Source organism: Mirounga leonina, unplaced genomic scaffold (assembly GCF_011800145.1).
Source record: "Mirounga leonina isolate KUSES-001 unplaced genomic scaffold, KU_Mleo_1.0 Mir_96, whole genome shotgun sequence".
NCBI classification, from domain to species: Eukaryota; Metazoa; Chordata; class Mammalia; order Carnivora; family Phocidae; genus Mirounga; species Mirounga leonina.
The window spans coordinates 5,933,596-6,056,329 of NW_023270871.1; the positions used below are offsets into that span (position 1 = coordinate 5,933,596).

At 39.5% G+C, this 122,734-nt stretch overlaps 2 protein-coding genes across 2 annotated transcripts in view; both read right to left on the reverse strand.

Annotated features, from left to right (window-relative positions):
• LOC118006378 (maestro heat-like repeat-containing protein family member 2B) overlaps positions 1–16,650 on the reverse strand; it is a 63,408-nt gene extending 46,758 nt beyond the window's left edge. Inside the window, exons 1-11 of the mRNA XM_034999002.1 lie at positions 16,623–16,650; positions 15,056–15,117; positions 13,400–13,510; positions 11,934–12,093; positions 11,142–11,240; positions 8,304–8,458; positions 5,916–6,056; positions 5,443–5,535; positions 5,282–5,351; positions 3,494–3,607; positions 2,105–2,178 (exon numbers count right to left, since the gene is read on the reverse strand). Of these exons, the coding sequence (XP_034854893.1) occupies positions 2,105–2,178; positions 3,494–3,607; positions 5,282–5,351; positions 5,443–5,535; positions 5,916–6,056; positions 8,304–8,458; positions 11,142–11,240; positions 11,934–12,093; positions 13,400–13,510; positions 15,056–15,117; positions 16,623–16,650 (1,107 nt within the window). The remainder of the gene's footprint in view (positions 1–2,104; positions 2,179–3,493; positions 3,608–5,281; positions 5,352–5,442; positions 5,536–5,915; positions 6,057–8,303; positions 8,459–11,141; positions 11,241–11,933; positions 12,094–13,399; positions 13,511–15,055; positions 15,118–16,622) is intronic.
• Positions 16,651–59,199: 42,549 nt separating this feature from the next.
• Positions 59,200–120,571, reverse strand: LOC118006357 (complement component C6-like). Its single transcript, XM_034998978.1, has 18 exons — positions 120,175–120,571; positions 116,615–116,777; positions 115,016–115,172; positions 113,388–113,532; positions 109,138–109,285; positions 105,061–105,199; positions 99,925–100,125; positions 94,652–94,892; positions 89,112–89,234; positions 82,220–82,386; positions 80,156–80,381; positions 79,071–79,242; positions 78,720–78,831; positions 75,252–75,384; positions 74,114–74,302; positions 67,875–67,965; positions 65,263–65,504; positions 59,200–60,263 (listed from the first exon to the last, which is right to left on the reverse strand). Exons 2-18 carry the CDS (start codon positions 116,755–116,757, stop codon positions 60,088–60,090), a joined length of 2,805 nt encoding a protein of 934 aa, XP_034854869.1. The 5' UTR covers positions 116,758–116,777; positions 120,175–120,571; the 3' UTR covers positions 59,200–60,087.
• Positions 120,572–122,734: the final 2,163 nt, after the last annotated feature.

Here is a 122,734-nt window from a genome sequence, read left to right on the forward strand (position 1 = left end):
AAAACACCACCTTGCTTTTAAAATCCTCAATGAAAGCACGATGAACTACAGATCTACAATCCTTTATCTACAATTTCAAAAGCTAAAAAACTCTGGACACTGGAATTTTGTTTCTTGAGTTTGGTGCTAACTCATTTGGTGGCAAAACACAACTCAACTGTTTTAAAACTGTAGTCTTTACTTATTCTATATAGTGTGGATCTGCATATATTTTCTTGCAGAGATATTAATGAGTTTGATTGTGGCTACTGTCACAGTAATGTTTTTCTAAAATCAGGAAGGTTGGGGCGCCTGGGTGGCTCAGTCGTTAAGCGTCTGCCTTCAGCTCAGGTCACGATCCCGGGGTCCTGGGATCGAGCCCCGCATCGGGTTCCCTGCTCCGCGGGAAGCCTGCTTCTCCCTCTCCCACTCCCCCTGCTTGTGTTCCCTCTCTAGCTAGGTCTCTCTCTGTCAAATAAATAAATAAAATCCAAAAAAATAAAATAAAATCAGGAAGGTTGTGAATTCTGAAATATACCTGGCCCCAGGGATTAGAACAAGGGATTATGAACCTGTATTATAATTTTTAAATAATTAGGTTTGCGTATTGAATTGCTTCCCTGGAGGATAGAAAGCTCAGATCTAATTCTTTACTGAATGGGTCTTTTAATTGAGAGTTGGGAAAAAAGAGTAATTTTGAATAGGGAGGCAGGGCCACAAGGTAGCAATTAGCAATTAGCATAAATGCACCTGTAGTCTACCAAAATGAGGAGGAGAAAAAGTTATAAATTCTCTATTTTTGCCTGGGGAGCTGGACTTCCTTAAAGTTTCTGTCCCCTTTATTCTACCCTAAACTCTTTTAGTCATACTTTGATTGGCTTGGCCACTTACTTTATCTATAATCACACCATTGTTTTTTAATTTTTTAAAATTTATGTTTTAGTTATTTATTTTTGTTTCAATTTTTAATTTAAATTCTAGTTAGTTAACATATAATGTAATATTAGTTTCAGGAGTAGAATTTAGTGATTCATCACTTACATATAATGCCCAGTGCTCATCACAAGTTTCCTCCTTAATGCCCATCACCCATTTAACCCATCCCCCACCCACCACCCCTCCAGCAACCCTTCGTTTGTTCCTATCATTAAGAGTCTGTTTTATGGTTTGCCTCTCTCTCTTTTTTTCTTTCCCCTGTGTTCACCTGTTTTGTTTCTCAAATTCTACATATGAGTGAAATCATATGGTATTTGTCTTTCTCTGATGGATTTATTCCACTTAGCATAATTATTGTTATTTATTGCATAGCTTTTGTTATAGTCACTGCAGATGAAAGTCTACTAGGGGAATTTTCTTCTTTCCATTAGTTTCTGTATAAGGCTTTGATCCGAACAAAATGTAGTTTTAATAAAAAAATATAGTAATTTCTATTTTTTAATTTGTTCCAGTACAAGTTATATATCTTATCTAATATGGAATACTTTATTTTTTAATTTTTTTAAAAGATTTTATTTATTTATTTGAGAGAGAGAGAATGAGAGAGAGCACATGAGAGGGGGGAGGGTCAGAGGGAGAAGCAGACTCCTTGCTGAGCAGGGAGCCTGATGCGGGACTCGATTCAGGGACTCCAGGATCATGACCTGAGCCGAAGGCAGTCGCTTAACCAACTGAGCCACCCAGGCGCCCAATATGGAATACTTTAATCAAATAATCAGGAAATATTGTGCAATCTACTACGTGTAAAACTTGCTCTAGATGTTCCCTAGTTGGAAAATAGGATATCTAAGCTAAAACACAACAACAACAACAAACAGACTTAGGGGTTATTATTTTTTGGAGGAAGATACATTATTTTTATAATTAACAATTTTTAAACCATTTGAAGAGCATAGCACTGTGATGCTCTGGGCAAAAATCTTTTTTTTTCCTACTTAGAAGCCCTTGAACTGAATGTACTTTTGATATAGTTTATCTTTTGGGGAGAGATGGAATTGTATTAAAATTGGAATTTATCACTGAGCTCTTTATAAAGCAATCTTAAAGTAGATTCTTAAAGAATCAAAACCATTTCATTAATTCCTAAAACTACCATCAACAAAATTAAAGTCCCCATTATTTCTCTTACTTTTATATTGAGGTCACCCATGACGACTTTGACTGTTTTTTCAATTGAAGTGATGTGATCTCGCAACTTGGGCTCTGAAAGACAGGGAGAGAAATGAAGAGATCAGATTCAGTAGGAGTATAGTCTGTTCTAGGATTGATGAAAACCCATTAGAGTTATGGCACATAATTTCAAAGTCTTTTGTCCATAACATTTCAGGCTATTCAATTTCCTCTTATCTTCTTCTCCATTTTTTAAAATATTTTATTTATTTATTTGAGAGTGAGAGAGTGAATGAGAGAGAGAGAAAGCACGAGTGGCGGGGGAGGGGAGAAGCAGACTCTCCGCTGAGCAGGGAGCCCAACACGGGCTTCATCTCAGAACCCTGGGATCATGACCTGAGCCGACGGCAGACCCTTAACCCCCTGAGGCACCCCTCTTCTTTTTCAATTTATGAGAGATGTTTATTGCTCTCTTTGCTCCATATTATATTTGATTTCACCTTGTTTAAAATGTTAGGTTCCAAAGTGGACTCAACACATCACGCCCAATGGATTAGCTTTAAATTCTGTGAGACTACTTCATATTTCTTGCCTTCTGATTCTTCAGTAAATCTCAGGGCTAACTGAATTTTTTGAAATATTATAATATAGGATAAAAATGAATTCTCATATTTTATTGAATTCAAGATGTCATCAAATTTATGAGATAACAGTATTTTATATTGTATCAAAAAACCTTATAGTGGCTGATTATAATTAAAGATGCTATCAATTATGAGATAAATTCCAATATCATGAAAATATGTGCTTCTTGGAATTAATGAAATATGATATTCCATTAAATTCTGCTCTTTTCTAAATGTACTAATCTTTAGAATATTGTGCATTCCTCCCACCTACCCCCTATTTATTGGGGTACTTAGCCAGCTTATTAGATCTTCTAAATTTGATTTTCAAGTATTCTACTTCTTCTCAACTATGTATATCCATAAGTATCATGAAAGAAGAGAGGTAACTGAAAATGCCATTTAAAAGTAGTAGATTATAGGGGCACCTGGGTGCTCAGTCAGTTAAGCAGCTGCCTTCAGCTCAGGTCATGATCTCAGAGTCCTGAGATCGAGTTCTGCATTGGATTCCCTGCTCAGTGGGGAGTCTGCTTCTCCCTCTCCCTCTACCCCTCCTGCCTGCTCGTGCTTTCGCACCCTCTCTTTCTCTCTCTCTCTCTCAAATAAATAAATAAAATCTTTAAAAAAGTAGTAGATTGTAGATGACGAAGAAGACAGAGCTTTACTTGAATATGATCTTCTATAAACACCCCCAAAGACATAGAATAAAGTTAGAGAATGCACAGGCTTTAGTTTGCTTCTTGGCACAAAATAAACCACTTTGGCTTCATTCCTTTGCTTACCCTCAGCATTGATAGCCGATCTTAACAAAGTCAAGATTCCCATTCGAGTGGTTTCATTATCACTTCTCATTTGTTCATCAAAAAATTCCATCAGGTCTGCAGGGTTGGAATGGGCTGCAGGTTTAAGACATACTGGAGTCATAAGAACTCATTTTCACCTTAGGTAAAATACTTGTGAATGGGAAAAGCAGAATTCCATGAAGATTGTCAAAGTCACTCTTTGGTTGGTAACTAGATTTTATTACATCGATGTATCTTTAGTATCATGGAATTAAGCAGTTTGGTCACTAAGAGAGATTTATATACCGCATTTGTTCATACCTGTGAATATGACTTTATTTAGAAATTAGGTGTTTTTTTGTTTGTTTGTTTGTTTTTTACAGATGGAATTGAATTAAGGTAACATTATTAGGGTGGGCCCTAATTCAGTATGAGATGAGAAAAGGAGAGGAGATAAGGGGAGAATACCTTATGAACATGGAGGCAGAGATTGGAATGATGCTTCCCCAGCTGTGGAGCTAGAGAGCTACAAGAGTACGTCAGGGAGCAAGGAAGAAAGAGAAAAGGTGATTGGAGTAAAGCGGTTTGGGTTTGAAATTATTAGAGATAGAGTGAAGTAGTTAATTAGGTCGGGCATAGAACAGAGGAAAGAATAGAAACAGAGGGACCAGTTAGTGGAGAACTAGAAATAATAGAAAGGTAATGCAGTGAAGTAGTAGAAATGACATATTTGGGAGAGGGTGGAGGTGGAGGTATGGGAGGTATGGGATTGCTCTTGTCCTTACTTTTCAGGGTCTATGTTGGAACATAATTTGTATACTGACTCTGAGAACTTGGTGCCTCCTCTACCACCTGCACCAGGTATTCTAACCAGACAATGGGTGGGACTGTGATGTGAGAGCAAGAAAGAAGGGGAAAGAGTGAAGGAGAGAGAGAGAGAAAAAAGGAATAGATATTAAGAAATGACCAGGGAGAAAAAAGCATGACTTTGGGTTTGACACAGTCTCAAATAATCTCAAATACCAAGAAAAAAAGCATTTCCTATCCCTAGGATTACCAACCCACCTTGGTGTGCCTAGAAATAAATCCATCCATATGTGGCCAATTAATTTTTGACAAAGGAGCCAAAAATATATAATAGGGAAAGGATAGTCTCTTCAATAAATGGTGTTGGGAAAATGGACAGCCACATGCAAAAGAATGAAACCAGATCCCTACCTTATACCATATACAAAAATCAAATCAAAATAAAGACATGAATGTAAGACCTGAAACCATAAAACTCCTGGAAGAAAACATAGGCAGTGAGCTCCTTGACATTGGTCTTGGCAATGATTTTGTTGGATCTGACAACAAGAGCAGAAGCAACAAAGGCAAAAATAAATAAGCGGTACTATATCAAACCAAAAAAACACAAAACCATTAACAAAATGAAAAAGCAACAGATGGAATGGGAAAAATATTTGCCAACCATATATCTGATAAGGGGGTTAATTCCCAAAATATATCAGAAATTTTCTGGTTTTAGAACTGAAAGTTCTACCCCTGCAAGTCCATTAGTTCCAGGCAAACCAGGATGATTGGTTGCCCTACCTGTTGCGCTTCTCTTGGGAATGGGAGGATAGGGAGAGGCACAGGATACCATGAGTTGAAGGTATAGTGTGTGTGTGTGTGTGTGTGTGTGTGTGTGTGAAATAACTAATATGATAGTTTGCACAGCCTTCATCACTGTTGTCATCATCACTGGGAGACATTTTTATTAAAAACCCTCTGGATGCTGGATCCTACCTAGAATGAGGAAACAGCTTGAAGCTTCAATTTCATTTTCCTTTACTGGAGGCTCTGGAACTCTGCACACCTGAATGAGCAAGAAGAATCAGGTGGGAGATGTAAAAAACAGAAAACCGGTGGAAATGAAACAATCAGATCTGACAGCAGGGTTTTCTTACCTGGTGGAGTAAATTGATAAAGATGGTTTTTCTCAAGCCCTTTGGAAGGGCCGTGTCATAAAGGACCACCGCGGTCAGTATTTGTTTTAGACTCTAGAATGGAAGTTCTCAAAGGTTAGTTGGAGGCTGCCCGTGAAGCAGCAGGCACAGGATGTGGAAGACAAATAATTATGTTTTTTGTGAGGAGAACAAATCCATAGCCTTCCTGCGGTTACCAGTTTTCTTTAGTGATTCTGGGCCCCCGGCCTTAGTCAGTGCCTCAGTAGTTTGAAAAGAAAATTCTTAACCCCTTTTTTGGAATTACATCCCCCAGCTGTGCCAACCTCTTCTCTACCTCATGTTTCTCAAAAAGTATTTAAGTTTAGATGCCCAAACCAGTATCTCAGTTCTTTAGGACCTCTGGAGACTTACTGTCTTCCAGGCTGGTTGCAGACAGAGTCTATGAATCGGTTCCTTGAGGGTGTGGCTCTTACCTGAGTGACGTGAAAATCAATCTCTTTGTCTTTATACTGGTTCAGGAGCCAGGGTACCTGGTCCAGGGCATAGTCACAGAGGTCTTCCCGATGGAGCAGCAGGCTCACTGTGGGGCCGTGTGCCTTAACAATGGCCAAAGTCTGCAGAGGCAGCCAACAAATACCACTTCTAATACTTCATTGTGCTTTTTGTGCAGTTCTCAGAATACCTGGAGCTTTAGACACCCCCAAACAACTTTCCGCACTGCTTCCAACCAAGAGAGAATTCTTTAAAAAATGTTTAGGTTAAGATCATTGCATGAGGCAGTTATACTTATGTTTGTGTTTTCAGCTCTATCTACATTTATATCTATACTGATACTCATTTCAGTATTTGCCCCTCTTCCTATTTCTTTAACCTTTCTCTACTAGTCGCTTTCTTTCAATATACTAATAAATTGAAAATTTCCCTCATATTAAAAAAAATTCTTCGATTCTATATCACTTTGACCCCAATTCTGTTTTTTTCCTTTCTCCAAAAAAAGTACATGGTGAATCACTAAATTCTCTTCATGAATTTAAATAAAAGCTTGAAATAAACAAAAAGCAAAGCTTTCTGAAAGAGAGGTCTACGTTTGCTATCTCCACTTCCCACCTCTCATTTACTCTTCAATCCACTCTGGCTTCTGTTGACATAAAAAATGAATAAGTATAAAATATAAATGTAAATAGGTTGATTGTAAAAATTTAGAAATCACAAAAGTTACAAAGAAGAAAACACAGTATTTGCATTGCTGACAGTATCTATAGATAATCACTGTTTGGTGTATTTTAATATTTTTTGAATTTATTTGACTTATTCTTTCCCATATTTCCTCTATATGTTTTAATTTTTAAAAAACTAGTGCCATTCTTTAATATATAGTTCTACGTTCTGCTTTTTCTACCTAATATTATGTGATGAATTTTTTTTTTCCTGTCAGCTAAGTTTTGTTGTCTACCAAACCATCTCAAAACTTAGTGGCTCAGAATAACAACCATTTATTTCACTCAACTGTGTGTCAGCTGGATGATTCTTCTAAGCAACTGGACATTTCCAAGCAATGGTGTCTTTCAAGATTATTCTCGGTTGAGCACTGTAACAATAGACTCCATAGATCTCCCTTTACTTCTTGAAAATTATTCTTTTCTTAGTTTCTAAGATCTCATTCTCCTTGCTTAGAACCCTTCCAAGGTTTCTTATTTCCTATTAAAAAAAGTCCAAACTCCTGTGTAGCATTCAAGGCTCTTAATTTGGCCAAGACCAAAACCTTTTCTGGTTTTATTTGTTTCTGCTTCTTTATATCTCCTTTCTCTTCTCCTCTTCCTTTTCTCCCACCAGACTCACTCAAGTGTGCATGTTATCTTGTCTCCAGCCTCTGCTTCAGCAGCTTTTATTGCATCTTTAGGGAATGCCTCTTGCTTGGGTGAATGTCTTTATAGGCTGCAAGCTCAGTTTCAATGTCACAGCCTTTCCATTACACACCACAGGAGTTAAGTGCTTCTCTCTCTCTGTTCCCTCATTACTGTGTGCACCTTCTTGTCACTTGTCTAACTCTTTCTGTGGGAAACTAGGAAAGTACTTGTACTGAATTGTGTTTTTCAGGTGCTTTGAAGAAAAGACTTCTACAGGATATTTTAAAAGTTCCATGTTTGCTAACGATTTAACTACCCCAGCATGTTAAAAAAAAAAAATAAATGCTTTGGTAGCTTAAAGCATAGAAAAGAAACTGAACTAGAGAGGGCTAAGAGTTACATCTTTTATAATATAGAAATAAAAGACCTAAATAGGATGTAATTTAGCCCCCATTTAAGTATTATACCGATTAAGCAAGATAGGCATAGGATTCCATGTGCACACACTTTGTAATCTCTTCTGCACGAGGCATTATGATCTTTTGAAGCTCCATGCACATCCTTTAGATGTTATTTTATTTCACTGTCATCTTCATAAACATGGGAAACTTTTGTGGGCTGTTGTTTTTTCTAATCAGTGACTCAACCCAAATATGGGTTATAAGACACGAAATAACAAATTTCTGTATATTTTACTCATCTTCATTTAGTTATTGTTCTTTCCACACGCTGGAATGTCAGTTCCATGAGAGTGGGGATTTTGGTCTGTTCAATCCTTGCTGTCTTCCCAGCATGGGGAACAGTGTCTGGCATGTCATGGGGACTCAATAAATATTAGTTCAAGAGTGAATAAATAGTGATTTGAAATAGGAAAAACAAAAGCATTGATAAACCTGATAAAACACAGTCATAGCTTTCCAAAACAACTGAGATTAATGATTACGTCAGAGAGTGGAGGAAGTTCAAGCCGCATGGAAGGAGAGCTAGCTTGGGCATGCTGAGGCCCCCACTCACTTGCATGGGCGAGGTAACGGGGGCCCACTTCTCCATTATATACCGGAACAGCATGAAGATCTTGTCAGATAGTCGGTTGGCATCCAATCTTGGATAGGGGAAGTCTCTCCAGTGGTTGACATACTTGTAAATGGCCTTGCTGAATTTCTCAAGGGCTGCATTTTAAAAACAACCACAGACTGAGAAAAATATAAAGATGGGAGGGACCATAAAATAATTTGAGACGAGTGTACCGATGATTAGCAAATGTGTGATAGTTTCTATAAAATGTTATGACGGTACCAAATAAACATATAAAAAGTATTCAGTCACGTTAGTGAAATGTAAATTAAAACCATAATGAGATAATACAACAAACCGTCTAGAACTGTTAAAATTTCAGACAATGTCAAACTTTGGTAAGACTAAGGTGCAGCTGGAGTTTTCATGTACTGCTGTGGGGAGCATGAATTGATACAAACACTTTAGAAAACTGATACTATTTACCAAAGTTGAATATGTGTTCTCTATGACCCAGAAATTCCACTCCTAAGTATGCAGCAGTTAGATACACAAATAGATAGGCACTAAAAAACTTGCACAAGAATGTTCATATTCACTTTCTTTTTGGGTCATAGCCTTAAACAGAAAACAGAAAATGCCTGTCAGCAGGTACAATGGACGAACTGTAGTATAGACATGTAATAGGATACAGAAGTGAACACGGACTGAGCTTCACACAACAACATGTATGAATCTCACAAATAGGTGAAACTAATCTATGGTGTTGGAAGTCAGGCTTGTGGTTATCCTTGGAAAGGATGGAGATGATAATGATTGGCCAGAAAGATGAGGTGGGATTCTGGGGTATTAGTAATGTCCCACTCCTTGACCTGGGTGGTGGTCAAATGAGAAAGTTCATTTTGTGACAACTCATCAACCTGTACACTTCTGATTTGTATGTTTTTCCATGGGTCTGTTTCAGTTCAACAAAATAAAAAAATGTTGGGCCTGCAAAAATATTTTGGACCACGAACCCATATATATTTGCATCAAATGCATTAAATAATATTATTTGTTCCTTCAGCCCTCATGTTTCACTAGATGATGAAGAAAATTCATAGTTTACTCCTCAATGATACTTCACATGTAAAGAATACTCTGGAAAGATCCCGAGTATCTTAGTGCTGGCCATGTATTGGCTCATTCACATTCCCTTTAGGCTGATAATCTCCTGCTATACTTTGTCATAATCTTGTGTGTGTGTGTTTGTCTTGCACTGGCCGAAAGCAACATGAGGGAAAGGATGTCTTATCTATTGATGGTATCTGAAGCAATGAGCACAATGTCTGCTTATTGGCTGATTGATTCAATGAATAACTAGATGGACAGATGGACGACTATGTAATTTTATACTGTTCTTTAGTGGCAGTCAGGCAAAAGTTGCTTTAGGACCAAAGGGCACTAGATAACTTTATAACACAAAGACAGAGAATCCCTTATTCAATGCCATGATGATTTCTAATTTTATTTCCTTTCCCCTGTTGGGTTGTTGATATTGCAGGTAGAAATGCTATTACAAGCACCAAAGTTTATTTGCAAGAACACAGTGTTAGCTGTGATAGTAAGTGGGGAAAATAAAAAGTATTGAAAAGTGGGCTGATCTAGTATAATTGCTCAAGTTCCTGAGCCAGACTCTCATAGTTCAAATCTTGGCTCTGCCACACACTAGCTATATGACTGCAGGCAAGCTGTTAACTTTCTAGGCCTCCATTTTCTCATCTGTAAAACGAAGGAAAAATGTTACTTACCAAATGGGGTTGCTGTGAGGTTAAAGGAAATGATAATCTTAAAATGCCCAAGGCAGTATTCAGGCACACAGTAAATTCTCAGTATATACCAGATACAGATATTGCTTCCATTGAGGACAGAAAAGAGAAAGTGACCAAAACAGAACAGAAAAGACTTGGTTGAGAGGTAAAGATGACATTCCTGACAGCATGGGCTTTTAAATATTACAAAATAGTAGTGTTGGGGGGTGTTGGGGTGGGGGAGAGGGATCCTAGCAATCACTTTATTTAATGTGTTTAGAGGTGAAAATGAGATGGAGAGAGGGCAGAATCACCTGATGGTTCAGTGGATGATCACGGAGAAGAGTCGAGGTCTCCAGACTCATCCAAGAAGCCTCTCACTGTGCTGTATATGCTGTTTCCTGGAAATTCCAGGGTATTTTCTTCTCTGTAGACTCTTGATTACTCTAGATATATTTCGGTTTGGGGGTAGAGGGAATTTGTGACCCATAGTTTGTTTACCTATTTTCCTTAATTTTATGATTGCTTGTACTTTGATTAGATTGATTACTTATCATTATTACAATATTGCATTATGAAGCGATGCCAACATTTAGCCTACTGCTAAGAGCTGGTGAGCTCCCAGAACCACTGTGGGGGAAGTGTGATCCAACTAAAGAAGGAGGCTCATAGACATGGAGGCTATTTAGGGTAATGGAAAGTGTATAGACCACAGTCACATAGACTTGAACACCACCTCTCCATTTCATTGACTGTCACCACTTTAAGGAAATTGCTTAATTTCCATGACCCTCAGTTTCTTATCTGTAAAATGGGGGGAGGGAGGTAATAGTACTTACCTTGCTTTGAGGATTGAGACAGAGAGAATTATAATTGCTTTGAGGACTGAGAGAGATCAGTCCCTGCAGAGAAACTTCCATGTGGTAGGCACTCAATAAATGGTAGTTATTATTATTAGAAAGAACAGAACTAGAGTAAAAGGAAAAATAAAACATTTGCACAATTCATAGTCTGGTCTTAACAAAGAGGAAACCATAGGGATACCCACCAACACAGAAAACTCTCTTCATCCTCTCCTCTTCGGCCAGCCTGAGCATGGTTTGCATGGTTAGCAGGGTCATCATCATGAAGGGAATACTCTGGGACACTGCCAAGAGGGGCACAAGAGAAGAAAAGCATTATCCTCACACTGGGGAGTTCTGCTCTTCTCTGCATCAGCAAGAAGCATGTCAAGGCTGTGTCGGGGAGACAGATGAGGTGCAGCAGGAAGATACTCTCCTCTACCCCTCTTTTGCCATAATGCCCAGCTGTAGTTTGAGAATCAAGGAGTGGTTGGTTTCAAATAAGGTGATAGCTGCAAAGTCACCCATACCTGTTGTTTGTAGCAATGGCCTATTTGGATAATTGTTTGATTAATGCCCATCTCTCTCACCAGAACTTGGCTGCATCCCCAGGGCTTAGCCCAGGTAATAGATGCTCAATAAAAATCAATCAATCAATAAATATCTGTTAAATAAAGTGTAGAAAAACAATCATAACAAACTCTTACTTCATGTAAGTGTTCAGTCGTTTGCAGAACATGCCTTGTGGAAAAACGGCTTTTGCAAACACAAAGCCAGATGGAAGGGGCAGTGAGGGTGGGAGAGTCCAGCCAAATCCAGAGCAGCATGGACTAATGCCCATCTACGCTCAGAAAGGACTGCCTAAATCCCACTATCGATACTCTTTAGTAGGGCGGAAGGGAAGTATGGTCTCCTTTCTGCTGTCTGCACCATCTGGTTTTAGACGGTGAGTCAGGGTGGATGCTTCCCAGGCAAATGTGGAGATGCTCTCTCCATACCGTAGCTGGCTGCCAGTTCAGCCAGAGCAAGCACGACGAATTCATCTGGTAGTTCCAGGATCCTGAAGTTACTTTGTACTTCATACATCACAGAGTTGAAATCATGTGCAGCAAGAGACACCAAAACCTCACCAGCCAGCATCCTGGTTTCTCTGAGGATCTGAGGAAGAAACAACAATAACAATTAGAGGAAGAACAGGGGGAGTTTTCAGAGAGGTAATGGTCTAGATAATATTCTAAGTTCCCCTGGCTTTGGAATAGAGAGAGACCAAGCTGTTACAAGCCCAGGGGGGAAAAGCCTCTAGAGTGGGGGTCAGTAGCTGCTAAGCAGAGGTAACTTTAATGAACTGTAAAACCAGGTTTTAATAAGGTTCTTGTAAACTTGAGGTTAATACACATTTTCTTGCTAATTGATTAAGCACTATGAACAGAGGATCTATGTTTTATGTGTAAGTGATGAATCACTGTGGTTGAAAGACTGAAGAGAATGGTGAAAGGGAAATGGGACCAGGAGTCTAGACTTTTGGGTTTTAATATTGTCCTGATCTAGTTATCTTTGATACTGGAGATACTTGGAGGGACTTCTGCTTTTGGTCATGCTGAACTAGGTAAATTTGATCAACTCTCCTGCTGAGGAAAATAAAAAGACCTGGACAAGGTATTAGAAAATATACTCAGAAAAACATCACAATATAGGGTGGAATGAATTACTAAGTTGAGACCTGGAAAAGATTGGGAATCCAGAGAGGTAAGTCCTATATTTGAGGCTACTTTACAGTATTTTGGGAGAATAGACAGAATTTAGGACCAACAAATGGTGACACTCTGGTCGTCTGACTTCTTATCTTTTGGCCTAAGACTCCAAAAGGCTGCATTTAAATGAAAGGTGCACTTGGCCCTCCATGGACTGTAGTCCAACTTGGAATCACAGAAGTGCCCCCACCCCCCCAGATCTCAAGTCCTGAAATTAATCATAGATTGTTAGTACCCTTGGCAGGTAAAAATCCTTTCTGGAAGAAAACACCTTAAAACTCAAATTATTTCTACAAATAATTTTTTCAGATACAGTGCCTAGCATAGGTAGCTAAGTAGGCACATGAAGAGATAATAATTCATATGGAAAGCAAGAAAACTGGGTTCTAGTTACTTGTTCTGTCAATAGATAGCTGTGTTATTTTCAAAAAAATCTCTTCAAGCATCAACATGTTCATCTAAAAGTGGAATGGATAATATTATCTCTAAAGTCTTTTTTTTTTTTTTAGCTTTGCCTCAGTTTCCTTATCTGTGAAGGGATAAATAATTGGTACTGTAATAATATCCAAGTTATCATGAAGGAACAAATGAAAGTGATTTGCAATTCAGGCAGCAATGTAGGAAAAGCTTAAAAATGTCTACATAGTTGCATTTGGGTCACTTAAAGACCAGTTACAACCCTGACATTGATTATCATTAAGAATCAAACTTACATTGTTGTCTCTCATGTCCTTAGAGGCATAATAAATCAACCGTTGGACGATTGCATCATCCAAGATGTCACTATTCTGAATAACAGAAGTGAGATGACTATAAAAGTCTTCCTGTGAACATACAAGTTTATACGCAGAATTTGAGTTGCAAAACTAAGGAATCAAAGTGCAAATAAATAACACCTTCAAATTGAGCAATGTATTTCTACCTCACAATGGATTTTATACATCTTTTTTAAAATTTTAAATTCAATCAGCCGGCTTATATAACATGATTAGTTTCATCTGTAGTGTTCAATAATTTATCAGTTTCATATTATAACACCCAGTGCTCATCACATCAGATGCCATCCTTATTGGGGGATTTTATATATCTTAATTGGGGCTTCCTGAACATAATATGCAAACTTAGGAGACAAAAGCTTATATATAAAGCAAAGTTCTTTCTGAAAACTATTTTAACCTGACTACATTACTATGACAAAATCTAATTGAAGGTGGAGGCAGGCTACCTAACATATCAAAGTCTTGAAAGACACTGGAGTAGGGCACTCAGGGGAATGGAAATGCTCATTACCCAAACCATTGCTCCTACCACCAAGAAGTGACTATGGTATTAAGAAACTCACTGTGATTCCCAAAGAGGCTGATAAGCTGCAAAACTGGATCCTAAGGGAGATTTATAAGTCCTTAGCTTTATTCATGCCTTATAGAAAGAAAGTTCTGAATTCTTTTGGACAGAGCTACAGCCTCGGAATCATGGGGCTTGACCAGGTGCTGTGTGAGAGAGCTCTTCTCAATCTCTTAGGTGGCTACATGGTCTCTGATAGATGAGAGACTGGGGTCCTGAAATGCCCAGCAGCCTCAAGCATGTTGCCTTCAAGGTATCGTGCCCATGTTGAAGGTGGGAAGTAACTCCCTCTACATAAAGGTTTCTAACCTGCAGTCAGGGTTGAGAACCACTAGATTAGGAGATGAAGGTGTAGACCCCGTCCTTCACAGGGAGGCTGCACTGGATCATGCCTAGGAGCATTGTTTTGGAGTCAGACAGGCTTGTGTTCTGGTCATGTACCTGCTCTGGGTCTCCCTCCTCTTAGCTGTGAAATGGAAACGGCCATGCCTACCTCATAAAGTTGTGAGGGGTGACTATAATACAAGTCACCATGTTTGGAAAGCATCTTGGGTGCTGCTTCCTAGATAAGTGTCCCTGGAGGTAACTGCTGTTATTTTACAAAAGGTTGCTGGAGCCAGAAAAGCCTTCGCATCCCAGAAAAATAAATCTCCAATTGTGGAATAGCATCACAAATGAGTAGGGGAGACCTTTGGGGATTTTTATAGAACTCTCAGCTTCTACAGGAGGAGACTCTCATCTGCATGGTTGTAGGTCTGGCCTCCCCCTCTTTCCACATCTGCCTATATAGAAAGGGGGTTCTTTAGCTAGCTTCCAGAATTGGATACTCTGATTCCTCAAAAGCCAAATATTATTTAAACATTACAATGACTTCCCTTATAACTCTACTTTTTGAAAGATTGAATGTTGTGTATGAAGCCAGAGAGAAAAGAAAAAGTCAAGGGAAAGAAGGAGGTATATGAAATGTTGCAATAATTGCATTAGGAAAAGTAAATGCAAAAGAGATTTTTCTCCATTTTCCTTACCTTACTAATATTATCTTCCATGTTCAGCATGCCTAGAGTGAGGTTAATATCTCCAAAAGTCTCTAAAATGTACAGAAAAAAAAGAATTAAGTCTCTGCTGGAATGTTCTTCTATTAATTCTTATGCAAGAGTTATAGAAATTTTATTTCTCTTGACTTCTCTCTCTTTTTCCTTTGCCCCTGATCCCTTTTCTTCTTGACTGTCAGCTCTTTGATGACAGGAGCTGTGTTTTATTCATATTTCATATACTTGACATACTTGCAAATAACAGATACTTAGTATTTTTTTCAAAACCTGAATTAAAGGTGAAGGGGAAGATAAAAGATGCTACATTCTGGGGCACCTGGGTGGGTCAGTCGGTAAAGCGTCTGCCTTCGGCTCAGGTCATGACTCTGGGGTCCTGGGATGGAGCCCCACATCAGGCTCCCTGCTCAGCAGGGAGTCCGTTTCTCTCTCTACCTCTGCCCCCCACCCCCCCCAACTTGTGCTCTTTCTCTCTCTCAAACAAATAAATCTTTTTTAAAAAGATGCTACATTCCTATTTATCCCTCTTGTCATGTAGGTATCACCCTATATATCCTCTCTATCAAGGCACAGCTCTCAGATACCATGAGTTGAAACCCTTCCACCCTACTTGAGCACAAGAAGGCAATGGTGTGATATAGCTGTTTACTTTCATTTCCCTCTCAGCACCTCCTCCATGTCCTTTTCCACACTCTGTCTACCTCTGTTTCCTCTGTCTAACCTTCTGGCCCCAAGTTCATGGAACCTTCGTTTTCTGATAATGATCTAAATTAGTTTGACTTGCACTTTCCAGACATATCTATATTTGAATAAAGCTCATTGGAAAACTGAAAAAAAATATGTGATTCAAAAGAATAGAGCAATTCAGACCACATGGCATATTGGTCAGAGAGAAACCTTTGGAGGTGAGTCTCCAAATCAAGCCACAGACCCCTTTAGCACACTCTTTTTTGGCAAAGCAGTTAGGCAACCATGCTTGAAAATTAGGGGAAAATATTTCCAAAGGACTCTTCCAGTATTTAAGGTTAAATAAAAGACTGTCCTTCTTTGTGTTGTAGGCACTTTCTCCTCAGGTAGACTATATATATATTTTTAAAGATTTTATTTATTTATTTACTTGAGAGAGAGAGAGAGAGAAACAGCATGAGAGGGGAGAGGGTCAGAGGGAGAAGCAGGCTCCCCGCTGAGCCGGAAGCCCGATGTGGGACTCGATCCCAGGACTCTGGGATCCTGACCTGAGCCGAAGGCAGTCGCTTAACCAACTGAGCCACCCAGGCGCCCTAGACTATATATTTTTTAAAGAAGGTAAGGCACCATCATCTCTCAGGCTCCTAGTCTATCATCCCCCCTTTACAATCAATGTGGTTTATTATTTTGGAATAAAAGGAGAGTAGAGAGAAATAATCTTACTTTAGCATACTTTTCATAACACTTTTAAGTTGTACAGACCCTCCACAATGACTCACACCATCCCCCATCCCACATAAACTTATGATCGCACAGACACAAGACACTTAGCTCCTCAGGATCCCATGATGCTCACCTACAGTTTCCTCCATGTCCTGAGTCATGTCTTAGCTGTTTCAGGCTCTCTAAGAGACAGCACCTAAGTATCAGAAATAGTAAGGCTAAAAAATTGAACAAGCAAGTTGGCAAGTTTCTCACAAAAGTTTCACATAAGGTTCTCTAAAGGAAAGTCCCTCCTCCACTTGATTGGCACAATGATCTGGAAGCTTCCAGCGATGGGCTGCTACTGAGGAGGATGATGCTGTATTCTACCACTATGACATTTTCTTGCTTCTGAGCTCCTGTTGACCAACAAAATGGCTGCATCTCACCAAATATTGTCCCTTGGATGGAGAGCAGAGTGTCTGAGAAGGAAGAAATTAGAGACTGGGACTCAAAGCATTTTTGTAGACCAAAGGAGTTCCTCTTCCTAAACTTGGGTCCATTGATCACAAATTTGGGAATGTTTCTCAGTGGTCACTTTACTGGCCTGGTGTTGGTAAAGCCTTTACGGTGATCTTGTTGATTGTTCTACTTCGTGAAAGTCAGTCACACAAACTGGGCATGCTCAGTGGACCGGAATGCCCACCAGGGGCAGTTGAATGGAATGTCCAACTGACAGCAGCCAAGCAAAAGCCTTCTCTGCCTCCCCTTCCTGTTCCCCACTCCCCCTCCACCATTCACTCAGTCTGGGTCTTGGCCTCACTCCAGGGTCAGGCTTTTTTCTTTGATTCCATTCTCTCTTCCTGTTTTCAAATCATTTTTTATCACACCTCTTGGCTATAATGCTTTCAGCTTTACTAGTACAGACCTAAATCTGGTCCCAATGCCCCCAACCCTAAATCTATATGACCACAATTTTCAATGTATGCCCAGACTGACTGGATATTAATGAGGCAGGTGTTAGGGAAGAGGGTGCTAGGAGTCTATAGGTCTGGATGTGAATGGGGCCATGAGAAGGGGCTCATGACAATTCTCATCTTTGACTGCTTCTCCAGTCATTTTCCCTTCATTGGTGAAGTTTATTTCAGATTCATAGGTCAAATCCTTCCAACTAAATCTTTGAATTCATCATTCTTTTTCCAGACAGATTATTTTGCATTGTGTTTCTTATAGAGGACCTCAGCAGGCTTCTGGTTAAGAATATTTTGAGCTTCCCAAGTTAGCATCACTATTTCCCAGATTGTGTCCATAAGTGCTTGGTAAAGGGAATCACCTGTCCTGGTGTCCTTATTTAAAATGTTCATCCCCAGGTCCACCTCAGGCCTCGTAAATTAGAATGAGGGGCAGAAATCTGTATTTTTAATGAGCACCCCTAGTGATTCTTGGGCTTTACTCAAGTTTGAGAAATAAAGTCTGAGAAACACTGTCTGAGCTCATTGCCCCATTACCCACTAGGGGATAATTGAAAATTTAGCAGTTATTTGAAGGGTGTTCATTGTGGTTGGGCAAGAAGAGCAGCTGCTCATCTCCAGTGCCATGACTTGCTCACCCTTGTAAAATAGGGTGAGAATTGGTGGGTCCAAGAGGTACCGAGGCAGCCTGAAATGCTTAACATCTTGTAGGGAAAAATGACATGGCAAATTACATGCTCTTAGAATCTTAAAGAACAATGTGCAATAGAATCAATAATAAGAAAGCTAGCTATTTAGATAATTGCTATAATCAATTTCTTACTCTTTTTGTGAATGGTAACAAATGATTTTTCTAAATGTCTGTATATCAAGGTTTCCTTGATTTCATAGAGATTAGGGAGGTTAGGAGATGATTGATTTATATTGACTTTGTAATTTATTGGGGCAATCAAAACACATCTTTTTGCCAAATATTCTTTCAGATAAAGCAAATCCACCCATCGATCTCTCTTTTTATAAAGCAATATTGCAGATAGATTTTAAAAAGTCAAACTTCAAAACAACAAATTTGCTATCATTTTGATTCCATTTTCCTGGGGACATCTTGTTTCATTTCCCCATTATTTCCTATTTTTCTCTCTACACTAGGTTAACACAATATGGGTTTGATGTCTCCTAAACCCTAGGAGCACTGATTCTCAAAGTTAATAGGATGGCATGTGCTAACTAATGGAATATTGTTTCTAGATATCTGTTCGCAAGGGAGTTCAAGTTCAGCTTGCTAAAGAACTGAAGAATCTCCCTGGGTGTATGGTAACCATTCCCTTTCAGTCTAACTTGACAAGTGATACTACCTAATCCCAGAACTACTGTGCTCCCAAGTGAGGTGTTACCAGACAGGAACATTAATAAGGCAGTAAAGGCAAAATATAAAGCTAGGGGGCAATAGCTATCTATCAATGTAATATCAAAATTTATAGAAATTTACATTTTTGTGGTTTTAGAGCACAATCCCTTTGAATTTTGACATGAATCCTTTTATTCTTTAAATGAAGTATTAGATTCATAAAATATATTTAAAATGAAATTAGGCCCTGCTTTTTTTTTTCAGTCTTTTAAGACATAAGCCTAATCCCTTACACTCTGGTGTATAAAAGGCAAGTAATAGTAGATGATAATTTTTTTTAAAGATTTTTATTTACTTATTGAGAGAGAGAGAGAATGATAGAGAGAGAGCATGTGAGGAAGGAGGGTCAGAGGGAGAAGCAGACTCCCTGCTGAGCAGGGAGCCTGATGCAGGACTCGATCCTGGGACTCCAGGATCATGACCTGAGCCGAAGGCAGTGGCTTAACCAACTGAGCCACCCAGGCGCCCTGGTAGATGATAATTTTACACAGAGCTAATATGGTAGATGATAATTTTACACAGAGCTAATATTCCTGTGCTGTTAGTCGCCTCTTATTTCCTCCCTTCCCTCACTTCCCCTCCTTTCTCCTTCCTGTCCACTCTCTCCTGTCCTCTTCTCTCCTCTCCTTTTCTCTGGTGTCTCTTCCCTTCTTTGCTTTCTCTACTTGTAGTAATTTTACTAAGCATGCTGCATTTTTAAATTGAGAATATGGTTTTAAAGTCATCCCTTCAAGGGACACCTGGGTAGCTCAGTCAGTTAAGCATCTGCATTTGGCTCAGGTCATGATCTTTGGGTCCTGGGATCGAGCTCCTGCTCAGTGGGGAGCCTGCTTCTCCCTCTCCCACTCTCCCTGCTTGTGTTCCCTCTCTTGCTGTCTCTCTCTCTGTGTCAAATAAATAAATAAAATCTTTTTTAAAAATAAAAAAATAATAAAATCATCCCTTCTGGAATTCAGAAGGAGTTTAAGAATTTAAGGTAGAGAGGGAATTTTCAGATAGATTTATAAAAGGGTTTCATTCTCAAGTGATAGATAATTGAAGCCCTTGCAGACAAGTAATTTTCCAGCAAAGTGTTTCCCAAATACCTCTCATGTTAGGCATTTCTAGCTTTGTTACCAACAGGGGTTGGGAGAAGAACACAGACTGGCTTCATAATTTGAGTAGTGAGAGAAAAAACGGGAGCCCTTGACCTCTGAAGACCTTCCCTAGTGGTCTGGCATCCCAGGAATTAGCTTTCTGTGTTCTGGAGCTCATTCAGCCTTTCTCAGAGCTTTTGGAAGGTCTAGGTTTTAACTGTCAGTTACCTCTTAGATGCTCAGGTCATGTTACTATGAAAGTCATCTTTTTGATTGAGGAATTCAGCTTTAATGGCTGCTAGGTAATACAAAGTAGGATACATTCATTCTCTCAGCTTTTCATAATAAATTACTTGGGCCCCATAAGTGCCTAAAGAAATAAATTTTAGAAGAAATAGCCATCTGTATTATATTTTTAAGGATTAAAAGACAATTTTATTACCTCTAGGTGATTATCTTACATTTAGAAAGAAAAATTTTTTACTTTTTTTTTTAAAGAAAGAAAGGTTTCTCTGTTGTCTTTTGATTACTCTTATGATATTAAAAATGCATTTCTAACTCATGATTTTGGTGGTTTCGATGGCCTCTAGATGTGCCATAAAAATATGAGTATTTTCATGTTACTCTTAGAGATTTTTAGAATCCTCCATGTTCAATGAGTTTTATAAAAACTGATTAAATGAAATTGTTCGAAAGCATTTTAGTCAAGAAGTGTTGGTAAAATATTAGGTGAAGTTTCAAATAATAAAATTTCCGGTTACCGTAGCACTCAAATATGAGCTGGGATTTTTGTTGGGAAGGAGGCAAATCATAAGACCATAATTTGGATCAAGGATTGAAAAACAAAACATGACTTTGATGATTGGTCCTAGTGTTAATGTATGTGATCCTTCATCTGCTTCCATAGTGTACAGAGGAGAGCACAGAAGTTCAAGAAGATGAAACTGGAGCCCATGCCAACATTTTGTGCTTACTACAGCAGAAAAGTAGATATAAATACTAGAGATGTTTAGCAATAAAGTTACTTCCTCTAAGCCTCAGTTCCCTCTTGCCTTCTGTAAAATGGTTAGTTGCACAGGGACATGCGAAGGAAGGTGTTGTACCAAGTTTTCACTAAATTATTGTTATCTGTTGTTTTGTTTGTATTGCTCTTGTTCTTTTTTTTTCTTTTAAGATTTTATTTATTTATTTGAGAGAGAGAGAGAATGAGAAAGAGCACATGAGAGGGGGGAAGGTCAGAGGGAGAAGCAGACTCCCCGCCCAGCAGGGAGCCCGATGCGGGACTCGATCCAGGGACTCCAGGATCATGACTTGAGCCGAAGGCAGTCGCTTAACCAACTGAGCCACCCAGGCGCCCTATTGCTCTTGTTCTTGTTGCATTTACAGCTTAACCAAAAAATAGACTAACTAGACCAAATTATTCCAGCAGCATCCTGTCTATCATGGTCTTAAGAGCGTGGTTTCTGGGGCACGTGGGTGGCTCAGTCGGTTAAGCATCTGACTTCGGCTCACATCATGATCCTGGGGTCTTGGGATTGAGCCTGCATCGGGCTCCCTGCTCAGCGGGGAGCCTGCTTCTCCCTCTCCCTCTGCTGCTTCCCCTGCTGGTGTTCTCTCTCTTAAATAAATGAAAAAATCTTAAAAAAAAAAAAAAGATCATGGTTTCTGATTTTAAGAGAAAGTGTTCTTCCGGGACTCTTTTTTTTTTTTTTTTTTTAAGATTTTATTTATTTATTTGAGAGAGTGAGTGAGAGAGAGGGAGAGAGAGAAAGAAAGAGCACAAGCGGGGGGAGAGGCAGAAGGACAAGCTGAGTCCCCACTGTGTAGGGAGCTGGTCTCGGGTCTCCATCCCAGGACCCTGAGATCATGACCTGGAAGGCAGATGCTTAACCTATTGAGTCACCCAGGCGCCCCCTTCCAAGACTCTTTATGAAATAATCATACTGATGATAATCTAATTGTTAGTTACTCAATTGTTAATTACCCACATGTTAATTACTTCTTAAGCATTTTCTCTCTTTTGTATTATATTTCATAAAATGATATTCTCTAAATCCTCTCTGCTTCTTGGTAGTATATTAATTTTGTAAAAGCAAATATACTGATTGTGTTTCTTTGCTGTTCACAACCTAAAGTATGTAATTTCTAAGTCTGTTTCTATTTATTGATTCTTTCTATTCCTCTCATTGGTTGTTTTCCTGCTTCTTTGAATTTTTTTTTCATTGGATGTCAGACATTGTAAATTATGTTTTGTTGGGTGTTGAATATTTTTGAGCTTTGTTCTGTGACACAGCTAAGTTACTGGGGAACAGCTCGATTCTTTCCAAGCTTTCTCTTGTGTCTTGTGAAGTATAAGGACCAGACAACCTTAATGAAGGGCTACTTGGGTCCTACTACTGAGGTGAAGTTCTTCTGAGTACCATCTTCTGTCCCATGAGTTTTGGCATTTTCCGCTCTGGCTGGTTGAAAATATTGATTATTCCTAGGCCTGGGTAGGCTTTGGGGATCATTACTTTTGTTCTTTTGCATGGTTTTGTTCCCCAGTCTCTGTTCTCCCCACATGTGTGCCTTATTCAGCGCTCAGCTGCAGACTGGAGGGGAATACTCAGCAGATCCCCAGAGCTTTTTCTATTGGCAGCTGCCGCCCCCATCCCCAGCCCTCCCCCCACCACTGCCAACCCCTCCGTGGTCTGCCATAATGACTCTATCCACGCTGCCCTGCCTGGACTCCTAGCTCTGTATCTAGAAGCTTTCTCCAGGAACTAAGGCTGGGCAATCACTGGAACTAACTTCATATTTTCCCCCTCTCTTAGAGACCAATGTCCTGCATGAACTGGTGTTCAGTGTCTGAAATCTGTTGTATCTTATATTATGTCTGTACTTTTACTTATTTGAGGTGGAAATGTAAATCCAATCCCTGTCACTTCATCTTTGCCAGGAGCAGAAGTCTGCCAACATTCTTACATATATTTATGTTATTTCTGTATTGTGAACGGCTGCCAGGCACTTGCTCCCAGGAACGCAAGTGTGTAAGTTAGGAATATGTTTCCTTGCAAAACAAACAAATAAACCAACAAAACAGAAACCCAGGAAACCCTCTTAACCTTAGCTTAAATATACAACATTTTGTTGTTCGTATATGGAAATCCATCTGGAGACAGGAAGCCAGAACTAAAGCAGCTGTTCAGCAATGTTCTGGGTCTAGGTTCTTTCTTTTTCCTGCTATACTATCTGTAGCGTGTGTTTTTGATCTCTGAGTTGCAAGATGGCCTTGCTATACCTCTAGACCTCATGTTTGCATTCCAGGAACAAAGAAGGTAGGAGAGTACAAAGCTTTCTCCATATAAGACTTCACATTTTAAATTTGAGAAGAGAAGGCATTCACAGTGACTCCCATTCACATTTTTTAAAATTATGTTATATTAATCACCATACATTACATCATTAGTTTTTGATGTGGTGTTCCATGATTCATTGTTTGCGTCTAACACCCAGTGGTCCATTCAGTACATGCCCTCTTTAATATCCATCACCAGGCTAACCCATCCCCCCACCCCCCTCCCCTCTAGAACCCTTAGTTTGTTTCTCAGAGTCCATAGTCTATCATGGTTCGTCTCCCCCTCTGATCTCCCCCCGTCATTCTTCCCCTCCTGCTATCTTCTTCTTCCTTTTTTTTTTTTTTAACATATAATGTATTATTTGTTTCAGAGGTACAGATCTGTGATTCAACAGTCTTACACAATTCATAGCCCAAAGAAGACATCCCATTCACATTTTGATTGGCAAGAATTTGGCCATTCTTCACTGCAGTGGAGTCTGGGAAGTTATGTATTTTAGCTTCCATGCCTCTCAATAGAGGAAGACAGGGAAGAAAAGGGTTATGAGGATCTTTTGGATAGATAGTCCAGAGTGTCTGCCAGAACAAAAATCAACAACAACAAAAAATATGTTTCCAATATTTAAGGGTAGACGATATTGCCATAAACCCCTATATGACTAGAGATCTGTGGGAGCCAGACAGAGCCATTTATTTCTTATGTTTGATAACATTTTCCTTCTGTGTTTGTGAGCTGGCTTTATGTAAATCATAAATAGTGAATAAAAGTGAAGGCAAGATGATAAAATTAGTTTAGGGTATAACAGATACATTCAAATGGAGACTATACCTCATATTATTGTCCTCATTTGTTTGGTTTAGTCCATTTGTCCTTGTTTATTATTTAATTTAATTTATTTCAGAAACTCGAAATCATTAATTTTTCCACTCTCACTGACGTAGGCTTTTGTGCCTCTTGAGCACACATGAAGAGATAAACGTGCGCACACATGCACGCACACACACATGAATTTTAATACTGTTGAGATGAAATTTATGGTAATACAGTTTCTTTGTTTAAAAAATTCCAGTGTAATGATATACAAGGAGAATTGCAATTAGATTATATGATTAAACAGATGTTTTGGCCTGAACCCAAGATCTCAAGAGGTAGACTCTGAGCATAATTAATAATCTTTAATGTGTTCTTTAAAGGGCTGGGCGTGGTTAGCTTCAAGGCTTTTGTTTTTCTGTTTGAGAGTTGAATTGCTTAGAGAGAAATAGGAAAATCTGATAGCTGGTAGTTGAAGAAGGACTTCGCAGAGAAAAAAGAAATGTCTAAATAGATTTGTTTTTATTTTAAAAATATAGAAAATATCAGACATTTATAAAAGTAGAAACAATTGTATAATGATGCTCATGTATGTTTTCATCAGTGATTTAAATATCAAGTCAGGGGCGCCTGGGTGGCTCTGTCGTTAAGCGTCTGCCTTCGGCTCAGGTCATGATCCCAGGGTCCTGGGATCAAGTCCCACATCGGGCTCCCTGCTCAGCAGGAGGCCTGCTTCTCCCTCTCCCACTCCCCCTGCTTGTGTTCCTGCTCTCGCTGTGTCTCTCTCTGTCAAATAAATAAATAAAATCTTAAAAAAAAAATTAAAAATAAATAAATAAATAAATAAATAAATAAATAAATATCAAGTCAGACTTCATCTTCTTTCCTCTATATCCTCTTCTGTTTCACCATTCATGGATTGTTTAGAAGCAAATCCCAGACATTGCATGATTTCATTCACAAATATTTTAGAATTCTTTTCTAAAAACTAAAGATTCAAGAGTCTTTAAAGAAAAATAGCACAATACCATCATTATACTTAAAAAATTAACAATAATTTCCTGATGTCATCAAATATTCAGAGTTTAATTTCCTCATAGTATCATTTTATTTTTTGAGTTCATTTGCTTTAGTATGAACCAGTTATGGTCTATCCATTGTAATTAGTTGTTATCCTCTTAAGTTTCTTTTAATCTCCAGGTTTTAATTGGGATTTTATAAATTTGATTTCTGTGTAAAGAATGATGTATCCTAACTAAATCCTTTCTGTATCCTAACTGAACAGTCAATAAAATCTGTATAGTTGACTCATGCTATCTGGAATAGATTTGCTTTTGGTGCAATGAAATAAATGTTAAATATGGTCTTTTGTTCTGACATGGGTGTGTGTGTGTGTGTGTGGTGGGGTGGGGCGCTTCCCCACACCAGCAAGCGGTTCTTGGCCACTAGCAGAGTCCGAGAATTCAACTCAATTTTAACACTATCTACCCAGACATAGCATCTGATTTCACAGGTAAAGGGCTCAGTCCCAGAAGACCCTGCTCCCCGACCCCCAACTTCAGAGGTCAGTCACAAGCTGGAGTTATATCACCTGCACTTCTGACCAACTGGCTACAGATCTGCTCTAGATCAGAGGTTTCCACAAGCTCTTCTCAGGTTCCATTAATTTCCTAGAGTGGTTCACAGAACTCAGAGAAATATTTTACTTACTAGATCACTGGTTTCTTATAAAAAGCTATAACTCAGGAACAGCCAGATGGAAGAGATGCATAGGGCAGGGCATGGGGAAAGGGCCCAGAACTTCCACGTCGTCTTCAGGCACACCATTCCCCCGGCATCTCTGTGTGTGCCCCAACCCAGAAGCTCTCCCAGCCCTGGCTTTTTAGATTTCTAGGAGTTTTCATTACATCGGCATGGTTGATTAAATCATTTATCACTGGTGATTGGACTCAATCTCCAGCCTCTCTCCCTTCTCTGGAAGTCTTGGGGCTGGGATAGAGAATTCCAACACTCTAATCACATGGTTGACTGTACTGGCAACCAGTCCCCCCACCCCAAGTCACCTCATTAACATAGCAAAATCACCTTTATGACTCTCAACACCTAGGAAATTCCAAGGGTTTTGGGAGCTGTGAACTAAGAACGATGGATGAAGACCAGATGTATATGACAAATATATTTCGGTCATCCAAATGGTCATGCAATTATTATATTGCATATGGTTTTAAGGTTAACACAAAGCAAAATCTACTACCTACCATGGCTTAACAACATGTGGGCTCTATTAGAGTAATTAAATTTACCCCTATTTACAAAATATTGATGTAGTAGAAAAAATGGTACTAAGGAAAAGATAAGAAAGTATGGTTAAAAACAGCAATTCCATACCATTTCAGCTATAAACACTTGCCTTAGAAAGGCAAAGTTACACACGATAAGGAAAAATATTTTAAAGAGCATGTGTGTGCGTATCATATTTGCATTATATATTGGCAAATCTCATTTACAAGTTATAGTATTTAGACAGATTTGTGGTTCTGAAGTTGGCACTTAAATATTTCCCTTGCCTGTCAGGAAGTGTCACTTTTTAAGATTTATTAAATGAGTACCATATGCACACTTAGACAGTTTTATTTTAGTGATTGAATTAACAATTTTCACAAGGGCCATTTTGTCTCAATTTGTGCCGACTGCACTGAGGAGTATCAGGCTTGTCTGAACAGTTTTCTAATGCCTGTGAAACATCCCTCTTTCCTTTGGAAAGTGGTGGAGTAATATGGATGTACGACAGAATCTTCCAGTTGGAGACGCTGTCAGGTGGTCCTATAGGCTGATATGCGCTCTACTATAGACTCCCCCACCCCGCTCCTCACCCTCCTTCCAGTTCTTAGCAGGTGGCAACTTGACCTCTGCTGGAAAACTTCCAGGGGCAGGGACTCTACCGCTTTCACATAGACTCTTCCATTCTGACACAATTCAAATTGTTAGAAGTTAGGTAATTAGGTAATTGATGGAATTAGTGCCCTTATAAAAGAGACTCCAGAGAGTTCTCTCTTCCTACTTCTGCCATGGGAGCATACAAGAAGTTGGCTGTCTGCAACCTGGAAGAGGGTCTTCACCAAAACCTGATCGTGCTGGCAACTTGATGTCGGATTTCCCAGCTTCCAGAATTGTGAGAAATAAAATTTCTTCTGTCTGTAAGCCACCCAGTCTATTGTACTTTGTGAGAGCAGCCCAAACTAAGACAGTGAGTAAAAGAATGCTTTCCCCCCAGAAATGGAGACTAAGGAACTGATCTCTGGGGAGTAGCACTAGAATTTTCACTCAATTTCAAGTTCCCATATTCTGGGTAAGGGAAGTTTTCAATGTATATTTTGCTTCATCATATTGGGAGGACGTGGAGAGTCAGTTTCTAGGGATGGGACAGACAAGGGCAAGAAAGATCAAGCAGGGGTTGAAATCTGTAGCCGGACTCTAGATTATTCTGTCCTTACTGACATTGAGGAACCAGCTATTTGAGCATTGATCCTCAATAAGTCTAGAGATTTTTCTGTAAGTACCCATCACATAGTGCTCTCTCTTGACTACACCACTGAAAGGGTTTTTGTTAAGTGCTCAGTCAAAATAAAAACACACCCTTTATGGTACTCCTAATGAGTCTAAGAATCATATCAATCAAGGCCATTCAGAGAGATTCAGAAAAATTCTTGGCAATCATATCTTTCTTTTCCAAGAGCTTATTAATTATATATTTACTAATCCACCTTAAAAATTTTGGGGGGTATTAAATTATAGTTCTCAGGATCCACCTGAAAATTAAGACTTTTTCTCTCTGCAGTATTTGTGTTGTTTTGCATTTCTCTCATTCTTTCAAAATTCTTAAACACTGAGGGTAAGTTCAGAACCACAACTGCAATTTCTTCCAGCGCACTGACGTGAATCATTCTGCCTTATCCCTTTTGCTTGATAACCTTGAACCTTCCACCAGCAGTTGGATGACTTTCCTGTATCTGCTTCCTTCCTTCCAGCATAGCCCTGAAAGTTCTGTGTTCTTTCATGCGTGCATGCCTTATCACCTTCAAGTTCTGAATATTTCTACACAACGTTTAGGGTCCCTTGCTTCTTCTTTTCTTTGTTTTCTCCTTTATTACATGAACCATGTACATGAACTTTCTAGTTCCCAAATAAGGAGGAAAAAATCCCACCAAAGGGAGAATTTAAATGTTGCTTTCTCCCCTTTATGCTAATTCTTCCTTCTGCACCCCTAATAAAAACCTCAAACAGTAAATTTTCACAGGTAGTACAAGGGGAGGAAAGTATTTATTGAGTATGTGCTCAATAAAATTTAAGACACTGTATCTTATTGCTTTTCATTATTTTAGTATCTAATCCTTCAACAGAACTATAAGGTGAGCATTACTATTCTCATTTCACAAATAAGGAAACTGAGCCTCATAGAAGATATGATGAAAGGGATGTGGAAAGAAAGTTAGTTTTTATATACAAACTTGGTTCTTCTTGTCTAGTTTAAGTCATGTGGTTTAAGTAGATGAAATTTCTCTATACTACTTGCCTCCACATTTCCCATTTGGAACCAATCCTAATTTCTTTCCTCCTGTGTTCTACCCAAGTGCATAAATAGTTCGTTTCAGTTCGAACTTGAATTTTCTCTCTTCAGTCCAAATTTACTCATGTTGTATTTCATTCTCTAAGGTATCATATCCATTTGGCAAGAACAAAATGGAATATTCTGATAACCTTCTCCCTGGGCCTACCCTTGAGGTTCAGTTGTTACCAATACTGGGTAGATCTGTGTATTGCCAGAGGGACTTTTGGAGACCCAATACTCAATCTAAAAGAACAACATTGCAAGTGCAAACTTCTTGATCATGATAAACTAGGTTATATTGAGATTTGAGGGAGGAATATAGTTAAGAACACAACAAGATCTTCAGAGTCTTTAAGACATCTCACATCCTGTGTGTTCAGGAGACATTCCTATTCTCTCACCTTTGGCTTATAGAGTGTTGTCATCTTCGAAATGTTTTCATATACTCCATCTTATCAAAGCCCCACAAGGTAAAGGAGGCCAGCTATTCTTAACTCTATTTTACTGTTGATGAGACCATGTCTTCCACAGACCTAACAACTTCATTTCCTGACTTCAGGAATAATCCCCTTTGCTATTTTTCTTATTAAAACCAGCAGGTGCTCGTGCATTAGAAAATAGAATTATTGAGTATTTTAAAAATTGCGTTATTTTTGCTGAACACTGAGGAGTAGAACAAGAACAGGGTACTTCAGGGGGCTTGAAGGCAGAGCTGAGAATTGAGTGAGTGCTATCCTGGAGTATCTGGATGTGGTGGAAGAGGCAGCCGTGAGCCAAGGGGGCAATTAAGAGGCGGGGGATCTTGAGTGGGACTTTGTAAAATGAGTAGTCACAAGATAGTAACAATAAAATTTTAAAAATCTGTGTGTATAATGAAACTAGAAACCACAGCTCTCTAAAAAATCATGAATAATAGATAATCCAGAGGTGTTACTTTATTTTGTACCTTAATCTCCTGTCAGGGAAAACCTGACTCTTTTCATTTAGACCTAGCAGCTTGGCACAACAATGACAATTTTCCAGTATCCTCCTCAATTTCTGCTGAGCCCTGACTGTTGGGATGTTTTTAGTGAGGTCAATTATCATTTTGGCAACTCAACAAGACTTCCACGAGAGAAGCTGAGAGTATGGTTTGAGACAAACACATCCCTGAGCTGTTTTCTATTATTTACACAGGTTACGTGGATTCTTTGGTCGAAAACTAGAAAATTAATTGCTCTATCAACAGAGCGCTCTGAGAGTTGTCACTGTGGTGCCTGGAAGCTAATAAGCTACCTTTCTGGGTAGCATATTTGTGGGGAATCCCTTAGGTCTCTCCTCAAAACGAAAGATACACAAAGAGAAATAGAGTTGGTACAAGAATGTGAAAGGAGAAGTTTCCTGTGTTCCCCAAGGGCTTGTTTATCTTCATGTCCCCATGGCCAGGGTACTGCCCCACACTCTGTGTCAACTTTGATTGCTCTTCCATCCATTTGTAATTGTGCTTCTATTTGTGTGTTTGCGTGACTGATGTCTGTCTTCTCTTCATGAAGACAAGGACCATGCGTGCTTCGCTATCCATTTCCATCCTCCATGCTTAGCCAAGTGCCTTGCCATGGCCCCTCACTAGATAACCACTAACCACTTAATGAATAAATACGGGTCATCTGCCTGAGTATCATGTGTGAAGTTCACCCCCTTTCATTTCAAAATGAAGTTTACCCAATACTAATCATGTGGTAAGCAAGGAAAAGGCTAGATCAAATCCTTTGGCTATTTCAGGCGGTCTAAAATTATGGTCTTGTTTTAAATTTTTTTCCCTAAATATCTTTCTTCAATATTTACTGAATAGAAGTAAGGGTGGGAGTGGTTTTTATTAAAGAAGTGTACGTAGAGACAGATTTACTTATAAAATCACATGCACTGACTACAGTGGATCAATTTTTTAAAACTTGTCAAAGTGTTTCCCTTCTAGCTCCATATTACAGAGACTCTGAGTTGTCTCTCCAATTCATCTCTTCTTCTGGAGTATATAGCAATAGGTGTTTAAAGAATACATTCACCAGGGGCGCGTGGGTGGCTCAGTCAGTTAAGCATCTGCCTTCCGCACAGGTCATGATCCCAGGGTCCTGGGATTGAGTCCCACACTGGGCTCCCTGCTCAGCGGGGAGTCTGCTTCTCCCTCTCCCTTTGCCTGTCTCTCCCCCTGCTTGTGCTCTCTCTCTGTCAAATAAATAAATAAATAACCTAAAAAAAAAAAAAAATACATTCCCCAGCTTTCTCTGCCACTAAGGAATCACGTGACAATGCTCTGGGCAGTAGGATGTGAGCAGAGGGGCTGATAAAGGAAATTTTCAACTTTTAACGTCTGTGGGCCCTGCTCCTAGGCTCCCAGGGAAGCTATACTTTTACCAAGGTCAGAGTGACTTATCGAACTTCAAAGTAGGGGCTCTATTCCTGCCCTCACTCAGCACACATTGCACATCTGCTTCGTTAGCAAATGAACTAAAAGAAACATTTCAGATTAAAGATAGAAGTCTCCCTAAGTTCTGTTCTCGTACCTCTGAAGCCTGCGACCTGGCACATACTAAAAGCATAAGATAAAGTCTGTAATTTTCTAAAATGTCCTTAGTAGTGGTGATTCTAACTCTTGATGTAGCAAAAAACCTATACAACTCTGTATTGGACATTCCTTCTCTGGAACTCTGGAGCACTATCTGTGAAGACGGTATATCCTCGGCAGCTGTCCTCGCTTGGGCTCATCCTTCTTCTACTTTTTTTTTTACTTTTAGAAATTCTAAAAGGTTTGTTTATTTTGCAGTGACAATGCTCTGTACAACTTCTTGGTCATGCCTTTAGAAGGGAAGGAGGCAGACCTCTGTTTTCGTTCTCCTCCCTGGAAGCTGGAATGTGGGGATGGTGGTGACTCACGTTTGTCTTGAGAAGAAGGGATCTAGGGATTGTAGAAGAGCCTGTCACAGATATTGGTGAGCCTTTGTACCAACCAGGACAGCCAAACAAAACCTATACGGACAGAAATAAACTCTGGGCATAACATCTTTACTTATCCAGATTTAACAATCTGGATCAACTTGTTGCTAAATGAGACTGCTCCTGTTTGGTGCAGACAACCCAAAAGTTAAGCCAATGCTGGGGGTAGTGTTTTCAAATTTCTCCTCAAGGGTGCTATCTATTTTTGTTTGTTTGTTTTAAAGATTTTATTATTTATTTGACAGAGAGAGACACAGCGAGAGAGGGAACACAAGCAGGGGGAGCGGGAGAGGGAGAAGCAGGCTTCCTGCGGAGCAGGGAGCCCAATGTGGGGCTCGATCCCAGGACCCTGGGATCATGACCTAAGCCAAAGGCAGAACCTTAACAACTGAGCCACCCAGGAGCCCCGATGCTATCTATTTTTTAGGGTTTATATATGGAATGAGATGTGGAAATGTGAGTTAGCTTATCCTAATGATGACTCAGCAGACTTTACAGATTGACCTTTCCATAATCTGACTCTGGACAAGAGGTTTTTTCCCTAAGAAGAAGAGATTTGATATAAATGGCAGATTATTATCAAGTGAAAAATTAGGTTTTTTACCCTGTGATAGATGGTATTAGACGTTGTCATCATGGGGAACAGGAAATTCAAATGGAAGCACACTCACTATGAATGCCCCTCAAAAAATGCCCAGTAATGAAGGTTGTAACCTACAGACCTGTGAGCCAAACTTAGTTATCAGAGGGTTTTGTGCTTTCTTTTTTTCTTTTTAAGATTTTATTTATTTGTCAGAGAGTGTGAGCGCAAGCAGGAGGAGCGTCAGGCAGAGGGAGAAGCAGGCTCTCCGCTGAGCAAGGAACCTGATGCGGGACTCGATCCCAGGACCCTGGGATCATGACCTGTGCTGAAGGCAGACGCTTAACCGACTGAGCCACCCAGGCGTCCCCGTGCTTTAATTTTTTCTTTAAATTTATGGCCAAATGTCTTATTCAGATTTCAGATACAATAATGCAATAAAATGCAATAATGCAATAAAATACAACTCCAGAAATCTCTGGGGCATGCAACAACAAACATCTATTTTTCTTGCTCATGGATCTGCAGGTTAGCTGGGGTGGCTGTGCTTCAGGCTGCAGGTCAGGGTTGGGGTCTGCTCTGTGTATCTGTCATTTGGGGATCGGAGGTTTTAGTGACACATTGAAAGGTCTGGTTAGACATGAAATACAACCATCACTTATTGAAGCAAGTCACGTAGCCAAGCTCTTCCTTCGTGGGGTGGGGGATGGTATTCTGCCTCAATGCTGCAGGTATGTAATTCAGAACAATAATGAAATCTCTGTCACAGCAGGATTTAAAAAGGGAGATTTCATATAAAGTTGGGAAATTTTACATAAGAATCTGGATTCTCAAATCTTAAAAACTGGAAGACTTATCACCTCTGAGCCTATATTCCCCTATTGGAAAACTGTTAGGTGGATCTGAGGACAGCTTTCTTTCTTCAGATGGGATATGCTCTTTCAGTTAGCCAGATTCTCCATTCCCCATGGTCACCATTTGTCAGCCCTCTTTCCCCAGCCTTACCCCTCTGACCTTTGGAGACAGTTCACTTTACGACTTGTTGCTTAGCAGATGGGTCAAAATGCACAAATATACCTCAAAACCCAACTGGAAAGTGTTGAGGTAACTTTTTTTTTAAAGTACAAATAAATTTCCAGGAGAGAACTGTGGGGCAGAGATCATTTTGGGCTGGTGGCAAGTCATTAGGATAGAAAGAAAAGTTTATGGAGCTTTTTATTGAAGAGCAAGAATTGGAGCTGAGCCTCTCAGCATGGGTAAAAGTTTGTTATATAGTAAACAAGTCTTATTCAAACAAGTGGACTGCAGGCTCTAAAGAATGGGTGAGACAGAAACATGTTCTGAGTGTTAGAACAAGGTCATAACAAGCAACACGGGAAGATGAACTTATAACTGATCAGTTTATTTTCATGCCGTCCTTTTTTCCTCTTGTAAATGAGCATTAAGTTCTTTGGGGGAAGAGAGATTCTCTATGAAATTGTAGGAATAAAAGATAAAAACTAGTCAAACTTTATCTGTTATGTTTTTTTTGCATCTATCAGTTATTTATTTATTTTTTTAAAGATTTTATTTATTTGACAGAGAGAGACACAGCGAGAGAAGGAACACAAGCAGGGGGAGTGGGAGAGGGAGAAGCAGGCTTCCCGCGGATCAGGGAGCCCGATGCGGGGCTCGATCCCAGGACCCTGGGACCATGACCTGAGCCGAAGGCAGCTGCTTAACGACTGAGCCACCCAGGCGCCCCTGCATCCATCAGTTATTTTAAAGTGTAATTTTCATAGGTCGAAATTTTTATATGTCGTCTCCTTTCAGAGTGACAGCTTGCCCCTGTCTCTTAAAAGCACGTCCCCTTTGTCACTGGAATGTGATTACCTCCTCTGAAGTCAACCAGCTGGTGATCCGGGCACTTAAATGCTACTTCAGTGTGTACTGTGGCTGATATTTTAATATTTCAAGAGCTCTTACAGAATATTTCTAGGATTACTTCTTTGACCAAAAGGTTTTCCTTCATTGTGCATAGAAGCAATATTCAGTCTTTTGTAGGTTTCACAACTGTAGGATTGAAAAGAAAAACACAACCCGATTCCTGTTCCGTGCTGGGACAGGGTGTGGGGTGGGGGTAGATTGGTCAGCTACTGCCACAAAACTGTTGTGTAACAAATCATCCCATAGCTCAGTGGTTTAAAACAACAGGTTTACTTGCATAGATCTGAGAATTGGCTACGGGTAGCTGAACTCGGCAGGGAGTGACTGGACTTGGCAGGGCATTCTGCTGTTCTTGGCTATATTCACTCATGTGCCCGCAATTTGCTGGGTTCAGCTGATCCCGGTGGGGTGGATTTGTTTTGTGGGTTTCTTCCTCCTCCCCTGGGCCAGCGAGTCTTTCTCATGGTGCTGGGAAGGTGAAAGAGGCCAAGCTCAATCAAGTAAATGCTTTCAAGCAAATGCTTTCCACCCCCTGCTTGTATTCTATTCATATCCCATTGGCCAAAGCAGGTCACATGGGTTGAGACTGGACTTGAGATATGGGGGTTACGTTGCCTACAGCCAGGGAACTCTAGAAGGGTACATGGCAAAGGGTGTGTATGCAGGAAGCAGTGACAAATCGGGGACCTTAATGCAATCTACCACTAAAAGCTCGATCATACTCTCATTCAACATGTGCACTACAAAAATGAATGGTTTTGAAATTTAAACAGATTTGGATTCACATCTTGGCTCTGCTCTTTATTTTCTCAGTTTTGTCAACTCTAAAATGGGGATAGTAGGGGCACCTGGGCGGCTGAATCTGTTAAGCGTCTGCCTTTGGCTCAGGTCATGATCTTGGGGTCCTGTGATTGAGCCCCACATGTGCTCCCTGCTCAGCAGGGAGTCTGCTTCTCCCTCTGCCTCTGCCCCTCCCCCCAACTCTTGCTCTCTCAAGTGAATAAATAAAATATTTAAAAAATAAATAAAATGGGGATAGTAGCAATACCTACTTCCTGTGTTGCAGGAAGTACTTGGAACCTGGTGGGCACTTAATGAATGTTAGTCCCTTTCTCTTCAAACATGCTTTCTTTCAAATATCTTTTCATTTTGCTTTATGTGGCTGTGATTTATCAGAAGCATTTCGGAATCTCTATCTTTAAAGAAACCCTCACTTGATATTGTTTGGTGGCATAAATCAAATACCTTTTAATCCTGCCCGAGGGATAGAGATGAACATATTCCACCCTCATCATACCTCCCCAGGAAGAGTTCCTTCAATTATTTTTCAAAGCCTGCGCATCGAAACTCTCCTGGCACGAACATTTTTGTCAGAACAAGGGTCTAAACTGGGTTAAGATGGATTTGTGATTTCTAATGAAAGTCGCATAACTCTAAAAATAAACATGAATTACAGACACACCACAGTGTTCTCTGAGCCTACAGCAGATTGAAGTTTAGAATAACAGAGATGCTGCATGCTGAGAGTGCATGAGGTGATATGTTTGAAACCAAATTGACATCACAGAACTGGATGGAAACAAATTTGTTGTCATGGCAGAATTGTCAAGGCTGTATCAAATTCCCCTCAAACAAACAAACAAACAAAATACCAGAAGGAATACTTTCAGTGCTAAAGAATATAGGCTTTGGCTAGGAAAGGATGCCAGTTTGTGTTATTGAGGCAGAATGGAAGGATGAGCCCAAATGGAAGTTCTACTCAAACTGAAAAAAATAACTCTGGGAATATATCTCCTCTCTACCAGGATCATCAGCCCATTTATCACATTTCCCTTTCTTCAGGCTCTGAAATATTTATTTCCTCCAAGCTGAGTAGAACTGATACAAGCACTTTTATTATATTAGAGATGAAAATTATCCATGACATTTTGTTTAATCTCATCAGCCATTGGAGTATATTTATGAGTATGGAATGGAGGTCACCTGACTTTAAGCAGATTATAGCTATTATCTGGTTAAAGTCAGAATGAGCTCTTCACGGCTTTTTTTTTTTTTTGGTAATATCAAAGTTAAGCACAAAGATGAGAGTAGAATTTCAGCAACATCCACTAAAAGGGATTAGTATTTATTAATGTGCATATACAATATTATATAAAATTGAAAGCTGTGGAATAAGGAGAGTGCATGTGCATCCACAGACCTGTTTTAGTCTTAGCCATATAAATTAATAACTAATTGGTTTTGGACAAGTTACTAATGAGAATATCTGTCCTACCCTTTCTACAGAGTTGTTTTGAATATTAAAGGAAACAATACATGAGAAAGTTCTTTTAAAATGTTCAAGTGAAGTACCCATGTCTTTTAGCTGCCATGAAAACGCTCATTCTGGTGTGCTCTTATATTTTTAGGACTTTCGGGTCTTTGGGGTTCCTTGTTTATTTTTTTCAAGTCAACTCAATTTAAAAAGTTACCAAGATTAAACAGTGTATACCGAGGGCTTTAGCATCATTCATCCTTGCGTGACCTAGTCCTGATTTCATAAATAAACAATAAAACAAAGTTCTCATCACAGTGATATTTGTAAAATAAAAATATTTTCAAAATATATATTTTTTAAACCCCAGTTTTGGGAGGGGCACCTGGGTGGCTCACTCGACTAAGCATCCAACTCTTGATTTTCACTCAGGTCATGATCCTGGGGTGGTGAGATAGAGCCCCACATCGGGCTCCTGGCTCAGTAGGGAGTCTGCTTGAGATTCTCTCTCTCTTCCTCTGCCCCTGCCCCTGCTCACTCTCTCTCTCTCTCAGATAAATAAAAGCTTAAAAAAAAAACACCGGTTTTTCAATAAGGAGATAATTGAATAAATTATGGCATAATCACAACATGGGCATTATAATAATTAAAAAAAACTAATGCCATGGCATAATAGGAGTATTTAACTGGTGTGGCACAAGTGCTAATATGTACAATTGGATGCACTAAGCTAGCTTGGAGTTTCTGGAAGCCTCTTTTAGTGTCATGCATATTCCTCTAGTTTCTGAAATGTGAGGGCGTCTAAGGGCCCCAGGGGTGGAAGCCAAGGCAAATTCAGGAGGGATATATGGAAGGCTTGGGGCAGCAACCATTTCTAACCACCATGGAAATATTTCAATATTTTAGTAACTGAAGTGGCTGGACTGTACTTTCCGGCTTAATATTAGCCCATATGTGAACTCAAAAGGATAGAATGTAAAAGTGTATGTATAGTATTATTGTATTAAATGGTATTTATATATAGGAAAAACACTGAATATGATGTAATTATATTTTCTTCTTTAGTTTTGTCATATTATCCAAATTTTCTACAATGAATTTTTTTTTTTTTTGGCAATCTGGCTATTTTCATTTTTTTGCTATGACAAGCTAGAAATGACACGAACTTTTCCAATGTCCTCATGTAAAATGTGCAAGAATTTCTCCCAGTTATACTCTTAGATGTAGAATTGCTAGATAGTAGGGTATCTGGCTGCTCAACTATACAATATAATTCCACAGTATTTCCCCAAGTCTCTTAATTATACCCCATCAGCTGCATATAAATGATCCCACTGACAGCTATTCCCTTAAAGTCGGTATTGTCAGATTTAATTTTTCCTAACAATATGAGGTACGTTTGTTTTTCATTGTGCTCTTGATTTGCATTTTCTCATACATTTATGAATGCCCCTTTCTGTAACCTTATACAGGCAGATGTGGAAAGAGGGGGAGGCCAGACCTACAACCATGCAGATGAGTCTCCTCCTGTAGAAGCTGAGAGTTCCTACGAAAATCCCCAAAGGTCTCCCCTACTCATCTGTGATGCTATTCCACAATTAGAGATTTATTTCTCTGGGTTGTGAAGGCTTTTCTGGCCACAACAACCTTTTGTAAAATAACAGCAGCTACCTCCAAGGGACACTTATCTAGGAAGCAGCACCCAAGATGCTTTCCAAACATGGTGACTTGTATTATAGTCACCCCTCACAACTTTATGAGGTAGGCATGGCTGTTTCCATTTCACAGCTAAGAGGAGGGAGACCCAGAGCAGGTACATGACCAGAACACAAGCCTGTCTGACTCCAAAACAATGCTCCTAGGCATGATCCAATGCAGCCTCCCTGTGAAGGACGGGGTCTACACCTTCATCTCCTAATCTGGGGGTTCTCAACCTGACTACGTGTTAGAAACCTTTATGTAGAGGGAGTTACTTCCCACCTTCAACATGGGCACGGTACCTTGAAGGCAACATGCTTGAGGCTGTTGGGCATTTCAAGACCCCAGTCTCTCATCTATCAGAGGCCATGTAGCCACCTAAGAGATTGAGAAGAGCTCTCTCACACAGCACCTGGTCAAGCCCCATGATTCCGAGGCTGTAGTCCTGTCCAAAAGGAAATGTTAGATGGGGCGGGGGGGTTTAAGTGACAGTTAAGGTCTGAATCCCCACCAGCCCCTATTCTATGTAAGATTCACCTTCCTGCCTCTCTCCTTCTTCCCCCCTCTTTCTCTTCCTCCTCCTCTCACGTTGTCCAACCCCATTACATTTAAACGTTCCTTTCTATCTTCCATAAAAAAATAAAAAAGTGTTGTCACCTTGAAACCCCAAAGGAAAATAAAAGATCTGGAGCTCTCTAATTTCCTTTTGGTGTTTATCTTTTTTATTGAAGTTTTCAAATATACACACAAAGAAGAGAATATGTAATAAGAAACACACACATACCCTGTGAGTCTATCAATCAGCTTCAGTTCTTGTGTTTTTTGTTTTTTTTTTAAAGTAATCTCTACAGCCAACATGGGGCTCGAACCTTAAAACCCCGGGATCAAGAGTCGCACGCTCTACCTACTGAGCCAGCCAGATGCCCCTAGCTTTGGTTCTTACCAACATTCTGGCATTCTAATTTCATCAAGCCCTCTCCACATATAACATTTGATTTTACTTTTTTTGTTTGAATATTTAAGGAAAATCACAGATATCATATCATTTCAGCTGTAAATATTTTAGTTTGTATCCAAAGTCTTCTAAAAAGTTTTCAAGCGTTATTCCTTAGGGTATTTGATCTAGTGGTTGGAATGTGAGATAACAGAAGCAAGAACTCAGTGGTTTAGGAGAGCTTTCTCAAACATGGAATTTAACACCCTGGCAAGAACCCCAGGGAATCGGGCAATTTAACTGCCGTGGTGGTAGTTAGAAGCCCACACTGAATGAAACTGAAATGCTTGAGTTGCTGAGGCAGTTTCTAGAGAAAGCAAAAAGGTTGAGGGAAGTGAACATCTCAGAATAGATATATTATGTGAGGTCAGTAGACCCACTGGAATATTGTATTATGTGGGACACCCCATTCATTAAGACCACCAATTATGGCCAAGAAGGGCAGCCATTGAGAATGTTGTTTACAGCCACCATCAGAAGAGGGTAAGAATAGAGGAGCAAGAGGCTGGGGACAGTTGCCCAATAAAATGTCATCATGATCCCTAGCTCAGCCAATTTTTCCTTGCTGAACCAATTTTCAGATCCGGAATTCAATGAGTCACAGGGGGCCAGGTCAAAAGGAAGGAACTTACAATGCCACAGCAAATATATACTGTAAAAATACCTCCAGTCCTTCCCTAGTGGGGCTGAGAGCCGTTCACCTGGGTTACTATGCACTGGGGAAATAAGAATGTCAAAATATTTTGAGGATTATGGGACACAGAGTCCGAGTTGACATAGAGCCTCATTGGAGCCCCTCTGTGAGAGTGGAGACATAGGAGCTAGGTAATAACTGAGTCCTGGCCCAAGCCTGCCCCACAGTGGGTCTTTTCCTTGTCACTGAGTATATAATTGGAGTTGACACACTTGGCAGATGGAGTAATCCTCACATTGAGTTCTTGGCCTGTGGGTTAAGAGCTACAATGATGGGGAAGGACAAATGTAAGACTCGAAACTGTGTTAAATTGCAGACAAGATATTATATATAAGACAATCCTGGGGAATGGGGTATAGATATTAGTGTCAAACTTAAAGATCTAAATATCCATGGGTAGTGGTTCCTATCATATCCCTTTAATTAGTCAACCTGGCCCTTGTAGAAACATGATGGATGCTAGTCAGTGTAGACTTGTTCACTCTCATCCAGGGAGCAGTTCCTGTTGCAGCTGCCAACCAGATGTGGTATCTTTGGGAGAGCAGAGTAATAATGTCTCAGGTATATACTGTGTGGCCTTTTATTTGGCAAATGTGTTCTCGTCCATTCTCAGTAAAATAGAAATAATTTGCATCCATGTGGACAGCAGTTCATTCCAAGTTTTGGCCCAGGACCATGTTAACTCTCCTGTCTTCCATCATCACTTACATCAGAGATCTTGACCACCTGGATCATGTGGATATCACCAGAACACCACACTAATCCATGACACTGATGATATGCTGCTTGGGCAGGATGCGCAAGAGGTAACTGCCCTATGAGAGACCCAGGTTCTCCAGCAGGTGAGAGAGAAATATATGTTTGCAGGGATCAGACACCTCAGTAAAGTCTGTAGAGGTTGTAGTCAGGGATATGTCAGAATATCCCAAAGTAAAAGACACATTGCTGCACAATGGCTGATGGTCCTCCTCAGCTTCGGGAGGCAGTGTGTTTGATACCTCGTAATTGTGCTTCAGCCCATATACGGTAACATGGAAGGCTATCAGCTTGGACACAAACAACCTTGCCCCTTGGGCCAAATGATCCAGCCAACACCATGTCCTTGAAATGTATGTCTGAAGTGAAAAAAGATTCATTATGGAGTTTGCAAGCCTCAGTGGAAGAATTACAATGCAGGCCTTTGGTGTGGTGGAGCAAGACTGAGCCACTCGCGTTGGAGAATTATACACTTTTTGAGAAAAAGCTCCTGGAGAGTGACTGAGTCCTGGTGGAAGACTTGACCATGGGTACCAAGTGACTGTGCACCCCTCATTTCCTACTATGATCCGGGTTCTGTGAGATCTGCTGCATCTAAAGCCAGAAGGGCCAATAGTCGGTCAGAAGATGGAAATGGTACATGGAGCATTGAGACTGTAGAGCTCAAAGTGAGACATCCAGGATAGATTAGGTTGGGTGATTTTATTCTGTGGGGGCAGGAGAAATACAGGCAGGATGCAAGGGATCCACCTGGGTCTGGTTTTTATTCCCTTACCCATTATAGTTGTGAGTAGACAAATGCAGCAACACTGTCCTTAAGTCCATAGAGTGTAATGTAAATTAATACATTTACCTGTTGAGGAGGGTCTGATTACCAGGGTCTCAGGTCTCTCAGGAATGGGTAATATTAGCAAGTGAGCACTAAAACCTGCATATGATCGCTGAGGGGGAGGGGAATTGAAAATGGATGGTGAGGGGGCAACTGGCTGGCTCCATTAAGCCTCTGACTCTTGATCTCAGCTCAGGTCTTGATGTGGGGGTTGTGAGTTTAAGCCCCACGTTTGGCTCCATGCTAGGTGAATGGATGGTGAAGGAGGAAGGAGGAAGGCAATGAGCACAAGTTGTGGCCCCAGATTAATGGTAAGGACAGAGGCTGCCTGGTCCTTCTTCATGTTTACCTCAGGAATAAAGGCCCACAGGAGCTGCTCTTTGAACACGTGGGGAGATGTGGATTGATACACGACGAACGGTGGACTGTGGCATCTCAGAGGTAAGTTGCTCAGATCTTTCTTTACGAGAGAAGCTGCAGCAAGGAGCGTAGTTAGCAGACAACCCCCAACCGCTTTGGGATGGGTCACTGCATTTAGCCTAAGGTCGTTCTTTGGCTGGGCCACTCCCAGCCACAGGTACTCGAGGCAGGGGTACAAAGAGCCAAGCCTCTTTTGTCCACGGTGTGACTAGGAGAATGGGCAGTGTGCCCTGGGCCCCACCTCAGTCCGGCTCAGACCTTCTCAGAGCCGCTTTGCAGTTGGAGGGTCTTCCTGTGCATCCTCCTTCCTTTGGGGTATGTCTTCACAAGTGTGAAGGCTTTAAAATTTATCTTGTGATTAGCCTTCTAGTTGTCCTTGTCTTTATTCTTGATTCGTTTTTGCTCCTTTTGACTGCCTCTACATTATATCTTTAATCATTGCACCTCCATTACCTTGTTAGTTATATGCTTTTTTTTTTTACTATTAATTAGTCAGTATAGATTTAGAGGTTACAATCTGTATCCTTAAATCGTTAAAGTATAATATAAATTAATACCTTTACCACTCTCTGGACACTGCAAGGACCTTAGGACATTTTAACCTCATTTATCCACCTCTCAAATTATGTAATGGTGTTTTCATATATTTTCTCTCTGTTTTTCTTCATATTTTATTTTAATCCTCACGCAAATGATTATCTAGTCCATATTCATTTACCCACATATTAGCCTTGCCACCTCAATCATGTTCTTTCTAGCTAAAGAAAACATTTGTTATTTCTTTCAAGGCACATCTGCTAATGCTGAATTCTTGGAAAATATTTTTATATCACCTTCATTTTCAGAAGATATTTTTGCTGTAGAATTCTAGATTAGCAGGTGTTTTCTTCCTGTCCTTTCAGAATATAATTCTTATAACATTGGCTTCCCTTATTTCTGTTCAGGAGTCAACTCGAAGGTTAATTGTTGCTCCTGAAGGTTTTTCTTTCTTCTTCTTAACAGCATTTAAGATTTTTTTCTGTCTCTGATTTTTAGTCTCTTGACCATGATGGACCTCCATGTAGTCTAATTCAGCATTATTCTTAGGGTGTAGCTCTTAAAAGCTCAACCAAAATCTGGGATATTTATCAGGGCCCCTCTTTTCGTGTGGTCTCGGAACTCAACTTGTGGTAACCTCCCTAACTGCTATAAGGTTTTGCTCAGCTTCTCAACCTGTCAGCTGTCATTTTCAGAGCTGGCAAGTACCTCAAAAAGAGGAGCTCACTTCTCTGTGCCTCTCTCCTCTGCCTGGATTTGGGTACCATAGATCCTCATTCCCTTTCGGAGCTCCCTGATGCTTTTATACAAATTTTGTGAACAAATCATCCAGATGTCCTAACTGTTATCAGTTGGAAGTTTCGTCTGAAAAAAACCCCACTGCCATTGCTGGAAGCAGAGCTCCCACGAGAGACCCTCAGAGTAGTGTGCGGAGCTGTGGAAATATCACTCTTAAAAGCTTCTAGGTATGGGCTTGTTTTGGTTTGTTCTGTTGTGGATGACAAGTTTTCTTTCTGAAAATTCCCGTCTTCCTTTAACTCAGGAAAATCATTAGCCATGTTCTCCATTCTTTAATTTTAGAACAATTATTAGGTATATGTTGGAGCTTCTCATCTATTTTTTAAAAGATTTTATTTTTTTTTCTATGGAGATTTTAAAGTCCTTAGAAGAATGTTTTAATATTTGATATTATTTTGGATAATATCAAAGTGATATCTCCTGTTTGTGAGCCTTATGATATTTATTTTTCTCACGTGTGCTTTTTATTTTATTTTATTTTTTACCAAGGATGTATTTACGTTGACATTTAATCACCCCAATCTACCCAATTTACCCTAGAGTCTCCTTGGTGTTGTACATTCTATGGGTTTGGACAAATGTGTGATGGCACGTACCCATCATTATAATACCATACAGAGTATTTTTACTTCTCTAAAAATGTGCTCTTCCTGTTCATCTACCTTCCCACTCCCCCCATCCCAGCAGCCACTGATCCTTTTATTGTCTCTATAGTTTTGTCCTTTCCAGAATGTCATGTTGTTGGAAAATATACAGTGTGGAGTCTTTTCAGATTGGCTTCTTTCACCTCTTCCACTTCTTTTATTTGTCAATTTGCCTACTGAAGGACATCTCAGTTGCTTCCAAGTTTTGGCAATTATGCATAAAGCTGCTATAAACACCTGTGTGCAGAATTTTGCATGGACATAAGTTTTTAACTCCTTTGAGTAAATACCAAGGAGTGAGATTGCTGGATTGTGGATAGGAAGCATATGTTTAGCTTTGTAATAAACTGACAAACCATCTTTCCAAGTGGCTTTGCTAATTTGTATTCCCACCAGCAGTGAATGAGAGTTCCTCTTGCTCTATATCCTTGCCAGCATTTGGTGTCATCAGTGTTCCGGATTTTGGCCATTCTAATAGGTATGTAGTGGTATCTTGTTTTAATTTGCATTTCCTTGATGATATATTATGTGGAGCATCTTTTCATATGCTTATTTGTCATCTGCATATCTTCTTTTTTTTTTTACTAGATTTTCCAGATTTTTTTTTAAAGATTTATTTATTTGACAGAGAGAGACACAGCGAGGGAGGGAACACAAGCAGGGGGAGTGGGAGAGGGAGAAGCAGGCTTCCTGTCGAGCAGGGAGCCCTATGTGGGGCTAATCCCAGGACCCTGGAATCATGACCTGAGCCGAAGGCAGATGCTTAATGACTAAGCCACCCAGGCGCCCCTAGTTTTTCCAGATTTTTATTTAAATTCATGTTAGTTAACATATAGCATAGTATTGGTTTCAGGAGTAGAATTTAGTGATTCATCACTTACATACAGCACCCAGTGCTCATCACAAGCGCCCTTCTTAATGCCCATCATCTATTTAGCCCATCCTCTGCCTACCTCCCCTCCATCAATCCTCAGTTTGTTCTCTCTAGTTAAGGGTCTCTTATGGTTTGCCTCCCTCTCTGTTTTTATCTTATTTTATTTTTCCTTCCCTTCCTCTGTGTTCATCTGTTTTGTTTCTTAAATTCCACATATGAGTGAAATCATATGGTATTTGTCTTTCTCTGACTTATTTCACTTAGCATAATACCCTCTAGTTCCATCCATGTCATTGCAAATGGCAAGATTTCATTCTTTTTGATGGTTAAGTAATATTCCAGTGTGTGTGTGTGTGTGTGTGTGTGTACCACATCTTCTTTATTCATTCATCAATTGGTGGACATTTGGGCTCTTTCCATAATTTGGCTATTGTTGATAATGCTGTTATAAACATTGGGGTGCATGTGCCCCTTCGAATCAGTATTTTTGTATCCTTTGGATAAATCCCTCATAATGTAATTGCTGGGTCATAGGGTCATATTTTTAACTTTTTGAGGATCCTCTGTACTGTTTTCCAGAGTGGCTGTGCCAGTTTGCATTCCCAATCAACAGTGTAAGATAGTTCCCCTTTCTCCATATCCTCTCATGTGCTTTGGAAATTTTTATTTGAAAGTTTCTCTTGTGTAGGATTTATGCGTATGGGTGCATGCATTTGTATGTGTTTTCTTTCTCTTTTGCTATACACATGTCTCTGTGTTAGTATTTTACAGTTGACTTTACCCAGTATGCTGGAGTCCTCATTGTGGAACCAGACCTTATCTTGGTAACATGGATCTATTATACTGGGAGAATATCAAAGATTTATTTTCTAAACCAGCAGGTTAGCTTGACCCAAGTTTGGGATCTCAAATGCAGTTGCTCTCTCTAGATAGGGTGAGCTTTTTATTTTTATTTTTTTAAAGATTTTATTTACTTATTTGACAGAGAGAGACAGAGCGAGAGAGGGAACACAAGCAGGAGGGAGTGGGAGAGGGAGAAACAGGCCTCCTGCTGAGCAGGGAGCCCGATGTGGGGCTCGATCCCAGGACCCTGGGATCATGACTTGAGCCAAAGGCAGATGCTTAACGACTGAACCACCCGGGCACCCCTAGGATGAGCTTTTTAAAAAAAGATTTTCCTCGTGGCAAGACATCTCTGCTCATCTCTGTATTCATTTAGACCCTAGTTGTCTAAAATATATGTAGCATTATAGTTTTTAATCAGCCACCTAGAAATTGATCTAGATGTTCGTTCTGATTTTATCCTGAAGCTCAGTAGGTCTTCGGTCCTAACCCAAATTTAATTATCTTTTTGGTTCATAAATATCTGGTTAAGATCACTTTAAGTACAAATATAACTTTAAAAATATATGCAAATAATTTGTTTATCACTGTTATGCATTTATAATGAAGTTTTTTATTTAATGGGTAATCTTATAATACTACTTTGATTAGAATGAAGTGTTATTATTATCAATGGTAACACTAGTAACTGCAGAAATGGAGTAATGATTACAGTGTTGGCTCACCATTAAGCTTGCCATCACCTAAAAGCCTCAGATTTTTTCATATGAACTGTTGCAAAGTCAGTAATTGATTTTCTACATGCACAACAATATTTTTGATGTCCATTTTTTTGTAAGCAGATGGAAGAAAACAGTCATGTTCATGTGAACTCATTAAAGCTATTGTTTATAACAAAATGTGGGGGGGAAATAGATTAACCAAATTGTCCACTTTTATTAAGAAGTGGGGAAGTAAATTAAGTCACAACAGACACCTTGAGAGCCAAAAGTGAATAAATAAATAAAATGTTATGAAAACCATAGATACAAAAATGATAGTAAAAATTCTGAGATGTTAACTTAATGATTGTCCTGTGGGTCATATGCTTTCAAGATATTGCATTGTTATTTAATTATTTTGTTTTGTGGGTTACGTAATGGATGGATTTTTATCCTTTCATTAAATACATTTTCAAAAATTAAGCATATAAAAGACATCGGGCATTTTGTCAAAAGCACACTACATTGATATCCTGCCAAATTTGATTCTATATTAATGCATTTATAAATTACAAAACTGGCAAGAAACATTTAAGCTGAATGGCTTCCCAGCTGAAACATAAACAAAATAAATATTTTCTTTAAGCTTTAAGCAATTTCAGGAAACAGATACAAAATAGTTCTTTCTACGCAACAGTTTTTTCCCATGGGTTTTTTGTTGAATACCCACATATTCATACATCACTGGCAGCTTCTACTTTGTGATCATCCTTTTCTTCCTCTTTCTGTTGTCTGTTTCTTAGGTGATGAGGTTAAGGGTTCCTGTCATGTATCTCAAGGGAACAATAAATGTATCAGCCAAGATAATCCAATTAATTTATTTGGATTTTAGTTGTAAAAGGTTGAATTAACCATAATTTCCAGATCACAGTACATTATCATCATTGGTTTAGGCATGGCCTTCCTGTTTTGTTTTATTTTTAAAGAGAGTGCACATGTGAGTAGGGGGGAGGTGAGTGTGAGGGAGGGGCAGAGGGAGAGGGAGAGAAGGAGACAGAGAATCTCAAGCAGGCTCCATGCCCAGCTCGGAGCCTGACCCGGGGCTCCATCTCATGACCCTGAGATCACAACCCTGAGATCATGACCTGTGCTGAAATCAAGAGTCGGGAGCTCAATCGTCTGAGCCAGCCAGGAGTCCCTAAGCATGGACTTCTTTTAGCCCCCCCCCCCCTTTTTTTTCTTGTTTATGGAATAAAATTTTCATTTCTATTTCACATACAAATATTTTTGGGATTAGAATGTCATTTCCACTAAGTGGCTGAACAACAGTAGAGTCCTTGAACTGGCTTACTTCTCTTTTGGTTATGCTCAAAGTCCAAATAAGGTATGTTAAAGAACAAAATTTCAACAAGTATATTTAAAGATCTAATTGGCTTTATTCAAAGATTCATGGATCAGGCAGCATCCCATCTGACAAATAAAAAGGTTGTGCAAAATGGAAGGCTTTTATAGGCAGAAGTGGTACAGGATGAGAGAGTTATTAGCAAAAGAAAAATGACTCTATTTGGGGCCTGTTGTTTCTTTTTAATGGATGTTAGCAAACATATTTGCATCTCATTAGCAGGAGTTGGTACACTGCATATAAATGTGTTCTAATTGGCAGGCAAGCGATTAAAAATATTTTTAAAATCAACTCTGAATACCTTTAGGGTTGATGAACCCTGTGAGTGCATCAGAAGAGCCCTTCTTCCCATTCTCTGTGATCATAAAGCTTGAGCTTCACCCATCTTTCGCTTCCTGGCTTTGCAGGCATTTGCATTTGCTGCCCATGTTTAAAGCCTCAAAATTAGTATTTGACTGCTCCTGAAAATTGGACTCCTAAACACAAATATGTCTATGTAATGTCTGTGTGATTCAGACAGATGTAATACTATTGACAAGAATTCCTAAAGGAAAGTTAACTTAGTATGGTAGAGTACTGGAATGAGCATCAGGAGACTTGGATTCTAGTCCTTGTTTTGCTACTAATGAGTTGGTAACCTCAGGAAAGCCTCTTAACTTCAGTGAGACTTCCCTCAACTCCCTAACCCACTCTGCAATCATTCTACCCAATTTTGCTTAAGTCAGAACCTGAGGACCATCTTTGGTGTCTTTCTCTGATCAATTACATTCAAACTATCAGCAAGTCCTAATGATTCTACCTCCAAGTCCTAATGATTCTACCTTGAATCTAGCTACTTCTCTCCATATTTTCTACCACAATTCCAGTCTGTGCTTTGAGAGAGGAAGTGGCCATGTGCCTGAGGCCATTCACTTCTCCAATTTTATCACCAGTGTCCTGCACAACCCAAAGATCCCACAGATTTCTCTTTCCCGCAGTAGTGGTCCCTGCCTGTGTCTAGCCCCGACTCTTGGCCTCTCTCTAGCTGATGTGCAATATCAGCATATGCTCCCAGGAACAGAGGCAGAAGCTTAGCTCACCTCTGTAAGATTTCCTTCTCTGAAACATTATCCTCTTTCGTCCTTGTTATTTCTACAGTTCTTTTATGCCTCAATATATGATTTTTAAATGTGTTCGGTTTTTCTTTTGGTTTTCAGCAGCGTCTTGGTCTCCAACCTCCTTGAAAGTAGAAGTCAAATGAGCCTCCTTTTTTGGAGAAGCTCCAGACTCCTTCTCAGCTCACCTCCAGGCTCTCAGCTCACCTCTTTACACGGGCGTTCACACTGTCTGCTCTTTTCTCCCTAAGACTTCACGTGTCCTTGGCTTCTTACAGCTTCTCAGTTCTCGTCGTGGTCTGTAATAACTTATTTATTAGTAATTCATAATTTAGCTTTTGTCCCTTTCATGATAATCTATGCTCCGTGAGAATCAGAATCATGTTTGTCCCTAATAATGCTTTTAGTAAGCTCTCAATTGAATGAATAAATAAGTACTGAAATGAATTAGTGAATGAATAATTCAAAAAAGAAAATTGGGCTTTGTTCTCTTAGGGAAATTATTTACTTAGTTTTTTTTTTTTGTCCTTGGTAGATGACTCCCAAATTTATGCCTCTAATCCAATATTTTCTTTATCTCTCTTATGCTTTTATTTTAAACAATTAAATGTATTTTGATCACTCGCTGTGCAAATAGCTCTGTGCCAATTATTTTGAGGTATATTAAGGTTTTTGACATAGCTCCTTTCCTCATGTATATTGTGATCAATTTTAGTAGACATAATTAGTAAAGCTTATAATATCCTTTAGATAAGATGCTTAAGCATACAGTAAATGCTTAGTAAATGTCAAATATATTATTATTACCTCTGCTGCTGTTGTTATTTAAACAAGCACCCCAGGTCAGGAATACCTAAAGTGCCTTCTGGGAACTGGTTTTGGCTGGTTTTCATGGGACAAGGAGCCTATGACAGATGTGATGAACTTTGTCACTAATTTCATTGCTTGATTTAGCCTACTTTTTTTAGTTGTTGTAGCAGGACTTTGTGGATGAAGGAAGCAACTTGTTGATTTACACTCTGGTGTCAGCTCCTCGTCTTCTAGAAACCACAATGAATAATTGACAGACACTTAGCGTGGCACTCTGTGAGCCAATTTCGGTACAGGTGGTGGTGGCACCATCTTGGGGATCTTGGGATCCACTGCCCACCCTTTCCCATGGCACGTTCTTCTCTCTCTCACGCCAGTCTGTCAGGACTCTTGTTTTTCTCTCTTTATTTTTCCTCCATTTCTCACTGTTCAAGAGCAGTAAACAGTTTCGATATAATGGGTAGGAGTGAAACACTTCACTTAACCAGTAGCCGTGGATTTCCGCAATTCCTGAGCTTGCAGCTAAAGTGCGGTCGACCAAGCTGGAGGACGTGGGCACCGTGTCTAAAGGAGCAAATGTGCAGGAGAAGTGCAGGTGGCCATGTGGTCTGATTGTAGGGCACGGGCCTGGGAATGGTACGGAGGCTTTCAAGCCCATAGAAGCAAAGCGGTGACGGACAGGGTCCGGACCAGGGCCAGTGTTCAAGGACTCAGAGCGAGCACTATGATTCCTAATTTCAATTGCTTGCCTCAGCTCCAACCTGAAACTGTTCACCTGATTGGGTTTTTATTGAGTGTGTGCTACCATCTAAGTTCTGGAGATTATAGTTTAGCAGGTCTGGTTGGAACTTAGGAATTAATATTTTATTTTATTAAATGTTTTAAAGTTTGAGTATAGATGACACACAAAGTTATATTAGTTTCAGGTATGTAACAGTGATTTAACATCTCTCTACATTATGCTGTGCTCAGCACAAGCATACCTATTACAATATCTGGGAATCAATATTTTTAAAAAGATAGCCAAAAGATTTTTTTTTTAAAGATTTTATTTATTTATTTGAGAGAGAATGAGAGAGAGCACATGAGAGGGAGGAGGGTCAGAAGGAGAACTGGACTCCCCGCCGAGCAGAGAGCCCGATGCGGGACTCGATCCAGGGACTCCAGGATCATGACCTGAGCCGAAGGCAGTAGCCCAACCAACTGAGCCACCCAGGCGCCCCAATATCCAAAAGATTTTGATGATTCCCACGTTTGGGAATCACTACCAGGGAATCTCTTATTGTTTCAACAATGTCTCCACTATCTGAAGGAGGTGTCATTACTTTATTCCTTTATGCTTCCGTGTGTATTTCCTGAGAACAGAGACATTCCCTCCCATAATTACTTTGGTTGTCGATTCCTGCACAACAAACCAGCCCCAACTTCATGGTATAAAATAACCGCCACTGTGTCTTGCTTACGGCTTCTGTGGGTCAGGAATTTGGAGTGAGAACAATGGAGATGGCTTGCCTCTGTTTTATGCTGTCTGAAGCCTCGAGTGGGAAGACTCAACATTCTTTATTCACGTCTGGTGTCTGGACTGGGATATATCAAATCTGGGCTCAGTTGTAACTGTTGCCCAGGGCCCCTCTACGTGGACTCTTCACGTGTCATGGGTTTCCTCACAGGATGGTGGCCTTAGTGTCATCGGCTTCTATCACGGCAGGTCAGGGCACTAAGAGGAACTGTTTTTGTGAATCAAGTAAAAGCTTCAAGCTTTCTTTTAGGGCAGTCTCAGAAGGTACATAATGTCACTTTTGCTCTACTTCATTAGTGGAAGCAGTCAGAAGCCTGCCAGAATTCAGGGGTATGAAATTAGAACCGACATTCCAATGGAAGAATGTCAGATAAGATGCAGCCATCTTTATAATTTCCACAATAACCAGAGTATAATTAGAAAATCAACAAATCTAGCATTGATACAGCTCAGCCTGCTCCTGGGTTCTTAAGTTAGTCTGGCTAGGTGTGACATCTGTCTGCCTTTTACAAGGTATATGAAATTTGGCAAGTATCTCTGGTCTCTGATCCTTAATTTCCTCATCTCTAAATGAGGCCAATAACACCTATGTCTCTTAGAGTTTCTGGGAAGACTAAATAAAAATAGGTTGATGAGTCTGGCACCTACTAGTGGCTTAATAAGCTTTAGATCTGCCTTTCCCCTCAGAGAATTAAACATGACATCAGGTGCTCAATAGGTCTACAATTAATTATTGTTAACTTGGGAAGCTTTAGAGGTGATTTTGGCTTTTTAAGAAATAATGACGAGATTCATTATGAACTTAAATTGTCGCCTTACTAGGTTCCATTTCTGAAGGTTCATCTTTCCTTTGTTAGATGCACACTAAGTATATTCAACTAAGAGAGGATACATTCCTTTTAAAAAAAACAAACAAATTTTAATCATTTTAAAATAAAAACCTATGCTACCAATCTATCAATATCACTAAAGTACGAACCTCAAGAACATGATTAATTTCTGAATCAGGATACCTTTGGCTAAAGGTAGCAGAAAACCCAACTCAAGTCACAAAACAGCTTAAACAGTAGAGAAAATTTATTGTTTTATAACAAGAAGACCAGAAGCATGGACACTCCTTAGTTAGGTAATTCAATGGCTCAATGATTTCACAAAGGATCCACAAATGGTTCTTTCTATGTCTCTACTGGCGCCTCTTCCGTATGTTGGCCGAGACTACAAATGAAAATCCACTCATGGTGCCCAGATGGCTACAGTAGTTCCAAGCATCATGTTCAGACATGGCAACCTTCAGAAGAGACCATTTCTTCCTGTGAGCTCCTGAAGCGTGGGCCACTCCTTCTCTGAAACCCTGTGGAAGATGCTCCTTCATCAGCCTTGCATCACCTGCACGTGTCTAAACCTCACGGGATGGGAAAGCGAGCCCCAGTGACGGACTTACACCAAGTGTGGTATACTTTTTGGGTCTGGTGTTAGGACTAGAACCAGCCTTCTCTGAAATACTGGCTGTTGGCAGGGGGCTGAGTAGATTTTTGTGGGGAGAGGGACAATAAATAATACCTGCTACTATATACTAGTTAGATTTTTTTTTAAAGATTTTATTTATTTATATGATAGAGAGAGACAGCGAGAACAGGAACACAAGCAGGGGGAGCAGGAGAGGGAGAAGCAGGCTCCCCGTGGAGCAGGGAGCCCAATGTGGGACTCGATCCCAGGACCCTGGGATCATGACCTGAGCCGAAGGCAGACGCTTAACGACTGAGCCACCCAGGCACCCTATACTAGTTAGATTTTAAGATATGTCCAAGCATTGGAAATTGGAATGAAGGATCCATTTTTGTATATCTGCATCATTAGTAAATGCTCAAGGTTATTTAGCATGCAGTTTTGATAAGCAATTGGTGTGAAATATAATAGGAATGATTTGGTAATCAAGAAATATAAAGCAGATTTAATTAACTTTGAATAGCTCTTTAAAATAGCAAATGTTTCAAAAAACTAATTACCATTTCGAAGATTCTAAAAAATTTCCCCAAATATAGTAAGGAGTTTCTTATAAGAGTATTCACCATTTTTGCATTTTTATTTCTTTTTAGTCCTAGCAGGTAAACTCTCTATGGAAGAATGGATTTTCTTTGTAACTTTTTCTCCTAATCAATTTCTCTATAAAATGATGGATGCAATTAAGAATGTATTTAAGAACTAAATATCATCACTCCCCTTTCCTAATTTTAGTTTGTTTCTGTATTTTTCCCCAAGCAAAATAGTAATAATAGGCTATGTTCAAAGCCATAGTAATCCCTACTTGCCCAGCTATTTACTACTAATTACCATAGTGATTTCTATTTGCCTTCTATGGCACATAGAAAACTGAATGTTCTGGAATGCAATTTAGGGGGTGAAAGAGATCAGCTTCTAATGTCCTCATGTCATTTGTTACAGTTAATATCAGACAGGTAAGCTAGGTAATGAAGTAACAAACACCCCTCACTCTCCAATCTCAGGTAAGTTTATATTTTGCTCATGCCACATACCCATAGAAGTTTGATGAAGTATAGAAGACGCTGCTCATGTTAATGACTCAAGCACTCAGGCTGATGGAGCAGCCACCATTTCAAATGTGCTACAGGGAAAGGGGAGCTCTCGGGGGGGAATGACAGCAATTACATGTTTTGTCCAGAAGCTACACATGGCACCAATTATATAGCACCCCGACCCATGGGGATCAGGTAGTATGATCCTACCATGTCCCTAGGGAGATGAAGAGCCTGCAACACTGGCGAGCAGTAATTCTGAAAACTGCAAAGATGTACCAGTGTGTATCACTGCCTTTCACAAGAAGGGAAGACACGCCCCAAGGCAACAATTAGTTTTCAGTTATAAACAAAATGGAAATGCTTCAGTTAGGGTGGTACTCTATATCCTGGCCTTGTTACCAATACAGCTTCATGAAAGACAACTAATTCTGGTCTTGGGGCTTTACCCTCATGTTAAGGATAACATTTTTAGGTTTTCCAAATCTCTACTATGTCACTGCATACTAGGAGGGTGGATCAAGTGAGTAATCCATGGAGTCTACTTCTAGCTACCCAGTCTAATTTCCTCTTCACATTCTATTCCTGGGTCTTCTGTTCACAATGCTTTGATATTGTAGATTGTTGGGTTTTCAACTACAAACACCAGGCCATCTCCATTTATTTGGCATGAAGTGTGATTCATTCTAAAGAGAACCAAAACCTTTATCATTGATGTTGATTATCATAGTCATGCCTGCATGAGCACAGTGAACAAGCACCTATCATGAGCTTAGTCAGATATGGAGTCTGAATACTCCAGCCATTTCTCTTTTCTGAGCACTCTAAGGAAGCCAGTGGCTCCTTTGTAAATCAGGCTTCATGGCAAGATTGGCAACAGAAGAAATGACTCATATGATAAGAAATAAAGGGTGAAGTTCAGCCACTCTTTTCCATTGGTGTTTAATAATAATAATAATAATATCACCCAAGTAGTTAAACACACATTTCATTCTGGACTCTTTAATAGTTGTTTTATGTGTGTGTGTGTGTGTGTGTGTGTAAACTACAGTGAGTTGTCTGTTATTGTCCCTATTTTCACATGAAGATACTGAGTCTCAGAGGTTTGTCCAAGTTCAAGTGGCTACTCGGTGTCTCCAACTGTTATCAGACTTTGAAAAGTTAGGCCTGACTTTATTTTATTAACTTTCCAGTTTTTTTTAATTCCATGATGTTATCTGTACCTGTAACTTTTTAGTACTAACTCATTGCTTTCTATTTTGTATAATACTGGTGTAAGTACACCTTTAAAATCTTCCCAGTCTACCGTAAGTACCTCCAAAAATCTCTGCATGATTGCTGACCTAAGTCTCAGGAGTAGAAAATGTTTGTGAGTGAATGAACGAATGAATGAATGAATGCGTGTGAGGCTCACATGTCTAGTTGAAAGCCAACACCCACCTCCTATGGGCAAGTCCAAACGCGTGGCGCTGGCTCAAACTCCAAAGCCCGTTTGCCACCAGTATGTCTATACAAACAGAATTAACCTATCTTTTCACCTAAGTAGAAGAGAAAATTTTTAGAATGACTTTCATGCCCAATTATAAAAGAAAATACATGCTGGTTGTAGAAGATCTAGAAAATGCAGAAAAATATAAATAAGAAAATAAAAATAACTCCATATTCTAGAGGTTTGTTTTCCCAATCACTGTTTTTAAAGACATTTATACACACACAATTTATATAGCTGGAATCATATGTAGTATTGTAGCCCTGTTTGTCACTTTCCAGTATGTCCTTTAAGATCTTTTTCAAAAGATACTTGTCTGTGGTCTCAGGCTGTTCCATCCTATGGAGGGGCCATAATTTATTACTAGACATTCAGGCGCTGTCATTTTTTGCTATTATAAATAATGTTGTTATGAACATCTTTCTATATAAATCTTTGTGAGCACGGCCATCTGTCCGTTGGAGTCCCTTGATTGGTGACACATACCTGTGCTAACTGACATTCGACACGGGGAACTGAAGCTGTGCTCTATAACCTGTCAAGAAGACAAATAGGGTAACAGTGGCCTGTCTCACTTTTATAAAATGACATGGATACAACTATAATTTTGCAGGCCATTTGTTTGGTTAGAAGCTTGATGCCTCATTGATTCCATATGCAATGTATTCCAAAAGAATGAAGGTGACCTTAGAGACAGCCAGCCATTTAGTATCCAATTAATCAAGCTTCAGGATGTTTGGTGCCCAACACCAACCAGAGACATCATGATCCATCAGATGCTTGTGACTCAGAATTAGAATTTAGAAAGGGCTGTGGATTAGGTCTAGCTTGTGGGTGCTCTTCTGGAAAGAACAGAAGAGCTCAGTCTTTAAAACTAAAGGAATGTCCATTGCGGGAGGCTTTTGTAAAAAAGAGGAAAAACAGTAACATATTCTCAAATTTAGTGAACTTTACTGAAGACTGTCAAAAGGGGAAATCTTTAGTTAAGCTTGAATGTCACCCCACCAGAGGACTGGAGTTTTAAAATCACAGTCTGCTTCCAGGACATCTGAGAGATATAGCATGTCAATTTATAAAGTTCTTTAAACTGGGGTTTTATTTATTTTGTCAATTTCTTGCAGAATCAACAAAAATTAAAATCCAAATATATAAAAAAAAGGACCCAGTTAGGTTTCCAGTTATGGAAGCTACAAGCATGAATGCTTAGTATTCATCTCCAATAGTCTAAGAGGATAAGCTTTTACCTTTGATCAGGAATTTATTTAATCTCCTAGGACAGTGTTGGACATTCTAGGTCCAAATTCCAGGTATTTAATATGCTTCAGTTTTGCTCTCTGCTTCATGATGACAATTTAATCTCCAGCTCTTAACATTGTACTAAATTGCTATATTAATATTAATATCAGAGTGTGAAAAATTCAACTGGTAAATGGTATGCAAATTAGCCTAATGCAAACTTTAGTGCGCTCAAAAAATCCTTTGCAACAAAGGTAACTAAAGTGGTAAAAAGATCAACTAATCATCATTAAAGGGAAGATTGTTACAAGTAAAAGTAACATACTTCAATGAAGCAAACATGACTGATTTTAATCAAGCTGGTACAAACCTTTGATTATATTGTGGGGTGTAAACAGGAAACATTCCACCCCAGTCACGGTGCTATGGATTGAATTGTATCTGCAAAAAAAAAAAAAAAGATATGTAGAAATCCGAGCCTCTGGTAGCTGCGAATGTGACCATATTTAGAGAAATATGGTCTTTGCAGATGTAATCCAATGAAGATGAGTTTGTTAGAGTGGGCTTCACCCAGCATGATTGCTGTCCTCAGAAGACAATACAAATTTGGGCAGATGGAAATGCACGGAAGGAAGACAATGAAGACAGCCTTGTCCTGATGGAGGCAGGAACTGGAGTGATGTGCCTTCAAGCCTAGGAACACCAAGGATTTCTGGCAAACACCAACAGCCAGAAGAGGCAAGGAAGAATTCTCTCCTCTGGGTTTCAGAGGGAACATGGCCCTACTGACACAGTGATTTCAGATTTCTGGCCTCTGGAACTGTGAGACAACTTATTTCTCTTGTTTTATGTCACCCAGTTTGTGGTACTTTGTTACGGCAGCCCTAGCAGACTAATACTCCTAGCTTTCACTTTGCTCTGCCAAATTCCATTTTTCTTTTTCTCTTGCCTTAATTAAATCTGGGAAAGATCACATAGATTTCTGGTCAGTTTCTCTTTTTAAAAGTTAGTCCAGTTTAAGTCTCCAATCTCCTATCCAATTGACATCTCGCCTCCTTCCCTGTCTCCAGTCAGCCAGGCTCACGCATCAGAGGGCTTGGGGTGGGGAAGGCAGGCGGGATGCTCTGGCACCTTTCCAACCCCTCCTAGAGGTGATGGGGAGAGGCAGGTCTCATTCTGGGACATGCCCTCCATTTGCTGGGGCTGGGTTCTGGTGCTGGAAGCAAGGAAGTGGACTAGGATAAATGGCAAGGGTTGTTTGCTATAACAGTCAATGATGGGGTGTCACCTTTGACTCGTTCTTTCTGTTAAGGCGACCTCTATGTTTCCTTCGTTTGGTGTTTTGTTTTACTCCTACCTGCTCAGGTCCCCAGAACTTCCCATGAGCTAGAGTCTACCATGTCTCCTTTTGGTGCTTTCCACAGAATCGTGTCCAAGATGCAGAATGGCCTCAGAGTGACTGTCGTTCCTCTTCTCTGTGTCCTTCCTGAGGATCCACGAGAACCACCAACATCCTCTAATCTCTATGTCTTGGGACTCCGATGGAGAAACCTAGTCATGCCCTCTGTGAAAATGGTGAGGGCCTCTATCAAAAACACCCTGCCTTCAGCACCCTCTAGGCAGGAAGTGGTCTCATGCTCAGGAAGGGAGAACCCTCCACACCCACCCTCATCAGGATGCACACCTTCTAGAGACTCCTCCTGCAACCTGCTCACAGGCGTCAGCTCGAAGACTGCACAAGCATCCCACCAGCCAGCCAGGGGCAGCACCCGTATACTTGTTGCTGGTGCCCCACACCCTACAGAAGATTCTCCCGGGGCTTCAGTTGCCTGGCTTTGGTGGATACTTTCTGTATCCTCCTCCTTCTCACGGAGGGGAGGGAAAGGACTTAGGCAGAGAATAGGACTCTCTCTATGAACACTGAACACTTGGCTGTGGGTTCCCATGGCCTCCCTCCCTCTTCCCCTGGCCCCCCAGAAAGATGTGGGGCAGGTGTAAGATCTGGGGAGAGAAGCTCCAACTCAGTCCTGAGGAAAGATTCTTGATTCAGTTGAGGACATGGGAGTACTGAATGCCTTTTTGCTCTCAGATTTGAATTACTAACTGATCTCAAAACCTTAACCAGCCAATCTCCAAGCCTGTGAGTGGAAGGAGATTTCCTTCCTCTAAAACTCAATGGGATTCCCACCTAGTGGAAGGGGCCGTGCCTCTTTGCCCTCACTCTTTGTCTTGGGAGTGCTGCAGGCATGATGCTGACAAGATGGCACCACTTTTGTGAGATGGGAGGGGATGGCATGACCGGAAAAGATGGGTTACTGACTCCTGGGAAAATAAAAATTCCCACTCAATTGTTGTTACACCAGGAAAATGTTTCTGTTCCTAGGTTTTTTTCCTTCCTCTTACTTCTCCTTTGATATTGCAAGATGTTTTAGATTTTGCTAACATATTATGATGAATGAGATGGAGGAGGAGTGACATTTAATGTGTCCACACCTGATGAGGGTGCTGCAGGTGGCTGTGCGTCACTGCCCCCTTCTACTGAGTGGGATTCCATTGAGTTTTAGAGGAAGGAAATCTCCTTCCACTCGCAGGCTTGGAGATTGGCTGGCTAAGGTTTTGAGATCAGTTAGTGAATCAAACAGAATGAGCTGTTGGATGACTCCATTTCTAAACTCTTTTCAAAATGTGACACTCCTGATGATCAGTACTACCTGGAAAGTTGTTAGAAATTCTCAGGCCCCGCCCCAGACCTACTGAACCAGAAACTGGGGGCAGCTTGCAGGCATGTGTATTAATTAGCAAGCACTCCAGGTGAGTCTGATGTACATCAGTATTGAGAACTGCTGTTCCAGAGATGCTCCTCTTCACCAATAAAATGGCACCCTAACCTCTCTAAGAAATGAGTGTCTACTTGGTATGGCCTAACACAGAAGACATAATTTAATTTAAAAATTATTCCTTCACAATTTTCTGATGATTTTATTTTCCATCCATCACATACTTCAGCTCAAAAGCTTTGGGATGCGCTTTAGCTGAGGCAAGGAGAATCTTTTTTCCTAAGAGTATGGAACTCCAGAAGTTTAGTAACTGCCTTAAGGGAAGCAATTTCCACTTGTTTCCAATCATCCTTGCTGTGATGTTTATTACTATGAAGGGTTTCCTGGCATAAGATGACGGGACTCACCTCTTCTTGCCTTATTTTCTCCATAGCAATTATCATCATCAAACATACTATATATTTTATATGCTTATTTTATTTTTTGAATGTCTTCCTCCACGTGAATGTGGGCTTCATGAAGGCAAAGGATTTTGTCTTTTTATTCACTGCTAATTCCCCAGCATCTTAAACAGTACTTGGCACATTGTAGACATTCAGAATTATCTGTTGAATGAGTGCATGAAGAAAGGATGGGTTTCAAGAATGTGTTTTACAAGTTGTTGTAGGTTTCTGTTTATTGATTAATTGAAGACAGTTATGGTTTTTGTTCTTAATTCTATTTGTGAGAATGCTTAATATTATAGGCTTCATAAGGTCCTCAGAAGCCCCATCATCTTAGAGCAATGTGAACAGAAGAATTTACTGGATTGATGTGAAAGAGTTGTTACCTGGGTGTACACTACAGAACCTCATGGGTTGGAACTGGATAGGAAAGGCTAAGGCAGGAGAGGCAGGGTGAATAATTATATGAAAGTAACACAAAAGAATTCACGTCTAACCTCTGGGCACGCCAGTCTGCTGTTTATAGGAGGATGCCCTTTTGTAGGAATTATTTTTGGACAGTAAATCTGTTTATCAGTAATTGTTTTAGGCTGAACACCTGCCAGGATACAGTATTTCCACTTTCCTGTTGGCACATCGTATAGCTCCTACTTCACAGATGCTCGCTGTTTTCTCACTCGATCCCATTTTGACGCAGTAGAGTTGGCTTCTACCCTTGGAGCACTGGGGAGGCAACAGGCAGACACATTTGGAAACAGAGGCTGAAACGAGAGGGAGGCAGTGTGACTCACCACAGTACCTCGGGGTTTGATTTTACCTAGTTTGTCCCCAGAGCAGCAGGCACTTTGGTGGCAATGTATTAGAAAGCTGGAAAAAAGGCAATGACCCAAAAGATCCAACTGTGGTTGAATGGAGTCATCTGGATGGAAGATACTAGAATGCACTGGTAAGCCAGTAAGATTCAGCAGTTGGGCTGTCTCTGACACCTCCCTCTTACTCACTGCCCACATCCAATCAGTCACTACGTCCCGTCAATCCCTTTCTGCAATGTCTTCTGTCTGTCCTTGCTGTTATTTCTCACTGGCACCAACCGAGAACATTTAGTTACCTTCTGTTGAGAAGATGCTATGAAGCCACATAATAAGCCAAGTGCTTTACGTGCTTTATTTCATTTAATCCTCATAACAAACATACAAACTCTATGTTATCATGCTCATTCTACACATGCGCTTATTAGTGAGCTTTAGTGATTGGCTCATGGTTCCACAATTAGTAAGTGGTAGAGGCAGGTTTTAGATCATAAATGACTCATAGGCCTTAATTCTTTAACATAACTCTACACCACAGTTACTGATTTCTTTCTAGAATATTTCTGGGTGGGTGATTCTTTTATGAGGCCTGGTTTCAAAACCACCCCGTCACTTCATAATTCATATAAATCTTGCATTCATGAAATCATTTTAAAATGATTACTTGACATAAACTTACCAAAGCCAAGAATATTAAATAAATTCTGAGTAAAGGGATATGGGTTCATTTATACACATACATATTTTAATCAAAGGTCAAGGTCCTCTACAGTTTGACCTCAAAATCCCTTTGCAATGTTGTCTTTGTCTGCTTTGTCTGCTTTCTCCATTCCAGGTAGAGTAAGTCTCTCTCTGCTTCCCAAACAAGACCTCAGTGATGTTCTAGTTTTTGTCCTCTTGCCCGTGCTATCCCCTTCTTTTGCCACGCTGATGTGCTCCCTCCTACTTTCCCCCACATGTCCAGTTTCTATAGGTCTTACGTCCTCCATGAAACATTTCATAGGAACTTATCCCCATACCAACTAAACTTTAACTAAAGTTTTAATTAAACTTTAATAGTGTAAATTTGTTAGTACTATATCTGACGTTTTTATACTTTCTTGTTAGTTAGCTTTTCATATATGTCTTTCTCTCAAGACAGTTATAAGTGGTTTGTTTGAGAGCTCATTCATCTCTATGTCCCATTTACCTCTTAAAGAGGTGCTCAATTAATTCAGCTTCATCAACTGATTTTTTAAAAGATTTTATTTATTTGAGAGAGAGAGAGAATGAAAGAGAGAGAGAGAGCATGAGAGGAGGGAGGGTCAGAGGGAAAAGCGGACTCCCCGCTGAGGAGGGAGCCCGATGTGGGACTTGATCCCGGGACTCCAGGATCATGACCTGAGCCAAAGGCAGTTGCTTAACCAACTGAGCCACCCACGCACCTCATCAGTTGATTTCAATTCTGAATTTGGGATATAGGTGTAAGTATTCAAAAAGAAATGTATTGATAGATCTGGGATAATTCTTATTGCCAAAATATCTGAGTCAGACTGAGAATCAGCAATGATGTCATGAAGAAATAGCTTCTTTAGGCAGATATCAGTTCTTTCCCATGCGTCTCAACCAATGGGAGAAAATAGGGAAAAGAAGTGGGAGATACTCATAGGCATGTGGACTTCCTGTCTTTGGTAGAAAACATTTCATGAAAGAGCATGCATTCCCTTGTAAACCCTCTGTCAACAGCTAGAGAAGATGCTAGTTGTGGAAGGTCTTGCTCATTGTTGTAAATAACAGAGTTTAGTGAAGGACACAAGATTGTTCCACCTCTGGAGAGGATGTCCACTCCCTGGGCTTTTGGAAAGGCCATGGTCACCATTCTTTTAGGATGGTTATGGCTTAAATGCTCTTAGCAAGATTATTTTTAGACTACCAGCACCAAAAGGCCCTTCCCACCACCTCTACTAATGCATCCTTCAGCACTCAATTCTCATGCTACCATCCTTATGAAACCCTTCCAGGCCAGAAGATTTTTTATCTCTCTCACAGTTCTTATTACATACTGGCTTGTATTAAAGTTATTCATGCAATTATCATGAAAAGTTACTCCTTCAGTTACTATGAACAATTGGAAGGTACACATCTCCTTTATCTTCAGAGTCTTCATCATACCTTGTACAGTGACTTCCACATCTTGGATACTAAATGGATGTGTGCTGAATAAATTTCCCCCTTCTATTAGTTGACGGTGGATATTTTTGAAATTTAGGCAAAGCATTCAGTGTCCATAAAAATAGGCTCCTTAAGAAGCCATTCGTGTTCTAACTTTTGAAAAGTGAACTTAATGTTATTTTGAAGTTCCATTTTAAACTTTCTCTTATTTCATTTTAGATAGAGAAGGAAAAGAGTATAAAGTACGCAATGTAATCAAGAACACAGTTTAACCAAGGTGACCTTCAATTCAGCTCAAAATTAATAATATCCCAACTTGCCATGAGTGGGTTGGGTACAAAATTCATTTCTAGCTTTCTCTTTCTTCATAAATGCTGTGATTTGTACACTGATGCTCTTCTGTAGTGCTACTGAACAGACTTCTCTGTGACATTGACTTTTGCTCACCAATTAGAGAAGACTGGCCCAGGCAGACCATACCTTTAGGGGGAAAAATGCTTTCAGTGTTCTGATTGTGTGCAGGATCAAAGAATCTTTTAAATGACTTAAATCTCTTATTACAAAATGTTCACATATTAGTTTGACTACCCCAAGACATTCTGCTAACTTGAGCAATATTGATTAAATATTCAGACTTTTCAGTGTTCTTTTTTAAGACGAACTTAGACTCCTGGAGACTGTAGGATTTAGATATATGTACAGCAAAGAGCTAATAGTAAAGGCAGATTTTGATGAAATTGTAAGCTAGAAATTATTTGCTACTCAGACAGATCTGAAAAGAATAACTTGTGGAAAAATAGCGAAAAAAACTCTTTGCTATAGAAGGTTCCATGAAGATCTTTTCTCCATGATAAATATGGAAGGATGGAAACTAAAACTAAATACATCCCCAAATACCTGATCTACCTATTATAGCACAGACAGGGACCATTTTATCCTGTTTCCTTTTATCTTCTGTGTGCATTTTTGACAATAATGTTCCTACACTACAATTTTCAAAGAAAAAATTTATATTTTAAATACAAAATGATATTCCATAATACTTTCAGCTCTTTTCTACCACAAATATTCTTTCTTTTTTTTTTTTTTTAAAGATTTTATTTATTTATTTGAGAGAGAGAATGAGATAGAGAGAGCATGAGAGGGGGGAGGGTCAGAGGGAAAAGCAGGCTCCCCGCTGAGCAGGGAGCCCGATGCGGGACTCGATCCCGAGACTCCAGGATCAGGACCTGAGCCGAAGGCAGTCACTTAACCAACTGAGCCACCCAGGCGCCCCCCACAAATATTATTTCTAAGAGACATGTCAGTTGGGTAATGGTGTTGGTCCGGCAACGAAAAATGAGTAGTAGAGTTTAGCTATGAGATGATTTGATACTGATCAGAATTGGGCAACTTACAGAAAATAGAAATGTAATGCCACTTCCTGAGTATCAAATTGACAGAGAAATAAAGGAGTAATTACTCCAAGCATTGGTGAAAGTATGGAAGGCGGTTTTAATTATACATTGTAGATAGGAAATATAATATGGTAAAAACATTTCTGGAAAGCAAGTTGATACACAGTACCAACAAAGACTTTATATTTGGAAATAATATTTACCTAGAAATTTCATTTTCTAAGGTATATCCTAAGGATATAATCTTAGATTAAAGATTTATGCGTGATAGATTTGTCTATTACAGCACTGTTTGTAATAGCAAAATATTGGGAAAAATCTAAACACTTAACAGACGATTAGTGAAATAAATTACAGAATGTCCAATAGGCTTTGGCAGACATTGAAAATTATGTAGCAGAGTAATATATAATGACATGAAAATAGTTTCATGATATATTAAGTGAAAACAGCAATATGTAAAATAAGATGTAAAGGATGATACTTTTTAAAAAAAAAATTGTAATATAATCAGGGCCACCCCTGAGATATATAAGACCCTGGAAATTTTTTTTTTAAATGAGATACCTCTCTATATAAACAAGTACAGTCACTCTGAATTAGAGTGTCAGCACCATACTAGCAGTCCAATCTCAAGCAATCTTGGCAAAGAATACCCTGCTGGCTGGTGGCTCACCAGGCTGCTTTCTGAGAATTGAGGGTCTGGCTCTGAGCCATGGATGACTCTACAGGCATGAGACCCGGAGCTCTTTGGAGCAGTTTGTTGACCCCATGCATGGTGAAAGAGAAGGAGTATAAGGTCAGAGAATGTTCCACAAGGGAGAAACAGTGCCTGAGCCCATGAGAAACCCCAGTCTGGGCTCAGAGTATCCTACCTGATTAACACTGCCAGCCTTGGCTAGTCCCAGGCACTGCAAGAGGACTTAAAAAATTTTGAAGAAGATGCTTCTGGCAATTAGTATCCATGAGGAATTCAGTTTAGGCTCAGGGTACTCTAGCTACATTGTCCTAGCCAGTCCCAAATGCCAGAGGAAAACTTAGACAATTCTGATGAAGGCCCTCCAAAGCTGGGGGTGGGGAATGGTGCCTGAAGTATGAGACTGGGACAGGTGATTTTCTACTGGAGTCTAAGGCTAGTACTGATTGTATATGCATTGAAAAATAATTAGGAAGATTCACCCTAAAATTATGAAAGTAGTTATTTCTAACAGTGGGTGGGTTATGTTTTTTCCTTTCTATTTAAATAACTTTATAAAATTTTTTACGATGTAAAGGAATTATTTTTGATTAAGGTTTTTGTTTTATTTTGTTTTTAGAAAGAGTATAAACGCAAATAAGATGAACTAGCTGCGATGAAGGTTATGTGTGAGCATTTCTAGTACGTGGTCACCACTGGAGCTTACCTGAACATTTTTCCCAGTCGTAGCAGGTATCATAGCCACAGGATTCTTTCTTTGTGCTATTGGATGAAAGTTTTCTCCTCTCAAGACCCCATTCTAGCTGTGGACCATCTTGGCAGGAGCCAATATGTAGAAAATGGAGTTGCTGATTATTTAAACATTTCTCTGCCAAAAACTTACAAGCAGATGAAGTAAAGTAATGGCTCGTGTCTGTATCAAACACACAGAGATCTTCTGAATAATGGCTGCCCAAGAGAGGAAAGCAAATATTTATATATGAAGACTAGAAAAAAAGAGATGGCAGGCAGTCAATATAATATGTAAACTTACCACCCAGTTTTCTTCCCCCGCTCCCCCCTGCCCCCAGCTTCTCTTCTTTCAGTTCTTCATCTCATTTTACATGCTCTGCAGTTCATGTTTCTAAAATTTCATCTTAATCTTGGTCTTTCCCAATTGTCTTTGAATCAGAGTCTGAATTCTAAAATTCTGGTAATCAAGATCCTCCACAATTTGACTCCAATTAACTTTCCTTTCTAGAATTATTTCCCTTTCCTTCCTAATCTCTATCACCTGACAATTGTATTAATAATTTTTGAAAATTATAAGATTACTTCTCCTTTGCTGGCATCCCATGCTCTACTCAATCATCTTTGCATTGTCTTTCTTCTCTGCCTATGTGTGTCCAGTTCAATTCCTGGCTACACTTTGAAGCTAACCCCTGGTCAAACTGGTCCATGTAGTCTGTACTGCCTGAGAACTCTGTAATACTCAGTAATCGCAACACTAGAGTCTTATATCATTACATAGCTTTGCAAATGTACTGTGATTGAGTGCATGAGCTTTTATGTCATTCCCTGGGTAACTTGCTTAATCTCCCTAAGTAGATGATGGGTCCTGCTCCCAAGAGGTAACCAGTGGCCACAGTCCTTCTTTTGCTGAGAGGATAAAAGGTCCTTGATTATTCTAAATTTGAGTTTCTTCTCAGATGTCAGTTTTAGAGTTCACAATCAGGGCATCAGTGTGTAAATTTATCTCCAGGAAGTAAAGGCCTCTCTCTATGTGCAGAGAACTTAAGCTGTGGGGCCAGTTGCTTCTCACAAACACCTTCAATGCTGTGTAAAGGAGAACTGAGGACTACAGAAAGAGGCTAGAGAGGTAGGGAAGAGCTGAAACTCAGTTCCAGAGGACAGTCTGCATTCTCACAATTTGGTATTGCAAAGATAAAGGTTCCCTCTGCGTTAAATGGGCACTATGAGTGTTTCACGTTCCCCAGAAGGCCTGGATGAGGAGACTCCAGCAGCAAGAAGTTTCACGGAGGACCACTTCTGGTGAAGACTGAGGGGTGTAGAGAGGACCACCTTTGTGCTGAATTATATTTGTGGAATTATACGGAAAAATACCCTAGAGTTTTCCTAAATAAGTAAGAAGTCCCTATAAGTGTTTGTTCCCCTGCAGCACGGAGGAACGTGAGAGTTACTTAGTGTTAAAAGTGAAGGGTAACAACTGGGCACAGTCTGTTGTCTTCCTATCCCAATGTTCAGTCTTTCTCCTCCTCAGTCACAGGACTCTAACTTTATTCATAGGGCCTATGCATCCAGCCAAAGAACTGCACTTCATAGCCTCCCTTGAAAGTACATGTGGCCTTATGGATAAGCAAAGGTTAATGAGATGGAAGTGAGTGAAGGGTCTTACAAGAATTCGCCTTAAAAAGAGGGAAAATGTCCATTGTTGATCTTCTCCCTTCCTGCTCCTGCAGCGCGATCTCGGACCATGAAATAACTTTAAGGACGGTAGAACAAGAGCAGTAATGAGCCTCAGTCCTACCTGCAATGAGAGAGTCGCCATACTAGCCCTAGATTGCCTACCTCTGCATTTATTTTGTGAGATAGAGAAACAAAATTTTATCTTCAGCTAACACTGTTTTGAATTAAATTCAATTGCAAGTAGCCCTTAAATTAAGAAGCACCCTTGACTGTCCTCAGTTTGTTCACATAAAGAAAATGCAGTTAGGGGCGCCTGGCTGGCTCAGTCAGAAGAACATGTGACTCTTGATCTCGGGGTTGTGAGTTTGATCCCCACATTGGGTGTAGAGATTACTTAAAAAAATATAAGGCAGTTAGAACAACAAAAAGGAGATAGCTGTCTAGTCATGGCAGTCACAGGGGGATGTATCATTTTCATTCTTCATTCTCTCTACCCCAGCATGAAAAAATAAACTGACAAAGGGGTGTGTATATGTGTGAAGTCTGTGCTCATACTGCTGTCTCTATTCTAAGCTTTTGGAGTCATAAGCTTGCCCTGTGTGTAGGGGGAAGAGGAAGGCTTTGAGATAATGGGTTCAGAACCCATTATGGACAGGAATAGGTCTTCATGAACAAAACTGAAAGTTTCTTGATAAACAAATGCCATGCAAACTTAGGGAATGGGGCTGAGAGATAATTAAGAAAGCTTGCTACCCTGTGGGGAAGAAATCAACACAGCACAGGGGGTATTAGTTATGTGAAAAATTAATATGTTTCGTGTTTGTGCTCCAAGAAGCTCAGCTCCTCTGTCAAGCTGGTTACACTAGACTGGTTTTCCCATTTTCCAAATACAGTCCATAGAGCATCTCTCACCTACAGTCTTCTTCTGGAGACATGCAAATGCATTCAGATCCCAACTGTTTTTGTCCTGGTTGACAACGGCCCTTTAATTTTGTCAAAACATCTGAAACGAAAGAAAAGGGGTAAAGAAGAGTGCACAGCATGTATTCCAAGTGGCAAGTTTGGACTTAGGAGGAAAGGCAGTGGTGAAAAGTTCTCACTTATCACCTGCAGTCCGGGCATTCATTTTGCCTTTTCCAAATATGCTGTCATGAAGTATTCCATCTGAAAAGTCCTTTCTAGCTCTCATGAGCTGTCATTTTCCAACCTAAAATTGCTGTTAAGTTCAGAGAACTGAAGAGAATGGGATTGATGAAATTTCTGTTCATTTGTTCTTCAAATATTTACTGGGCGACTAAGATACTCTCAGCACTGTGTTAGGTTCTGGAAATAGTGGATTGAGTAAAATTTCACCCAGATTCTATGCTCACAGAGCTCAGAGTTTTGTAAGGGCAGAGTGACATTAATCAAACACACGCATACAAATAGAATTGCTCATGTTATTCGTGCTATTAGAGAGAAAGCATATAATCAAGAAAACTGACGTCGTGAGGAAGGCTAGGACTGGGAAAATGGAAAGAAGAAAGGGAAAATGTTTGCAGCAGAGGAACCATCAGGCGTGGAAGTTCAAAAGAGAGGCAGCATGTGATTTTCCTGGAACTGCAAGAAGGCCCGTGTGGTTTAAGTGCAGAAAAACAAGAGCATGGAACAAGATGAGGCCAGAGAGGTGAGTGTGTGTCAGGCTGTGTGGGGGCTTACAGCGCTTTTGAAAGATTTTTGCCTTTATTTTATAAACAATGAAAAGTCTTCAGTGGGTTTTAAACAGGGGGTCATAGGACAAAATCAGGTCTGGATTCTGAAAAAGAAATTAATTCTGGCTTCTGTGTGGAGAATGGATTTGCTGAAGAGGCACGGTGGCCAAGAAGGCTATGGGTAGACAATCTATGAGATGATTATAGTAGTTCAGGTGAGAGAGGATGGTAATTTGGACCAAAATGTTGAGTTGGAAATGGAGAGAAGTAGATAAGGCTGACATATTTAGCAGGTTAAATGGATGAAATTGCATATTGTGGGTAAGCTGTGAGAGCTGCAAAGTATGATTCTTAGGTTTCTGGCTTGCATTAGACAATAGACTTTGGTGCCTTAACTGAAATAGAAAATATTATAAGATGCTTAGTTTTAGGGAGGCAAGGGTAATGACTCAAGAGTTCTTCTCTGCATATGTTAAATTTATGGTATCTTTAATTTCTTTTTTAAAAAAGATTTTATTTAATTAATTAATTTATTTGAGAGACAGAGTGCACAAACAGGGGGAGCAGCAGGTAGAGGGAGAAGTAGGCTCTTTGCTACGAAAGGAGCCCGCTGTGGGACTTGATCATGGGATCATGACCTGAGCGGAAGGCAGAGCTTAACTGACTGAGCCACCCAGGCATTCCTAAATTTATGGTATCTTGAAGACACTCAAACAAACTAGATCAAAACAGACACATAAAAATGTGGCTATTTGGGTTTAAGCTCAGCGGAGAAGTCTGTGCTAATGAATTAAATTTGTTATTATTCTTTGGGGACTCCTTGACGCCATGGGTGTGGGTGAGATTCCCCAGCAGGAAAATGTAGCATAAGGTGAGGGGACAGATATGAGCCTGAAGAACTCCAACATTTAACGTCCAAGCACAGGCAGGAGGCTGCCAAAAACAGAGAGCAACAGCCAGAGAGGTGGAAGCTAAACAAGATGATGTCGTATACTGGGAGCCACAGAAAGAATAGGAAGAGGAAGGTCAGCACTGTTGGATGTTCCTAAGAGGTCAAAGGAGATGAGGATAAAATAATATCCATTACTTTTAGCAGTACAGATGTCAGTGACGATGGTGAAAATTGTTCTTTTGGGCTAATGCCTCGAAAGTCAGATTTTCTTACAAGAAGAATCCATGGAGTAATGCAACTCCTAAATGGAGCTGTTTATCCCTGCATGATATTCTAGGCACTAGTATGTTATGGTGGGAAAAAAAACATAGAAAGAATGAAAACAAGAGTGGTCCCTTGTTTTGCATGAATGTAAAGGACATTGTGAAAACAGACATCAATCAAATAATCATAGTAATGGTTTTTTTTTTTTTTTAAGATTTTATTTATTTGACAGAGAGAGACACAGCGAGAGACGGAACACAAGCAGGGGGAGTGGGAGAGGGAGAAGCAGGCTCCCGGTGGAGCAGGGAGCCCAATGCGGGGCTCGATCCCAGGACCCTGGGATCATGACCTGAGCCGAAGGCAGACGCCCAACGACTGAGCCACCCAGGGGCCCCAGTAGTAATGGTTTTATACATAAAGGCCGTGATAGGTATTTTGAAGAAAGGGAACATGGTTCCAGAGACTATATAACAAAAGACCCCAACTGAGAAATATGAGGAAAGATCCACGAGGAAATGAGGCTTGATCTAAGACAAGCAACTCAATAGTGTGTATGTGAGCAACGGAGATTAAAGTAGAGGGAGTAACACTTGGGTATATTATATGGATGGGGAAGTCTTGGTTGTTTTGGCTTACATGAAGATCCATCCAGAGGACATTTAGACTGGTTGAACTGGACCTAGAGCTGACTTCCTGAGCCTATTGCATGAAACAAACTTCCCAGGACTGAATCTGACTAATCCACAGAATCACAATGGGCTTCCGGAAGCAAGTAATCATCGAAGGATGGCAGTAGGCAGCTATAGCTAGATATTCTGCCACGTTAAATGGCTGAACAGGAGGCCAAGCTCACGGTTGCTCCTTTTAGCCTACCAGGCAGAAGGTTTGATGAGGGAAGGAGGTTTATGTTAGAGGCAAAAATAACGATTTTAAAAATTGGCAGGTTTTCTTCATAGCAATGAATTCCATAGCATTTCCTACTCTCATTCTCTGTCAGGAACCTTATTCCTTCTGGCGAAATCGGGCCCATAACTTTCCTGAACATGGAGACCTACAGCTGCTGGGAAGGCCTCAGATACTAAGCTTTTCCACTGACATGGGATTATTTTCCTTTGTTGTAGAGCTATACCTCTTTGCGCTTCGGAAATAAATCCACACTTAGGTCAGGGAAGGACCCCCAGCTGTACATTGTTTCCAAAGAGAACCAACTTTCAAGCACTTGGCACTACTGATGGGAAGTTGTCAATGATCACATGCAAGGAGCCTGCCCCCTCCAGTGTGTCAGGTGGAAGTCAGAACCGGCTGTCAGCTGCCCATACCACCCGGCACAGTCAGTGAAGGACATGGAAATGAGAACATTGTGATCTTTGGAGTGCTGGGGTCGAGGGGATCTTCGGGAGGTGTCAGTTTCTCGGAGGAGGAAAAAGTAACCATGGAGGCATGTACCATCTCATCTCCTCAGGAAGCCAGACCTTTTTCATGTTGAAATAATTAAAAATCTTTTCCTAACTAAGGATGGCCTGAAAGCCTCTTTGTCTGTCTCACAGCTCCCACACACTGAGAGGAAAGAGTGGTCAGTTTTATTGATGATTTTCTCTCTCTTTCTGACTCCCCTCATTGATCTTTTTGCCAATGTTGTTGGAGAGAAAATATATGAGATAGGATGTTTATTTACTCTATCTGGATATAGAACATCTCATTCTCTTTCAGATTGGATTATAATTTCAATTTCTTCTCCAAACAAAATCATGGGTGTGTGTGTGTGTGTGGACAGTGCTGTTATTTGTATAGAGAAGATACTACCTAAGATGCCCAGAGGATTTTAACTGTCTGAAGCCTGTGGTTCCGCCCCCCCCACCGCCCCGATCAGGGGTCAAGTGAAATCCAGCCACAATATCAACTTGAAGTTGTCACAAATTTCCATGATACCTCTTTATCAAGAGTTTTAAGGTTATTTTAATAGGTTAAAATTTTCCCCTTTTCTTCATGCATTATGATAGCCTAGAAGAGGGTATGGAAGGCCAGATGGCAGTGAACTTGGGGAAGGAGTACAGCTGTTGTTCAGTGTTCTCGTTGACCCAAACTGCCCGACCTTGGGTTTAACTTAGGCTCTCTATACCTTCTGCTTTTGCAGAAGCAAAATGGGCCTAATCATATCTGATCTCAGACACATCTCCCAGGATTCTCTCAATAAAAATGAGACCTGCCTTGAAAAAGCATGCTGAAAAAGTTGGAAGATATGAATTAGTGGAAGCCCTTAACTGTCTTCCAAGTTACTGACTCGCCAGACTGTTTTCTCCAGCCTCTCTATGGCAGTTGCCTGATGTTGACCTTCCAGGTTTGTGGGCTCCTCTGGTTAGAGTAGGCAGTGAGACAGTAATGAGCAGGACAGGGATGGAGGAGAAAGGCACCTGTTAGGCATCAAAGGGGAGTGAGGTGTTGTTGTGGTGAGGAAATCCTAGGGCAACAGCAAGCTGAGGTTATGCGGTATCTTCAGATGACTTTTCTCTCATTATACCATTTACATTGTAGTTTTGAAAGATCTTGGCCCCTAAAATCACCGTGACAGTTCTGATCAATCCAAATAAGGAAAGGAAAGGGGTGGTACCTGGATTCCTGGAAAAAGCAGGCTGCCACCCAGAAAGATCCCACCTACTGCAATGAATATTCCTCCTCCAATTACTCAAAATACAATACAAGCTTGTAAACAGAAGAAATCCAGGGCAGTTGCTCGCTGGAGTCTGCCCGTTCTTCCTCTGAGAGTGGACTTTCGCTTTAATAAACTTGCCCACACCGCTCATCTGCTCCTCTGGTCTGTCCTTGAATTCTTTCTTGTGATGAGACCAAGAGACCAAGAAAAGACCAAGAGGCTCTTGCAGTCTCTTTTGGCAACACTCTCTTTTACAGCCTCACGTTTCTGCCCCCACCAGCAGAGCTACAGGTTTATCAGTGCGTGTGTCTCCTAATCTATATATGCTGGTTGTTACTGTAACTGTGAAAATTGATTAACTACAGCAAGTGATAAAATAAAGGAAGAAAGAAGGAGTTCTTTTTATAGAAAGTTGAGAATTTTGAACAATTAAAAGTGATTTGCAAAAATTTTGCTTTAACTGGGGATAAGACTACTGTAAAAGATTATGAAGTATATAATATGAAATATATATGTGATAAAATGTATATGTGATAAATATATATATTATATAATATATAAATATAATATAATATAATTTTATATAATATATATTATATATAAATATATAATATGAAATATATATGTGATAAAAATATATATATTTCATATATATGAAATATATAATATATATATATAAATTTAGAAGCCTTCTCTAGTCAACTTGTTTCAAAAGTGCCTTTAAGTTTTTACCTCTCTTCAAAACAATGGTTCTCAACTCTGCATGCATTCTGGTTAGCTAGAAGAGATTTTAAACAAACACCAAATACCAGGCCCTCCCCAGCTCAATGACATCAGAATTGCGGGATGGGACCTAAGCAGAGGTGATTTTTAAAAGAAGTGCCCCATCTGGAGTTAAAAAAATATTGTTTTAGAGGAACTGATATGGGATAACATAGATGATGAATTATGCATTTGTTTTATTTGAGGAAGAAGTCTTGGAACTCAAACAGAAGACTCTTTAGAAAATAAGAGCTTGGTCCTACATTGGAAAATGAGTGAATAATCGTGCATTTCTATATTTTAAGTTAAAACAAAATGCTTAGGTAGTTAAAAACTAGTATGCATTACTCTTTTTATGGCTCTCCACTTTAACCACATTTTCAGTTTACCATTAATTCTGATTTTATTAGGGCGCCTGGGTGACTCAGTCGGTTAAGTGCCTGCCTTTGGCTCAGGTCATGATCCCAGGGTCCTGGGATGAAGCCCTACGTGGGGCTCCCTGCTCAGTGGAAGTCTACTTCTCCCTCTCTCTCTGCCTGCCGCTCCCCTTGCTTGTGCTGGCTCTCTCTTCTTCTCTATCAAATAAATAAATAAGATCTTTTAAAAAAATTCTCATTTTGTTAGATGTTAAATTCAAATATTGAAGCATCTATTAAAAAAGAAAATTGACCTCACTCTCTAAAGTTTGAAGATATCTACCTGACCAATAACTTCTTATTTGCTATCTGACCTCATCATGACACAGGTTGAAATATAAAACCCAGCCCTTAGTGGAATCTTCTGCTTTCTCCTCCCAAAACACACTCAGGAAATAGCACCACTGTGGATGCTATGCCACCAATCTTGGGGGGCACCATCTTAGCAGACCCCAGAATCCTGAGCTGCTACTCACCTTTCTCACAGGTGAGTGAGTTTGAAATGGGCGGTGTCCAGGAGTCCTCACTGCATGTGTACCTTGATGGCCCAGCAACAGCAAAGCCTTTGGGGCAGGTTAGCTCAATGGATTCACCAATTCCATATGATCTCTGAAATGGTGAGATCGTTAGAACTTCCTGCACAACCGGCTTGAGGCACTGGGTCTCTGGAGGCAGAGAAACATTTTGAATTTGCTTAGTGGAGCAGAATACTCAACATATATAAGCAGACTTTAGGCAGCCCAAGAGGTGATTTTAATGCGACTTACTGCATGGGTGAAGCTTTAATGCCACATTTTGATCAGAAAACTGGGGGTGGGGGGGTAGAGTTATCCCAGGCTTCCCCTGAGAGACTCCTCCACTGTGACACTCCCTTTAGTTCCATTATCTGAGGTTCCCTTGCTAAGGAAGTCACTCCAGAAACTTCCCACTTTCATTACATTATTGGGACTTTTTCCTTTCAGGACATATTTTTTCCCCTCTTCTCCCCAGTGTGTGTTCCCAAGAGCAAGCCACCAGAATGTGGATGACCAGAGGCAGACGTCCTAATTGACACTGGTCTCAACTCTGCTTCATGGGGCTCCCTAATAACTCTTTGGGGTCCCTACTTGAGCCTTCTGGGAATCTTATTTTGACTTTACTGTAGCCTACAAATGGATCTGTGTGGAGCCTACAAACTTCTCCTCTCTTCCTTAGTAAAGGATGTGAACACGCTCTAAGGAGAAAGCTGCATTTCACATAAAATCCCATTTCTGATTCATAAAGAGTGTAAGTATCATTTTCTTGGGACTCATCAATTTGCATGAATTTGGACACCAGGCAAGGCAGAGGTCTGAGGTTCGATGTAGTTAGCTGACTTTTGGGATTTCTTTGTAAGCACATGCTTTGTAGTCCTGCGTCTATGAAGCTAAGATACAGGGGCATGAGAACTGAAATAGGAAGACATTTTGAAATTGAATTTTACCAGATGAATCCTATTCTGCTTCGCTAGACCTTTTCACCAGAGTTACGAAAAAATCATACAAAGTAGTGATCTGAGGGTGGGATTTTGCTCTAGTTATATGGGGCACATTCATTCTTTAGAGCAGTCATGCAAAAAGTCTGCCCGCGTCTCACGTTGGCATTCCACATCTCCTCGCCTCCAGGTCCTGTCTGGTAAACATCTGAAGTACTGGTATCCAATAGTTGTGAATCCAGTAAAGCATGAGATTTCAACTTCTTCCCCAACTGAGTACAGTTTCTTCTCATTCTAGAATTAAAGCAGAAACCAACAAATTATCAATGCCACAAACGATATCCCTAAACACCTCGGGGTAGTCCTGGATTCTTCCCATTCCTTCACTCCTGGATCTACTCAGTCACAGGGCTCCTCTCAATTTCTACTTCTAAACATCACTCAAAGTTCTCTCTTTTCCTTTGCCATCATCACTGCCTTTGTTCATGGCATTTATGATCTCTTACAAGCACAACTTTCTAACTGGGCCCTCTTCTAATCCACCTTCCATATTGCTGCTCTAAATTGATTAAGATTTTTTGTTTGTTTGTTTTTGTTTTTGCTTAGAAACTTCCTCCCCACTGGATATGGCATGGCCTATTACTGCAAAAATTAAAAACCTATATACTTCCCCTATAGTGGTTATAAACTGATAAAATAATGTATTCTATATATGCAGAAAATACAGGGATTTGCTGTGGGGCTAATTGACTACAAATCATTTAAAAGTGTTACTCAAACTATGGACTCTGAGAAACAGACTGAGGGTTCTAGAGGGGAGGGGGGTGGGGGGATGGGTTAGCCCAGTGATAGGTATTAAAGAGGGCAGGTATTGAATGGATGTTATACGCAAACAATGAATCACGGAACACTACATCAAAAACTAATGATGTAATGTATGGTAATTAACATAATATAATAAAATTTTAAAAAAATGTTACTCAATTCCTAGTAACCCAGGGGTCATTATATATTTTCCCAGTTATGTGTAATTAAAGTACAACTACTGTCATGTAGGAGTTCACTAAAATCTTCAAGATAAAATGGGTTTCACACTTCTTAGTGTGGAGTATTAGAGTTAACCCATTTTACCATCCTCACCTCTCACCATTTGCTCCTGTAAAACCTACCCCTCACAGAACAAAACCATCTGCCATTCTTTGAACGTAATATTCTCGCTCATGCCATCATGTCTTTATCGGGTTGTTCCCTCTATGCTCCACACCTTCTGTCTTCCCTTCTCTCAGGACCCAACTCAAATAGAATTTCCTCTGTGAGAACCTTCACTTCCCCAGCTTCCTGAGATGCACCATTCTCTCAGTTCTGGGGGAAACTGGTACAAAGCCCTATTTTTATAATGTGTGCTACCCTGCAGTTTCATTCCCCACCCATGAGTGGCACCACCACTGGAAGATTTCTGCCTCACACATCTTTACAAAGGCTTAATAACTCTGTTGAAAGAATGCAAAACACTATCCTTCTTAGGGGGCAGTAATATAACAGTCTTTTTCCTTACTGAGTGGAAGAAAATTGCAAAGAATTGACTAGGAAGTTATTCTCTGTGAACCGAAATCACAAATTTTGAGGGAGGTGGAAAAAAAAAAAAACTCGATTGTCAACTTTTGTTATTACTTGGCCACACAGTTCAGCTTGTCTCCTGGAAGATGATTAATTTCCTGACTACAGAAAGATTATTCTACGATTGGTTATTACGGCTGTGGCTTTGTTTCTAAGGGAAATGGACTAATGAGTAGCATTAACGATTTCGATGTTTTATTCAAAGGCTGCACATTTCTTCTTGCATTCCTCCCCAAATAAATGATGTTCCTAAGCTTCTGCTTCTATTTATCTTATGAGGCTGTAACCTGTAAGTGCACGTTGCAACCATCACGCTTCCACCAACACATCTGCTAGACTGACCGAGCAAGGAAACTTTACCTAAAGTCACTGTTGCTTGCCAACAGGGATGGACAAGTACCTTCCTGGGCAATGACACGGTTGCTCTAGCCTAGAATGAGGCATAGCTGCCTCGGTCTGGGAACAAGGGGTATTTTGCTACTTGCAATCCCAGAAGGTGCTCATTAGGAAAGATCCAAGTTGTATCACTTGTGAGTAAAAACTACTGTCAGTAGAGATTAGGTCTTTAATAAAGAAGCAAAAGAGAACAGAAAGTAAACTTATTCATAGGAAGGGAAACAGATCATCTAATTTTATAAAAAAGAGTCATTCGAATAATGAATCACTGCTTAAACCCTTTGTGTGCTTTTAAAATTAGAATGTTGATCATTTTAACAGTTTTTGTGAAACTGCCGGCAAAAACAGGTTAAAAAATTACTTGGACCTGACCAAATGTGATTTTGAGGATTATGCTCTAGGCCAGGGACTAGCACAGCTCCTCTATAAGGGGCCTCCGTAGCCCAGAGCTGTGACCCCTCACCTCCGCCACCATAGATAATACGTAAGTAAATGAGTGTGATTGTATTCCAATGAGACTTTGTTAAAAAAAGAAGGAAAGAAAGGAAAACAGATGGCAGGCCAGATTTGGCCTGTGGGCCATAGTTTGCTGACCCCTCTTCTAAAGGACTCTTTCCCACAGCGCGGCTCTGGACCAAGCAGCAACAGTATGACCTGGGAACGCGTTAGATAGGGCAGTTTCCGGACCCTGCCCAGGACTTGTTGGATCAGAAACTCCTGGCATGAGACCCAGCAATCCGTGTTTTAACAAGCCCTCCAGTGCACTGTAGAGTTTGGGAATCTCTGTTCTAAGGACTAAATGACATTACCTCACTCCAAAATATTTCCTCCCCTTAAAATCTTTAGGCAGAAGACGAATACGGAAGGGACATTAGCCCGGACTATGCTCCATAGATACTAATTTGCTGGCATTGGAGAATTGAGGGTTATTGATCTTTGATCATAAATATGATACAGTTGAAAAAGATTAATTTAAAGGCTTCACTGAGTTAAAAAACGCTAAAAAAAATTTTTTTTAAAGGTAAAATTGATTAGAAGCCTGCCTTCTGTGATCAATTTTAAATATTATATGTCTCTAATTTATATCTAAAACCACTGACCTGTCTGACAAACATATTTAGTTATTGTAAATCATAGAAACATTGTGGCTCAATGAAAAAAGATAAAAGGTATTAAAACCACACTGACTGCTTAAGAATTCTACAGGTTTCTAACCTAAGGCATTACAGACTCCACACCTCCTGTGACTAGGTTGCTTCTCTGAAAACATGCTCAGACTCAGAAATAAACCGTCAGATCTTCAGATTCTCACAAGTCATCCGAAACTATATTGTGGCCAAGCTCCACTTTCCACTCACATAAGTGGACCCTTAGCTTAGGAACCGGTAGCACCAAGAAATGCAGGCAACCTGCTGTCTTTGGTCTAACAACCAGGTGTGAAGACCTCTCCAGGGAATTCAAGACAGAGGCGTGGTAGAGAGTTTTTAAGTATTAATTTTTAAGTCAACGGAAGATGATTAAACTGGGAAAACAATAACCTTAAATAAAAGAAAATGCATACTTTTTAAATTCTATCTTTTGGATTCCAAACTTGAAGTGAAGGTCAGGATGCCTACCCGGATAAATCCATTTTCCGGAGGAACTGGCCGAGGACACCCGGAATCTGATTCTGTCTCAGGGAGGTCTATTTCTCTCACTTCTTCATCATCACTGACACATGGCTGTCCACTAAAAGGGAAAAGTAAATATGTGTGTATAATGTAACAAATGTGTGTGTGTGTGTGTATATATACAAACCATTTACATGTGTATGTGTATGCATATATATACAAGTGAGAAAACATTAGAGAGGAATGGGTAGCACCAGATCCACTAATACCCCACTAATACACTGTGTTGGAATAGGTAAAATTCTGATTCTTTACTCAGCAGTAAGAAAATAAACATTCCCCATCACGCATCCCTACTCGTTCTCCATGATTGAAAACGTGCAGTGCTCCTCTTGCCGCTTCTCGCCCTCACAGGGTTTCCCTCCTTGCTGGGGGGCAGGGTTGTTGCATTCTCGGGTTCTGGATCTCCTATAAGTAACATCACACGTGCTCCAGGAAGACCAGCAGCTCCAGCTCCCATCCACCGCATCTGGAACACAGGAAGCATCCCCGCCCATCCCGGTGCAGCTGAGAGAGTGTGGGGGCGGGGGAGGGGGGTGAAGCCGGGCCGACTTGGTCTCCTTGCTTTTTAGCTTTGTGATTCTTTGAGGAATATCACAGGGCTATTGTGAGGATTAAAAGAAATTACCTGTGACAAGGGCCTGACACCTTGCCTGATTCCCCTTTCCTGTTCCCACAGCCTGAATAAAATGGCAACAATTATGAATCATTTTCAACTATCTGCAACGTATCACACACACATATATAAATATGCATGCACATAGGTATAAAGACGAACTTCTTCTGAATATATATATCAGATTACTTCCTTAAATGTAATAGAATACATTCCTACCCCCAGGACACATCCCCTTTCTGAGCAGGATTACAGGTAGCCATGAAGATTACTTAACCCCGTATGAAAACTTTGGTGGGGGCTTAACTTATCTCCACTTACAAAGAGATCGTCATTCTACATTATACTACAGAAGAGACTTATAACAAGAGTATCACATACTTTATTTTATAGTATGGTTTATTATTTTATTTATTTTATGTTACAGGCATTGTGTTGCCTATTCTCTCTCTCTCTATATCTATATCTATATCTATATCTATATATAAAAACTTCAGGTACATACTGGCATTGTCCCCATTTGATGGATGAACGGATTGAGGCATAGAGGGGTTGGGTGACTTTCCCAGGGTTACACAGCTGGTGGGTTACAGCGGAGCCTCACTCTCACCAGGGCTGTTTGACTTTAGGGTCTAATTTTTCACAGGCTTCTTTTCCTTGTGAGTTTGCATAAGGGGGAAAATAAAACTTTTGTTTTCCTCGACCAACCTAGAACACCTTCTGGAGGGGAAAAGGGGCCTCCCCCCAGGAAGTCACGGATACTCACTGGATTTATAGTCGGGCGAGCGTCTCTCACAGTTGTCTCCGTAGGTGCCGCTCTGGCAAACACACAGACACTCGGTCCCCGAGAGCGTGGCGCGGCCATTATTAGGGCACGGAGCGCACCGGCAAGGGTCAAACCTGGCCGCGTAGTCTCGAAAAGCTTTCCTGAGGTTGCTCCGTCTTGTCACCGCACAGGGGATGTTTCTCACCAAGTCCGTGATGGGAGCAAGCTAAGAGCAGATGGTAGAGAGGAGGTGTGGGCCACCACATCCCTTGGGCATTTGTTGCCATCACTGCTCAAATCTCATGGACGGAGAGGAAAGGTCTGGAAAATCCCACACTTCAAAGGGATTATTGTACAATATAGCATATTTGCCTATTGAGCCAGCGGAGAAAAACCCTCTGCATGAGGGCAGGGAGTTTCTTTTCTTTCCCTTCTAGAGAGGGCAGAGCAGCTATCTGCAGGATTAGCTGGCTTCTCTTGTCCCTAATGTGATGTCTCTGGAGCTTACCTTCCCTGGAATTCTGGTAGGAAGGAAGCCTCACGGGAGGTGTCGCTAACTTGGACTTACATCACGTTATTCAATAAGCATCAAATGCATGCCTCAAGTCACTGAGAGGGGTGACCAGGAATCAGGCGGCTCATGCACGCTCTGCCAAAACCTCATTAGGTTTGATTCAAGCAGAAAAATCCAGAGAGGGCGAAGAGAGGCTTTCTGTGTTCTTTTTTTCCAGGAACAGGATTGGCTTTTGGTGAGACCAGATGAGAAAATACGGAGTGGGAGAGATGAACTTGCCCGTAGGATGAATGGAAGAATTACAGTAACACATAATGGAGCTAACGCAAAATCAGAGCTCATTTTATTAACATTTTAAAACCTCCAAGGAATGACTATGTAGTGAAGTGTATGAGTCACAGGTGTCCAGATGGGTGGCCAGATCTCATTTTCCCATCATAGCCTGTAGAGTTCAATGTATCTTCATGTTGCATGTAAATTATTCTACTTCATAATGATCGAACTCCTTTATCTTCATTTAAATGAAATGAGCAGAATAGCTTCTTTGAAGGCCTTAAACATGTGCTTGTTTTAGTCGAAACTGGTTCTAAATGGCATATGACAGATATGTGGGCAAAGTACTCCATAAATAATAAAAATTACCTTTTTATGTAATCACAACAAATACAGGACAGGTAATTTTAATCAATGGTGATAGAAACAGAGAGCCAAATGGGTCTAAGATCCCATTTATCCCACAGAGCTATAAATGAAGATTTAGGCGTGCTCATGAAATAAAAAGTTGTAAGAAAAGTACACAAATCAGATTTATTGTATAGATGGGGAGCTGAAGAGCACTACTTAAGGCAAGTCTGAAGAATTGTATTTACTAAATTCCCCTTCCTGAGGGTGCCTGTGTGGCTCAGTCGGTTAAGCATCTGTCTTTGGCTCAGGTCAGGATGCCAGGGTTCTGGGATTGAGTCCCGCATCGGGCTCCCCGCTAGGTGGAGAGCCTGCTTCTCCCTCTCCCTCTGCCTGCCACTCCCCCTGCTTGTGCTCTCTCTCTCTCTCTGTCAAATAAATAAATAAAATCTTAAAAAAAAAAAATTCTCCTTCCTGGTATTTTATGTATGCTAAGATTTCTAAATACTGTACCAGAGGATGCTCATTTGAATAGCAAATGCAATCGATGTGTAATTTAACATTTTTAAAAAGGTACATTGTGCATGCACACTAAAGAAAGACTTTTCCTTTATCATCTGCGAGGAAAACGGAAAAGGAATTGCATGGTGCGCAATTTGGGCTGCTAGAGAACCACTTTAGCTCTCTTACCCATAATATTTCTTTCTTTTTTTTTTTTAAAGATTTTATTTATTTATTTGAGAGAGAATGAGAGAGAGAGAACACATGAGAGGGGATAGGGTCAGAGGACGAAGCAGACTCCCTGCCGAGCAGGGAGCCCGATGCGGGACTTGATCCAGGGACTCCAGGATCATGACCTGAGCCGAAGGCAGTCGCTTAACCAACTGAGCCACCCAGGCGCCCCTACCCATAATATTTCTGACTCTTACCTCAAAGTCAATCACAGCAGGATTCTCCTTTACTGATTCTAACCACTCGGAAAATTCCTTCTCCGCAGGACCAGAGTTCCCCTTCTCCCACACCAAGGCGGCGGCGTACTTACTCCTCCCGCCTCGAGTCAGGGATATGGATTTCTCTGCTCCCTGCAAAACCGAACCTGCAAGGTATTTCAAGAAAATGACTCCTTTAGCTTTACTGCACATTCAAACTTTAAAGAAAGCCTATTCGCACAGGAGGAGAAGTAGATGGTAGTCATGTAGCTCCATTAAATAAGTTAGTGAAAAGCAAGAGAACACTCCTCCTCATCCCTACAGGGAGTTTAGTAATAGAAATGATAACAGTGTTAGCAGTTACCTTTTTTTAAGCAACTTGTATATGCTAGGCACTTTGCACTGATTGCCTTAAGTTATTCTCACAACAATCTTGAGAAGTAGGTATTATAAACACGGGCACTGAAGCTAGAGGTAATTTAGCCTGGAACACATGCACAGTTAACTGGGGGTGTGGTGGGGAGCAGCCTGGGGTGTAAATGCAGCCCAAGTCCAGGCTACTCAGCTCCCTGCTCTTGGATGCCAAAGCTCCCGCTTTTGATGTATATCAGCATATGTCTTGGGCTTTCAGAATAACACAGATCACCTGGTTTCTGATATCCAATCAGTTGACTGCCAGGCTGGAGATTTCCATTTAGAGCAGAAAGTTGATAGAATGCTTTTAAGCTTAAAGACAGGTGCAAAAGCACAACTAACCAAAGAGAAAGAAAAAGTTAAACCTCAGGTTAAGAGTTGGCACAATGTTTCTTTAGAAGCAATGACATTTACCGTACACAGCACAGATCTTTTATACAAAATTTCAAAAAAGAAATTCCTATGAACTAATGATGTCTTTAACTAGTAAGGGTAGAAGCTGAGTAATAGGAACATAGTGAGAAATAAAAACAAATGAAGAGGAGGCTAGTGATATGGGTGAGAGTTAATGGCATTAATTTGGTGTTTATTCTGCAGTACGGATTAGCCATGCCTCCACTGTTTAGAAATTCTATAGTAAGAGTCTAGAATGATCAGCACAATGGGTGAAATACTCTCTCTGTGAAGAAAGTAGTATAATCCCGTTCAAAGTGAGGTTGCATAAGATAACACAGAGGGGTATAAGGAAACATTTTAGAGGTTTTTGTATTTATTTTTCATGTAAAAAAGGAGAGAAATTAGTGTTTGCCAATATATCATGTACCAATGGTCAGTAGCTCTGACACGCTATTCACATTTGGCTTGATACCATGTATTTCATGAATGGGTTGACACGTACGAGTTAATATGATAAGCATGGGATCCTGAAAAAGGAGTGAGCAGTAAGTCCATTTACCGCTGGAACAGAACTAACTTTTTTTTTTTTTTAATTTTATTATGTTATGTTAGTCACCATATAATACATCATTGGTTTTTGATGTGGTGATCCACGATCCATTGTTTTCGTATAACACCCAGTGCTCCATGCAGTACGTGCCCTCCTTAATACCCATCACCGGGCTAACCAATCCCCCCTCCCCCCTCCCCTCTAAAACCCTGTTTGTTTCTCAGAGTCCATAGTCTCTCATGGTTCATCTCTCCCTCCCGATTTCCCTCCCTTCATTTTTCCCTTCCTTCTCCTAATGTCCTCCATGCTATTCCTTATGTTCCACAAATAAGTGAAACCATATGATAATTGACTTTCTCTGCTTGACTTATTTCACTTAGCATAATCTCCTCATACAGCAATTCAGTAATGTGGCAGGATACAAAATCAATGCACAGAAATCAGTTGCTTTCTTATACACTAATAATGCAACTGTAGAAAGAGAAATTAGAGAAACAATTCCATTTACAATAGCACCAAAAACCGTAAGATACCTCGGAATAAACCTAACCAAAGAGGTAAAAGATCTATACTCTAGGAACTGCAAAACACTCATGAAAGAAATTGAAGAAGACACAAAAAGATGGAAAAACATTCCATGCTCATGGATTGGAAGAATAAACATTGTTAAAATGTCTATGCTACCCAGAGCAATCTATACCTTCAATGCCATCCCGATCAAAATTCCAATGACATTTTTTAAAGTGCTGGAACAAACAATCCTAAAATTTATATGGAATCAGAAAAGACCCTGAATCTCCAAGGAAATGTTGAAAAAGAAAAACAAAGCTGGGGGCATCATGTTACCTGATTTCAAGCTATATTACAAAGCTGTGATCGCCAAGACAGCATGGTCCCGGCACAGAAACAGACATATAGACCAATGGAACAGAATAGAGAACCCAGGTATGGACCCTCAACTCTGTGGTCAAATAATCTTTGACAAAGCAGGAGAAAACATGCAATGGAAAAAAGACAGTTTCTTCAATAAATAGTGCTGGGAAAATTGGACAGCCACATGCAGAAGAATGAAACTCGACCATTCTCTAACACCATTCACAAAGATAAACTCAAAGTGGATGAAAGACCTCAATGTGAGACAGGAATCCATCCAAATCCTAGAGGAGAACATAGGCAGTAACCTCTTTGACATCGCCCACAGCAACTTCTTTCAAGATACATCTCCAAAAGCGAGTGAAGCAAAAGCAAAAATGACCTTTTGGGACTTCATCAAGATAAAAAGCTTCTGCACAGCAAAGGAAACAGTGAACAAAACAAAGAGGCAACCCACAGAATGGGAGAAGATATTTGCAAATGACACTACAGATAAAGGGCTGGTACCCAAGATCTATAAAGAACTTCTCAAACTCAACACCCAAAAAACAAATAATCAAGTGGAACAGAACTAACTCTTGCAAGTGAACAAGTGGTTTAAAAAGATTCCAGGAAGGGGCGCCTGGGTGGCTCAGTTGGTTAAGCAACTGCCTTCGGCTCAGGTCATGATCCTGGAGTCCCGGGATCGAGTCCCGCATCGGGCTCACTGCTCGGCAGGGAGTCTGCTTCTCCCTCTGACCCTCCTCCCTCTCATGTTCTCATTCTCTCTGTCTCAAATAAATAAGTAAAATCTTTAAAAAAAAAAAAAGATTCCAGGAAGAAAATGCATATTGAAGATGATACCAATAGTGCAAACATAAGCAAAACCAACTAGTAGAAGGAAGAACAGATGTTTCTACTTCTTACACAAGCTTCTCGTAAGCCACTACGTGAGACTGACACCAAAGCTGCCCAAAACATATCAAAAATTTCAAGGAGTTTTTAATGAAATATTAATTTTTCATTATAATATGAGCAAGACAATGAAAAATTCTGTTTATTTCATATAGGCTATCTTTCAAAATTTTCTCTTTTCCACAGTTGTATATATTTTTGTGCATAATATATTTTTAGAATACTACATTTATAAAGTTCGTTAGTATTTTTTTAGTAAGTATATTAGGGATATATAGTAAAAAATTTTAATGATATCATTATAGATTTAAAAAGTTTGGAGTCCAGTGATTTAATCAAATGAGCTCAGGATTAGACATAGACAAATTATGTTTTTGTGTGTGTTTTACTCTTAAATGTGCTTTGATTTTAGGCAAATTTTCATCATGATTAATAAACATTTGTTGAGAATCTGCTATATGCCAGGTTGAAGACTGAGAGAAATGTAAAATATGCCTTTTGTATTTGAAGGACTTAGACTCTCAATAAGGAGACAAAATAGGTACATAACTAATATTAGCAAAACTATAGAGAAATAAGAAAGGAAGGAAAGAAAGAAGGAAGGAAGGAAGATAAGAAGGGTGGGTAGGGAAGGGAAAGAAATGTGCACAAAAAGACCATCAAAACAGTTTGGCTTAGTGTTACAGAGTGGTACAGCAATTCAGGATTCCTGAGTTAGGTCCATGGAAGAATTCTGCGATCTTAGGCACTTAGGGAGGGACTATGAAAGGACTCTGAGGCAAAGCTAAGATATGGTAGGGGACAATGCCTTCCCAGAATGGGCAAAGACCTGGAATGAGGGGCGGATGGTGCCATGTTCTGGAGACAGTGCCCATGGACATCTGCTTGAGTTGAAGTTGAAGGTTCAGGTAGGCAAAGAGCACAAAACAGAGAGGATCTGGATGGAAAGTCAAGGAGATTGGACTTCATTCTCTGGGTTTAGAAATGACTACATTCCTTAGAACATTTCATTTTGAGTTGGAGAGTTCACACAATTCAGGAGTATTAGCAATGTGTCACCTGGGTAGCAATGGATAATTGATAAACCAGTGTAGAGACCATTGTAATAGTTTCTGATTTTGCAGTGTCCTCACCTTATTCCTACAAGCTGAAAACTGTGGGTCCATATTTGACATTTTCTCATCTCTTTGTTGGATGAATTTTGTAATTGATAATTGAGCAGGTTTTTTTTTCAGTAAGTACGCAAGAATGTATATTCTCAGAATTCTCTCATGTTTTGAGATGTCTTCCTGTTACCTTTATATAGGAAATTACTTTTTTTTCCTCTCTCAGAAACTTGTGGACTTTATTGTCTTATAGCATTGAATTTAGTTATGGAGAAGTCTAAGGACAGACAGATTTTGTCATTTTTGTTGTTCTGTGGGAGACTTGTTCTTTCAGTCAAGATAATTGAAGAATTCATTTTTAAAATCTTTGTATTTAGTAAATTAATTAGGTTTTGTCTTGAAGTTATATATTTGAACAATATTTCTGATGCATATAATCAAAACAAATTTGTTCCTTTATTTTAGGGATATATTCATACATAGTTGTGTATTTTTTTTCTTAACAGTTTTCCTCTTTGATTTTCTTGGGGATTTCTATTTCAGGAACAAAAATTCCCACAGATTAAGTTATATTTGTCATTTCATTTCCATTAGATTTTCCTTAATAACTGTTAATACCTAAATTTTTCTCTGCATTTATTATCAATTACTTTAAATCCTTCATATATGTGATTAACTTTCTTGGTTTTATTTTCAGGCGATTATACTTTGTTCTTGCAGCATCTAATTTATTTAGAACTATAATGGTGATATTTTTGAATGTTTGTTTGTCTTTGTACCTTGCTTTGAAATTTGCCTTTTCAATTAATTCTCAAAATCTTTTTGTCTCTGAGCACTTGATTTATTGAATTCACATTGTTGTTTAATTTATTGCATGAAAAACTGGTATAGGGCTGGGTGATAGACATTGGGGAGGGTATGGTCTATGATGAGCTCGTGAATTGCATAAGGCTGTTGAATCACAGACCTGTACCTCTGAAACAAAGAATACATTATATGTTAAAAAAAGAAGAAGAAAATAGCAAGAAGGGAAAAATGAAGGGGGGAAATCGGTGGGGGAGACGAACCATGAGAGACGATGGACTCTGAGAAACAAACTGAGGGTTCTAAAGGGGAGGGGAGTGGGGGGATCGGTTAGCCTGGTGATGGGTATTAAAGAGGGCACGTACTACATGGAGCACTGAGTGTTATAAGCAAACAATGAACCATGGAACACTACATCAAAAACTAATGATATAATGTATGGTGATTAACATAACATAATAAAATTTAAAAAAAAGAATCTATATCCATTCTTTGGTTTTATATTACTAGATTATTCATCTGTTTTGCATGTTCTTTTTTTCCTTTTTTCTTTTTTTGCTATAATATGAACGCATAGTTGTCAAACCAATGCTTATTTTGCTTCTGCTTAACATGGGCATATACATGTAGATCATCTATATGGTCTGATATTCAAAATTATCTGTTTATTGTTATAGTAAATATTTTTATCTGTTCCTTGTCTGTCTCCCTAGGAGAATATAAGCTTCATATTTTAGGAGTTTCTGTGATTCTGCACAACCCATCGTTGTTAGCAGGATGAGCAGCCATCAGTCAGGCAAAGTCAGGGAACAAGAGAACTTTACACAGAGGAAGGAGTTGTTTATAATGGCAAGGCACAAGAGAAAGCATGACTTATTTAGGAGACTATATAGTTTAGCTAGGCAGAGAGGGAGAGAGAGAGAGGCAGGAATTTATCTTTAAGGTTTTGTGAAACCATGACATGTTTAAGGCATGAGAACTGCATGATAAGGTTTGCCTTGGAAAAGTTTCCCGTCACAGGAAATGTGTAGAATAGATTGGCAGAAGGCATCAGGAGAGGCAAGGGGACCAGTTAGGAGGCTTCCACGGTAATCCGGGTTGGAATAATGAACAGAGTGCATGCCCATGGAAATGAAGAGATGGGGGTAACTGGGAGAAATATCAAGGATGTAGAGTGATTACTTATTGGATATGGAGGCTAGAAAGAGGGCGAAATTAAGCCAACACTCAGGTTTCTGGTGTGGTTGCTGGAGCCTTATTTACATACTTTTCTTAGACACTTTTTTTTTTAAAGATTTTATTTATTTATTTGACAGAGAGAGACAGCGAGAGAGGGAACACAAGCAGGCGGAGTGGGAGAGGGAGAAGCAGGCTTCCCACTGAGCAGGGAGCCCGATGCGGGGCTCGATCCCAGGACCCTGGGATCATGACTTGAGCAGAAGGCAGACGCTTAACAACTGAGCCACCCAGGCGCCCCTTCTCTGAGACTCTTATCAATCTGTATTTTTAATGGTTGTTTATATGTGTAGTTTGTAAGCTCCTTGATAGGAAGGCCTGCTTGACACCCATCTTTACATTACAATGTCTAATATTGAGTTCGGTCCATGGGAAGAATCGATAAATGTTAAACAACCTAAGTATAAGATCAAGAAAACCTTAACTATTTCCCTTGCAAGTAGTGCTAATGATATTTTATTTTCACCCTCCCCCCCCGCCCCGCCCCCCACACAGAGGGCTCTGAGGTAGATAAATGAAATAAAGGAAAGTTAAAAATAGCAGTCAAGTGTCCTTTGGTACTCCGATCACAGCCACCTGTCGACAGGGTAAGCTGCTAGGAGAGAGTAAGTACTCTTACCTTCGTATTTCTCAGACATCTTGTTAGTGGTACACCGGTGTTCCACTTTTGTTTTCTTAAAACCAAACCTGCGTTTCTTTGTTTCAATCCGGACACAGTTTCGGATTTCTTCCTCTGTTAAACCTAGGAAATGGAGTACAGACAAAACATCCCGAGAATGCACCACTGACAATTCAGAGAAGAGGGGCGTGAGGCTCTGGGCACTGGGGAGCTACAGATACTCTGTATCAGCTTCTATCTTCTCCAGTTCCTGTAAGCTGGAATGATTAACACTGAGGTTAACAATGTTGTTAACATGACCTTCGGCTCAGGTCATGATCCCAGGGTCCTGGGATCGAGCCCCGCATAGGGTTCCCTGCTCAGTGGGAAGCCTGCTTCTCCCTCTCCCACTCCGCCTGCTTGTGTTCCCTCTCTCGCTGTCTCTCTCTGTCAAATAAATAAATAAAATCTTTAAAAAAACAAACAAAAAAAAGAGTCTAAGAGAAATATGTAAATAAGGCTCCTGTGTTAACAATGAGGTGAAAGCCCTCCAGATTCAGTGCTTCACAGGCCCTGGGATGATCCGGAACAGAGGAAGTATTTGAGTCCCTGCTGTCTCTCCCTTCAGCACTGGCCCTAAGAAGCAAATATAAGGTGGCTGTTTCCCATCCCATGGGGCTCATGTGGGCCTCTCCCTGTTGCCTACACACAAGGAGCCTCAAAGCTTGCCTGTCCTACTGGCCGCAGCCACTCTCTCACCCTGCAAATGAAGAGATGAACACATGTTCTGTGTGGTGCCCCTGTCAGGCCTTCTTTCTGGGCCACAGCTGATTCTGTGAGGCCTGAGTCCACCTCATTTATTCCCCGGTCATCACTTAAAATGGAAATCTTGTTGCTCAGCCCTCCTTCCCTGAACACTCATCCTCATACTTGTCTCCCCTGACTCAGCTGCTCATTCCACCTGTACCTCCAAAACCCTTTTATTTTCTCTCAGAAATTCTGACTTGCTGACCTATGAACTCTTCTCAGTGTCCTCACTGACTATTCTCTTCCTTATCTTCATTCAAGCCTGTACTCCTTGTTTCTCCTGTTGTCTGCGAGGAAGGCGGACACTGCTTCATTCCCAGCCCCGGAGAGCTGGCGTTGATGTCCTCCTAGGTTCCCAGTGCTGCCACAGGATGGGAAGTCTTGTCAAAACCCTGGTACTCCAAGGCTCAGGCCATTCGGCTCTAATGTCTTTAGTCCTCATTGTTCTTGCTTTTTACCAAACCTCCAAGCATCATTTGTTGAAGAATTTGGCCTCTGAGTCGCTCTTTCCCACTCCCACCCTTGCCTGTATTCTCAATGACTTCAAAATTGAGGCGACACGGTGCAGGGAAACAGGTCTGGCTATTTGTAGGCTGAGTTGGTGCCGCCTATCCGGGGTAATTTGAAGAGAATCAATGTTTCCTTTTTCTTTTTTTTAAAGATTTTATTTATTCATTTGAGACACAGAGATACAGAGAGAGAGAGAGAGCATGAGCAGTGGGAGAGGCAGAGGGAGAGGAAGAAGCAGACTCCCCGATGAGTCAGGAGCCCGATGTGGGACTTGATCCCAGGACCCTGGGATCATGACCTGAGCCGAAGGCAGACGCTTAACCATCTGAGCCACCCAGGCGCCCCATCCTTTTTCTTAACAGCTTCCTAGGCCTCCTGACCTGCTACCTCAAACACCAAAATTAGAATCCAGATTTTGGTTTTTGTTTTTAATGGAATTTATTTAAATAGAAGTATAGTTGACACAAGAGTTCAGTTTTTTGATTGTTACTTAAAAACTGCCTTGCAAAACACAAGCACACAAGAGATAGAGCTGTATCAGCACCTAAAGTAACCTTAAAGCAAAGTAGTTCCTCAAATCCTGATATTTAGGGGTGTAGATTACAATCAGCAGAGGAGTGTTTTTAGAGCTTGAGGCACAGCTTGGGTGTGATGTTGAAATTGAATTCTAAAGGCACATTCCACTGAGAAATGAGGCCAAGTAGAAGGGGATGGGGTCTGCCTACTTCATGGTATTTTCAATAGTTTGACACATTTGAAGAGATGCAGTATAACTTGGCAGTGAAAAATTCTTAGTTTAAAGTCCTCATATTTACAAGTTTACCATGCATTTGTAACTCTAACCAAAAAAAAAAGAAAAGGTCTGGTTTTCTTTTTTGGGGAGGCTGAATAAATGAGTCATTTTCTTCTGGTAATGTTCTAACAAGTAGGTCAGTCCACTGTTTAGGCCAGGTTAGGAATTTAAGGCATCGTTCCCATCCTTTTTAAATTTTTTCATTAGGTTTTTATTATTTATAAATGAAAATTAAATTTTATGTGTCCAATTTATTAACTATAACATAATTAATTGACTATCAACTTAGTTAATTTCATTTTCTGAGGGCTAACGGAGAATCTTGGAAGATTTGAATGATGAATCCCTCTTATGAGCCACAGTGCCAGTCACGCAGTGATTAAAATATCAAGGCTTCATCGGTGAATTTCTGTATAAGTCTTTCTTCCCCTGCATTTCCTGTAGCTTGCTCTCTGACCTCTACCCAGTTGCTGGATGCTGCAGCACTTGGCCTCTCAAACCTGAGTGTCCCTCTGATGTAGCAGAGGGACAAGTATTTCAGAAATGTCCTCAGCTACTCTGATGGGGCGAAGGTCAACAGCGTTAGTCAAAAATGTCATACAGATAAATGGTGGGGCCTGTAATTGTTCTCTAGTTTAGAGTAAGAAATGACTTCTCAACAAAAGGAGTTTAAAATTACCATCTTGCATATTACGATATTTTAATTGTTTAATGTTTTTGCTGTATTTCTGAAATTCTTTTCACCTAGCACACTGAAGCAATCAGTGTGAATCAACTTTTATTCAAGCTTTTAAATTGATTATGGGACATTGAACAATAGAGGAATAAATGAAGGATGCAAATAAAAAAGCAATTTAATTTTGTTTTCCTCTTCTTGAGGGAGAAAAGGTACTATGAAATAGTCAGGTCATGTTTTTGAAATTAATGACAAGGGATACAATTCTTATTGAATAAAGCAAATAAAACCTAAGCCTATACTCTAGTTCTATCTTACGGTTAAACAAAGAAAGAAGAAATGGAAAAGAGAGAGGAGGAGGCCAGAATATATATTCACCTAGAGACTGGGCAAAAACAGGTAAGCATACCCACCAGAGAATTCCATTTTATTAAGATTTGTTTCTTTTTTTTTTTTTAAGATATTTATTTATTTATTTATTTATTTGAGACAGAGAGAATGAGAGACAGCATGAGAGGGAGGAGGGTCAGAGGGAGAAGCAGACTCCCCGCCGAGCAGGGAGCCCGATGCGGGACTCGATCCCGGGACTCCAGGATCATGACCTGAGCCGAAGGCAGTCGCTCAACCAACTGAGCCACCCAGGCGCCCTTAAGATTTGTTTCTGTCTGGGTGTGCTTCACCTTAACCACAATTAAAACTGTGTACCAGTATTATTATTGTGACACAGAGAAATATATATGTGTGTATATATATATATATGTATATATATACTTATTGAATATAAGAACATATATTACATATACAAATATTAAATATAGAAATATATTTAATTGAATATACATATATACACTACAAAGTGTATATAAGTGTTTTATATATATATGTATATGTATGTGTGTATATGAGTATGTAGGTATCTATGGTCATATATTTCCAGTTTCCTATCACATCTCAAACTCCCTTCTTTTCCTTATTATGTGCACCTGTTTCTACCTCTATTTACAGAGAAAGACATGGAAGGTGAGAATATTTCAATAGGAAAGGATAGCTCCTCACTTCATTTTGGTCATGGGTCTTTAACTATTAAAACCCTGGATGGCTGATTAAAGATTCACATAGTTCTTTAACTGACCTGATCGCTAAGCCTTTAGAGGCTTTGCTCTGAATGCATGATGAGTATAGCTGATCAAGTGAGAAACTATTCTCTGGGCTACAGCAGCAAGTGACCAAAATAATTTCATCCCAGGGGTGAGATGAAAACAATCAAGGGTTTTCCCCCCAACCATTTTTGCTCAGCATTAATGTGGTATTCTCATGGCAGAAGATACTAAATTCATCATACAAACATTGCTCCAGTGGAACATTAGGGTTAGGCAATGTGGAAAGCCCAGCACAGCATAAATCTTTTGGATTTCAGTAACTCTGTCAGGTAAAAATTTTTTAGGCTCTCTTACTGAAAGTCCTTCTCAAAGACACTTATCCCATCTTCTTTCTTAGGAAAGTAGACCATGAGGGATATCTAGTCATTTAAAATTTGGAATAACTGAGGGCAGCCACATGAAACATTAGTATTTGCCATCATGAGATGTAAGAAAGGGATTGACACTCTCTTGACCCCAGGGTGGGACTGATGTTGTCTTTTTAAATAAATTCCTGATCTCTCTCTCTTTTTTTAAAAGATTTATTTATTTATTTATTTGAGAGAGAAAGAAAGCACGGGGAGGGCCAGAGGGAGAGAAAGAGAATCTTGAAGCAGACTCCAGGCTGAGTGTGGAGCCGGTCGCAGGGCTCGATCCCAGGACCCTGAGATCATGACCTGAACCCAAATCACGAGTCAGCCAGTCGACCAACTGTACCACCCAGGCACCCCCTGATTTCTATTGTATAAAAGTCACATGATCAAGAATTCTTATTTATCTGGGGTAATTGGTCAGTTGAGTTCTGGTTACCATACAGTTTCCTAAGCATGTCCTTAAGAGACACATGATAGAATCATCACAAGGGCCCTGTGTCATTTCACAAAGGAGTCTGAAAACAAATTTATCTAAAGGTGCTTAAGCTGTATTAATAATTAGAATTGGCAATTTAAGGTAACAGTTAAGAAACCAAGATTTATTTATAAACCAAGGCTTATATTGTTATTTTACATGTAAGCAGAAAAATATCCCTGATTATATCCCAAAGTATAAAGTTGCAAACTTTCCTCAAAAACTTTCTCATCTGGCTTCAAGTTTTATCACCAGTAGGTACCTATCTAGCCCACGTTAACTTAGTCCCTGGTCAAATCCTTAATTGTTCTTTTATCTTACGCCCTTGGCTTTTACTGAAAAATCATTAAAAGACTGCTAGTGAATTTGCTATAATTATTTTTCTATAAAATTATCTCCTATAAAAATGCTATAAGTAAATTGTCTTTTAGAGTTTAATTCCAGGACAAATTTCATTTTTTCTTGAGATAATAGCATGCATCTCTCTTTTAGGTTACCACTACTGTGTAGCTTATGATGTTCCCAGGTATCAGGAAATTCAGAAACAAACCTAATGTCCAATCAAAGAGGTCAAGTATATTTATTTTTCCTTCTTTTTTGTTCTAATTTTCTATTTTTATTTTATTTGCTTGAGTGTATACCTTTTGGTTGTTCTTCATATCATTTTGGAAATAAAGCAGAGCCTAAAAGTCGATAAGGAAGAATTAAAATAATAGAGTAAGAGAAAAATGAATTGCAGGCAATCGAATCAAGTTGATAAAAAAAGGGAGGGCTGCAAAAAGCTTACCTGAGTTCCTGAGTTCCTCGACGCTAAACTGGTAGAGGAGGTCATACACGCCACCCAGGGAGCCAGAGGTGAAATAGTGAGTCCCAAAGTCATCGAATATCCGGCTATACAAAGCAAAGTTGTATTCTAGAGGCAGGTGGTTAAGTGCTTTCAAAAAGACATCAGAGAGCTGCAGATCTTTAGTTTTCATTGTGAAATTTAAGACTTTTATCACTTTATGGATCCTAGTAAAACTTGAATCCTAAATGGAAGAGGAGAAAAGAAGAAAAAAAGAAAAGAAAAGAAAACCCAAGATGATTAAAGGTAATGAAGGTTTGAAGTGTCAAGCTTTTAAATGTCATCTATTTATCACCAGCTTCATCCTAACCATAGCGTGCTAACAACTTTAACTCTCCGTGGCATGCTCTCCCACACAAAATTAGAATTTTTGTTGTATTTCCCAGGACTTTTTCCTGAGACGTTCACAGGGCTGAACAGATAAGATTATCTCAGGAACGTGAACTGTGTGACCGAGGCCCAGGTTTTGTAGACAGATCTACCAAAAAGAGATCAATGATTGGAAAAGTAAATCTTTCACTCTTGAGTGTCAATCATGATTGTGTCCCTACTGAGTGTTTATTTCGAAAGCCTTGCTAATGCAAAACATTGAAAAAGGATTGCACAAATTTTTAATTGAAAGCTATGCAACTGAGATTCAAGTCACGGCTTTGTCCCAAACTGGGAAAAGGCATTTATATTTCTGAGGCTTGAGGTGTCTGTGAAATGTCATCTGGGGCACAGGTGAGGGCTGTGCAGTGGGTGACACACCACACCGCTTTTCAACTCCAAAATGTTATGATTCAAAATTACTTAGGGTTAAAATTAAACAACATTATTTATATTCTCTCTCCTCTACCCATAAATAGGAATATCTGTGTGAGGGTTTTTGGGTTTTCTTTTTTTTTTTTTTAATCATTTCTTGTTCTGTCAGGTTAATTTATGATTTGGTGGTTGGTATTATACCCAAATCTCATTCCATTAAATTGTCCTTCTATATATCCACTGAGTTTTATGAGTATACCCACATATACTGTTCTTTTAAAAAAATTTATATCCTTTATCTACCTCTCAATTTTAGCAAATTGTAGTGTTTGAGTAATAGCAGAGAGAGGAGCATATTTTAGCAAAAGAACTTTATCGTAGCTGTAAATTATTAAATAGCTATTTTCCTGTGTGCTATAATTACAGCATAAAATGGCTGCTAACACAAAAGACAAGAAATAATCACAAGGATTGAAAAGAGTCACCATTCACACTTCTCCTTCTCTCTTCCTTTCTCTCTCCCCTACCTTTTCCCACCCCTGTCCCCTTCTTGCCTTTAACACATTTATTGCTCAGCTACCTCAGATGCTGTGGAAACAGACGTGAACAAGGTAGACAAAGTTCATCCCTCTGAGGAGCTTACATTTTCAGTGTCCGTTAATTCTTTTTCAAGTTTAATACTTGAATTTTTAGAACCATGGCTTTGGAAAGATGGATGGATATTCTACTTTTAGTAAGAAGCACACTCACTTCCAGAGTATCTGAAATGCCTGTTTGGACACGGGCATTGAAATGGATGGCTCAAAATTTCCAGGTTGTTTACAAACTAAATTGTAAAAAATACAAGTAAAACCTTGGTAACTCAACTCAGCACATGTACACACACTGATCAAGTGCATGATGGCTAAAACTGGCTATTTTAGACTAAAAATGACATGACAGTAGGTTTTTAACCATGTATGATCTGTTTCAACATTCTGTGAGATCTTGCTTTATTTTCACCACCTTTTTGTGGGTTCAACGTCATAAAGTAATTCAGAAAAGCATTGAATCTTACCAAGAAAACTAGTATTTTGACTTTGAAATAGATTATCTGCCCAAAAAATGTTTAGTCAGATCTGAAATTGACATAATAAATAAATAAAGCATTAAGCTCCACTGAAGAACTTGGATTGATGTTCAAGTGTGGGGTGCCTTGTTTTCACTATTTGAAGACTAAGAAAGGTTGCAGCAGCATTTTTTACTTAACCTGAGATTTCCTTATTCTGTGGAGATCTGATCAAAAATGTTGGAGATCTGATCAAAAATGTTGAAGATCAACCTGATGAAGTTGACAATTTCGTAAGTAAAAAAATGGTTGTATATCAGCAGTTTCATAAGTTCCAACAGATACTGTGAATAGCCTAAAATGTTTCCACTTTGGGGCAGACTATTAGAGGGTCAAATAACAGCTGTTTATCCACAGATAAGGGTTTTACGAGTCATCTCTAGCATGTCTGAAATATTTATAAACCATTTGTGAAGCAAATCTTAACATTGAAACTGATGTATATATCTATGTCTCTTTGAACATCTCCATTTCCCTGCTCATTATAGACTATATTTTTAAGCAGTTGTTTCCAATCCTGAATGTGACATTAGAGAAAGCTGGGGGACTTAAAAAAAAAACCAGAATCACATGCCCAACCACAGATATTCAGAATCAGTAAGTGAAGAGAAGGGCCATGGGATGTATATGTTTACTTCCTAGTAATTCTGATTCCAACTTGTTTTAAGCATATAATTTGTGGGGCAGGGGGGAATGGGCTAAATGGGTGATGGGCATTAAGGAGGGCATATGTTGTGATGAGCATTGGATATTATATGTAAGTGATGACTCACTATATTCTACTCTCGAAGCCAATACTATACTATATGTTAACTAACTTGAATTTAAATGAAATCTTGGAAGAGAAAAAATACAATTTACATTACTCAACCATAAAAAAGAATGAAATCTTGCCATTTGCAATGACATGGAAGGAACTAGAAGAGTATAATGCTAAGTGAAATAAGTCAGTCAGAGAAAGACAAATACCATATGATTTCACTCATGTGAAATTTAAGAAATGAAACAAATGAGCAAAGGGAAAAAAGAGACAAATTAAAAATTGGACTCTTAATTATAGAGAACAAACTTATGGTCGTGGGGGATGGGATGGGTAGGTGGGGGCGATGGGTGAAATGGGTGACAGGGATGAAGGAGGGCACTTGTGATGAGCACCGGGTAATGTATGGAAATGTTGAATCACTATATTGTATACCTGAAACAAATATAACAGTGTATGTTAACTAACCGGAATTAAAATAAAAACTTAAAAGGAAAAAGAATATAATTTGGTAAGTTTGAGCAACACTATGCTACCTATAGCCTATTCTAAAGCGCACTAATAATTTATGTTATAAAAGGAATCTATTTTATTCTCTCTTCTTTTATGTGTTCATATCACCAGAGCTTTACTCTTTTCACAGTTTGTTGAAATTAGGGATAAATGAATGAATGAATAAACAGATAGCTTGAAGTGTAATGTAGTAGATACGAACAGTGGGCAAAAATCAGACAAACTGATTTCAATGCCCAACTCTGGCATTTACTCACTGTAAGATCACAGGAACCACCTAGCTTCATGGACTTTAGTGTAGTACTTAACACATGGTAGATACCAGATAAATATTTCTTGCATTAAAAATAAATGTATGGGCTTCAATTTACTCATCTGTAAAATGTTATTAAAAATATCTACTCTGATTCCCTCTTAGCGGTCTTTTGAAGATATATGAAATGCCTAGGAAAATTATCGATAAAGTGCTATAAAATCTCTTATTTATGTAAGTGTATGAATGGGTGAATAAATAAAAATATGAGAGGCACTATGGTAAAGGCAGGAAGAACCACAAAATGGTGCCCTCCAGCTGCTGGTCCCATCTGCTCCAGTGTTGGCAACTCTCTTCACCTCTCCCCTCAGGTTCTATGATTCAGGGCTCAGTCTTCCCATTTATCTCTTTGGAAAAAACAAATAGTACACAGTGGTGGTTGTAGTGAGGAATAGATACTATTTTAAAAGAGATTTGTAAATGTCTAAAAATGTCTAATAGAAATCTATCCCCTTAATTGGAAAACATGTCCCAGGAGTTTTCATATACGAATAATAAAAGAAAAAGGAACAGAAGAAGAAAGGTTAATGGATAAAGATGTATCTTTACATATTGAAAGAATTTCACTGGATCCTGGCAAGATTAATGGAAGAAGTCTAATACTTGGAACAACCTAAATTCTAAACAATAACAATAAAGTTATAAATTTCCAGACAGAGAAAATAAAAGAAAGAAAATCAGCTCTGCATGTGATTTTTCCTATGCAACAATGAAAAGTAGAAGATAGTGGAATAACATCCATCAACTACCAAGAAAAGAAGACTATGATCCAATATTCCTATATTTGGCCAAGATATTCCTTTATTGCTCAGGGAAAACGTAGGCATTTTAGATATATAAGGATTTAGGGAGTAAATGTATACACACACACACACACACACATATAATATATAAAATATAACACAAATGTAAAATATAGACTATGAACTTGGAATTTGTAAGTGTATTGTGAGGAATCTTTAAACAGAGAAGACAAGAGTCAGAATAAAATACAAACTAACATGCGCAATATAAAAATGAACACAAAAGAATCCTAAGGAAGGGAACACAAAGGTTTTGAACTATCTCAGTAAAACTGAGGTTTTGGAGGCCTGTAATGATAGTGGTGGGGGGCCAGAAAGGTAGATACGTTCTCAAGGAGATAGTAGGGGTGAGGTATAGAGAAGTAAAACATCTTTTGGGGCCTATAGATATTAGCCCCCATCATGTGATAAAAGAAAAACATAGGTTTAATTATGCTTGTTAATTAAAGAAAGATAACCATAAGCAGAATTTAAAAGTTTAGTAGCACTTCCAAAATGACCAAAAGGACAAAAAGCAGTAAACAGAAATGTGACAAAGACAGCAAAAGTAAAGAAATAGGAAACAGCAAGAAAATAAAATGAGTAAGAAAAATTAAAAATGGAAGAAATATGATCAAGTATTTCAGTGGGTATATTAAATCAAAGAAGGCAAAATTTCCGTAGCAAAGGCCTGTCAGATTATGTTTAAAAAGCAAAGGTCTGTTACATGTGATTTATAAAAAATACACCTAAAACAGTAAGACAAAGAAAACTTAAAGAGAACACAACCATAAATACAGCCAAATATATGCATCATTATATGTATTACCTCTATAACTTCTGAAATTGGATATAACAAGGTCAATCTATTTAAATTGGTGTTAGAAATCCTACTGATTTGATGTAAAAAAACCTCTCCCCTTCTCATTGCATGATTGCTGGACTTGGCATTAATTTTTCAAAAAGAATAAACAGATTGGGAGCCATTTTGATTACCTTTCTGTGGGAGGCTTCAATGGCTTGTTTGAAGGCACGGTTATGGGTGGTGCTTTGAGTTTTCCTTGAGGAATAAAAAATTGGTATACGAAAACTGCTGTGCCCTTCCCTCGAAAATAAATCTTGTTGATTGTCTTTCTCTGTAAGATGAATTAAGTCCTTGTAGAAATCTGTTTCCAAATCATCTTCTTCAGTTTTTACCTGGAGAAAAATCCATATGAAATAAGACATAACTTAGGAAATATTAGAGCTACTTGTTAAGATCTAATGCAATGATCCTTCATGCCTTTATGCATTCAATAAATATTTGTTGAAGACCCATTTTGCTAGGAATAAAGGAAAAAATTAGTCCCTGTCCTCAGGGAGTCAATAGCTTAGCTAGGGAGAAAAACAATCACCGACATTTAATTCAATGTGGGAAGTGTTGTGCTGCTAATGGGATTGGCATAAATAACCAGTAAAACCCAGAGGCCACTCCAGGTTAAGTCTTCATCAAGGAAACGACTCCTAAACTGAGACTGAACAGGGTCATAAGCAACAAGGGCTATTTTTAGTCTGCTTGTGAATTTGACGTTCTTTGCAACTAATTGAAGGTATCTTCCAGAAAACTGAGGCCTATAAAAGGGGAGGACAGATCCTGTCCTAGCCTGCCCTGGTTCCATTCCCACCCACTTAGCCTCCTCTAGATATTGGACATCGGCACTCTACTGGCTATGTCTGTGGGACAGACAAATAATCGATTGGTTCTGCCTGGCAAGTGGTTATCAGCCTTCACTGAAGGGGCCTGGGAAGAGGAGAAAAACAACCAGTGGAGCTTGACTTGAACTAGGAGTGGAGCAGGATAAGTACAAGTTAAATCCCTGTTATGGTTATGCTGGTAAAAAGAGACAATGGATGAATTAAAAAAAAAAGAAGTTGCAAAGTAAATTTATTGAAGAGTACTTTATGTTAAAGATGCTTGTCTGGTTTGCAATGGGGAAATTTCTTGTTTTAAAATATTCAGTATTAAAATGCACTGTGAGGCAAACTGCATGCCACAGTCAAATAGCTTGTACTATTTGACTCAGTGAAGGAAAGACAAAATAACCCAGCTGCAGAAGAGTCTTGCTCAACAGTAAGATACAGTCAAAAGTTCAGTGTTACTTTCAGATACTACAGTGCTAGTTAGCATTTAAAGGGCCCACAAACGAAGCTCCTCGGTTAGCAATGAAGCAATAGGATCATATTTAAGTATAGCTGCTGACATTTCGTTACCATTTCTCTAAAAAGCTCAAACTACAAATATTTTGTTTTATGAATTAGCTCTCACACAAGAAAAGCTGTGTCAGCTTAAAGGAAAAAAAATATTAGCATGGAAGGAAGAGGGCTCAGGTATCCTGGGCAGAAGCTCAGAGAAAATCTGCCCATGTATATTAACTTGGTGGAGGAACAGGTTTATGGGTGAGCAGGGCTGAAAAATTAGACTGAACTGGGAAACTGGGGCGGGGCCTTGCATACCCTGAGAAAGTATTTGGATTGACATCTAAAGGAAGATTTTGCATGTAATAGGTTCCTTAAAAATACTAATTGAATGAAAAATCGAGAGTGTTGCCATCATTTTTGTGTTTTGCAAAGATCACGTTAACTAGAGTTAATAAAGTGGAGGCGAGGAGAGCGGTTACAAAAACTGTTGCAATAAGCCACATGAGACAGAATAATGGCCAGGTCCAGGGGAGTGGTGGTTGGATAGAGAGAAACCAGGGCATTTGAAAGATATTTAGGAAGTAAGTTCACAGAAGTTGTTGGCTGAGCAGATATGGGGAAGGGAGAGGGAGGGAGAGAGGGAAAGAGAGAGATGATGGGAATGCTGTTCCATGATAGAAAGCCAAGGCAACTTTTGAAAGTATAGATTTTCCCAGGAAGAGATGTTAACCAAACTCTGGGGAAACAGTTTTAATCCTCATTTACATATCATTACATACATCGCTGAGCCCATCCATCCTCACTGTCTGTAGATCCAGTGGGCTGATGACCTATGACTCGATGTGCGTTGACACTTTTACTTTTGGAGTTTAAAGAAAGGAGATGGGTTTGTAGAAAGGAGCAGAGGCGAGATAGAGGGACTGGGGGGTTGGAGAGGACTCGGTGGCACCTGGTTTCCTGTGCTGTGTGGGTTAGAGACACTACCTGAAGTTGTGGATTTCACAAGGGATTTGGGGAGGATTTGAGGGATTGCAGAGCTATGAAGGTTTTCATAGCTTTGGGTTGCAGCAAGAGGCCATGTCTAGGTAGGTCAGTGTCTTGCTAAGAATCAAAGTCTAGTGGTAACCACACTCTGCACTTTGCGGCTGACAGCAAATGCTTAGCACACAGCCAGAAGCAAAGCAGCACCACCTAGAAAAAGAGAGGTGTATTCCTAAGTGGTACAACTCTGGGGGCTGATGCAGGAATCATATGGTGATTGAGCTCTGCAGTTAGCAGCTGGGGGATCCCTGAGGGGCGGAATTCTTCCTATAGTCTTCTAATCTGACTTCCTATCCAGTGCCTTCCTTCCCTGCCCTTCCTTTCAAGAGCCTCTCATCTTTCTGTACCAGCCAGCCCATTATTTCATCTGCCTTAATGAACTGCAATACTATAGGAGAAGGGAAGTCAGATGCCTGCTGAATTTCTCCTCCTCTGTTTTCATTAAGGTACAGCTTAGATTTGCATGGCTGCCTGCTAACAGCATGAACAAAATAATATGGAGATCAGTGAAAAGTCAACCAGTCTCTTGTGACCTTGGATCTGATTATTCACCTTCCTCAGCACTTGAATATTACCTAAAACTCAACAACATATAGTTAGAGATCAACTCAGGTAGCTTCTTACGGTTCGACAAATTTTGATCAACATTGATAATGAAAGGGGTCTCTTTTATTCTGAATGAGGATTTTTGGGCTGTATTTCCTGATCTACCTAGCCACCCAGACTTGGGTTACCAAGTTATGTGGGTGGATCCAGTGGTCTGCTAGTAAATGTTTACAAACCAATCTCTGGGAGGGGGATAACCTGTGATTTACTATAGCACTTGCCCTTGGTTATGGTGTATCTATTCCTACCATAGCTGATTCAAGCTACTTGTGTGGCGCCTTTTAATTCAAACTTGGAAAGAGATGTATGGTAGCAAATTTTTACAAAGCATTTTCGTAACATAGATACAATAGATGTAAGTAACCTCAAGCGCATAGATGGGAAAATGTAGCAAAATAACGGAGAATTGATAATTTTGAATAATTATCACCTATGTTTTTAGTATTTTTACTTAGTTAAAAGATTATATATTTAATATTTAGTAATGGCTATGTTTATAAACTGGCTCGCAAAGTTCCTGAAAATTTAACAAGTGACTCTTGTAAGCTGGAAGAGCGAGCTCTAGCACCCCATTGGTGAATCTCACAGGTAATACCTTTTAAACGACAGTTTAGGAAAGGCACGTGGGGCACGTGGGGCACGGTTGTTAATGTCTTTCTTGCTATTACTGTCAAGGTCTTATCTAGCTCAAGCAGCCCTGCAGCAGGAGCCAGGAGTTCTAATTCTGATGTGCCATTTACTTGTTGCATAACTCCGAGGAAGTTGTCTAACTTGGATCTTCCTTTGGTACGATGGATATAAACAATCTTCTATTTTTCTGGGAAGGTTGTTATGGGAATTGAGTGAAACAATATAAGCAAGTACTTTCAAAACTGTTAAGTATAAAATGTTTAGATAACAAATTTGCCCAAATCTGCCCTCATCCCATGAGCTGAGTTTAAGATGTTAAAGTTGTAAAACTATGTGAAATAGATGCTTGCTGAGAATATTGGCAGTATTTAGTGGGTTGGGGGGGGGGTGGTGGTGGAGGATTATTGTATTTTAAAATAAGTGTATGGGTTGGTTGTTTAGGTGCTAGCTAGAAGATATCCTCCAACATAACTGTATTATATGTAAATGTTTGGGTGTTAGCTCTGTCTCCAAAGTTTATTCAATACATCTCAAGAGTAATGCTATTATTGGCAGAATTACTATTTCTTTGGAACAATGTAATACTGAGTTCCTATTTAGCATACCAATGAGACCTTTTCCACCTCCCTTGGTGGTGGTGGGCCCTCTGGAATTAGCATCTGGATCTGTGGGGAGATAGTGGGGAGTTTCTTTACTTGGTCAGAGGTCAATTATTACCCTTGTCACTTCTATCTGCAACACCTCCCAGAAGGTGTTTGAATTTGGCAGTTGGGCCCCAAGGGCATTCCCTATGCCCATTAATACATATTAGATGGCTTTAAATTGAGATGATCAAATTGGAAAACTGATTATATTCATATATATATATGTAAAAGGTTTTCTAAAGGAAGGATTGAATGACTTTTGCTGAAGTTATACTATTAATAAAGCAGGCTCAGAAATCATTGGACTCCCTGAAATTCTCTCTAGCATGTCAAATTTGCATGCCTGGATGTTACTATTAAAATCCTGTCTTTCCTGTTTCTCTTATCATAAATGGAAAGAAATCGATTGTTTACTTTAGTTGAACAGTTTTGGAGCACTTATCGTGTGTAAGGCACTGGGCTAGATTTTGGGAGTATGTAGTATAGCGCTCATTACACTTAGGAAAACAAACAGAAAACCAAATCAACTAATAAAATAGGAGGAAAGGTAAGAAGTACTACCCCTGTAACCCTTAGCTTCATCTTGATGTTTTAAGAAGCTCTTTTATGTCTAACTGTTTAAGAAGCTCTTTTACGTCTAACTATTGTGGTTACCTGAGAGAACTAGCTATGGTAGGAGGATATTTGGAATCAAGCAAACTATTTATCTGTGTGGGGGAAGGTACAGCTAAATGTTCACTGGAGAAAGCATGGACTCTGGAGTTTGGGAAACCTGACCTTGAATCTCTAATCCCTGACTTACAAGCTGTTCGACTATGGGCAAATTGGTTACATTTGTTTTTTCATCTGTAAAGGGATGATAATAACACTGACCTCACTGGTTGTGGAAGGATTAAACAACAACCCATAATAGGTGATTTAAAATGCTCATTACCTTTGTATTCTGTCCCTTCATTCATCAATAATTTTTCATTGGAAATTTAGTTTATAATCACTATCAGCATTGGAGGGCCGCCAGGATAGGCTGTCATACCTCAAAGTTGACATTCTCCAAATTGGCTGGAACACGGTATGGATTACTTGCTTTACTGCTTTTGACAGTTTTACATATTCCTCCAGTGAAAGAGTTATCAAGGATCTCTCCTCTGGGCTCTCCTGCTAGAAAATGATACCTGCAAACAAAGTAATTTTCAAGAATTCAATAGATGTAGAGCAATCTTTAAAATTTACCATACTTATATGAAAGAAACTCCTGTCTTAGACATTTTTGACTCATGACAAATGACTTGAAGAAAAGCCCATTTTTTTCTAGCTTATGGTGAGGCAGCTGGAAAGGGCTGGAAGTCAAAACTCAGCCCCTCTGGCTCTGTTAGATTCTCTGTATTCCACTCACTTAATTGTTCTGGATTTTCAGCATGAAATAAAATTTAGGTTTATTTTTATTTCATGACTTACCACACCAGTACAAACTTTGGAAGCAGATTATAAAATAAATTATTACATAATTAGTGCTATTCTGGGTTCACTTCCTTCAGTGTGATACAGTAAAGGAATTCTTATAGAGAGCTAATAAATAGTAATAGCAGTATTTTAATAAAATTGTAATGATATTGTTTTTATTAATAACTAATATTTAAATTTATTTAACAAATGCTTACATACTGTTTACTATATGTATTTTTATATAAATATTTAATATATGTATATTTATATACATTACATATGTATAATATACATATTTACTATCTGTATATATATAGTAAATATACACATATATTTATACATATATGCATATGTCACATTTATACATATACATATCAAGCTGTCTGATCTATATTTAATGTTACTATTATAGTTATTTAATATTTATGATAACCATGTGATACAGTTATAGATACAATTATTTCACCTATTTTACAAATGATGAAACTGAAGGACATTAGCTTAGCACAAGTCAAATATTGAAGAAATTATGGAAATTAAGAAATTGTTTTGTGGTAGATGAAAAACTTCTCCAAGATGCTCCAATAGATTTCTAAATTCTTATAGATATGAATATGTATTCTGTGAAAAAAGTTTTGTGGAAAGTTTGATAATGCTGGCTTATATATGATAAGATAATAGAAAATATATATAATGGTCTGTGCTCCCCAGCTCCTGGCACAGAGTCCTAAAACCCTTGTAGCTGCCTAAGTGATAAGAGCACTAAGGACATCTTTTGTTATAATATTTGGTCTTTGACCCTAGTTTCTGACACAGAGCTCCTAAATCCCTTGGAATTTCCTGGGTGATAGGAGTGTCTTTTGTTCGAATGAGTTGACTCTTGGTAGGCTCCTGTGTGGGGGCTGGTCATCAGAAAGACCAACCCATGTTTAGAAGCTTAGAATATTCAGCCTTATCTCCCATCTCCAGAGAAGGGAGAGGGGCTGGAAATGGAATCAATGATCAATCATCCCTACATGATGGAGCCTCCATAAAAATCATACAACTGTGGGGTTCAGATTGCTTCTGAGTTGGTAAACACATGGAATGGTGTGCCTGGGGGTGGGCATGGAAGCTCCACGCCCCTTCCCACATACCTTGCCTTACTTAATCTCTCCCATCTGGAAGTTCATCTGTATTCTTTTTTACATCATTTTATAATAAACTGGTAAACAGTATTTAAAAAAGGAAAGAAATAACAAAATGGAGTCACTTGGGCTAAGCTTCATGTCAGCAAGCCTAATGCCTCACCTAATTGCAGTTCTTAATTGCCTCTTCCAAGAATGTGACCTTTAAACAGCAATGTGGAATTATCTGGTCAGCACTAGTGAGGTAATCTGCCTGATCAACCCCTGCCTTCCCTCAAAGGAAGGTGACCTTGCCTGACAGAATCCACTCTTCGCAGAAATTTCCTTGCTCTGCTTCATTCTGCCCATAAAAGTCTTCCATTTTGTATAGCTCCTCGGAGCTCTTTTCTATCTGCCTGATTCACGAATCATTGAATAAAGCCAATTAGATCTTCATTTACTCCGTTGAATTTTGTTTTTTAACAACAGTAAGTAAATTGTTTTACTGAGTTCTGTGAGCCGTTCTATCAAATAAAGCAAAGAGGAGGGGGTCCTGAAAACCTCCTAGGTGTCAGAATCACAGGTGACAATTTGGACTTGTGATTAGCATCAGAGGGGGGCTGGTCTTGTGGGACCGAGCCCTTCACCTGTGGCATCTGACACTACCTTAAGGTAGAAAGTGTCAGAATTGAGTCCAACTGTAGGACACCCAGTTGGTGTCACAGAGATTGACTTGGGGGAACCCCCTACTTCTGGTGTCAGAGCATTGTGAGAAGGGTGATCATGTGAGAGGAAAAGAGGTACCTAGGAGGAGAACTGGTATGTGAATTATACCTCAATAAAGCTTTTTTTTTTTTTTTTTAAGGCCTGATTCCTGTGGTTTTTGTAACATGGATCTCATACTCAAATAGCTGCAAGCACAATTTGATGTTTGTTCTCATCCATATTTGAATTTTTATCAATGGATAGTTGACGGAGAAAGTATGAGGAATTGGTCTGGGAAAAAACGTTCCAGACTACTTATGGGAGCCTGACAAACACAGGTGTTTTAAGACTCATTCATTTTTGTTTTCCGAGTTGAGAGGGATCAATGAGGTAAAAAACTGTTGACCTTGTACTGTCTTATACAATGTACTTATGAGTTTGTCACAAACAAGAAAGGGCTTGAGAAAAAATGGCTCCCAGGTCATGAGGAATCTCTGAAGGTAGCAGGGAGCCCGAAGATAGTTTTCTGGAGGTGGTTCTATCAGGGCATGCCTGAGGAGTCTTTTAGGAGTTAAGTCAACTATGTTGCAATTTTCGGCTTTGTTCTTTCTCCTCCCCTCCTTGGTATTTAAGTTGACCTTAAATATTTTGCTCTTTCAAATACATCATGGTCTTTCATATTTTAAGTTTTTAAAGTGGTTTTTTAATCTAATTTGGCTTTATGTGTCATATTTTATAACTTTAAAAATTCCATTAAAAATTACACACACACACACACACATTCGCAGGTGTGTACCTGTGTATCCGTGTGTGTATGCATTTGTACCTTGGTTGAGCCTGAGAAAAAACAAAGAGCATGCTATTATTGCCTGATTCTTGCTTTAGGTTTAAGACCTGGTGACTGGCGCTGGCAATGTAGGAATGTTGGTATGTCTTGTTAAATTCTTCCTTGGAGAGATGCACTTAAAAAGAGGGACAGCAAACCAGAAGGCTACCTTTTTTGGGTAGAAATGTGCTAGAGAAGGGGCAGAGATTCTAAGGCCAGCAGATTAGAAAGGGATTCCAGTAAGCAGCTCTTAAAATTCTCAGTCCCTGGAGAGGCGGGGAGAGGACTGGCTGTCCCCGAGCCAGCAGGTTTTGCTCATTTCTGAGAAACCTTGGGATAACAGCTCTGGTTGGCAGAGGGCCACATGGTCCTTCTGCCAAAGTACACATAGCATGTGGTCCTCCCCATCTGTAACTCTAGAGTCTAGATCAACTGAACAAGAGGTGAATTTGTAATGTCACCCCTCATCAATCAGAACCTTAGGAAATGTGATTATCCAGTGGGAATTTTGGGCTGAGGTTTTCTTCCAGGGAAAGGAAAAGAAGGAAACCATTTCTGCACATTGATAAGATGAGATTGAAGCACTCTCACAGAAATCAACTCGAATTAGGAATTCTTAGGACAGAACTTCAAATCGGTTTGTAGTCATCCAACATACAGATGAGGAAACTGTGCTTTTCTGATTGGTTACTCACCCATTCAAGACCTAGCCCCAGGAATGAATCCACCCTGGCACCAGTTTGCCTGATTCACCCCAGAGCTGTCAGAAGGATAGATGAGAATGGAAACAAACCATGTTTATGAACCACCCCTAGCATTGCCTGGTACAGACTGAGGGTGAAAATGGGAGTGAGGATCATGGCCACACACTGCCTGAGCAGGGCAGCCACGTGTGGGAGACAGGGCTGGTGGGAGTAATAAGAGGGTAATGGGGAAGGTGGACAATCATGTGTCTCATCGCTTCACTGCTGCTTCCAGCTCATTCCTCCTGAGATGCCTTTACTCCCGCAAACGAAGAGACACTACTTACCCAGCGCCCATCAGCTGTACGCTGGGGATGGGAATATGCTGCTTCTTCCCCAGGCACACTGCTTTCGTTCTTCCACAGTTCCTTTCATCCGAGTTGTCCCCACAGTCATTTTCTCCGTTGCATTCTAACTTGCTGGCAATGCAGCGGCCTGGTCAAGAAAAGCAAACGACATTAACAACACATGATTGTTTGAGAAGATATTTAAGATTTGAAACGAGTGAGTGCTTTAAATTTCAAGGGAGAGTGGTGAGGGAAAGTTTTCATTATTTTTGATACAGATTTAGGAAATACGGAAATGGATGCCAAACTGATATTTTCCCCTTATTTTTGTAGGATTACAAGAATCATTGTAGAATTATTTAGTCACCATTGGGCTGATTGTCTTAAATAAGAGAGGTAATTCTAGAATCCTATTCCCATTCCAGTGAGCTTGCTGCAGAAATCATGTTCTGTAGGAGAAAATCAACAGTAGGTTCAGACTTTTGTTTTGATTCAGAACAACAAACTCAAGGTCACTGTTTTTATTTTTTTAAAAAACCCTATAATTGAATACCCACATACATACACATACACACACACACACACACACGTACAGATGATTCTGTCATTGTATCTCTAAAATTTTCGGTTAAGTAAAAGGAGCCAGACACCTAAGAGTAATGCTATGTGATTTTTTTTTTATCTTACGTTTAAGAACATAAAATTTATTATATCTAGTTGTTTTTTGAACAAGTTAAAAAGACAATTTTTTTTTAACCACTAGGTACTAGTGTAGGTAGCAGGTTAAGTGAGTGAATTTATAAAACAGTGCCAACCCGTTACCTGGATAATTCCCTTCCTCTTTAAATTTGCTGAATTTCATAAGGATCCTTAGAATCAATGGAAATCGATATATTACAGAAATCGAGATGACTTACGTACAATGACAGCCCCTCTCCTGTCCCCCAGCCTCTCATCTGTAATCAGAGATGCTGGCATCTGTACAATGATGTACAGGTCTCACTGACAAGGAGATTGAGTTAAATGTTTTACTCAAGATTATCTGGTTAAGTACTTTAAGTTGTGGTCAGCATCTCACTGCAGCTATGCAGAACTATTTTGACTAACTGAAATGCTTGGGGATATTGGGTATCTGTTGAATTACATTTTTTTAATTAATAGAAAGTTTCCCAGAAAGCAGTTAGTTTCAACTCTTTTGGTAAATAATCTTCAATAAGAAGGTAGAGAAAAATTAAAGTAATTAAGGCTCCTTCTTTGATTATTCAAAATGTTGTATTGTATCTGGACCTTGATTATAAAGAATTACAGTTATGAGCACCATAATCAAACAAGATTGAATATATTGAGGGAATTGGATGTCTGTGAGTCCAAAGATATAACCTGAAAGATGCTCTGTTTTTAAAATAGCACATCTCTAGTGTTTTGTTTGCTTTTTTCAGGGCAGAAAAGAATGTGTAATTTAGTTTGAAATATAGATGCTTTTTCCATTGGAAAAAAAGAACAAATATTACATTTTTAAAAAGTTTTGAAACTCGCACTTATAAATTGGAGCAAATATAAGTTTTGATATAGTTACACTAAAAAAAAAAAGGAAATCCCATTTTATTAGGCAGAGGTAGGGACATATGTGCAGGGTATAGTTCTCATTAGCCTAGCTTTGTGAGCAAGGTACCAGATACGTTTGAATATAAGAAATTCTATGCATTTAGTACTTCTGGGGATATTGAAGAGGACCTATTAGCAAAGGGAGGGATGAAAGCAAGAGGACATCTTCTGAGTGATGTTTAGGAATGTGTGGCAGGAGTGATATAGGTCCGATAGGACACAGCTGAGAATGGTTCCAGGCCACAGAAACTCAACGGAATAGGAAACACAAGGGGAGAGATGTTGCAAGCTATAAATATATCCCATACCAAAGAAGGAACAGGAAAGGTGAAGGGCAGTTTGGATAGTGGAGGATTTACAGAAGTCAGCATGCTTTAGCCAATGCATGCATCTATATATGTATATCTGGAGCTATGTATCATTTAGAAATTGTACATGTTTTTCCTATTTACTTGAGCTGATTTGTGTTACTGCAATAGTTTAGTATATGTATAACGAGCCACAAATTCTCTAGTCTTTATGCTTAAAACTAGGACTTTTGAGAGAGGAATTGGCATAGTGCATGTGGGGATTATTAGCCTTATGGATAATTCTCAAAGATCCATGTATGCATTAAAATCATATATTTAGTTTTGGGGGAACTAGAACAGCAATCATGAAGGAGGAAAGGGAAGAGGGAAACTCTCTTTAGGATAAATGGTTCTTTGTTAATTGAGGGCCAAACATCCTACTGAGTCAAATAATGGTCCATCCAACCTTTGATTCCTTTTGAGAGTGGCATTAATGGGTGATTTTAGAAGAGCAAAGTAGTATATAATCTTCAGTATTTAACAATAATATTTAACAATTGGTAGGCCATGGCACCACCTGATCAAAATGGATACCGACCACATCTGTGCCAGGGATCGGCCACTTAGTGCCTGGATCATGGGAGGATCTAGGGATTCCTGGTGAAGGGATCTGGTCACTAGGAGAGCTCAGGGTAGCAGGTGCTTACCAAACATTGCATATACGTTTCAATAGTCAGGTTTTGTTTTTTTTTTTAATCACTTTCTGTGGATATATTGCTGATGAACTAGAGATCACCTGTCCTTACACACTAGCTTTCCTGAAATCGCTCATTATGGATCAGTGGGCCATGGATGTATCTAAAGCCTTCTCAAACTTGTGAATATTTTTGGCCAAAGAAAACCCTTCTGTAGTAAATTTCACAGATTTAACATCCATTGTATAAAGGAGTTCTTTCTGGTAATTGGTTCCAAAACTGTTCTTCAAGCTTCAAATAGTTGCCCCTCAATTCTAAACCTTTATCTTAATATTCTGGATTTAATGCCTACATCTGTATTCTACTCAGCCATTGCCAGCAAGATTGTTTTCATATTCTCTCTTTTGTCAGCTTGTGATATGACCTTATGCATGTAGCCATGAAGTATATCTCCCTACCCATATGCCACCATATTGCAGGTGTGGGGGCCACCAAGGGAAAATCCTGACACCAGCATTCCTGTCCGACTTTCAGAAAAGGTCAGCAAAGCTGAAGACAGGAAGCAAGGACCAAGAGGAGAGAAACATTAGATCTAAAGTCTGGGGTCAATTTTCTATGGAATTTGAGATCTACTTTTTAGCTATAAATACTCTACTTTTCATTGTATTCCAGAGTACACAAAAATGATATGGATTTTATTCATCTGAAATTCCAATTTTAACATCAAGTTGACTATTTAGAGAAGAGGTCAGTGAACTGTGGCTGAAGGCAGGAAGCAGGGTCCAAACTCACCTGCTGCCTGTCTTCATAAGTAAAATTTGGTTGGAACACAACCATGCCCCCTTCTTGATATACCACGTATGGCAGCTGTGATGCTGTAGAGCCAAAGTTGAGTAGTTGCAACAAAGAACATATGGCCAAAAAGCCTAAAATATTTACTGTCTGGACCTTTACTGAAAAAGTGTGCAGAAATCAGATTTAGAGAGTTCAAAATGGTGGTGTTGAAGAGCTATTAAGTAGCAAGAGCATACATACGACTAAGTAGTATATTCAAGTATATTCATTCTTAATCTAATGAAACTTAAATATCTGAATGAGTAATGGACTTGAAGGGAGCGTTGCTACTGTTTAAAGCATTTTCAGTCTTCCCTTTGGAATTACCTTTGGAACCATTCAACGGACCACCCAAGAAAATCTGTCACATTATCTCTAGTCATCTCCCTGACATAATATCTTAATCTTAATCTTAATATACTTATCTTAATAAACTACACTGAAGATCTTTTAAATCTGTCACTCCCTTTCAGCTGCTGGTTCTGATTGTAGATTTGTACTTATTAATAGCCAATGCTTATGAGTATCTGCCTTGTCTTCCTTTTCCTCCTGCTTTGTCTTCATCCTTCTTTATCACAGTGTAAGGACCTGGGCACCAGTACTTGAAGAGTAAATGGATCAGGTACATGGTCAAGATGATCATAGCTTCAAAGCTATAATTTCATACATGAATGGCTTGACAGTTGGTACCATAACACCCCTGTCTCCCCATACTTAACATATGGTGGGACTTCTCTGTTATGGCTTTTACTAGTAGTCAACTGGAATGACTTTATTTAGTCAAGTCATTTTTAGTGGAGACTGAACATCTTCTAGTGTACATTACCACTGTCACAGCGGAACTTATTCTTGCAGTCAACCTCTTCAATTTTGCAGAGCTTAGATGGAATGCATGGTTGAAAGGTCACCAGGGGCTCAGTACATGGTTGTCCTCCAAACTGACTGGGGCGCAAGATGGATCTAACCTTAAACTGAAAGGAAAGGAGAGAAAGGTGAGGAACTTGGAGGCAGGGTCAAAGCCAAAATGTATCTAAGAAAACTGGGCTTCTTAATCACCGCAGTGATTCTTCCTCCAGTGATGTTTCCTAAATTAACTAATGAGTTTTCCAATTCCATTACTCTGTGCCCTTAGAGAAGTCAGCACCTCTCTGGGCCTCAGTTTTCCAAACTATAAAATGAGAAAGCAGGACAATGGATTTCTAAAACTTCCAGTTCTGAAACCATATGAAAATAAATCAAATGCACAAATATTTACTGAGTATCTTGATGCAGTATATCTTCCAGGTAGTAACAATAGCACTTTTAAAGATTTATTTATTTATTTTAGAGAGAGAGAAAGAGAGAGAGCACAAGCGTAAAGAGCAGAGGGAGAGGGAGAGAGAATTTCAAGCAGACACTGTGAGTGCAGAGCCTGACGTGGGGCTGGAGCCCACGACCCTGAGATCGTGACCTGAGCTGAAACCAAGAGTCAGAGACTTAAATGCACCACCCAGGTGCCCCACAACAGCACTTTCATATCTCAAAGGTAGTGTGGTCAATTTGAGAGGATTTGGGGGTTCTTCCGCATGAGGAAGTCAGCATGGAAACCAAGGTAGACACATTCTCCACATTTTAAAGGATTTTAAATTGTGAATAGAAAAACAGGGAGTCAGGGAAGGATAGGAATAGGACAGGATCAAAAAGTACTGACTTTGAAGTCAGAAAAATCCAAGTTAAAAATATAGCACCTCTATTTATCAGAGGTATATTCTTGGGAAAATTACTTACTCCCCAATAAGCTATAACTTCCTCATCTGTAAACAGGGTAGGAAAACACACTCTGATGTGAAGTTTGAGTAAGATGATGTAAGTAAAGGGGCTAGAGCAGTTTTCCTCAGAGAGTGGATGCTCCATAAATAAGTTCCTTTTTTTCCCCTCGTGTGTGAATGCTCAGCACTGCTGTAACTGGGGTTTATGTGGGCCAATGCCCTTACAGGAATGAGCTAGTGTGGGTAAATACTACAGCTTGGAACAATAAACAAATCGAGGGACTTTCCTGGGGGAGAGGGAAATTAGAGGTAGGGCCAAGAGTCAGTCTTTTGATTAACGTCCCTCCTTTCTGTCTGATTTTAGACCTTGGACTGAAATCCCCATTTTCTAGCATCTGTTTTTACTTTCTGAGCTCTCAAAGGGAACTTTCTGAGCTCTCAGAGGCAATGGAATTTGGAACTCAGTAAGTACAATGTCAGTATTAGGGCAGAAGTTCCTTTTGGTGCTCATATGATAGTAAAACATGTAAATGAGTTCTCCTCCCCCTGCCCTCGCAAAAAAAAAAAAAAAAAAAAAATTGCTAAATGGAATTTTCCCTCAGTGGAAGCTGGGATGGTTTATTTTCAGAAATTGAGCACTTCTGCTAAGTTAGCCAAGTCTTTCATTGTGATTCAGATTTCCTGAAGATGCCCATGGGTCACCTACCTGTTTTTCAACACAAGGGTCACAGTCTGACCATGGTCCATAATCTCCCAGGAGGCAGTTGATAGGACAGCGTTGCCAGTTACATTCCCTGGTCTCCGGCTTGTTGCAAAGCTGGTCACAAAAGTTATGCAGATAGTACTGATCAACCACTATTTTTCTGTAATAGTGAGGAGAAAGCTGTTTAGAATGAATATATTCACTGTGGTTCCAGCCCCATAAGAAAAATATCATTGAACATGAATCACAATGAATAAAAGGCAAGATTTTCATGGAAAATCAGGACATTGGCATCTGTGCAGTTCTTACCACTTAATGGAAGTCGGGACTGGACTCATAATTTGTGGGGCCCAGGGCAAAATGAAAACGAGGGGCCCCTTATTAAAAAATTATTAAGAATTTTAAGACACTAATGGCAGAGCATTAAGCCAAGCAAGCATGGAATCCTTCTCAGTGTGGTCCTGTGTGACTGTGTAGGTCACACATCCATGAAGCTGGCCCTCAGGGAATTCCTGGAGGGGACTAGATGGAAAAGAGAAGAAAAAAGAAAGTTCCTGCAAATTCCTTAAAATATGACAACATAATTTGATAAGTATCATGATCGAGACAGAGTCAGAGTGCTGTGGGGCCAAAGATTCAAAGGGAAAATAATAGATACATCTTGAAAAATTGATGTGACTCCCCCAGGCATCAAAGGGAAGGGCATGTGGAAGGAAAGGCATATGCCAAGATTAGAGGCGGAGGAGCATGACATGTCCCTGGTGGAGCTTGTGGGATGGGCTTGGGCAGTGCTGGCTGAGAGGGACCGTATGGATTGTTGTGCTTTATTTGGTAGGCAGTGGAGAGCTACGGAGGGACTCTTGAGTGAAGGAGTCTGAAAAGCTTTAACATCCTTGGTGGATGGTTTATTGAGGAAGTCAGTTGGTGATTTTAATGAGACTCACACTGCGCATGTAAAAATCGTTTTCTAACATAGGTCTCTAAAAAGCTATAATAATTAAAACACATTAAATATATGCCTTTCTTCCCAAGTTATGTGAGCGTCTCCATGGAATAGAAACATCTAACAGATTTAAAGAAACTGTGGGGGTAGGTAGTCTGAATCGGTGAGAAGACTGAATTATTAAATGTTATCAAGTAAACACAGTTTTCTTGCCTTCTCGTACTTGCCAACGATCAAGCTAATAGCTAATAGTGCTGCTCAGTTGAGGTCCTGTTAGACTCAGTTTAATGAGTAGAAAATTCTCTATAATTAACTCACTAACTGTAGGCAAGTGGAGTTACACACTGATTGAAAAAAGCCTTGAGAAGTGATTCTTAGTAAGTTAGTCAACAGAAGATATTGCACATATTCTTATTTAAATTTCTTTGACACTCCTTGATTTTACGAAGAGAACAAATGTAGACTTCATTTCAACCTTACGTGGAAAAGACTGCAAATTACAGCCAAATCAAATTCTATGATTTCTTACTTTGAGATACACACACACACACACACATATATTTCCCCTTGCACCTCATTGCTTAGTGTGGCATTTTTTATATTGCTAAGTCTGTGAGGTTTCCCATGGCACAAAGACAAGCTACATAGCTCACACCCACCTCTGTCTGCTCTGAGTTCCAGAATTGCAGCTTTTTGAGCAGGTAGACCACTGACCCCATGGGTAATGATCACAGAAACAGGGTTGGCACTTGTCAATCAGAGCACTCAGGAGGATGAAATACAAGATGGAGTGTCTGGCCATGCCTTGAAAGCCTCTAAGCCCTGAAGAGGAATGTTATACACATCAAATGCTTGTTGGGAGTAAAACTTTACAAGTCATTCTCAGTTACAAAATCAGATATGATGTTAGGAATCATTTGCATCTCCCTGCCTTCCTTAAGGCTAGTTAACACCTATAAATTTACATCCTCATGACTACAAATCCTACTTTTAAATATTTTTAGAGTGGATATTCCTAGAGTTACAACTTCCAGTTCTAGTACGTTTCTCCCAACTGTTGGTGATAGGCTGTAAGACAAAGTACTGTTGTATACATTTGTAGAATATTTCATTCCAAAATGGAAATTCTTAAATAATCTCATACTTTTCTTTTTTTAAAATAAGATTTATTTATTTGAGAGAGAGAGAGCATGCAAGTGGGGTGAGGAGCACAGAGGGAGGGAGAGGGGCAAGCAGACTCCATGCTGACATGGAGCCCATCACCAGGCTCCATGTGAGGCTCCATGTGAGGCTTGACCTCATGACCTGAGATCATGACCTGAGCCAAAATCTAGAGTTGGATGCTCAACTGACTGAGACACCCAGGCACCCTAATCTTACACTTTTCAAAACAACTGCTCATTTTGTGTGGGCAATACATTCAATTACATGGCATTTTTTCATAGTTTTCAGGGACTGGGGAAGGAATTTCGAGCATTTTTCTGGAAGCTCTATTTAGTTTCCTGGTATCCTAGAAGCCTGCTAAAGAGAGAGTTCAATGCCCAACTATCTCCACCTATGGAGTCATAGAAGTTAGAGCTGAAATGAATCTTTGAAGTCTCCAAGTTAAACCCCCTCATTTTATGGATGAGGAAACTGGGGCTTAAGGAGGGGCAGTAATGTTGAGACTGCATGACAACTAAGTGCCCAGGACTCCTCATTCTTGGATGAGGTGCATCCCTTCATTGGATTTCTGATCACACTAATGATTGTGTTCCTGGAGTATCTAGATGCTTTGAACTCTACCACCCAGGCCACAAGAGCGCTTATCCAGATGTAGCTGAATGCCAGAGAAAACTTTGACCAGTGACTCCCCTCTGTGTGCTGTGGAGCCTTGAGGATCTGTGAGTTGTTGAAAGGAATTTGCAAAACAACCTCTGCCCACAGTGTTGCTATTTTGATCTTTATATCTCTAACAAAACATGCAACATGATTAAATATATACAGAAAATGATGCTGTCATAAATATAGTAGCTTTCATTTAAAGAGATAAAGTGCCATTCACTTAATTTTTTTTTTTTTTTAAGATTTATTTACTTATTTTAGAGTGGCGGGAGGGGCTGAGGGAGCGGGACAAGCAGACACGGGGCTGGATCCCACAACCCTGAGATCATGACCTGAGCTGAAACCAAGAGTTGGACACTTAACTGACCGAGGCACCCAGAAGGCCTGCCATTCACTTAATTTCTGTGCCTCAGTTTCATTATCTATAAAACAGCAATTACACTCTACCTTCTTCGTAAGACTTTTGTTAGGATTCAGTAAGAAAATTCATGCAAAGTGCTTAGAACAATCCTTGGCATGGAATCATCACTCAATAAAAATTAGTTTTACAAGTTAGTAATAACATTTAAGAGTGTTACAAATTTAATTGTAGCTTTTGCTCACGCATTTTTCAAAATTAGGGGCTCCTCAATTGAAGCAAGGATCATGTGAAAGCCAAAAATATGTTTTGGTATTAAATAAGGCTATTCACATTCAAAACGATTTAGAAATATGGCTTTAGTTACTTTTCATCTTACAATTAAAATCAGATCTCTGACCATTTTATTTGAAATTGCAGTTTCCCACCAGTGTTTCCTATGCCCCTTCACTGCTTTATTTTTCTTTGTTATACATCCCCTCTTGATATATAAATTATTACTTAAGTTTACATAAGTATCTCCTCTTCCCTCTTTCCTTCTTTATTAGAATGTAAACATGGTGGTGCTTGATCTCTTTTGTCTGTTTTATTCATTTCAGCATTTAGACGAATGAGAGCAAGCATAACATATAATGAATAAATTTGAATTGAGTCTAGGAAATAGTTTAGAAATGGATTTTCATGAAATATGAGTATCATAATTTGAGTCCATAATTACAGCCACTTTTGTAATACTATTCTTAAAATTTCTGCCAAATTAAGGATATTTCATAGACTTTAGAAATGAACTTGTCTGTTTAATTGTCTTCCATTGTTTTAGCAAGACTGATAGTTTGTAGCGTAACTGCTTTATCTCAGCTTTGTTGTAATAGTTGATTGAAATAAAAAACTACGCCTTTTGAGATTCCGATTTCTTTTTAAAACACTTGTAATTTAGTTAGTCCACCTCTTATTTCTTTGATAACGTTTATTGAGTTCTAAATTGTATCAAGATACACAAAGAAGAAAATTAAGATGACTTATAATGTAATCAACCAGAAAATTTCTGCTGACATTCAAAAGAAGTAAAAATAACACATGCCTATATTTGAAAATTTTAAACAGAACAGAAAGAAAAATATAAGGCTGGAGTTCTCTTCTACCTGTAACCAGAACCTCTTCCCACACATAATCACATAATCAGCATAATACACTTTGAAGATGTTTCTGTATTGACAGATGCATATCTACTTCATCCTTTTAATGCCTGTATTGTTTTGTACCATATGGATGTATTACATTGGATTTAACTATTATCCTAATTTAAACATTTAGTATACACACACACTGCAATAAACATCTTTGTATTGTATCTTAGTATACTTTCGTTGTATATCCATGGGATCGGTGGGTGTGTTCCTAGCAGTAGATGGCTTAGTCAAATGACATGAAATTTAAAATACTAATAGGTATTGCCAAATTGCCCTACTGAAATATGGCTCCCTCAAATGTTTCAGAGGGTACGTTTCTGATTATATTTTAATGTGGTCATTTTATGTTTCATATTTGTGGTAAAAAAAAAAAAACTTCAGCAAAAAAAAAAATCTTCATTCAAACCAAGAGTATGAGATCAGATACAAAAATTATTTCTCTAATATGCTCAAACTTGACAGCATTTCTTCTTAATAAATCAGTAAAATTTTTTAACTTCCCTACAAACTCAGAGAAAAATGCTAGAATCAAAGCAACCAAAATCATTGACATATGACTGAATGTCCTTCAATTTAAAATGGAATTGACATACATTTGAGTATCCATTGTGAACTGCTAGGTATTGAGTGAGATACAAAGAATAGAATCTATTATCACTGTCTGGGAAGGGTAGACAGAAACTGAAGATTCTTCCCATGTTTTTTTATCCAAGCTTTTTTTGTGCAACTCATAGATAAGCTGCTACTTATCTATAAGCTGCTACTGCCCTGATCTATTTGAATCATAAAAATTAAAAGATCCCGTGGCACTTGCCTGCTGATTTTTGTTCACTGGTAAGTAACTCACCTTTCCTGGTTTTCCTGAGCAGCACAGAACCATAGGACAGTGAGACAAAGAGTGTCCAGACAGAATTTAGCCTGTAATCAGACAGAATAGTGTGTCTTTAACATCAGACCCAAACTCCAGATCGGGTGGTATTTCACTGGCTTCAGGGCTGGTTCAGGAGCTGAGGCTCCTGAACAATGTGAAGTTTCCCTGGTAACCAGCCACTAGACCAACCACCTCCCTACCCTCCAGCCCCCCAAATTGGGATCTTCTCATATAAGAACTGCTTCAACAAGGAAGCCTACACAGGAGAGGATGTTGTTGTTGTTGTTGTTCATTTATTTTTCTTATTAGATTTTGAAGAGATCGTTTTCTTCCAGAATAGTTCCTTCAATTGTAGAAAAAACAAATTCTTAAAGTATTTTGCTGAATCAGCATGTAGATGATTGGGGGAAGTTGAATTACAAGAGATTACCAGTTCTCAGTTTTCAGCAAACAGTATCTGTTTCCACTTCCAAGAGCTTGAAAAGCATAGATGGACTTTATTCCAGCTAACAGCAAAAACCTCAAGAACAGAACCCTTATAAAATTATTCTGATTTCTTCTCTGGCTATTCTTCTCCACCTATTCTGAGGCGATTTGGAAAATGCTATAAATTAAGATGGTAATGTCAAAGCTTCTTATTTGAGGAGATGCTAATAAAAGAACTAATTGGTATTGTCTCCTTTTATAACATTTGATTGTTATGAGGAAAAATCATTTTATGTTAAAAGGATAATTTTTGATCAAATAGTTATTTCTCTAATTTTGTTATTACCATGACCCTGCTATAAGAGCAAATGTTTCCTTATTTATTAATTTTTAACATCTCTAGGCTTTTTGGAAATATCTACAATGACATGTGGGCATTTTACCCATTACTGTACAATTTTCATAGAAACATGGAACAAAATAGGAAGAATCTTCGGCCGGGGTGCCATCATGGAAGAGAAGCGATTGTGTAGCTCTCTTGGACTCTAAAAATCAGTAATCCCACCGAACCACTGAAGATGGCTTTGTGAGAATTTAGAGAATTCTAGTGTAGAGGGAAGTCCACCTCATGCTGATCTGTCACCTTCTGATATACTTGCCTCACAGGAACCATCCGTCTGTAAGGCAGTTCGGAGTAGCTTACCCGACAGTTCAGAGGGTGCTCTCGTTTGCCTCCAGCTGCAGGTTCTTCCTTTCCATCTCCTTGTACATTTTTTCAGTCTCTTTATTTCATATTTTTTTCTTCTACGCATGCCCCAGAGTCTCAAGAAATGATATTTACCTTTGCTAGGACAGGCTGGGGCATCCAGGCACATGACTCATCTTTTGGTTAAAGGGTATGTTTGCTTTACTTTTTAACTCTAGTTTAACTCAGAAAAACTTGATCTCAACAAGGTAGTTCCCTGGAAGGATAGTTCTTTAAGAAACACGAACCTTTAGTTCTTTTGAGATTTAAGCAAAATAGTTATTTCTTATTTTAAAAGAAAGGCAAATAAATGGAAGATTAAAATCATTTTTAATAACCAGACAAAAGTCACTCCAATATTTGGAGTAAATACTCCCAGTCATATATATATGTATGTGTGTTGTCTCTCTATGTAAGTACATTCATGCACAAGAACATACATACATATATAATTTTGTAAGTGACAGCACATATTTTTTAAAGATTTAAATGTACTGAAGAGATCACATTCCACAGTTTATAGAACCTTACCATCATTGGTCTGTGCAAGATCTTTTACTTATTTCATGATTTCCCCCCATGATCTTGTTTCTTTTCCCAGATTAGTTACCTGTGTTAATGTATTTGGTGGTGGTTCTTATATAGGATTATTTAGATATATGTGTATCCTTCAAAAACACAAAGTCTTATTTTCCATGTATATTTTTGTATTTTATAGAAATGGTACTTAGCTAAAAGTTTTATTTGATTTCTTACTTTTTTCATTCAACATTATACTTAGGAGCCTCATTCAAGATAAATCCACTGGAGCATAGACATTCATTGTATCAACCACATTTTATATCCACTCTCTTAGTGCCTACTTTTGTTGACTTTGACTCTCTGCAGCTATAAGCACAAGGTACTTTTCATTGTGAATCTGGGAGAAAATTCCTAGAAGCTCCCAGGTACTCTTCAGAAAAACTATACACATTAACACTCTTAGTAGTATAGTCCAAGAGAGCAAAAATAAATATTCCTCAAACAACTTATATTTTCACCATGTAGTGGGAAATGATTATCTGAACAGGTCTAAAGCTTCTTTGAAGTACAGCGGGGAGACCACTGCTCCAAGGTAACGTGCTTTAACATGCATGCTAGTAACTTACCCAAGACCAGGGTAAGTCAGAACCAGAGTACAGGTACCTGGTGCATAGTCTGTTTTTTTTCTCCTGTGCTGTGTTGAGACTTTAACGATTGAGATTTCAGGCTAAGAAGGAAAACAGAGTGGTGTGCCGTAGACCTCTGTTGAAGACACTTTGGGAGTGTGGTACAGGAGTTTCACCTTCAGTATCTGAGAAGATAAATAGAAGAAAAAAATATATG

Excerpts from the sequence above, each read along its gene's own strand:
- LOC118006357 (XM_034998978.1), bottom strand. The coding sequence starts at position 116,757 with ATGGCCAGACACTCCATCTTGTATTTCATCCTCCTGAGTGCTCTGATT. Across the intron at positions 80,382-82,219 it reads CTGCTGTGATTGACTTTGAG|CTTGCTCCCATCACGGACTT; the intron begins GTAAGAGTCAGA and ends ATCTGCTCTTAG. Across the intron at positions 75,385-78,719 it reads CGGAAAATGGATTTATCCGG|AATGAGAAGAAACTGTACTC; the intron begins GTAGGCATCCTG and ends CTTTAATTCTAG.